We start from the raw sequence: 128,260 nt of genomic DNA, 5'->3' as shown, positions 1-128,260 counted from the left end.
TTTTAAGTTATTTTCAAAAGATGTGAAAGGTCGTTTGGTCTCTTAAACCACTTCCTACTTCTGGAAATTAGTTTTTATGTATGTACTGGTAAATAGTATGTTCTGCTTACAAGACAGATGTAATACAAATAGAAGTAAAACTTTACACAGAGCAAAGGGAATAATCACTGTAGAAATTAAGATTTAGGGCACCAATCTGGAAGAGAAATTTACTACCTTTTGGCTTTTAGTCCTTTGCTTCCTCTAATGAATGTTGAACGGGAATTGTACTCTCCCTCTGGTAGAAAGAGCTGGGTTCAGTAGTTCTCCCACCGAAGGATTGATCACTAAACCATTCAGTTGAGGTGAAATAACCTGTCTCTGTGATAACGGTGTACTACCAAGGTCCTTAGCTGAGGCTGCACAATGTATAGGTAAAGAGATAGTTGGCTGTCCTTGACCCTCCCCTGTAAAGTATTCTGTGGGTACTTTAATATGCATTCTTCCAAAACTAAAATAAAGCACTTACCAGCTGCCCTCTGTCTCAATTGTCTGTGTATTGCTGCAGTGGATTGGCTGCTTGAAGCTAAAATCAGCGTCTGCCCTTTCCACGCATGCGCATGGCATGCGCATGGAACAGACCTTATCCTGTCCTGAGCCAGCGGTGGAGCTGACTGGAGGGGGGTATGTTATGAGCAGGGAGATGTTAGGTTGGACACATATTCTGCAGGGCGTTTAGCGGGGGGCGATTGCATGTGGGGAAATTCTTCAGAATCCCCCCTATGCATTTGCAAAACAGATGACATGAAAATTTAAAGGAGCCACACAACTATCATATTTGATAAAGTGCATATGAAAGTGTTCCCCCTAATAGAATAAAATTACACAAGAATGCTAAGATCTACTTTTACTGCATTATGCAGAGCAAGCTTTGCAGGATAAACTTGTCGGGGTTGGCTTTGGTCCGTGAGGTTTTCTGCATGGCTAAAATATGATTCTGTCTAAAGCCCAGGTCCTGGCTCCACCTTTGCGCAAGCCATCTCTAACCACTTCTCTCGTTTCGTTCTACGTACAGCTACTGCACAGAGAAGCCGAAGTTTGCCAAGCCGTCTTTGCTGGCCAATCACATCATCCTAATGCATGGCATTAAAAACCCTGAACTCACCCAAGTGACAAAGGGTGCTTTGGTGCCCTCCAACACATCGGCACAGAGCAGTGATAAGGAGCAGGTACTGCTTTCTACCTATTCACATGCACTATGTGTATAATTTGTTTTTTTAATTATAATCTCTATTCTATACCTTCCACCTAGATCACAGGCGTGAAGAGGACTGCTACAGAGGCTCTCGAGGATTCCCAGGGAAAGAAACTAAAAACTCTGTATAAATGTGCAAAGTGTAGCTTTACTGCAAACAACAACACGGAATTCTTAGAGCACATACCTCAGCACAAGACTGACAACTCCACTTACCAGTGTGTGCACTGCGGTTTGTGTTATACCTCCCAAATCTCTCTAAACCGGCACCTCTTCATCGTGCACAAGGTGAAGGAGGAGGAAGACGAGGAAGAGGACACTGATCAGAGACAAGTAAACCCTGCTCCAGAAGCCCCCCAGCCTTCAAGCATAAAGCAGGACCATGGAGGCTCATGGGAGTGTGTCCGGTGCAATTTAACTTTTGACCTTGAGAGTGCACACGCTGCTCACCTCCGGACTCATGATGATATCCCATCTAGCTGTGTAAAGCAGGAATCCCAGTAGCCTGACGCTTAATAGACTTAAGATCAACTTTGGAAACAAATGTTTAAAGACTAAAAGAGAGTTTAAAATATTTTTACTGAGAGATTGGGATGGGTATTGATTTAAATTAAAAAAGAAAAATGTGTAAAAAAAAAAAAAATAATACTAAGGTACTGTGTTTATATGGACTGTTATTCTTTTAGGAACCTCCACACAACTATCCTTTATATTGATAGGCAAGGCCAAGCAATATGAAAGGGGGTTTCGCAGAGATTTAAAACAAAAAAAGGGGGTATATACGTAAGTTATACATCTCAACAATTATTTTAAACAACAGAACATCTATCTCCCCATGCCCACAGTATTCCTTTCTGTCAATTTGTGGTTACTGCCTGTTTCTTTGGAGATCAAATGGTCGAGAACCCTGGTTTATATGTGTTTCTTTTCTTCCTGGACAGATTCTGTGAGTTAAATGATGCTTTTGGTAGTGTAATATGTGCCAGTTATGTTTCAGTGTTGTTGAACCCTCTTTTGTATCCAAGAATCGTGTTTCTGCTTCTCGTAGGGAAGTTTGTTTTACATTGCATCCCTAAATAAGTGGATGGAATATTTTCACACCCTACAGGTCCATAGTATGCTGTAGTCCACCTGTTATTGGCCAATAGTTGATCACGTAAAACCAGCCATTTACTATGAAAGACTGGGAACACAGGAACAACCAACTGCTTAAAAAACCTAAATATCCTTAAAGTCAGTCCTCACAGCTGTCTAGATGTGTGTCTGGCATGAGCTTGCTACATCAATGGAGTCCGTGAACTTATGAAAGCTACATCCGAAGAAATCCTAAAAATCCAATAATTGAAGTATCTAGGTCTGCCTTTGCTCTTTAGTCATTAGAGGGAAAGTGATGTTTCCTGACATGCATACATCTGGGAAGCATTGTTTTCATGAAGACATATCACATTATCTTTAATGAATAGAGGGCCAGTCACACATTAAAGTGTCTCCGTGTCTCATTAAGGGCTGTTTAGAAGACCAGGCCTCGACTGTTTTGTCACTGCATGTGTACGTCGGTTAACTGAATCCTTTTTTTTTTCATAGATTAGCATCCTCATACTAAAAATTAGAGATACATGCAACTTTTCTCTATTTGCCTTTTTTGAGATCAGCCGCAAATGACCAACATGCTCTATTCATGATTCTAATGGTGAAAAGCTTTAGGAAAGAGCATTTACAATAATCTTCTGTTCTGACTTTTGAAGAACCGGTTTATACGGCTCCCCCAGTGTTCAGCGGAATTGTTGGTGGCTCACACACGGTCTATTATGTCACACTCCCTTACGGCTTCCTTTGTAGGCATAGCCAAAGAAGTCTTCGGAAGATTTCTTGGGAGTACATTAAACATTTACCGAGTAGGGGGTCTTTTAGTAATATATCCAGACGAGTGGAAGTTAGTCTTGTGCATGTTAACAGGTTGGTTGTAATGTCTTGGTCTAAGGTGATCTATCAGTCCACATCAACCACTTCTCACTCACTAGTAATATCTGTGAATACGTGACGAGGCTCCTTGTGTTTATTGTAACACTTCCAGGCTATAAATGTTCGAACAACGTGAAAAATGTAGCCCAACCAATTATTTTTTTTGACCCACCCAAATTTCTAAGTAAAAATACATACTTTTTAAATTGTGCCTAGGGGATGTCGTTTTAGTATTTTTAGAGTAGTTCAGTAGTGATCGTTTCCAAACGTGCCATGCATGTTTAAAATAACTAAAGTTATTAAACTGCAGTTAAGGTTGGACAGTATTAACTAGCCTGGCTTAGGGGGAAAAAATATAATTGTTTAGTTTGTGACCATTTGAAGGTTTAATTTGGTTTGTTTAGGGTTATACGCATCCATTTCATATGGAGAACGGGGAAACAAAGCAGTACCGTGGTATTTCTTATGTTCCCAGGGGTTTGCGGTATTTCTTGCTGGTGGCACTACAGAAACCTGTTCATATGCATCTGCGTTATATGCTTCCACGTCAATCAACAGCATTAGGCAAGGTACCAACAGAACTTTTTTTTTTGGGGGGGGGTCCTTTATCTGTCTCTATTATAAGCTTTAGCTTTTTATACACATAAATAAGGATAACAATGCCTCATCTCGATTTAGTTAACATAAATGTGACATTACTCCAACTGCACATACTAGACAAGGTGTATGGGGGGTGGGGGGTATACCAGGATGATGCTGATGAAAAATCACTAAAAAGTGTGAGCCTCATTTTAAACAAAAATTGTAGTTGAGTATAAACTAATATCTGTTTTATATATAAGTCCCTTTTTACCTGCAGGTGCTAAAGCGAAGCCAGTGTTACAGCTTTTAATGTAAAATGCATATGTGTATGGGTAATATTCCCTTTGGAGACAAAATGTTTGAATTTAATTGCCTCATTTAAAAATCAAAATCTGTCTTGGAAGTAATTTACACTCTTCCCCTTTTATCTGTTCTCAGAACTTGCATAAGCCTTTGCATTATGTTCTATTCTTTTGCTAAGTGTTGATGCGACCCAGTCCAGGTTCCCTTCACTAGGAACGTATGGTGGTGTTCTTCCTATACCCTTGCCTTGTATATCCTCCCAGATTTCAAAATTACTCATTGGAGATTGTTTTATTGTATTTAAATGTAGTCATATTGACTATGTATATACACACATATATATATAAATAAATACTTTCACAAAGTTTTACTAAAGGTGCTGTGCCACTTGCCATGTGTTACGATCTCTACCAAATAAAAAAACACAACTATGTGTATGAGTGTGCCTGAATATGTCTGCATATAAACCTTTATACTCACGCAAACTTCTGTACCTGTTGTTGCTAAACTGCTACAGTGAGTTTTTAGTGTTGCGAATATAAGTTTATGTGCTCAGGGAAAAGAGAGGGGACAGACTTTTAGTTCTACTAATGTAATTATCTTTTTTCTGAGTTGGATCCCCAGACAAGGAACGTGTTTAACCCTTTCAGTTACAAAGCATCTGAAGTATTGCTCAATACTTTAGATCAATCTGCTGGTTTTTCTCGTTAGAAAATAATGACACAGCCCTTCCTTGTATTAAAATGAATATTTGCACATTCATCATCTAATAAGATTCAACATAACAGCAGAGCATCTTGCCTTCTGATGACCTCCTGTAGCGCGCCTTCTCTCCATCCCAATGTCCACAACAGATGATCATTGGAGCACAGAATGCACGCTACTGAAAGCAACCCATCGGTAGGTAAGCTACTCTGCTTCTTTTGAATATTTAGTCTTGTTAACACAATAGTATTCCAGCAGCTGACCTGCTGAGAGGCAAATTGTTGTCCAGCTTGCGTTTCTCAAGCCACCCAACATGCTGTTAAGTGGCACTGCACCTTTCTATTGAACATTAAAGTATATTTATGTTTAATATGATTCATTTTTTTTCTGCTGAGCCAGACATCCTCTATTGTTTACTTGCTTTTAAATAATGGTTATGTAATTTAATAAAAAAAATAATTGCTATTTATCTTGTAATACTTTAAGATTGGAATCTCATCTCCACTTTTGATACAGACAGATCTGAGTATTTCTACCCTCTTTTACAACAATGTGCAGATAGTTTAGAAGACTGTACAGTGTACATTGCCCACATGCCCTTATATTTTATGTCAACAGAAAGGCCTCTCACGTTTGTTTAATCCGCTAAGGATTGTGTGTATGTTTTACTTCCAAATATTTTCAATAAACATTTTAAATGGGACTACCAGGTGACAGTCTATTGTCTGTCTGCAAAAACAAGTTATTTACATCAGAAAACAATGAAACATGCAAAAAGTGTAACAAGTGTAACAAGCACCATTTCTATACCCCCTTTGGTCTAATTTTTAGCCCTCCTTTAATGTGTTAGCCGTAGAAAGCAATTCATGGATTTCAATCTTTCAAGACCTTCTACGTCCTGATACAATATACAGACAGCCCCAGCAAGATACAAAAATTGGGCATTGTGATTATATTAGCGTAGTGATGTCAATAGGAAATGCAAATGTATGACTTGTTCAGAGTTAACGTGAAAACTAGTATTTGGAACAAACTGTCTTTTCTGTCTTTGTAGGCTGTCATACGCTATGTGTCTGTATAAGATTGATCATGTGACATGATAGTATGACATTTATGGTTTAGGGCTAAATTAAAAATATAAATATATATATATATATATATATATATATATATATATAATCATGTCTGTGCTGGTTTCGCACCTCCTTCAGTGACAGGATAGTGCCATTTATTGCTGCTCTTTTTAGGACTTACTCCTTACTAGCTTTGGGTTTGCAGCTTGCAACAGCGAAAAAGAGGTAATATAAGGAAAGAAGAAAATCATTGAATTGTGCAAAGGGGATTTTTGAGCCAAGACACAATTTATTGCTTACTTGCTTTTAAATAGTGGTTATTTAATTTAATAAAGAAAATTGCTATTTGTCTTGTCATACTGGAAATTTTACTCCCGTCATGTATCTTACAATGTGCAGATAGTTTAGAAGACAATGTACGCTGCCCTCATATTTTTCATCAAGAGAAAGTCCTCTAATGCTTGTTTAATCCAGGGAAACATGTAGGGAAACATTTAGAGAGTGTGAGAGAGAGTTTGAAATTAGGATGACAATTCTGAGCTCTTTGCTTTGTGGGGTTTGGCCTTGTTTTTGTGGCTTCGTACAGATTGCTGATTTTACCAAAATTCTGTAAATTTGCAATTCCCACGAACCCGAATGCACAAGTCTATCTGTGAGGGGAAATGTTTTTTTAAGGCACGGATTTTACATATGGACAAAAATGCCTTTTGTAACATAAAATACAACAAACATTAGTTCATATTTATTAATGTTTTTATTTTTAAAAAAAGCCTTTTTTTTTTTTTTACTGATGTAACTTCTTGCTCACGTGACATTCACTCACGCTCTCTCTCTCATTCACTCTCTCTCCCTCATGCTCTCTGAATGTATTCCACAAATGATCAGTCAGAATAGAGCAAACTAAATTACTATGTTTATGGTACATATAAATAAATGTATGTCATTAGTTTTTACAATTGTGCCCAAATACCGGATATACGGTCTATTTTACAATTGGACGTCTTACAAATTTGCCCCTAGAAATTTTGTCCCTCTAAATAAAGTTTTAAATGTGGTCGTAATCGCCATTTTGACTCCGGCCAACCAGGGAGAGCTGTGAAAGATTCTCCGTTACTTTTACGGCGGTATCTGTACTAGTGACTTATTCCAGTGTCATGGGGCTAGATCATTGTATCTGTCTGTCTTGTTTCTGATTTGCGTGCACGCGGCGCTGAATTGCTGCCCTCACTTAAGATGGCAGCCCAATCGAGCTTCCGCTGCTTCGCGGAAGTTGTGCGTAGCAACGTGCTCTGTGACGGTTTCCGGTGTCGAGGTGTCTCTTGTTAGCGCCGGTTGAACGTTGGGAGAAAATGTTGTCTGTGGATTTTCTCGATGATGTGCGGCGTATGAATAAGAGACAGGTGACAGAGGGGTGTTTTGGGGTGCTAGTGGGACGAGTTAAGGCAGTTTAGCTTTAGGGCTTAGTATTGCTTAATCGTACACTGGATGAAGGATACTGACAGTCTGCCGGTGATGGAGCGGTTGGGGTGAGGGGAGGAACACCTGGGATACCTTACCTGTCTGATTCCAGTCAGATTAATGTATGCAGCCCTCCGATCTCACTGCATTGAGTATACATTATCCCGAGCCCTTCTTGAACTTTCACTAGAAGCTGACTGGGGCGGTAGGCCCTGCATTATGTATTATCTATACTGGGCAGTAAAATGTTTAGCCTCAACTCTTGGGAGTGTATAGGGTGTTTGATTACACTTTTTTTTAGGTGTCATTCCACTTATTCTTAAAGGGACAGTTTAATGTGTCTGACAGCCCCGGTAAAGAACAATGCAAAATAAAGTACTTTAATATGCATTCTTTAAAATAGGGAAATATAAAGCCCTTATCTGAGGTAGAAGCTGCTGCTCTGCAGCTGCCTTCCTCCTACTCCATGGTCTGATGATTCAAAGAGCAAGAAAGAGCTTCTGTTGAAATGAGTGGATTGTACGCTTTGCATGCGCACAGGTATCTGAAGAGACTCCCGCAGATGTGTTCGCCAAGCCAGGCACTTTAAGCTCATATGATGGCTGGCGTGTTCCTTTAAAAGGCTCATTTTAATTTCCTCAAAGCTTCTGTGTCCTGTGGTTTTTATTTCTCAGTTTTAAAAGATAATGTGCAGTTTGTTTTTAGATGTTTTTTTTTTATCCTTGCATAATCCGATTTCAGACAACTGCATGCCAGTCATTAATGTTACCTGAACCTAATTTAGTAGATAACACCCTGACTCCTTATGATACAGCATTGCTGTCAACAATACACTATCTCAGTCTGAATTACCCAACCGGACACTCTAACTATTAAATGTCTGTGGGGGGGGGATATTTCATTGTAGAAGAATGATGTCATTAGCATTGCTATAAAGAATCAGCGTGGAGAATGTCATCCAAGTCATTACATGACTGACAGCAAGGGCTGTTTATTGGAGTCAACTTTATGCTCGAGGACAATTTTTTTCTCATGAGAATAGTTAATTGTTAACAATTGTGGGGCGTTTCCCAGGACTTAGACAAATACATTTTTGCCATTATGAAATCAGTTTCATTGTGCGAGGTTCATCCTATAATCCATCCGTCCACCCTAGGATCCTGAGCTGCTAGGAGAAGCTGGGTGCACTAATGTGGTTGTTGCCCCAAGATGAAATAAGCGCATCATTAGCCTGTCAGACAAATTGAGAGCATGACTCTGGAGAGTTTGTTCACTGAGGGTGCCAGCAAACCTAGTTCTGGCCCTTCTTATGGATGCAGACCATTCATAAACAGTCCAAACTCATGGCAGTTACTCTTATTTTCTTGCTGCACAACCACTTGTCTCTCTCATCTGCATTATTGTCTTTCTGTTTACCGACTGTGTCCCTGTCACTTTCCCACGCCTGAATCTTGAGGACACAGGTCCCATGCATACTAGTCCCATTACACAATGGGCAGCCATAAACATAGAGACTACTGCATGTCACTCTGCTGGTGGTGCATGGATGTTACAAATTCAGCCTACACAAAGGCAATTAAAGCAAAGTTGTTCTTTTGCAGCTCTATTACCAAGTGTTAAACTTTGGCATGATCGTGTCTTCTGCGCTGATGATCTGGAAAGGACTGATGGTAGTCACTGGCAGTGAGAGCCCTATAGTGGTTGTCCTAAGGTATGGAAAGATCTCTCTATATTTTTATTTTCTCTCGGTGGTTGTACTCCACATCTGAAATAAGATATATATATATATAGATATATAGATACATATATACGTTGGGGTTGCTTGAAGTGCTGCGATTCTTTGCTTTTGAAAAAAAAAAAAAATTGTGCTAAAAACAATCTTGCTTGTGAGATATTTCTGTAATCACGAGATGCAGCTGAATACAAAAAGTGACGAAAATGAGCGTTACGACTCCCTTTGCCAGGTATTGGTCACATAAGTGTCCAAATACTCCTAGCAAAGCACCCTGGGTTGCCTTGTCTCCAAAAATGTATACTTTTGTGGGGTACTTTGAGCTGGTGGGCTGCTAAACAGTCCAAAATGATACCTAGGCCTCTCAAAATAAAATGAAACATTTTCAAGATTGGAAAAGGGAGGAGGCATGCTGCATTTTGTGCCCTGTAAAAAAACAAAAAAAAATTGGGACACTTACATTGATATATTCTGTGGTATTGTGTGTGTGTGTACACAAAATGTGACAACACATTAAATTCTACCGCACATAATCACGTGTACAATTGTTAGAAAAGACTGAAGTCATATTTCGAATCATTCATCAAGAATTATCTTGCTAACTCTTAAGTTAATGACCCAATCTTATTAATATGAGACTCTCTCCCTGGCAGCTAATCAAGTGTTATGCAAATTTCACAGATAACAATATTTTTCTAGTGGTGATATGTCAAAGACCTGTCCTCAACATTTTACTGCTAATCATTTTACCCTTTTGCTTATCTCCTACTCATTTATTTGTTTTTCTCCAAGAAAGTAGATATCTATATTTTGATTGATGGCTCAATAAAACAAATACTTACAACATCTGACATCTCTCCTCAAATTAATGGAGATTACCTTTAAAGGTCACATGCTTCTCGGATGTGCTGCCCTTGGTGTGTTTTGGATGTCCCCTAGTGTGTGCGTGTGTGTAAATATCAAGAAGCATGTTTGTAGGATAGTAGTCTCAAAGATTGTAAAGAGCAATCGGGGAAGAAGGTTGAAAAAGTCAAACTAAAGGTTTTATGTGTTTTTGCATGAATCGAAAAATCCAGATTTTGGTAAAATGTAGCTTCCTGGGCAATAAGGCATCAGATATGGCCTGTATATTTAATATTAAATATTATTATAAAGATTCTTCCTTACTAAAGCTGTCTTAGCTAACATACATTTTGATGTGCCATACTTAAGTTCTTTTCTAGCGGAAACCCATGCTGATCTTTGGTAACAAATGGTAGGCCTGTGATAAATTCCATTAAAGAACCATTACCAGTTACCAGGGGTATTCCTCCCAGGTCAGAAATACCATTAATATGATGGTTGTAAATCTCAAGAATCCACAACATTAATGTGAGTCACTACCCAAATCAAATACACCAATCAACCATAACATTATGACCACTGACAGGTGAAGTGAATAACACTGATGATCTTGTTCTCATGGCACCAGTCAGTGTTTGGGATATATAAGGCAGCATGTTGATGCATTAGAAGCAGGAGAAATGGGCAAGCGTAAGGATCTGAGCGAATTTGAGAAGGGCCGAATCGTGAAGGCGAGACGACTGGGTCAGAGCATCTCCAAAGCTGCAGCTCTTGTGGGGTATTCTCAGTCTGCAGTGGTCAAAAGTGGTCCAAGGAAGGAAAAGCAGTGAACCATCGACAGGGTCATGTGCGGCCAAGGCTCAGAATGCATGTGAGCCAACAAACGCGCTACTGCAGCTAAAATTGCTGAAAAATGTAATGCTGGTTCTGTCAGAACACACAGTGTGTCGCAGTTTGTTATGTATGGGGCTGCAAAGCCGCAGACCTGTCAGCTGAAAGCGCCTACAAAAGGGACCTGAGCATAAGAACTGGACACGGTTTCTTTGACATCACGTGGATGGCTGGGTGCGTGTACGACACTTACCTGGAGAACGCCTGGCACCAGAATGCATCCATGGAGGCCGCACCTCGCAACTTAGAGAACTTAAAAGATCTGCTGCTAACGTCTTGGTGCCAGATACCACAGCACACCTTCAGAGGTCTAGTGGAGTCCATGTCTCGGGGGTCAGGGCTGTTCTGGCAGCAGAAGGGGGACCTACACAATATTAATATTATGGCTGTTTAAATAGTATTTACTGCTGTGCCTTGGAGAATAGGCCAGGTCACATATATTGCTCTGTAGTTTGCAGTTTCACTACAGAGCGAAATGCTTATATGGTTAGCTGCTGAAGGTCTGTTGGGTAAATTTAATCTGGCACCATAAAGATGGTTAATAAACCACATAAAATATAATTGGTTTAGTGGAATGCATAGAAAATCTGTTTTAGTAATCCCCTGTTTTGTAGGGTGTATATGAAAACCGATCATATCTGGATGGTATTACAAATTATTTATTTTTCTTTCATCCATGTCCGCAGTGGCAGCATGGAACCAGCATTTCACCGCGGGGACTTGCTTTTCTTGACCAATCGCGTGGATGATCCTATCAGGGTGGGTGAGATTGTGGTCTTCAGGATAGAGGGGCGAGAGATACCTATTGTGCATCGTGTGCTGAAGATCCATGAGAAGTAAGTCTAGATGGAAAGAGCTTTTCGGAGGTTGGGGACTGTGGCGAAACCCCTCTTTTTCACATGAAGGCCATCAAATGGGAACCGTTCCACTTACGGTGCCAATATTAGATCAGTTTATTGTTAACATTATAACGAATTGCGAGCTGGTAATCAGAAGTGAATAGTCATATATGCCCAGCTTTTAATTTCAGTTGCTTACCATTCCTGATGAACCATACAAGGGTTCCTGATTTTAAAAAAATGCATATAGTTGTATTACCCAAAGAAGAAAGTTAAAACATTTTATTGTGAACCTCAATTGGGACATTTTTCACCTTCCATTACTTATTCCAAACACTTTTTTTAAAGGGAAAATGGAGACATTAAATTTTTGACCAAAGGAGACAATAACGCAGTGGATGACAGAGGACTGTATAAGCAAGGGCAAAACTGGCTGGAGAAGAAGGATGTGGTAGGACGGGCTAGGGGGTGAGTATGTCAAATGTCTGGGTTATGGCACATTCAGACACAAAATGGATCTGTAGTCAAATGTTTAGTAGCTCCTACTAATCTACAAATAAAATATGGTGCTGTTTAATATTGCACTTTGGCTTCTTGGTTATGTATGAAAAGTGTATAGTATACATAAACCAGGGAGTATGTTTTGCACATGAAGCAGAGGCATATATGCGACTGAGTTATTATTATTATTATTATTATTATTATTATTATTATTATTATTATTATTATAGAGAACCTTTGCCAATCTAGCTGCCAATACTGGCAGTCCAAACCTTTGTATCTTTAAGTAAGAGAAGAATTTCAGTTTCTCAGTTGAAACATACCGTCTAGCTGCTGCCTATCTTGTCTTTTATTGATTCTAGTCAAGTGTTTGCAACCAAATTAACCCAGCAGCAAATAACAGGCCTGCTGTAAGAGTTTGAGCTGCAATTGATGTAAACAGATAATACTGTTGACTGACAAGTTAATAATAAGATTTTTATAAGAGAAGGTAAGGGGCCACCCAGTTCCAGCTGGTCATTACCAAGTAAACACTACATGTGTACATTGGAACAGATAATCCTGTGTCTGGTCCAAGCTGTCCTTTCACCAGCCAATTCCGACAACCTCCATATCTATTCATCACTCTTCTGATGATCTCATATAAGTTGATCGTTTTGCTATATGCCTAATGCTTGCTTTTCCTATCGGTCTGTTTTTGCTGATTTGCCAGTGGGCTCCTAAAATCATTTTTACACAACCTGCTTCACTTTTAGTAACCGCTAAATATGGTGATACAAAGGAAATCTTTTTTTGAAAAGTTAGAATTTTCTGATCATTAGATCCCTGCCCACCATATAGTTAACTGCCATACTCTGATTTGTCCATTAAAATAACATGAAAACAGATCAGAAATACGTTGTAGACATGGTTAATGTTGCAAATCACTGTTAAGGATAGAAACAATTTTAATAATGTAATATCTTCATAGGCTACTGAGCCCCTTTATTATTAGAAAAACCTTTAGCAATTATGTGTTACAACTAGAAATGTCCTTGTTTGCCATATAGACAGTTAAGTGACCCCAACCTTTGTAGAGTAGTGTATATTAAAATCCTTTGTTCTGTGTATACCATGGGAGCAGTCTTTCCCTTTCACCGAAGGGAGCTGTGATTTTTTTTTCCTGTGCATATAATTATCAATACTTTTGACAGTTGACAGATAGATCTGTATAAGTGGATGCATTGAATATGAACAGTATTGTAATCTAATGGGTTATGGAGCAATCAATACATGTCAGTTAGCTGTATTTTAGGCAGAAGTTCTTCTACCCCCTTCCTTAATTTTTTTTAAAGCCCTGCTCACTCTTAGCCCTCTAATGTTACCGGCTAATGCACTGCGAGACCTGCCGCAATGTGTCTGATTAATACCATCGCCGCTGCAAGTGCAGAGGATTTGTTAGCAGTTATACGCTGACATATCCCTAGGTTATTGTCAGACTTGCATCATTAGCACACCATGAATAATTCTCACATCATAAATCGAACAGAACACACTGCGCCAAACCAGTGACCGAAGAGGAGCAACAGCAATCCAACACTGTCTCAAGTTGGATAAATACAAAATGTGGAAGAATGGAAGCATATATAATACAGCAATACCACAATATTAGAAAAAAGCATAACAACTTATCTGACAATTCCAGTAAAACAGAGAAGCAGATGGCTTAAAACTAAAAATCATACATAAAAAGACCAATGTAGTGTAATCTATAAAAGAAAAACATATTTGTGAATAGTCTTGAAAATGCCCACTCACACTATTCTGATAAAAACAATGTTCAATGGTAAGCGCTCAACAGGAGGTGACCAGATCATCAGGAACACTTGCAGCCCCCCTCAGATAATAGCAGCATTGACTGACGTATAGACAGATATATAGAGGCAAAGATGTAAATCAGAGATATACTTGTATATTGTGATAAATATTAAATAAGTATCTTATACTCAATTAAGCAGTGGGATGGTCACCCTACTCCAGCCTGAGGAGGCCACCTCTGTAATAGAGCCTATGGGACCCAACAGGAAACTCTGGGAAGTTACAAAAAGTGTATAAATAAAGTCACCAATTCTAGTTACAACAGCCCTCCAATAAGAGTATAGAGACTCACTAAGATCTCAACATATAGAAACAAAACTTTGGCTTGAAAATATAATACAAATATAAAAATATATAATAGAATACATGTATATCCAAGAGTTCAATATAAATATATAAGAATAGAGGGTTCAATAAAGAAATCTAATAAAAAGATAACAAAAAAAAAAAAACTTCACAAAAAATTACATAATTCAAAATCCTCATCAAGCCCTTTAGGTGCCAAGCTTTTCAAAATAAAAATCCATTTCATTTCCCATTTGCCCAATTCCTTAAACATAATTCTCTCCAGTTTTTTTTTTCATTTTTGCAGTGGCATAAAAAGTTAATTCTATAGGGTTGCTTTTATAGACCAAAAAATGTTTAGGGACACTGTGGCCTATTCATTTCTTTTTGGTGTTATGGGAGTGGTTTCAAGTTTTCAAGTGGTATGGTCTATATATTGAAATTCGCAGATATATGATGTTGGCAAAGTCACAAGTCAAAAATTCTTTAATTTCATATTTGCAGCCAGTGACATTAGATTTAAAACTTTTTATTTTGTTTGGTAATTCTTTAGTTTGTTTACAGGCATTACAAGTCTGACATCTATAGAACCTGCTGGGTTAAAAAAATGACTTCCTGCTTTCTTTATCGTTTCACGGGTATGGGTTTAATAAGGCATACGCACATCACATCACATCATGTTAACATGCAAACAGATTCCCGAAGCACTACTAGCTGTTAAACTGTCATCCTTAACATTTGTTTGTTCTTTGGTTTTCCTGCAAAACAATCGCTTGGTCTCTTAATTGTTTGGAATCTGTTTGATAATTCAGGCTTTTTTGGTATTAAAGTCTTATCCAAATTCCACTAAGTCTGAAATTCTGTTTCAAAGCACTACGTGTAACTCTTCAGTACTAGAGCCCGTGTCTATTACTTTCATGTTTTGTTCTTCGTGCTTTGATTTGCCAAGAACTGTGATTTTTGTGGCAGATGTTTAGTCTAAAATAAGAGAACATGTTTGCCTTGGAAGTTGAGATCTGAGGAAAAGGTTAGCGGACGGTGAGAATTGAGGGTTGAAATGCTGCAGCAATGCTATGAAGGGCTGTACCTCAGGAGATATGCTAGTAACGCTACAGCAATGTAAGGCGATTCAATGGTTCATTTGATTCTATGCTCTCCTAGGTTTGTTCCCTATATTGGAATAGTGACAATCCTTATGAATGACTACCCCAAATTTAAGGTATGTAAATGTATATGTCCTTAAGTTTTTGTTCTGTTCCTTTTCTGGCATCAACACAAAGGAGTGATGTATTTAGTTAGGGTGCTGCCCTAGGGTGGACCCAATGTAGCACCACCTGATGTCCCTAACCAAGCCACTAAGCCAGTGATGGGCAACCTTTTTGGCGTGGTGTGTCAAAAATCGGCAAAAAATCGAGCATAACTCGCGTGGTGTGTCACTTCGACAAAAAAACATAATTTTGCGCAATTTATAGTTTAAACTACAAAAATGTATAATTGCAATATATAATTGTATTTAATAAACCAAAAACAAATTATTTAACATACCTGCTTAGTAACTACTTACCTTTCAGGAGTCCTGCGGTGGGGGTGCAAGGCCTCTGTCTCCCAGCTCTGCCACTGTATGGAACAGTATAGAGTGATGGGAGTTATGATGTACTTTTAGAGCATAATTATATAATGAAAAATACATTGGAAATGGTACAGCATAACACCCATCACTCTCACGCACTTACCAATGCACATATATACCAATCCACACACACATACCAATCCACACACATACACCAATCCACACACATACCAATCCACACACATATACCAATCCACACACATACACCAATCCACACACACATACACCAATCCACACACATACACCAATCCACACACATACACCAATCCACACACACACATACCAATCCACACACACATACCAATCCACACACATACACCAATCCACACACACATACCAATCCACACACATACACCAATCCACACACACATACACCAATCCACACACATACACCAATCCACACACACATACCAATCCACACACATACACCAATCCACACACATACCAATCCACACACACATACCAATCCACACACACATACCAATCCACACACATACACCAATCCACTCTCACTGTATGCTTACCTACCTTTCCTCTTTTCTCCTTGCAGCTCCTTTTCCTGCTCTTCGCTCCTCTTCTTCTTCAGTTCTTCTTCCGAGGGCACGGGGTTCAGAGGGCACGGACAGCGGTGGGCGCGGCTTCAGTGTTGTGCGCCGGGATCTGAAAACAAACCCCGGCGCAAAACAGCTGTTGCCACGCGGATCGCAAGGGAGCGGTATCGGAGGTCTTTAACAGACCTCCGGCTCCCTTGAGTGATTTTAAGCCGGGTTCAAGGGAGATCCTTGAACCGGCTTAAAATCACTCAAGGGAGCCGGTGGTCTGTTAAAGACCTCCGATACCGCTCCCTTGCGAGCCTGCTCCTCCACCGCCCCGCCCCCCGCTAGGTACGCTACTGCACGTCCCGCCCCCCCCCTTTTTTGGGGGGGGGTGACACGCACAGGATTTCCTGCGATTCATCCTCGGCTCCTGCACGGCCGCCGAGGATGAAAGAATCTGTGCTGGAGGAACGGCTCCTCCAGCACAGATTCTTTCATCCCCGGCGGCCGTGCAGGAGCCGAGGATGAATCGCAGGAAATCCTGCGCGTGTCACACCAAATGGCTACGCGTGTCACACCAAATGGCTACGCGTGTCACCACTGACACGCGTGTCATAGGTTCGCCATCACTGCACTAAGCTATGACACATCTGTCCCAAGTGAGAACAGGGGTTATCACAGGTCAGTACAGACAACTCCCAACCAAGAAAAATCTAAATAGTGATTGGCCTGGTCTTATGTGATGACCTTATCTCTCTCCCAGATGCCCACCTCCACCTTGCCTCTACCTGTGGTTACCCACCTCTTCACCACACCCCTTATTTACATCCCACACCATGGAATATTCCCACCATTCAGAACTGCGTTGTGTTAATGTATGACTTTAATAACTCCCTACCCTTACCAAATGTAATGAAATATAAAGTAAATATTGTGTATAAAAGTGTTTAAATATAAGGCCTCTTACTGCACACTAAACGTATTATTTTTGCATGTGATTAAACATGCTTTTCAAACGAAAACTACTTCTCCTTTTTGATTGGAATGAAAGTACTGGTTAATACATGTTTTATTAGGAACATATTAATACATATTAGATATAAGGGAACCGTACATCTAAAAGAACACTGTCAGATAATTCTAACTTGTTGGAAAAGAAGAAACTGGAACTTAACTCTGTTACTGTCCAAACAATAATAGCTTTGGTTTGGTATTCTTTTTCCACTTTACTTGTTTGTAATTGGTGTGGTTAGCTTGAAGGGACACGTCCTGTATAGCCTCACCAAAGCAAAATGTGCTTTAACATACACTTTTTACATGCAAGATAATGCATGCTCTTTTACAATACTGCAGCACCAGTAGTCCTCTTTACGTATGTTTGGTGCCAGGGGTCTCATTAGACCTCTGGGTATGGTATTTCATACATGAGCCATCGCTGGAGCCGGCTGGCAGCAACTATACCACAAATGCCTACTGGTAGATCTGATGAATCGGGATTGGGGAAGAAAATGTTAATTTAAGGGGGATATAGATATCCCATGCATTAAACATGAAGGCTGGCGTATAATAGCAAGTGAGTTTGAACTAACTGATGTTTTTTTTTTCTTTGCAGTATGCGGTTCTGTTCCTCTTAGGACTATTTGTCCTTGTTCACAGAGAATAGGGAAGTGACACTCGGTATAAAGGGACAGTGAAGATTTAGTACTTGTTTAATCATCTGTGACTTGGCGACACAAGATCTATGAAAGAACAGACCTCATCTAGTGTGAAGTTTTACATTTGGACACCAGTGTTTCTTATATATGATATAAATATGTATGTATACATTTCCCTTGTTACTACAGGGAAAATAAGTATTTAAACATGACCCTCTCTTCCTGTCACATTCTTTCCACCTCTGTGGCAGCAAATGGGCCAGAAGTTCATATCTGTAGCACTGTTTACAGGTTTTTGTTTTTTCTTTTTTCGCTTTACATTTTTTCTTTTCATTTTCTACTTTCGGTGGAATTTTTATATTAAAATTTAAAGCCAAAGTTCTCAGTGTTTTTGTACTTTGAAGCCTCTGTATATGTATCCTGAAGTGCCTACTTGAGGATTGTTAATGTGCCGTAATCCAGAAACATTCCAGAATAAATGGCGGTCTGGATTTGTTTACTCCTGTTAATACGTGTGTGACTTAATGTATCATAAAATACCATATAATACATTTCATTTCTGGGGCCATTTGTGGCTTGCAGTACAATGGATTTTTCTATGCAAGGAGGATGTAATTAGCAGGATTAAAATTCTCACTTGAGAACAAACACCAACAACAACTCTGGAGAATATGATTAGTTTGGTTTTTGCGCTGAATTATGTATTATCCAGATAAAACAAAAATTACAATGTGGAGGGAGACCCTGGTAGCACTTCAGATGCTGGCAGCTGAAAGCTGTGGAACATTTTGCTGTCCCAAGGTAGGGTCATCAACATAACATCCCTGTACAGATGATAAATTATTTTAGCTTTTAATATATGATTTTCATCAAAAGTATATCTTTTAGACAGGCTGTTCAATCAAGTCCATGTAGCCAGCGGACATGGCTTCAGACTGGATTAGTGATGGCTGCAGTACAGTTTACTTATAACCAGTAGCTCTTATCGCAAGCCATGAAGACCAGTGGAATTAATTATGTTTTCCAGAATATCTTTCTCTTTTTAAATTACCATGAACTATTTTTGGAGAGGGGTCTGCTGAGAACAAGATATCACCAGCAACTTGTCTTTCCTTAAAGTTTGTCATGGAAGCTGGAAAGCTCTGTTAATTGTAATAAATTATGCATGTTAATTATGCATAAAACATATCCAACTCCTTTAGGAAAAGTACATCTTAATGTCACACGCATCAACATTTGTTACATAAAAAGTCACTTTATGCATCTTTATGATAATTGCAGTAAGAGAATATAACTTTTCTGCATTTATTTTACATTTTGTTTCTGCATTTTTGTGTAAATTTGCAATTCAAAAAACACAGCTGTTACTAGTACGCCAGAATATTTTGTACTGTATTAAACTTCGTAGAGTTGAGCAAAATAACATTCTTAGCAGCCGCTCCTCCATGTACAGGGGTCATGCCCACCACTAGTTAATTTTAACCTTTATCCCAAATGGCATGGTGATAAGGGGGACCACCTACAAGTTCCTCTTTACTTTATGTGGGTCTTGAAAAGCCACTTATATGGAACGCCAGTAGATTCTACAGTGCTAATTTTATTTGAGCATTGTAGGGCATTGTCATCTCCCTGGCCCTGAAATGGTTAATGTATTAGCATAAGGAAACATCGCCCTTGATTAGAAAGAATAATAATAAAAAAACACTGCAGAGCTTGTCCTTGAAAAGCCTAAAAAATAGGCAATGCTTTGTTTTACAAATACTGTATCTGCAGAATAAAACAAATCACTGAATGTGCTTTTAAGGTTCTTTGTCTCAAAGTACAAACATGAGATACAAGTAAAATAGAAACACTCCATATAAGTATTTCTGTGTAAATGTACACATTTTATTTTCTTCAATAACATTATAGGGCAAAGTAAAACCTCTGCTGGGATCAAATGAGTGTTGTTTCTTCATTGACAGACTTTGAATGGTCTTTCTTTCATGTTGCACGCAGCGGAAAAGGCTCCTATCGCTTAAGAGGTGAGCATATGTGAAATCACACCTTTCATCTTCAACTTCTGAACCAGGAATGTGAAGCTCTTAAAACCCTACGTAAATGAAACAAGAAAACTTCAACAAAGAAAGGGGTGAGATGTTCTGCATGGTGTCTGCTGCTACCCCTTTGAGACACTTGTAATGGACAGTAAGGTGGTTTTCTTTTATAAGAAGCTCTATCATACTCTTTAGGGATACTACACAAAGTGAGTTAATACAGACATAAGGTAAATAATTATCAAAGTAATTAGTAGCCAAAAAACCTACTACCACAAAATACCGGCAGTCTCATAGCTCAAAACCCTGCTGTGTCATTGACTGCCCATTAACAAACCCATTCTTTGTCACTCATCAACTAAGGAACTCATATTTACTGTTCAGCCCATCCTAAAAGTCATAGAATATACACGGAAAATGTCATTTGGTCAGTTTTCCTGTGGGACCGGGAACCCTGCTTTAACCTAGTAAATGTTAGACGTGATGTAGCTGGGGTATGCCCTTGGAGTCACAAAAAATTTTGTTTTCCCTGGTTCTGGGCAAAAGTAAAAAGTGTTTAATTTTAGCTTTACCGAGATATCCTTTGCACTAATAAAAGCAAAAGATGTGGACATTTATTTTTGTTCAACCATACAATGCGCACAACTGAGTGTGCACATCGCATCTGTATATCATGGCGCACATGAACTGTGTATCTGCCATCACTGGCACTGCCCCATTGACTGTGCAACACTTTTGAATTAAACAACACATCTTTGTACAACTTCTTGACCCCTGTTAAAGTACAGGCTTGGAAGATGCTTTATCCTACAGAAGACAAAGCTTAATACTAGAAGATGCTCTTCAAGTGAATGACCACCAAAAAGTACGATATGGTTCTCAAACCACTTCTAAATACCGTCAGGTCATTGTGTCACATAATGTCTTAATAAAGACGTCCGATAACTCCAAATGTCGGTGCTATTACATGCGGTTAACACTCTATTTTGTTATAATTCACCACAAATATAAATCGTAACAAGTTCCCTTTTTATTTAGGTTTTTTTAAATGTACGCGTACTGCTGGGTTTTCAGCCCGAGCTTATTATAGGAAGTTTGTGAGCTACGGTTGCCATGCGCATTTTTTTTAGAAATGCATTTAAATTTTCATGTGATGCATCAGCACACATAAAGTACTTTATCACTTGATTAAATAAATGATTCCTTTTCTCTACACAGATGGAAACGTAACAACCCTGGTAAGATCAGTATCGAGGGTACCACACATTTTATCAAGTGACCAACAGATGCATGAAGGAGATGAAAAATTACACAGCATCACGTCTGGCAACAATTAAAGTAAAATTCACTGAACTTAGGAATTTCACAATTTTGCAGAAACGGATGTGTAACTCGCTTCCTGTTATTATTATTAATACTAATTTACAGCCGGAATCTACTCTATTATTTTTTCAATATGAATCAAGATAATGTGTTATTTTTTAAGCAATATCCCAGATCCCAGCCAGTCCAATCCTTCATTTTGTTTCTTTTAAGCCATTCAGAGGCTGACTTGCTTGTGTGCTTCTGATCATTGTCCTGTTGCATAACCCAACCACGATTGGTGCTTTAAGTCGCAAACTGATGGCCAGACATTCTCCATCAGGATTTTGTGGTAGAGCAGCCATTTTTGTACGATCTTTTTCTTATTGTGGAATTGTAAACACAAACTCTAACCGAGGCCTGCAGTTTTTTTACATGTTACTCTGGTTTCTTTTGTGACCCCCTGGATGAGTCGTCGATGAGGTCTTGGAGGAATTTTGGTTGGCCAACCACTCCTGGGAAGGTTCACCACTGCTCCGAGGTTTCACCAGTTGTAGAAAACGGCTCACCATGGTTTACTGGAGTCCCAATGCCTTAGAAATGGCTTTGTAACCCTTTCTAGACTGATAGATGTCAGTGACTTTGTTTTCATCTGTTCTTGAATTTCTTTAGATCACAGCATCATGTGCTGCATTTGAGACCTTGTAGCCTACTTGACTTCGCAAGACAGTTTCTATGTAATTGGTGGTTACATTTAACAGGGCTGGCAGTATGGATGTGTCTAGTGAAACTAAACCCAATTATCAATTTGTTTAATGGGTTGATTTAGTAACTGAGGGGGTTGCTATTTTTTCCACCTAGAGCCAGGTAAGGTTGGATAGCTTTTTTCATATACATAAAGTCATCATTTATAAACTGCATTGGGTGTTTACTCTGGTTATCTTTGTCTAATATTAAAATTAGCTTGATGATTTGAAACATTTAAGGTGTGACAAATATGCAAAAATACAGAAGGGAAGAAAAAGGGATGAAAATAATTTTTACAGCACTGCATAATAGCTGAATGCCACTCACAGCTAAGATTATCACATTGGTACTACTGTCCCCTCTAGCTACCTAAGAGTTAAAAGGTAGGTTTGGAAGGGGGCCCTGTAATACAGATATTATTGTGATGGTTTACATTATTCATTTTATACAAGGCATACTGGTTAATTTTGCATTTTGCATTTTCATCACCTTGAAGCGGATATAAAAATAAAAGGATTAAGTTATGTGCATTTCTGTTTTTCAGGTCCAATTAGTGCATAGATCTGTCAGTATGTGCACGGTATGGCCTCGTTTATCAGAAACCCAAAGCAGGTCATAAGCGAATCATAAACATAAACCATCCATGATTACAAAAAAAGGCTTCTTTCGTCATTTTACAGTAAACATGGTTGAGAAAGAAAACTAATTTTGAACCATTTCAAGCAACACAACAGTGTTATATTGACAATCCTTAAAAATACACGCAATCACTCCTTTCCTATCTGTTTGAAATCAAACAGGTAAAATTACGTGGCGGTTAAAAAAATAAAGTTGTTAAACCGCCCAGTCATAAATATCTCTCTTCTATCCCAAATGACCATTTTCAACTTGGGGAGCTGAAGTGCCTCTGGGAAGTGACTATAGACAGCACATCCTGAGAGACTGAGCTGTCATAACTAAAGTAGGAGGAAAGCATCCTCTGAGGGGAAAGCACAGACAGGCTGCACGCATGGCCCAAAGTTGAAATGTAGAAGATGGCACACAGCTGTGCTGTTATATCCTAACATTTAACTCTCTTCACTGGCACAGCATAAAAGTGAATCGCTACATCATGAGTTTGCAGGGGAGTTATGTGAGATGAAGCATTTCAACACACAGATATAATCTTCCAGAAAGGCCATGATGGCTCCATATAACGCACAGTTAAATCAGTGAGAAATTATTCCACATCAATTATGCAATATACAAGGTGCATAGTGGTAAAACTACACAGTGAATGCTAAAGTCATTCGCCTAATTACACATTAATTATTAAACCGGCGGTTGGCAGATGAGTTTGCAGAAGGAATATGGTCCTCACAAGCAACCATTTGCTTTCCATGAACTTCTACAAAAGTCCAGTTCGCCTCGTGGCTTAACCCCTCTGCTTGGCTAAGATGACACAGCCACAATTAACTGTCTGCACCAATGGAACCAGGGGTGTAACTAGAAACCATGGTGGGGCCCCCATCTTTAACAGCTAGTCTGTTCCATGATTACCCCACACAACTGTCTGTGCCTTCTTTACAGTTTCAACATATGTAAACTTACACAAATTACACACACTCCAACTCACCCCACCACATCCATGCTCACGCGCACACATCCATGCTCACGCGCACACATCCATGCTCACGCGCACACATCCATACATACCTATATATATAAAACACATATACATATATCCCATCTCCCGCCTCTGCTTACCTCTCACTGGTCCTGCAGCTTTCTCTCTGGCTGCTCGCGCACACTGTGCAAGCAGCCTTGGTTTCACCACGGGGTCATGTGATGTAACGTGACCCCGATAGGTTCCTGTCCCCACGTGCCGGTTCAAAATTGTTTACAAAATAGCCCTTCCGACCTGCATCGGTGTGGTCGAGGTCGGAAAGGCCATTTCTAAACAATTTTGAACCGCACACGGAGACAGGAAGAAGGGTGCCTAGAGGCATGCTTAACTGCTAGCAGCCCCAATACATGGACCACTTGCCAGGACTTCACAAACTTACTTGGGCTACAGAGTTTCAATACAAAGGATTTATTCCACAAGTGTCAAACATAAAGAACGAGAAACAACACAATACCCCAAACATGGGCCTAATTCCCCAAATCTCAATGAGAAAGCACAATGTCAGATTCTGTTATAGAAGACAGCATAGAATGGAAAGCAAAACTAATAATAATATACGCTTGATAGATAATAATACAGGATTAATCGAATTGACACTGGCCCTAAAACCAAAGAAAAATATGTATAATTAATGGTGGGTTTTTCCCTAAATGAAATGAAAAAGGTATTGGAAATTCCTGGGAGCTGATGTAATAGGTGAAGTGAAATATCAATAGGATTTTCTTCACAGCCCGCTTGCTCCATTATGTCACATTACATTCAAAGCAAGTAACTGTCTTTGTCCCAAGAGATTAAAAGCATGGAAATGGTACACCATCAAAGGCAGGGGAGTAACTTTGAAAAGGGGCCTCTGGAAATGCTCCGGCTAGTCAATCAAACAGCCTGCTAGTTCCAGAGTTGGCCCCTAGTCATACAGACGTGTGACGCATTGAGAATGTGTTTAGGGTCTACCAGTATTTACACTTTTCATTCTAGCCATTACTTGTTATTTCTAAATTTATTAACGGCCAGTCCGCTTATACATTATTATGTAGACATTACTGATTGCGTTATTCAAGTGTGTAGACATAAAAGCTGATGTCTACACTGTTCTGACCAGGTACAGACCTCCATAGTATCTCTGCAGGAAGGACAGACTGAGAAGAGGGTCCTGCAACGTATAGCCTGGAGATAGCTAGGAGCACCTCTTAAATACATTACTCAATATATTAGGCATCTATACCCTCACAAACAGTAGTTGTGATGGATTTTGTACATCTGCATAACATGCAAGCTTCCAAAAATTGGAAAAATACGATCATACATGAGTACGACACATACATTGCTCTGCAAATGTGGTAGCCTAATACCGCAAAAACACTGCTCTGCAAATGTGGTAGCCTTATATCCTTTAGCTAATATAACAGAAGCACAGTTCTATGTACGAGCTGCCAATTAGGTCACACATGTGGGGCCCCCTGGTGGCCCTGTACGGAGTGCCCACCTCAATTGTCTCTGATATGTGCCATAATCTTTAATCCAGGGGTCATTTTCTAAAACCAAATGACCTCATTGTTAGTTATCACTGAAAATTATGCAGGCTTATGAATCCTACTTGCTCTACTACACAAGTCTTTACATGGTGTATATCACTTCTTAAACAATCTCCATTTGCTTTTATGTTGATTTTTCTTTCACTTTACCACTAATTTGTTGTGAAAATAAAGTTTTATCTATTTTCAGCCATAAGTATTGTACAAATAGGTCAATTTACAAGCTACTGGCAGCTCTTGGCAGTATGTTACATTGTATGTCTAATATATTTTATATAATATAATTGAAAAAAAGCATAAACATTAAATGATACAAGCACAAAATGTTTAAAATATATCCCTGATTCCAAAAATGCCACATTTTCTCCATTCCATTTTCACAGTAGCTAACATGTCACTCCTGATCACAAGTAATTTATTAAATGTAATATTGGATTGTGCCGTCTTCTGATTCCGTTACATAATGTACATTTACTACTATTTAAAGAAAACAAGCAGACATCTATGATAAGGAAAGTGAGGATTAATATAGATCAACTGTGAAAATCTTATTTAGGATACAGATTGAATGCACCAAGCATAGCAGATCCTGTAAAGCAATCACAAACAAGAGCCAACTGGGCATTCTCTGAGCCACACTGGCCACTGTATATCACAGACTCTTGGTCGCAAAATACAACCTGCACAGACCTTCTCTTATCCTTGCTGCCTCTTTGTCCTTTTCTTCCAAGGTTTATATACAGCAAAACAGAAAGCAACCAAAGAGTAAATCTGGATGTTAAAAATTGTCATTCTGTTAATCTACATCCAGAGATAACACTTGGGATAAATTCAAAGTGGGGCCTTTTCTTACATGCACATGGCCATATATACACAAAGATGGATAATAGATTAATTTAGAAAGGTTTCAAATTATTTTGCCCCTCCTTGATTTTTGGAAGAAAAAAACTGCAGTGGGCACAGGTTATTGAATCCACCAAATTACAAGCAAACCACAATAAAGCAATAAAGTGCAACGCTCACAAAAATCTCCCATGCACACGGGAAAGCTCCCTCTTAGTTGGCTGGAAATAGCTTTGTTAGTCAGTTTCTCAAATGGCACTGTGGACCCCTTTCTTCAGTATCTAAACCAATTCTTAACAATATGTTCATGTATATGTGTTTTATGCCCCTTTGGGAAAGAGTGTTTCAATTACATTTGAGACTCCAGGTCCAACCAACTCCATTATGGCTCCACTGGACATCGCATTCTCTGCAAAAAAGATAATCAGTTAGCAGCCTGGTTATGACTGCATCAGTAGTGGTACAGCAAAAGTTTTTGAGGGGTATCATCCATGATCAAGGTAGTACTAAAGAAAATATGGATGAATGAGATGTCTTAATTGTCTGTCAAGGTTGAGAAAATAGTTAACACCCTTCTGTGGCCCTGGTTACACAACATGGTTCTACGAGACACTCTCCACAGGGAACAATCAATAGCACCTTCTGTGGAACCAAGAAAACACTGGTAAGGAATATATATTGATGGTCCTGTTGTACTCATTGACATATGACTTCTGGGGGGCTGTTACGACTATCTAGGTTCTAGAAGAGGATACAGGGGCTGAACAGAGCTCAGCCCTTTTAAGGTGACACTTGGTCAGATAGGATGTGAAGACCCTCTGGGAAATGGAGTTAGTGGTAAGAGTTTTTGTTCCCTTCCCACTATAAGTAGGGAAGTAACAACCATCATTTGGAGGTTTAATAGCCTAGCACACCCATGCCAACAAGGGAACAAAATCCTCCTAGAGAGTTGCCCTCTCTCTTTTGGGCCAGTAGCCCGACCTTTAACTGAGAGTAGGTAACTGGTTGGAGAGTGAGCCATGGACGAGGCATGTTAGTCTTGTAACTTATTGTTTTGCATCTCTCTTCTATGGATGATGCCTGTTTCCTTTGGTACTTTTTTTTATTAAGTTTCCTTTTAAAAAAAAAAAAAAAAACTAAGCTAAGCGCTATATGGAAAAACTTTACAAACACAAAAAATCTGCTTGCCTTGCTGCACTGCTTATGTCATGACAATGATATTCCCCATGTATTACCATGCTGCTCTGTTTTATATTCATTTGCCTTTATGCGTCAGTCTCTTATTTAATGGCTCAATGTGCCATTCTATATTGATCTCCATAGTATACCTACCCTTGCCAGCATGACGCTGCCTCTCTGGTGGTGCAGGGCTCATGTCCTTTTGATGTCCGTTCGGGCGTTCTGCAGCTGCACCTGTAGCACAATATCCCAGCTTCTTCATGCATATTAAGTATTATGCATCCAACTGCAATTCTAAATGCACAGGAAATGTGAACGTCACAGGGTTAAATCCAACACACCATGCAAACACGTGCTACTCATCACACACTTACTGCCCCCTCCCCATGCAACTTCTATATAAAGCAACTGAGAGCAGGGAAAAGACATAAGCCCAGCCATCCCTCTGACTTACACATCTCACAGTGCTCAGAATTAAGACATGTCTGCAATTCCCCTTAGCAGAGTCCTGTCGCTTGGCTTCCTGGCACACCTCCTGCTCTTCTCCTTTATATCACTCTCTGTCTGTGTGGAGTTCACAGAAGAAACTGGAAAACTCGGCAAAGTCAACATGGTTCAAAGAGGTGGAAACCAATGGGCGATCGGTGAGTAGAAACATGCCAGTGTGGTCACTTGTTTAGTGGGTTAAAGAGCAGAAGGAACTATTGTCTTATTGACCTTATATATTACAGACACACACAATTTCATGGTCTTACATGCAAGCAGCAGGCAGTATACACAAATAAACACCTGGGGCAATCAGTGCCCCCCTTCTAAAAACAGAGACAGCAAGCCACTCTACTGTATAGGTGGACAAAGATAACATTATGAGGCCATAAAATGTTTAGTTGGGCAAACGTCTTCTCATATAATATGAACACTTAGTCCCATACAAGAACAAAGCGGCCAAAGTTGAGTTCTATTTAGGTGGAAAGTAGCAACAAAAACATGATGAATTGCATAAGAACTGGTCCTACGTATATGAAAGAGTTATCAAATATTTGCGTCATATTTAAAAGAATTACAGAAGGAAAAAAAAAAAAATAATTGATGATGGCAAAATGATTACATGACATGGCAGGAGCAATATCACCTGATGATAGTAATATTTAAAATGGAGAAGAGGCATGATTAAATACAAATCATACATCAGTCAATAATATTTTACATATGTATAGATGCCATGGACCATAATATAATTGTTTACTCCAATTTATACAAAATGTTTTTGATGTTAAGAATGCTACTGCAGTTTTGCAGATGTTGTGATGTGCATAGTGTTAGAAGAACTGAACACACTGGGACTCCTTTCGCTTTTATAGAACTGCCCAGCATTAGAATTTAATTTAAACTGATTTTAATACAACTGGACATGTGTCTGTAACCCTAAAGTACAGACCTTCCCTAACAAGCATCAAATCCTAATTAACAAACAAACACTCCGTTGTAGAATAAGAAAATTCCTTGTTAAAACAATGACTTACCAGGTAGTAAAGGTATTCTGAACAAAGCCATCAGTATTCAAGCAGGAATTTCAAACAAACTGATAGACAAACTGGGATGACCAAATATCAATACATGCAAAAAAAGAACGTAACGTCAGCTCCAAGGCGTATGACCCTGAGAATTTGCCCAGACACCTAAAGTCTCTTTGATAGATGAAAAACATCTAGCAAAAACACATACACAACCCTATAAGAATGGACATAAGTATCGGTATTTTGTTGATCCAAGGAGAAATCTGATTGACAATTTACAGCCAAGAAGGACTTTTTTTTTTGCAATTCTAGTTCCTTCAACATGCTGCCCTCTTTTGGATCAAATGATGCAACAGAGATGAATGATAGTTTGAACTTTACAGACTGTCTTTAAAAAAAATTACTAAGTAGCTTTTACTATGTACGGTAACTAGAAGCTGCCGCTGGAATTCTACCACCAAAAATACTACCCAAATATGGTTGCTGTAATAAATATATTTGTGGTACTACCAGAAAATGTAAATGTAAAGATAAAGTTTTGGTGGAACAGTGTATTTCCATACATTGTAATGGTACCGTTGGGAACCAGATACAGCATACGTGTATGCATAATAAGCATCTGTGAAATAAAGACAGTTTAGGCGACCCCTAAGGAACTACTATTTTTTACTATTTTTGTATGGTATGTACTAATATAATAAGTATAGAGGGTATTTGACTTTTGAGTGTGTGGATCTATTTGGTGACCATGGGGAGGGGTCAGGATAGTTTTTTTTTTTTTTACTTTCATGTAATACAAAATAGCTTAGACTCCCAGCTATTAATTTGCCACTTAAAACATCAACACTAGACTATAATAAAAATCAGGCAATACAATGATTCAACTGACTCAAACAGTTCAGCAGAGAGACAGAAAGCAACAAACTCTCAAAAACAAGGTGACATGTGGAGCAGAAGCAAACAAATTAATTATATTTCATTTAGTTACATTAATAGCTACACAATATGACCATTGCACCGACATGTCACCAAAATCAGGAATCTGCACACACTCCCCACAGGAACTCAGGTGCTTAGCTGTGCCAGGAAGGACCAGCTCCCCAGTAAATCAAAATAGAAAAAGGCTCCAGGCACTCAAGGGTTCTAACTTGATAAAGACCTCACCGTGAGGTCGAAACGTTGTTGGCTTTCTCCTTCAATAAATCTGCCTGATGGAACCCTTGAGTGCATTGCACCGACATGACCCTATTGGGCATCCTAATTCAAAAGTACGCACATTAATGGGGGGGCACCCCCCCCCACACACCCTTTGCAGATATAAAAGCCTCCATATTTTTGGGAAGGCTCTCCAAAAGATTTTGAAAATGTGTGTGTGTGTGTGGGGGGGATTTGTGCCCATTCAGTCAAAAGGGCATTTGTGAGGTCAGGCATCAATGTTGGACAAGAAGGCCCAGTGTGAGGTCTGTGAAGTAGCGGAAGAGCTGGCATCATCCTACCCCATTCCTGGGCGGGTATGTGTGTATGTAAATAAGTATGTATGTGTGTGATTAAAGATGTTAGTCTGTGTAAGTGTGTCAGTATGTGTGCATATGTTAAGTTAATGTGAAAAAGGTGTGTTACTGTGTGTATAGTATCTTACTGTGTGTGTATGTAAGTCCTGTTGTTGTTGTGTCACTATTTTTTTCAACATTTGTACAGATGTATAAAGTTTAAAGGGAATTATGTGTTGTAGTATAATTTAAATAGAAAAAAAACATGATTTACAGCAAAGCTGTGTTGAAATTACTAAAATGTAACATGTATTAATCTATTAAAAGTATGCAGTTTTAATAAATCGGTAAAGGCAGACTTTGCAAAAGTAGGTAAAGAGGTAAGAAGAATAGAGACAGACAATGGTTCAGACTGCTTGCCACAAACTGCCACCGATCACTGCTTCTATAAGGTGAATTTTTACCAAACAAAAAACTCATATTATGGTCATATGGTTATGAGAAAAGCTGTGATGGTAACACATTAGCATTGACCTTATGAGGTCAATGTTTTGTTTAGAAAGATCCTATAGACGGTGCTATACATTCAGACCTACAGAGGAAACTAAAGTATATAAACTCATTTGACCAGCAAAATTCGCATTCACAGTGAATGTATTGGATCCTAATGGCTGTTACGAGCACACTGATCACTTTCTTCTGGATTTTCCTAGGACACTTCATGGGAAAGAAGAGCCTACAGGACACATACAGACTGAGTGAGCAGGATCTGGAAGAGTCTGGTATCTTTCCTCCAAGCAACATGGAGAGTATGAGAACTGCCCTTCTTCAAGAGCAACGCAGAGGACTATCAGCCCTCCAACAGCAAGAACAAGTATGTTATGTACCGAGTATGAGAGCAGCAAACAATGTCTGGGGTCTTACAATAATTAACATGTAGATGCAGAAGGACTATTCTCTAAAAAACAAACAAAAAAAAACAAAAAAAAAACATGCTGCTGGTGTTGGTTTGATTGGTGGTAAACTTGATATTTTTTCAACATTGACATCATTGTTTTAGCCTTCCTATTTAAAGATTAGCAGCTCCCATTTCTCCTTTTTATAGCAATTTCAACTCACTGAAAACATTACAGATGCCAGCTGTGTCAAGTCTCTCCTACAGGAAGGGGTAGACTGGCCCTGATTAATGCATGGTCAAGTTGGTGAAGTGTCACTCATTTAATGGTACATTACACTAATTCGAGACACTTACTGGAGTTAGTATTTTGTAAGGCATCAAAGTCAAAAGCTGAGGTTGGAACTTTCCAAGCCTTCTTTTAAACTACTGCTAGTTAGTGAACAAACCTCACACAGGAAACTAAGGACAGAGAGTGTACAGCTATGAGTATCAAAATTCAAAATGGCAGCTTCTCACAGCTTAACAGTTGTAAACATGTAAACGTATGTCTGTATTTACATTCACTCTGTTTTACTTACTGATCAATGTCTTTTGCTTTTTCCCTCCAGTGGATATTAAGGAAAATCCTGGAGCAGTATATTAAAACGTTCCAGAAGTAGCGAAGACCAATCCTCCTGTACATACAAAAATTAATATAAATATATATACATGTGCCTGAGATTCAAGACGTATTTCAGACATTCCAAAGGCTATTGTTTACAAGAAACAGAAACTGCTCATGATTTCAATGTAAGATTCATTTTTTAATGTTAATGTAATTATCATCTCCAGAGTATGTACGGAATATTTTTCTGCCATTTTAAGCAGTGTTCTAAAGAATCCTGTGAATAAAACACATTCTTTGCACACAAAGTGTAACATTATTCTCTATGTATGAATGATGATGGATAGAAGTTCTAAAACAATATCTGGTTTTACCTTGCTTGCAATTTGTGGAAATCCTCTGTATTGGGGGGGGGTGAAAGATCTTTTTTTTGCCGCATACGGACTCCATCTTATACACAATTTTGTTCCAAAGGTTCCCGATGGAATTAGGTTTGTACAGTGCTGCCGGATATGATGGTGCTTTACGAGACAAATAATGATAGGTTGTTGCATTTTCTATTCTAATCTATACTGTACAGTATGGCTGTCATAAAACAAATACTATAAATCATTGCTGTTGACCATTACATGGCACAGGAAAAAGACTAGCTGTCAAAGGCAGTGAAAATACTGAAGGGAAGAAAAAACATTTCTCACTACAATACACAATATTCAAAACGATTTCCGTTTAAAATGATTCAAGTGCAGGTTCTAATTTTGATGGGACAGGCCTATGGTTATTATGCGATAATGCCACAGAACTGGGCAATATATTTAAACTATGGACTGATTCTTATGGCAGACCTCGTCAATTATAATGTTTAGAAACTTTCGGTTGGTGCCTAGAGGACACTGACTGGAAACAGTAACTACGACATAAATATCCTTCCAAAATACGTTTGCTTTAACCTTTAAATGTCACATGAATGGCCATGGGATGGCTCTCTTCACAACCAAAACATTTCTTTTGTTATAATGTGAAACATATCCCAGTGGTTAAGTTTGACATACAGATGTTATCAAAGGTTTGCATACCCTTGGAAAATTGGTATGTACCATTTTTAAAGAAAATATGAGTAAGCAGGGATTCATATTCAACTGTAGGTTATAACAGAATGGCACAATCATAATACTTGCCCCCTTTAGCATCAATGACAGAGTACAGTCTTTTATAACAATTGTCTATGAGGCCCCAAATTCTTGCAGGTGGTATAGCTGCCCATTCGTCATTCGGCAAAATGAACTCCACAGTTGCGATCTCCCCAGAGTGGCTCAATGATATCAAGTTCAGGAGACTGTGATGGCCACTCTGGAACCTTGGTCATCTTGGCCTTGTGGTTAGGGTCATTGTTGTTCTTGAAGGTCCAAGAACATCCCATGTGCAGCTTTGGTGCATAAGAATGCAAATTTGTCTACCAGTATTTTCTGATAACATTTATCTTGTCATCAATTTTCACAAGATTCCCTGTGCCTTTAGAGCTCACCCCCAAAAAGAAAACCATCAGTGAGCCACCAACATGCTGCACTGTGGGGATGTTATTCTTTTCGCCGTGGTTGTGACCATAAAGCTCTATTTTGGTCTTGTCTCTCCAAATTACAGTGTGCCAGAAGCTGTAAGGCGTGTCGTGTTGTTGTCAGGCATATTGTAACCAGGCTTTTTTTGTGCTATTGGCGCAGTTAAGGCTTCAACCATGTAGCCCATCTTTTTCCAGGGCAGCCTGTATTTCTCCCGTGGTTACCTGTGGTTTTTTCTGGCAGTTGCGACTGAAATCTTTCTCGCTCTACCTGGCCTGGGCTTGGTATCAAGAGGCCCCCACATTTTCCACTTCTTAAGAAGTGATTGAACAGTACTGACTGACACTTTCAAGGCTTCGGATATCTTATGGCTCAGTATCTAGCCTGCACAGCGGATATATGGCTCAGTATCTAGCCTGCTCAGTGCATTCACATGAGAGCCAACAAACTCATGCCAAGGTATGCAAACTTTTGAGTACAACTATATTACACTGTGTCATGATTTATTCAACAAAAATAAAGTCAGAGTATTTTAAATGCTAGTATTTTAACTCTTTCCACTTATTCTACTATCCGTCTTTGTCAAACTTTGTGCTTCATTTACAGCTCCAGGCATTTGTCACGATCAAACATCCCAATACGTTTTCAGTAACCACTTCTGAGTACAGTGATACCACTTTCTACACCTGTTTCACTGTAAATAAATGCACATCACCCCTAAAAAAACATTTTAAAAAAGTACCGGTACTATTATGGTGTCTTAATTGTTTATACGTAGCATTGCCTACAAGGTGTTTAACATATACTGTACAACGGCATACCATACTCAATATTACTTTATATTAAAGTATACATACACACCGATACATCCGGGGGGGAGGACTCAAAGATTGACTTTACAGTTTCACCAGGTCTCTGGGTCAGGGGAGTTTCATTTATACCCACTCCCACACCTCTAGAAGACGCACAGCTCTGGAACTGAAAATAAAAGTTTTCTTTTCACCAAAAAGTTAGATTCAGCTGAAATTAATCAAAGCAAGAAGGGCAGATATTGCTCTGTATAAAATATAAACTTAGCGAGATTTTTCAGATGGTTCACACTGCAGATTTACCTGATAAGTGTCAGAACTTCATACTGTATAGTTAAAGTTCTACAAATAGATACTGCAAATTTAAAGTAATACGTGAGTGCTTCACTTAGGTGCTGCTGCCCGGCTCCTCCATTGTGCGACAATTCTTGTCACTGATCGGCTTCTCTCTGAAGATGCCAATAAGTGAAGGGTCTTGTTAGGACCGGAGCTGGGTGGCCATAAGTATATAATATCCCATGACATATGTCCTGTGGGGCATTCTCCAGATCCATCCCACGCATTCGCAAGGGGGACATCATGACCATTTAAAGCTCTTAGCCATCATATTATGGCTGGAGTGTACCTTTAAATTGGTGAGCTGTAACCAGAACAACTCACAGCATAACTAATAAATCCCAGGAAAAACATTAATAAAAATGTTTGCATTAAAAACAGGTAAATGGGACATAATGGCCATATCGATGCTATAACTATAGAACATCAATACACATGAATTATGTGTTATTATTGTGCTCAGGTGCATTAAACATGAAACTCGTGTAAGGTGTAAATAATACTTAAACACGGTTCTGGGAAATTTTAGCCCATCTTCTTAAACAAACTACATTTTAAATTATTGATATAGTTATAAATTGACAATAATAGTATTATTAGTATATATAGCTTTGCATCTGATAAGACACAAAACAGACCTTTTAAAATGTTATGCAGATATTTCTGACATAATGATAAAAACTCTACACTTTCTTTTCTTATTAAAACTCATAATAAGTTTATTGAGTAAGAAAAATTAATGTGTTTCAGAAGGCAGAACATTTTACCAGGCTAATATAATTTTGTACACATATTCCAGACAAATTTATTGCAAAAGGATTGCTGGGGAATAATGGTTTCTGGAAATGTAGAGTATTACAAAGTTATGGCTAAAGGGCCCATTAAGGCGAAGAGATTAAATGCTTTGAAGCAGCAAGATGACAGACTTTTCCTCACTAGAAACCATTATGTTTATCAGAATAATAACAGGTGCTTATGTGTATTAGTTCATTAAATCATCAAATACAGCATACATCTTACATGAAATTTTTAGGAACTGAGAACTTTGGTAGGCTCATCGTGTAGCATGTGCACAGGATCACCAAAATTGGACAGTGAAAGACTGGAAGAACGTTGCCTGGTCTGATGAGTCTCGATTCCAGCTGGGACATTCAGATGGCAGGGTCAGACTTTGGCAAAAACAACATGAAAGAATGGAACCATCCTGCCTTGTATCAATGGTTCAGGCGGGTGGTGGTGATGGTATAATGGTGTGGGGGGCATTTTCTTGGCACACTTTGGGTCCCTTAGTACCAATTGAGCATCGTTTAAACGTGACAGCCTACCTGAGCATTGTTGCTGACCATGTCCATCCCTCCTTTATGACCACAGTGTACCCATCTTCTGATAGCTACTTCCAGCAGGATAATGAACCATGTCACAAAGCTCCCATAATCTCAAACTGGTTTCTTGAACATGACAATGAGTTCACTGTACTCCAATGGCCTCCACAGTCACCAGATCTCAATCCAATAGAGCACCTTTGGGATGTGGTGGAACGGGAGGTTCGCATCATGGATGTGCAGCCGACAAATCTGCAGCAACTGCATGATGTCATCATGTCCATATGGACCAAAATCTCTGCCAAGAAGAACTAAGGCAGTTCCCGAAAGCAAAAGGGGGTCCAACTCGGTACTAGCACAGTGCACCTAATAATGTGGCCAGTGAGTGTATATATATATAATGTCATATTCTGACACAATGCATGTCCAATGTGGTGTTAGGTCACTATGAAGGCCATTTATTACCCACTACTCCCCATTAAAGCATTCCAGATCCTATCCCTCCCAATCTCTCTGCTGTCAAAGCTATCCCAGTACCTCCACACTCAACCTGTATATGTGAAACCTACCTGCATTTGCTCTACCACTCCTGTCCTATTCCAATCATTCTCAACCAGCAAACTCAATCAACATGCGCAACCTAACCAATCTTATTCCTATCATCTCCAACCATAAACTCCCTCCCGTCTTTAACTGTGCCCTATGGAATGCCCGCTCGGTATGCAACAAACTCGCTTGTATACATGACCTTTTTCTATCTCATGCTTTTAACCTCCTAGCTCTTACTGAAACCTGGATCCCCTCCCAAGACACTACTGCTTCTGCTGCACTCTCCTTCGGAGGACTACACTTCAGCCACACTCCTAGGCCTGATGGCAGAAAGGGTGGTGGTGTAGGCATCCTTCTCTCACCTCACTGCACCTTCCAGAATATACCAAGCCCTCCCTCCCTCTCATTCGGTTCCTTTGAAGCTCACACAATCCGTCTTTTCTCTCCACTCTCTCTTCAAATTGCTGTCATATATCGCCCTCCAGGCCCTACCTCGCAGTTCTTTGACCACCTTTCTGCCTGGCTCCCTTTCTTCCTCTCTCCTAATATCCCCTGTCTTATTCTGGGTGACTTTAACATCCCTTTAGATATATCTAACAACTCTGCAAGCTCCAAACTCCTCTCCCTGACATCTTCCTCTGGTCTCTCTCAATGGACTAATTCCCCTACGCACACCGAGGGACACTCACTCGATCTGGTTTTCTCCAGATCATGCTCCCTTTCAGACTTCTCCATCTACCCCTTCCCTCTGTCTGACCACCACCTCCTATCTTTTTCTCCAGTGCTAACCCCTAACAAGACAAACTTACAGCGCTCACCTCATACTTGTAGGCCATTACCAGAAAATACCATTACCCAACTGTCAGCCTCACTCGAACCTCTCTTACCTTCCATGTTTAATCTTTCTCTATCATCTGGATCTGTACCATCTGCCTTCAAGCATGCGCTAATCACACCAATTCTAAAGAATCCTTCCTCAGACCCCGTCTGTTTGACTAACTACCGCCCTATCTCTCTGCTTCCTTTTACCTCTAAGCTGCTTGAACGGATTGTGTACAATCGCCTCACTAACTTCCTCTCCTCTAATTCCCTCCTTGACCCTCTACAGTCTGGTTTCAAACCCCTTCACTCTACTGAAACTGCTCTAACAAAAGTCTCCAATGACTTGCTCTCTGCCAAAGCTAAAGGTCACTACTCTATTCTAATTCTACTGGATCTCTCTGCTGCTTTCGATACTGTTGATCACCACCTTCTTCTTGACTCCCTTGCTTCTATGGGCATTCGAGATACAGCTCTCTCCTGGATCTCCTCATATCTGTCTAACCGTTCCTTCTCTGTCAACTTCTCAGGCAACACATCATCGCCCCTTCCTCTTTCGGTTGGTGTCCCCCAAGGTTCAGTCCTTGGCCCTCTGCTGTTCTCTCTTTATACTTCCTCTCTTGGCAAACTAATCAACTCATTTGGCCTCCAGTATCATCTATATGCAGATGATACCCAAATCTACCTATCTTCTCCTGATCTCTCTCCATCTCTCATGTCCCGGATCACCAGCTGCTTGTCTGCTATTTCTTCATGGATGTCACAACACTACCTGAAACTTAATCTTTCTAAAACTGAACTCATTATCTTCCCTCCCTCCATCTCCACTCCACTACCTGAATTCTCTATCACCATTAACAACACAACTATCTCTCCTACTAACCAGGCCCGATGCCTTGGGGTCATCCTTGACTCAAACCTCTCCTTCATCCCTCACATTCAGTCCCTTGCCAGATCCTGCCGCCTGCACCTAAAAAACATCTCTCGTATCCGCCCATTCCTCACCCAAGAATCCACAAAAACTCTGGTTCATTCACTTATCATTTCCCGTCTTGACTACTGCAACACTCTTCTGGTTGGCATTCCACTGTCTCGACTCTCTCCACTACAGTCTATCCTTAATGCCGCTGCTAGGCTCATCTTCCTTGCACGTCGCTCCTCTTCTGCTTCCCCCCTCTGTGAATCCCTCCACTGGCTCCCAATTACCTTTAGAATTAAATTTAAGATCCTGGTACTGACATATAAGGCCATCCACAATACTGCTCCTCCGTACATTTCTGACCTCATTAGCAAATACTCTCCTACTCGATCCCTACGTTCCTCCCATGGGCTAAGGCTCTCCTCCTCACTCATCACCTCTTCCTTTTCCCGTCTACAAGATTTCACTCGAGCTGCCCCATATCTCTGGAATCTACTCCCAAGAAACCTTCAGAATTCACCCTCCCTCCCCACATTCAAGAAACATCTAAAAACCCACTTCTTCAGAGAAGCATACCATCTTAGCTGCTAGAACATCCTTGTCATTGATACCCCACAATACCCCTCACCCTTTCTCTATGCCTTATGTTTATCACCCCATTTTCCCTCTAGATTGTAAGCTTGCGAGCAGGGCTCTCTCCACCAAATGTATCGGTTTGTCTAAGTCTGTCAATTCTTGTCTTGTCATATCCCTTGAATTTATGTATTGTATTAAGCGCTGCGTAAACTGTTGGCGCTATATAAATAAAAGATAATAATAATAATAATAATAATAATAATTAGTTATTCATAATACTCATTGTGTACTTGAGGCAGTTGACTGCAACTATAGTCCTAAACTTTGGCTTAATCAGCCTAGGTGAGAATACACCACTGGATGTAAGCCATTAACTTTTGGCCCATCTATTCTGTCCATTTGGCTACCTGCTATAAGAAATCAAACATTACTTGATACTTAATCTGGTCATATGTTCAACGCAGCCTTAAAATACATATCCCACACATGTTTCAATTCTCTCACACTACTGACAGTTGCCATTTGCTGGAAGGCTATTTCATTTATCTACCACACTCTTAAAAACAAATCTTATATTACAGCTAAGGGTCAGTCCTGTATAATAATAATAATAAAGAGAATTAAGAGTTAATGAATTGAGATGCAATAATTCGGATTCATCATTAGTGAATAAAGCCCCATGCTATTAATTTGAACATCAAAACCACTTTCTTTAATATATAAATAATAGTTTTTTTTATTCACACCTCACTGTTAAGTAGACCAGATCATTATTATTTCCTTAATTATAATCTTAAAGGGAACACCAATGTTCATGAATCTGCTTTCATGAAAAATTACATCGTTTCAAATAACTTCACTTAAAAAAAACAAAAAAACAGGCTTGGCGCTGGGAATTTTAGTTTTTGACACTGAATACGTATAGCAATGATACATTTTTATAATATTTACCTTCAAAAAGAGCTTCTTAAAATGCAAGAATTTGGTGAAATAGGTTGTAATAAAAACCTTGAGAGAATTTAATTACCACAAGTCTGAGTTTATGCAATGAAGACTTTCCTCTGTGGACCGTGTCATCTCCTATAATAGCTTTTAAACGAACCCTACTAAATTTATAGCAATTCAATGCCTCGTTTATGGGCCGAAACCTTCCCTACTAGAGGGGTGATTTTCTGAGAAGGCAATCTTTTTTCTATTGTAAAACCAATTTTTCATTTTTAAGCACGTTTTCCAAAGCCATCCTAGTTCAGTCTCTCATATCTAATTCTATAAGAACCAAATACTTTATTACTTTTTCTTTATCATACCATTCTAGATCTGACAGCATCACAAACACATAAATCATTGGAAGGGCTCTTACAATAAGTATGTTTCTTAACATTAAATCTATAATTTGAACTTTGCTTTTGGGCAAAGTTTTACCCACAAGTCAGTTGCATCAATGTCATATTTCAAAAAAGTACAAATAGCATCAGCTACTCTTGTTTTTCAAGACCCCCTTAGTAGAGTGTGCTGTTACACTATAGATATAATTAAAAGTACATCGAGTAGATATGCTATTCAAAATAAAAAAATATAACCTGAGGGAGAAGCTGCAGCCCTGCAGCTGCCCTACTCCACCTCAGTCCAAGGATTATTGCCACTGAAATCAATAGAAGTGCTTTCCAAACATGAGCACAGGGGTCGCTGAGCCAGTGCTGGAGCTGACTGGAAGTACCGCTTGCATGCAAATGTGTTTGACGGAACACATCTCCTGCACTGAAAACAGCTTGGTTGAGAAAGAGGCAAAAAACAAAGGAGATTCTGCAGATTCCCCCGCATTTGCAAGAGGGACACCATGAAAATGTAAAAGGGACCATGCAGCTAATATATGGATTCAAGTGCATATGATGGCTGGAGTATCCCTTTAACTTTCCAGCATTTTGAAGAACGGGAATAACTATTAAAGTGGCTCTGCCCTTTACCAGTACCTCCCTTCTGTACCTTTTGTCTTATGTTGCATTTATTCGATCAACAGCCTTAGACTCACATCCTTACATTCATATTACTTAACTGACAGGAATTATTGTACACTTGAGCAGGGTCCTGCTTATCTTTTGTTTCTGTAACCAGAATTGGTGTGTGACATTAATGATATGATGGTTCTTTATAAATTTAATAATAACTAGATCAGCGTGGATGCCCCTTGTAAGGTTAGTGCACGGGGGGCATGGCAGGTTCCCAAGTAGCAACATGAAATATCCATATCTGTGTCACATCTCATCTGTTATTCCTTTTTCTTTTTGACTGAGCCATACAAGGTATTTGTCTTTGAACATTACACAAGACATTTTAAGGATGTATTACCCACTTCATCTTCTTTGATTTAGTCATCCTTTATACAAGGCAAGCTCACCACTATATTAACTTCCTGTGGTTGGTCTTTCTTGCAAGAGGGTAAAGGGGGGCTTTGCCCCATGTTAAGATCAAACTAAACTACAATCTCCCAACGTTAATGCATACGCAGATTAACGTGGGGCTTCCATCATATTTGTCATTACTAGTATAAGACAAAAAATATGTTTAAAAAATATTGGGCTGCTTTCTTTTCCTAAAACCATTCTACTTTTTGCATAGTATAAAAAAATGTTACACAGCTGCATATAAGCCATTTATGTGTGTACTTGTTCTGTTATGTTAGTCCAATCTACCAAACAAACAACCCAACTCTTTCAACTGTTTGTGGTAAACAGTAAAATGACTCTAAATCACTCAGCGGACTAATGAAAGTCTAGAGACTATGACACTTCATTAAAATTAACATAAAGAATCTGCTCAGTGTGGTTTTTGAGCAGGGAAAGTCACCCAAATATCACTTGACGGACAACAATAGCATCCTCCAGGTTTGCAGATAAAAAAACTATTGCAACAAAATGAGATTAAAAAAACCCAGCATTTAATCATTGCTAACAAGTCTTCATAAATCATGGCGCGATTACATGCAAATAAAACAAACACATAATCATAGTGTAATATTGTAAGACATTTTTACACCTTGATTATGTGTTATGTGTTTAATTTTCATGTAATTGTGCCCCGATTTATGAAGACTTGTTTCTGGTAAGAGTATTGGAGGAACACCAATACATCTACCTGTTACGGAAAGGGTATTAACACTTTGTGAATCACTTAGGCTGTGGTGTCACGAACGTTTAATCATTGCTAACCCACAAAATTGTTTTGAGTGTTGAGATTAGCCTGGCGCACATGCTGTTTGTGTAATCCAATGACATTGTGTTGTGTGTTATTTATGTTAATCCTTTCCAGTGTCTTGTATGCCAATTTTAACTACCCTGGTAAAGTGGTTATTTAAACTACGCCCGGTCCTGATAAAGTGTGTTCTATTGCATCCTGACTGGTTGTGTCGTGTCTGGCGGATACTGTTCTTTGGGAGACCCTTTCCTCAGTGGAGCACCTTTCCTTCAAGAACCAGAGCCACTATCCATCTAGCCGGCTTTCGCTATGAGGAAGGCAGCAGCAACATCCAGGCATGTTCCTTACAAGCTTTAATTCAGCTTCAGTCCACATTATGTCTATCACACATATTACCCCCAATAATAAACCAAACAAGCTGTGGGTCATCATTCTGTGCTGTTATGTACTGCACGACAGCACCTTCGCATCCATCAGAGGGTTTATACATCCCTACAGTCTAAAAAGTACCACACTCACCAGTCAGGGACTACCAGAACTACCTAGTCATAGGCTACCAAAAGCACAGCCCATTTGGGCACAGCTTGGCTTCAACTGCACGCCAGCGATGTAAAAAAAAACACAAGGACCTCATGACATTAACAGAGTCAAATATATTCGCAACCTGCCCGTGTAACAAGAACTAGCCAGAAAAGAACTGTACTGCGTACCCACAGCTGCTCCGTCACCAAGAGCAACGCACAGCTTCCGCCACATGACCAGGGGCGCGGTGCATGCTGGGTGTTGAACATGGCGCAGCCCAGTTCGGGTCCCGTGGGTAGTATCTGATCGGTTTAATACGAGGTATGCGGATTTCTTTCGGTAAAGCCATGAGCTATATCTATTCTATACAGATCTCATGGCGAGAATTGTATATGCACGAGAATGTTTTATGTACCATATTAAATACAGAGCATAGCATAGTTTAAAAGCGCAGGTGCACATAGTTTCTCGGAAAGCTAGTGAAAGGAACACACGGTTTAACTAAACTAAATGCATTGAAAAAACTGCCAATTCGTTAATTTGATAACTAAAGTCTACATTTAAGTTGTATACTATATCAATATTAAGATGGCCCTCATTTACTAGTCACCTACAACACGCTATCTAAAGGGAATAATAATAATAATAATGTACAGAATGTACGCTGATGGCAAACATATATCCTTACAGGAAAATGCCTCTGGTGGTCTTGTGCGGCTTCCCCTGCAGTGGGAAGAGTCGCAGAGCGGGAGAGCTGCTGGAACATCTGGAGAAGATGGGGAGAAAGGTTTGTATCGTTGGAGACCATGCCCTTGGGTTAGACCGGAATGCTGTGTATGCAGGTACGGTAAAGAACATGCTTTACATGCGTGTATAAACCCTGAGCATTCATGTAACTTTTTTTTAGCAGCTATGAGGGATGAGCCCTGTTATACGCAGTCATACTTACTTTCTGTGAACAGTTTCAGAATATTATCCGATGCCTTTTTGTTGGCGTATAACATGTTGTTTTACTTATTGATATAGAGTACACTAGAATGTATTATAGACCGTATAAATAGAAACCTGTTCTGGGGAAAATATTTAAAAATATTCTTGTAATATTTATGCTCTTTGGGCACATGGATTTGTATGTGGACTTTGTGCTTAGTTAATTTGAAACTTTGTTTCTGACAGCTGTGCATTACTGTTAAATTCTGACATGTTACTAAGATGTTTATATCTAAACCCATCTACATCTTAAACATTATTTGCTATTAAATGTACTCCATGGATTCGTGTTGCAAATTCATATGAATATTTTAATTCTTAAAAAAATAATTTACTAATTGCTGTGATTAAATAAAACAAGAAAAATACCCCAAAAGGTAGTCATTTTAAAATAAATGGCAATGTGGGGAAATGCACACAGCTTTTGTGATAGTTCAGCAGCAAAACCTGTAGTGTATGTCCGTTTCCAACCTCACTGTAGACATGGAGTTTATTTTTGCTGTCACAGAGATTGATGCCATAGAGATGTATCAGTATTTCACAAATGCCTTACTGAGACTGATACTGGTTATATGTGGTGCTTTTAGCGAGGGTCAGAAAGAAAAAGTATGCTGCAAAGTCAGCACATAAAAGATTTAAGTTGCCAAATAATTACAAAAACGTCAAAAAAGTGCTTATAAAATAAAGTGACTATTCAGAAAAATGGCATTTATTCCCCTTAAAAGGAATGGTAGGGTCCCAAGACCATTACAGACGGCTTACTTGACAAACAGTGGCAATTGAATTAAGCAGGTTGGTTGTCTTTGGTATTAAGTTGGGCGTAAGTGACAGTGTAAGAAGTTTGGTCTTCAAAGGTACGAGTAACTTTGCTTAGGCCTCCCCAGTTCATCTCGAAGATAGAACTTTACCTAATGTTAAGTCCTGCCTTTTCTTGTACCTATGATGATTTGCTTTAAGCTTCTCTTCTGCAGTGTTAATACTCCATTACCTTGCTTATCATCACCTAAACAAAGTAACCACAACCCCTTGGGACATAATGAAAGCGCCTTTATTATTAGGAATGTGCCACCTAGGTCATGAGCTAATGCTGTTTTGCAGCACATTTTTTATTGTGTTTTTAGCAGAAAAGTAAATGACATAGTGCTTGCTAGTAGTAATGACATAATTATTTAAAAATTTGGGATTTCTTCACTAAATAGGTTTGTGAGTATCTATGTCATGGACATACATTTTATTAAAAAAAAAAAAAAAAATACCAGCGTATAGGGCAGACATTCAAATCTTGTAGTTATAAACTGCTTTTAAATCTAGAGACACATTGTACACCATTGCCTTTTATATGCGTACAAGTGTGACACTGTGTGACTTTGTCGCTAAGAGATAGCTGAGAGCGTGAAATGTTATTAGCGTGTGTAACAAAGCTGGCCGTGAAGAGCAACGTTGCCGATTCTGGAAATACTAATTACTGCCACCGGATTATTTCTGTCTATCTGTGCATCTAGATTAAAGCAGGAGTAGTATGTGTTTTCTAACGTTAAAAAGGCTTTTCCATGTTTGTTGCATTCAAGAAACCAGCTGGTAGTTGGTCAGTGCTTAACACTAATTTATTTAATGGGCAAAATTCTGAATCAGTGTCAGTCTTCTTTCCACTCTTGAATCCCAACTCTTCATTGCCAAACATGTCGATCTTTGGACAGTGCAGCAATGATTTTAAGGCAGCCTGGAATTAAATAGATCCGCTTTTAAAATACCCAGATAAAGGGACCATTTGCCTTTCCTTTTCTTTGCTCACCCTTTCTCCTTCATCCCACTTCCATCATTCTTGCACATTTTTTCTTTTTTTTCTGGAAATGGGCTCAATACTGTGAAAATGCTAAGATTGTTTTGGTGTCTTGTCTTCTAAAACACAAGCTTAGTTTCAAGGTGCACACGATTTTAGGACCTGCTAATTACATATTAACTTATTTTCCAGATTCCAGAAATGAGAAGGAAGTTCGAGGGACCCTGAGAGCTGCAGTTGAAAGGTGGGAAAATTATATTACCGTATTTGCTCGATTATAAGACGACCCCGATTATAAGACGACCCCCCAAAATCAAAATATTAATTTAGGAAAAAAACAAAAAGCCTGAATATAAGACGACCCTATAGGAAAAAAAGTTTTACCAGTAAATATTAATTCATGTAAATATATTTTTTAAATTTCCTTTTATTTGCCAACCTGCCCCCCCCCAGTTATGCCACTCTGCCCCCAGAAATGCTTTATACCCCCCCTATTTGCCACTCTGCCCCATGATATGCCTTATACCCCTATATGCCACTCTGGCATATAGGGGGTTAAAAGGCATATCATGGGGCTGAGTGGCATATAGGGGGTTAAAATGCATTTCTGGAGGTATATATGCATATCATGGGGCTGAGTGGCATATAGGGGGTTAAAATGCATTTCTGGAGGTCCAGAAATGCATTTTAACCCCCTATATGCCACTCAGCCCCATGATATGCCTTTTAACCCAGCATGTACTGGCTGCCTTGGCTTGATAGGAGTGTGATTGCTGCTAACAGCAATCACACTCCTATCAAGCCAAGGCAGCCAGTACATGCTGGAACCTGGGGATGATAGTAGTGGGATTACAGCCTCCCTATGCCATGCTACAACCCCCACCCCCCTTACACATCCATGCTATCACACACAAACACACATTCACAAACATTTAAATACTCATTCATTCCATTAATCACACATACTTCACACATTAATCACACATACTTACCCAAAAAACCCTCCCCCACCCCCTTACCTGAACTGCAGATCTCTCACTCGAAGACTTCTGCAGGGGACCGGCTGTACCAGCAACTTCTCTGGCCCCGCCCCCAGAGGAGGGAGGGGGAGATAGAGTTCTGTGAGGAAGCTACAAGCTTCCTGTCCTCCTGCTTCTAACGGAAGAGACGCTGCTTACGACCGGTAAGCAGCATGGCCCCAGCCATTTTTTTGGGGTCTGATTAGAAGACGACCCCGATTATAAGACGAGGGGTATTTTTCAGAGCATTTGCTCTGGAAAAAACCTCGTCTTATAATCGAGCAAATACGGTATTTTGAGATTGCATTTATTTAAGTGGCTAAATTGGTAGTTATACGGCGCTGGACTTTTGTGAAAAGCTTCCATGTGTCCTAATTAATAAGGACATTACGTTAAAATAAACCTTGTTCATTGGATGCAGAGTTTTATAATCTGTTACTGAAAAAAGTGTTTCTTGCTTAGGAAGCTCAATAAAGAAGATGTTGTAATTCTGGATTCCCTCAACTACATTAAAGGTACATTAATGGCTTTGATTCGAATAAATATTAGCAGAAAACCTTTTCTGATGGCTTTATGTTACCTCTATTGCCACTGCTCAGTTTTAGTTGGTGCTGTCCTACACTCATAAAATAGGTTGATTTCTTACCATAGACGAGACTTTTGTATGTAATAATAATTGTATGAAAAAACCTCAATTGCTTTTTAAATTACTCCCTGTTTAGTTCCTGTCATTAATTAGTTAGCTCTAAGTGTATCAAGCTACTCGTCAAAGATGTGCTTGCACAATAAAATGTTTGGGGGAATGATTGGCATGTTTCAGATCTCCAAAAATGGAACTTCTGTGTACAGCCAACAACCATATGACATTAGGGATTCCCACATGGCATTTCAAGCATGTCCTTTATTGGATCACCTCCTCATTACCAGGTTTGACAATTTATTACAAAGGGCTCGCACCATTCAATTTCTGCTGCAAAAAGGGCTTTTTAATAACTCCCCTACCCCTCTGATTGATAATGAATACACAGGACTAAGTCAGCCTTTGCGGGAGAACCTCCCTGGGGTTGTGAAGTCAGGAGTTTTAAAGTGTACCTGTTCTGCTAACTGCCGTCTGCACAAATCTAAGAGACTGGAAGTTGTCTGCTTCAAGAAAAAATATAATTCAGAATTTACACATATTTGCAGGCTAAAATTCTGAATTTTTTACTTAGTAACAGATTATATTATATATTAACGGATCTGTATTCTCTAGAACAGTGCTGTCCCACTCGTAGACCATAAACTACTGGGAATTAAAGGCTCATAGCGGAGTTAATCGCACATGTAGAATATGGAATTTTGAGGCAGTTATTTATGCAACAGAAACCTTCCAGGCTTCCATATAGGATTTTTCCTTTTCTTAGAGAATCTGTTTCTAGATAAATCCTGAAAGCCAAGTTGGCATTGCTCCTACTAAGACTCTCTGAGAATACCGCCTTCATAAACCACAACATTAAAATAAAAGTCAAATGTGCTTTTAAATTCTTGTTTGCAAAAACCACTTAGAATTTGGTTTTACATTTCTGAATGCCTAACATTACATACTGCCATGGATATTTTAACAGGCAGAAGTGATATATGGAATGTTAATGATCTGTGACATGCCCAATAAATCTAGGTTGGAGTAAAGTCAAGTTTTTAGAAGAGTTTGAATGCCAATCTTAAATCCGAGTAATATGACCCAACAGCAGTACCATTACTACAATTTACATCTCTTGAAGCCAGTAGGGTTCTTTTTCTAAACAACAATTTTTTACATTGGGGACTGTATATATAGCAATATTTGTCATGCCTATTATCTCTGGATGAAATAAAAACAAAATCATTACAAAGATGGTGATTTATGACACTTCAAGCGCAATGCTATTGTAGATTACAACTTTAGATAAGAATCTAGTCTTCAGTCACCCCTCAGTCAGAGGGAGTCCTCTACAAATCTTTGTCACAGGCAATTCTAGATAATACATCCGAGGAAATGATGCAGAACACGGCCATGTGCAGAATCGTCCAGAAAGGCTTCACTTGGGAATTTTGCCTATATATATATATAATGTAACTCGACTAATTAAAATGTCTTTTCAGGTTACAGATATGAGCTGTATTGTCTGATTAAACATGTGCAGACCCCTCACTGCCTGGTATGTCTTGGATTTTTATGTTTTTGCATTATGTTTAAGTTGTACCGTACCTATAAATCTAATATGTTATATTTTTGTGTAACACAACTAGATTTTTCTATGCTATGAAGTTATGACAATTATATTTAGATCATTCCTGAGTCCAATCCATTGACATTACAGGACAAGTACTGTAATAAAGCAACATGACACAAACAAGAAGCAAAAGGTTGTAGGTATACACTATACAGCTGCGGTATCTTCCATTTCGTACACTTATTTATTTATTTTTATCGCCGCTAGATAGGATACATTTTTCAGTGTGAGATCAGTATAGTTCTGTGGGTTGAAGCTTTTGTATATGTTTTTGTATTTTACAATTAAAACTTTAGGTTACTGCTCTATGGCAAAAACATGGATGTCCATATAAAGAGAATAAACATAGAGTCCAAATGAATGATGCTGTCACTATGCCTTAATGATGAGTTACCTAATATTTCTATGTTTTTGAAGGTACACAGGCAGTGTAAACCCCTGTTTTTCATGACCTGTGTGCGTTCAAAGATGGCATGCTTGTAAAATAGCACTTTTTGTATATGGCTACTTACAATGTACCAATGACACCCACTAACATTTGAAGTTAGTGGATCCTTATTTACAACATGTGTACACTAGAATATCGGAGATAAGCAAATATATGCGGTAAATAGTCATGCTTGCAACCTTTTGTTCTAAATGGAGATATACCTATTCCTCTCGTCTCGCAACTTCTGGAATTCTCAAAGCATATGTAACAACATTATACATTTAAAATATTAGATACACATTTTTAATTTACCAATATAAGGAAATGTATTAACGCAATACTGGGTTAGCAATTATTAATCAAGCCATTAACAACCTTCATTGTATTATAATTTGAAATGTATTGATATACGGTAGTTAAAAAAATATATATTACATGGGTTTTTTATGCTTTATTTTGCAGTGATGTAGTGGTTAGTTTGTGTCTAAACCAGGGCATATACATTAAGTGGCCATGTGATAGGAATGTAACTCCTCTGCAAGTGAGAGGTTTTGATTATGCTTTGCTGAAGTTCAGACCTGTCTAGCACCACTGTCAAGGATAGATTGTCATGCAGGTCCATTTCCACTATAGATCATTGCCTTACCCTGTCCCATGTTTTCCTCCTCCAAAAACATGCAGGGGGTATATGTATGGTTTATACCTATTGTTTAGACATTAAGGAGAAAAATAATCTGATCTGTTTGCATCTCTGGCTCAGCTGTCATTGAAAGGTTCGAATTGTCTATGACCACGGTGAACCTGTAGATGTCATTTGTTGATTGTGTGCCCTTCTCTCATTATCACCTCGGGTTCTGAATACCAGTGCCCTGCGATGTCAGTGTATTGAATTTATTAGTAACGAGCTCCTGTTCGTATCCTCACAATGCATCTCTGTGTCCAAGGAACCTATTCATAGGACCGACTGAGAGGTGATAATGAAGTGTTGTAGGGTGGCACTGAATACATTCTGTCCTTGCAGATCCATTGCCTGACATCACCAGAGACCAGCTCCACGTGGAATCAACAGCGAGAACAGAGTGAGCGCTACACTCAGGAAATGTAAGTGTGAATGTGGAGAGTCAACAAGCTTGGTATTAAAATAACCAAAAGTTCTCCTGTGCACGTATGGTTACACTGTCTGTTATTGCCATCAGCATATTTGTTGCTGCCACATAAGCAGATGCTCAGGGCCATCAGCTGAGAAAAGAACTATGTGGTAGCATGACAAGAGTTTCAAGCTACATTGCTGTTTATTTAAAAACGGTGAACAAACATATTTCATTAATTGTGTGTAACCTTCATTGATGTGGGACTTGGAAAATCCCAGGAACCAAGTATTCTCGGCTGGTAGATTTGTGTTTATCTTATCTTCTGTCGGTGTGCCTTTTCCTGGCTCCTAAAATCGTCATCTTGCCTTTCGGAGACTGTCCTGAAACCCAAAACATGTCGCTATCATTTATTTGTTTTTACTCATTAGTGCATGTGGTGTGCACAAACGTCATGTGTTTTCCAAGATGTAAAATGTCGTAATTTTCCCTTCCAGGCAAACTGAGAATTAATTAATGCAGAGTAGTGTATTCATTTCTCCGGAGGGCTACAGATTTCTGGATTTGCTAGTTCAAAGCTCCCTTCACTGTACTGTATCAGATGTTTAGGGATTTGTTTGAGTCGACCAGAATACCAAGTTATTTTCTGGTTAAAGATGCATTTTCTGCAGATAATTATTGCCTTTCTGCATTCCTTAATATTTAATATGGCTACATTAACTCACAGTGACCCATAAAGGTTAGCTGCTTTTGTAAGTAACAAAGCTCTATCTGCCCGTCGGCTACCGATCCTGTGCGTATCATCCGAAGTTGTGGCGTTTTATCACTTGCTGAAGGATACACCTGGTTGCCTTGTTGGAATCACACTAGGTGGAAGCCAGCATGGGCGCTTTGTAATAGCATGAAGATGAGCGTAAAGGGTCTTCGCTTTCTATTGATTGCATTCATTGCCTGGGGATATTTAACCTTCTGTGCATTCAGGGGTGTTTTAGTCCGCTGAGAACAAGAAATAAAACATGATGCTTTCTGAGCCAACAAAGTAAAATGTATATTCTTAGCTCCCTAGATGTGCGTGTATGTGTGTGTGTATATATATATATATATATATATATATATATATATATATATATATATTTTGATTGTATATGCAGGACCTCTGATCTTGTGGTCAATGATACAATTTGGTTAAACATGGAATTTACACACTTGCAATAGTTTAACTGAATCTTTTTAGAAAAACACGGGCCCCTTGCTGTATGCTGGTCCTCAGTCATTACACTTCTGATGCCGTCTTTGCTTGCCTCACTCAGCTTTGATGCTTTAGTACAGAGGTTTGAAGCCCCAGATTCCCGCAATCGATGGGACAGTCCCCTCTTTACATTGCATATGGATGACGAGCTGCCAGTTGAACCGATCTGCAATGCCATCTTTCACAGAAAGGCTCCTCCACCCAACCAGTCAACACAAACCGTAAGCTGTCTAGTGCTCAAACACACTATTGTTTTAACTTTATTTTCTTCAGCCTTTTCTGCTGTTTTTTTTTTTTCTTAAAATGAATTCTCTCTCTTTCTTTAGCAACCACTGTCCTCTACAAACTTTCTTCATGAGCTGGACAAGGTGACACAGGAAGTTGTAAGCGTGAGTGTCACATGGCATTGTATATTTGACTTTGCTGATACACAGACCGTATACCGTAGTTTCTTATACTCTCTGTATGGCCTTGTATGACTTCCACTTCACATTGCTTTCTATTGGCACTTGGCCAGATTTACAGACATACTGTTTATTTTGTGTCAGTGTTTGCATGGGAGGTTTACATAGCTTTGTTCTGCTCCGTATACCTTGACATTTCTAAATCAACTAAATTGTTATCTTTTGTGCACATACAATGTCAACTGTTGTATTAGACTTGTCTGCAATAGTATTAACTGAGTTTTGATAGTGGTAGGCTAGAGAGATTGTAACACCTGGAGTAATATCTGCAAACATTAAGGAACATGCTACTTTACCTGTTATAATAGAAGGTTGTTCTAATGTATCGCCACTGATGATACACTAGTATAGTTTGGTGACCTGTAATGGCCCGATCTGGATATACATACATTTGTACTTATAATATTAGAAGTAATGAGCTTTTAGTGTTATGTTTGGACTGACAAATGTTTACCAAGTTTGTATTTATATGAGTTGTTCCTGTAATAGTTAGATATTATGTTACTTGGTTAATCGGATCCCAGGCAATTGATGATATAATGAAAGCAGGACAGTGACTCTCTCATGCTGCATGCTTTTTGTCAGCAATGTGAAGAGAGATATTTGATCATTTGATTTGTTTAATGAAACACCATAATAATTTTGCTGTATTCACAGGCCATCTTAAATGCCCAGAAAACCAGCATTCCAGGAGATGTCATTGTGGTGCCTGGAGCTACTGAAAGAATATCCTTTTCAATAGATCGACTTCACTAAAACGTAGGATCAGAAGTGAAAATTATCACTTTTAGTGCTTCTTGATTCTTTTTGTTATGTTCTTCAAATTAATCTAATTAAACATATTATAGTATGATTGTTATAGCAATAAGATTGCCCCCACATAAGAGGGAACTAACAACTTGGTCTGCATCTCTTGGGGGTTAGGGTATATATATATATATCTGGTCCTGAATCTGTAAGTATAACTATATTGCATGTGTTTTTATTTGTTTAAATAATGATGGAGTGAAGAGCATTGGAATGGGTAAATATATTAGGCTTACAATGTATTTGGCATGCTGTGTTGGGTCTGTTTTGCTTTTCTTTGACTTCCGTACATAGTTCTGCCACGGATCCTGAACATGTCTGAGCTGAGGAGGCTTCGTCACCAGTTTATAAGTTACACCAAGCTGCACCCCAACGAGAACATCTCTCAGCTGGCAAACATGTTTGTGCAGTATCTGAACCAGAGCATCTGCTAAACTGCTGCCTGGTGATAGACTAGATCAAAGGTTATTATTTCTTAGCAAGACCTGATTGCAGCATATTTTAAATTGATACGAGAAGAAAGTTTATATGCATTATAAGTAAATGGTGGTATTAAAGATGTATGTCATGTACAAGAGCTCACGCTTAGTGTGATGATACCTAAGGTAACACTGTGCTTGACCTGATTATTTAAGGACTTATATCAATGTACAGTCTTATTTATTACCCTTGCGTATCCCTGTTATAATATAATAAGCAGTGGGACACTAAAATCTTTAACCAACATGCTCAGATTAAACCAGGGGTAGACAACGGGTAGCTCCGGTAATGTTGTAGAACTAAATCTCCCATGAGGATCACAAGGCACAAGCTGATTGAGCATAATGGAAGTGGTAATTCATGGCAAGCAAGGAGCTGACAGATGTTTACCTCTAAAATAAACCAAATTCAATAGAAAGTCATATATAACATTTTGTAAAATTCCACAACTGTTTACAATGCACTCCAACCCCCCCAGAAGCCATAAAGTAGACTTAAAGTGACAAAGTACATCCTCAAACTGTGGATGTCTTATTTTTTCAATGTTACCCTATAGTTTATACACTTGTACAGCTGAATCTTATGTTTTCTATGTAAGAGGATGGCTACATCCATCATACAGCCCACTGATTCACCTATCGCTCCATCAAAGTGTACCTTTTTAAGTTGCATCCTAACATATCTGCAAAGCTGCGAGCAAAATGATGTGGCTGCCACCAGCAGACAAGTGATTAGAAGACCCTGTGCTGACATTTTAAGCAATAAATCATGAACGTTTGAATACATCACCGGTGTCTTTTCTTGTATGTTTGGAAATGAGAGTTAATAAATATGAATTCTCTCTTTCTTTGCGTCTCCATTTCTCTCCCTATCACGCAAAATGTTATCCACTGATGGAGAGGATTCCGAGGGAAAAATGCTGATAAATCATATGAAAGAGAAGTGAATGCTGCCTGAGGTTATGGACATGAATCTTTTACGCAATCGTATCCTACCTGAGCAGCTTTAGGCAAAGAAATAGTATAAAGAGAAATATAAATGTTCTTTCGCATTTTGCCTTGGAGCCTCTGGGCATTGTGATTGCATTTTCCCTAGTTGTATACTTATATTAGTAAACTACCAAATTCTGCATGCAATACAATGCCAATGCCTTGGATGTCTCTTTATTTAATATGATCAGAACATCACAAGCAATAAATCCTCCATATTCACATACATATTCAAATACTCTCTTTACATTTCTTGTGTGACTGCATAGACAAATCTCCCCAGATTTTGCTAAAAAATACAAATACTTGGATATATAAATAATCTACACAATCAAATTATGATGACGTGAACATTGAGATTTATAATCTCAAACCATGATGGATGACAAGCATTCAGTAAATGTGGCCGTAGCACAATCTATGGAACATGTATTATAATGTCCGACGTATTGTATAAAACTAGATGGTTAGAGTCGTGCAGTGCGTTATTAATCCCGCATGAGTGGAACGGAACCACAAACTGGGCAAGTACCTGCGAGGCGCGTACGCGGAACCATGTTGTGCGGCTGAGGTGGAGGGGGAAGGTTCGGTTGGACGGACTGGCACTGCCTGAGGGGAGGAGAATTCACAGAACGAACTTCAGGTTGCAGGTGAATGCACAGCATAAACCTTCCGAAGAATGCGTATAGTATGCTGCTAGTGTTTATGAAATACCATGTGCTAGTCAGGGAGCACGGGTGGCGCCGTATGTGGAATAACTTCAGTGCCGTGTTTATTGTGATTCTTCAAAATGGCGTTTTTACGCGAAATATGATTATTTAGCGTAATCATATACGCTGCTTCTTTTTCTGTAAGCAACGTAACTGCACGATTTGCACCAAGGGATTGTGTCATTTTTCAATATGTCCCCCCTCGCTTTATATTCAGAGTTGGTAATGAAACCTGCATACTGCAGGGCTGTCTTAAAATCGACGCAGCCCCACAGGATGAATTTTTTTAAACTTTAATGTCGCGATCAGCCTAAAACATTTCAATCGCACCTGCTTATGGACCCTCTGCCTTTCTAAAGGGTATCCAGGCCTTGTGCTCCCCCTGCAGACCTTTACAACATATTATTCTTATTCTTGTGTTTGTTGATACCTGATTTAATACTTTATTTGTTGATTTCTTGTATCCTTTTGTATTTATTGTTATACTGCAAATATTTACTGATATGATCTTGAATGTTTTTGTTAACCTCAGGCTGCTTTCGCTGTATTCAAATGTAGGCCATCGACTGTAAAAGAAAAGTTGTTTTCGTGTGAATCGGCATTCTTCGTACTGTGAGAGGAACTCCTTGCAATACCTATTAATTTCAGTAGGGAATTGTGCAATTACAACTATTTTGTTACGAAAAAGTAAGTATAATGTTGTTTTTTATCTAAGTCATAAGTTTTAGTATTAGTTTTACCTGAAGCCCACTCATTTATACAACTAGTTCTCATTGAATCAGTATGTGGCAAGAAGCTGGCTTTATAAAAATGCATTTATTTCATTAATATATATATATATATATCACAAATTTGAAATGCAAATCTTTAGAGCTGAAACAACGAATCGATAAAATCGATAATAATCGATAACGGAAATCATCGATAACGATTTCCGTTATCGATTAATCGAGTGATCGATTCGTCGTTGGAGCACTAGGCTCCTTTTACTTACCTCCGCCAGCGTTCCCCGCTTCTGCTCCACGCTCTGCAGTCTCCGCCTTCTTCAAGCTACGTGACGACGGATGTGACGCGCGTCTACTATCAAGTTGGAAGTGGAACAAGTTCGTAGCGGAGGTAAGTACTCTTTATGTCTATTGTCTGTGCGAATGTTTATGTGCGAGACTGGGTGCGCGGCAGAGTGTGTGCGTGTGTGCGTGTGTGCGTGTGTGCGTGTGTGCGTGTGTGCGTGTGTGCGTGTGTGCGTGTGTGCGCGCGGCAGAGTGTGTGTGTGGGTGCGCGGCAGAGTGAGTGGGGGGGTGCGCTGCACAGTGGGGGGGGGGTGCGCTGCACAGTGGGGGGGGGTGCGCTGCACAGTGGGGGGTCCGCGGCACAGGGGGTGGGGGGTCCGCGGCACAGGGGGTGGGGGGGCAGGGGATGCAGGGCAGGATGTGAGTGCAGGGCAGAGTGGGGCCAGGAGACTGGATGCAGGTCAGAGTGGGGGTGGGAGGGCAGGGTGGCAGACTGGGTGCAGAGCAGAGTGGGGGTTGGGATGCAGGGCAGGGTGTGAGACTGGGTGCAGAGTAGAGTGGGGGTGGGGGGGCAGGGCAGGGTGTGAGACTGGGTGCAGAGCAGAGTGGGGATGCAGGGCAGGCTGTGAGACTGGGTGCAGGGCAGGCTGTGAGACTGGGTGCAGGGCAGGGCAGGGTGTGAGACTGGGTGCAGGGCAGGGTGTGAGACTGGGTGCAGGGCAGAGTGGGGATGCAGGGCAGGCTGTGAGACTGGGTGCAGGGCAGGCTGTGAGACTGGGTGCAGGGCAGAGTGGGGGTGGGGATGCAGGGCAGAGTGAGGGTGGGGGCACAGTGCAAAGGGGTGGGGGCACAATGCAAAATTCTTTTAAATAAACGAAAAATTTGCATATTGTTTTTTTTATCCGATTAATCGATTAATCGAAAAAATAATCGGCCGATTAATCGATTATTAAAATAATCGTTAGTTGCAGCCCTACAAATCTTCCAAAGTCCTACAATCAGCACATATCTAGAGGGTCCTCAGATTTTTTTTTTTATTATTATTTAAGGAAATGATTTTGAAGGGGAGCAATTTGAATTTGACAAGTTCCTAGCACTTAAGTAAAAAAAAAAAGCGTCCATTCCTGTAAACTCTTTTACTTGTGCTCACTGCAGTGCTGAATTAACACTTCTATGCTTTTATCTCTGTTAAAGTTATAATGGCTGAAGGTCAAGTACAAGTAGAACTCCCTCTGATGGAGAAAGGCCCTATTCCTCAGAGCACCAAGGTACTTCATCAGCAGCCACCTCCACGGTTGTGCAGATTTTTCTCCCAGGGCAGATACTGCCAGTTTGGGCGGAGGTGTCGATTTCTTCACCAACATTTGGATTATTCATCATCTAAGAAGGCATCAGAATCTTTGTCGTCATCTAAGAAGGCATCAGAATCTTTGTCGTCATCTAAGAAGGAATCACAATCTTTGTCGTCATCTAAGAAGGAATCAGAAACTCTGTCATGTGAAACTCAGGAGCAAGCCAAAGTATCAAAGTTACCCAAAGCCGGCGTGACAGATTCAGGAGTAGCTAAAAAGCCTCCGGAAGCTCGTCAGTGGAAATATCGACCAAGAAAGCTGTGCCGCTACTTTGCTTCAGGCTACTGCTCTTTGGATGCTAATTGCAGGTTCTTGCATCCAGCAACGTTTCCGCCAGTGGCCGATGTCCATCCTGCCAGTAAAAAATCAGCCGTTAGAAATCCTGAGTCAAGAACCCCTAGTGTCCGTCCAGCAGTAGTCCCAAAAGAGATTAAATCTGCAGATATAACTCCAGAATCGGCCAGAAAGCTGAGAGAGACGGAGATTTCTCAGTTGCTTAAGAGATTCCCAAAAGATAAAGTTATTATCCAGGAAAGGGAAGATGGAAAGGTTACTTATTACAGAATCACGATTGAGCCCACAGATCCAGACTGGGTAAGTCTACGTGTAAGCAACACAATATCCTAAAAAAACAGTTTAGTTTGTTGCTACTTGAAAAACGTAGAACATTCCTGGTGTTAAGCATTATGAAAATTGCAATGCCCCTAAAACATTGAAGAACTTAAAATTATGGTAAACCTGTACAAAGCTGCCGTACATCCAGAATTCCATTCCTTTAGCATATTTGCACTAGAATTATGTATATGTAATAAGTGATGCTGTGCTCTAAAGGCAAGTTAGTGTAGCACATACAGTATATGTGTGATTACATTCATCATTATAAATATATATAATTCCAGTTAGAGCCTGGTGTTTTGTAAGGAATGTGCCGTAACTAGGTGAGTGTCAAAACATACAACAATATATAGGTGTGTGTGTGTGTGTGTGTATGTATGTGTGTATGTATGCGATATAGATGTAGATAGATATAGATATATATATCTATATCAAATGAAATATTTTTATTTTACTTCAAAGTTTAACATTGTGCCATTTTGTACACAGAGTCACAGAAGTACTATTCTACATATAAAAAGTCATTTACATTTAGCAATATTTAATACATACATACAAGTGGAAATAATGAAATGTACCTATATTTCAAAACATTAATTGAGCCCTCCAGCTCGTTAAACAAATAAACCTCAGCAGATCTATTGTTTTATTCTTTGTCCTTTTAAACACACTTTTTTTATGTAAACAGCCTAAGAATCAGCGCCTGCTTTTGTGTCACATAGTATTTAATAGACTTGTGCAAATGGGCCAAAAAGTTTTGGTTAGTTTTTGGCCCATTAGGCGTTCCCAACCTATTTGGTTTGGCAAAAAATACAGGGGCATTTTTAATTCAGGAACAAAAGTTTTTTTTTTTTTTTGTTTAGTGCCCACATTCACTTTTTCACTCCTTCTTGTTCACTCTTTCTCACGCTCTCTAAATGTTTCCCTATCATTCCTGCTGACCATGTTCGCTTCTGCATCTTCTATCTTTCATCTTCCCCTTCCCTTCTATCGTCAGTCTTCTGTCTTTGTGCGCATCTTAGCGGACATAACATGGCGGGAACTTCTTCCAATATGTCATTTTGCCCTAACTTGAAGAGCTATATGGCGGCGTTTGCTGCATCGCCATTTTGGCGGAAGTTCCTGCCAGGTTATGATGGCTGGGATGCAGATGAAGATATAAGAGAACGGAGAAGATGAAAGATAGAAGACGAAGATGATGTGGAAGAGGTTGGCAGAGAAGGTAAGGAAGCATTTAGAGAGTGTGAGCGTTTCGGGCGTTTTTGCCTCAAATTTGAGGCTTTTTACGAAACGATGATTTTCCCTACAAATAAGCTGTGACTTTTCACTGGAATCTTTAAGATATTGAATAGCATGAGATAAAGGATAGAAGGGCAAGAGGGCAAACGCATCTACCATGTGCATCTTTCATCTAATGCGCTAATCACACAGATCAGAACTCATCTCCTTGTTTCTCTTCCTTAGCCATTTGACTTGAGAGAAATGGATATTATGCTGGAGTTTCCTGACAATTACCCCTTACAGGTACTTGACATTTGTCTCTTTTCTTTCTGGCTTCTGGATAATCAGGAGTGCCCACTTTCCTCTATGTTTAAACTTCAATCATACCATAGTAATTGCTTCACATTATTCCAGTGGGACTGGAATGGAAATGTTCCACATTTTCTTTCTGTCATTATACCCTTTTGCGCCTATGTGATAAGGCTTTTATTTCCCAGCTGTAACTGGCTATTGAAAAAAAAACCTAAGCCCGTGGAATATGTTACTTATATGTTAAGTAAAAAGTTAAAATGCTTTAGTGGAGAACTGCAATCATTCTGACAACTTGTTCAGCACAAATTATTCCACCTCACTTCCGTACTCACTTTATTATATATTTAACAAGATAACGTTCAGCAGATTAAAGCTATCCCCACGCTGTCTCCCTGAGAGGATTCGTAAAGATCTCTGTTGGTTTTAAGATGACGTTTGATGTGTTTTCAGTGTTTGGTGTGCGTCTCTTCAGATCCCTTTGTTGAATTATAGAAACGTGTAGATTGGCAGAAGATAAGGAATACTTGGTAGCATAGCTGCTTCAATGCAGATGTTAAGAATTCCTTATTTACTTTTCCAGGGACCAAAATGAATTATACAGTGCAGTATACAGTAACATACATTGCTGCATATAGTAATTAATGTAAGCATTGGCAAAAGCTCGGATGTATTTCATTTTATTACAATACGCTTCCTTTATCTGCAGACCTGAAGGCTGCCATAGTTGTCAGTCAAGTGATATTTTGGGTGACTTTCTCTGCCCAACCACCGCACTATGGCGATTCTTTATAGAAATGCTAATGAAGTTTGTTTCTCCATAGACTTTCATTAGTCTCTGTGTGATTAAGACTGAGACAGTCTATTGTTTTACACAGGAAGTCCAGGTCCTAATATGCAGTTACCTGACAATGCTATATTATGCAAAAACTAGAACTGTTTTAAAAACCGAAAACATCACAACCTTTCATAAAAATGTAAATAAAATGCTGAGAATTCCCCTTTAAGAATGCTATGTTTTTATTATTTGACTTTCAGGTTTTTACAGTCCAGATTCCAGAGGATCAAGTTTTACCCTCCATCATGGGCAGGTAAAGCTGCAATTATATTGTATACAGTATACTGGTGGTAAGGTAACTCGAAACAAGTTGTTTTATTGGACTGTCAGACAGTGATAATTATGTGGTGTTTGCAGCCTGGTAAGAGAAGATATTGTTGATCATCGGATGATAGAGGGACTTGTTTGCTATGATACACATCAGGTGTTACTCTGCTGTTTACACATACAGAGCCTCATAACTGAAACAGTAAATAAAAAGTTTCTAAATTTTAATTGTATCAGTGCTGTGGTGTCCCCTACAGAAGAAAGCATTGGTCTGGCGTTATGAGGACCATCAGATTCATATTATTTTGATTGGTCTTTTAATTGCCTTATGGCACTAAAACTGACGAGTGCATGTAGAGTGAGCCACAGTCTCGCATCATTCTTTCATCAGTATCTGGGAAGATAGAAACAAAAAAATGTGATGGCAGATAAAAAACATTCAGTCCATGTAATCCTGAATAAGGTTTAATCTTGTCTTAGGTTTAGGATAGCCATATGTCCATCCAATGCATATTTAAATTCCCTCGCTGCATTAGCCTCTACCGCCTCTGCTGGAAAGCTTTTCCACTTATCTACCATCCTCTCAATAAAAGAAGCTGGTATCGTGGTATATTAACACAGATTCTTTAGAGACCATAGGAAGCAAGTGTGATGTGTTTGGCTTACAGTGGTTGTAGCTGAGCTTGATGTGTTGCTTAACATGATGTGTATGTTTGTGTGCGTTAGTTTGATTGTGTCAGTGTGTTTCAATTTGTGTTAGTATGGCTGACGGCTGTCGATATGGATGTGCTTTAGTGGAACAATCGTATAAAATAGCCCCTGCTTGGGGAGAAAATCCCCTCCCAAATTGTAACCTCTGGGGGAAATCCTCTCCTAAAGTATAGTAAATGTAAGATCCAGTTACTGGTTAGATCAATGGTAATGTCCACATAGATTGGATATGTATATACACATATAAAGTTCATACCTTTTTGGGCAAGATATCCAGGAAGCTACTAAACCCAGTTGGATTCTTTGGCTCTTTCGAAAACTTATTTTATACATTCAAGTAAGACATAAATAACAAAATGCTTACTGGTTTCTTTGTTTGAGAGCCTGTTTTCTCCATTTTTGAGATGACTTCTAATGGTATGTTGTGCTGGTTAGAAGACCTTTGGAAGGTGACCTAAAACGGTAGTGTAGCAGGAGCATTCACAAGAATTATCAATGGATAGGACATCAAACCCAAAAAGTGAGATCTGTGAATGAGTTTGTTGGAGAAATGATAAAGAACAAGAAAAATATTATATGAAAACTCAAATCTTAGATAATCACTATAAATCCCAGTAACTAGATAGAGATGGCAATATATCTTTATGAAAGCAAATGTGTTGGTTCTGGAGAAAACCCATGGAGAAATGGGATTTGTTGCCAGATGATATCGCTCATCAAAACTGATGAAGGCTGTGTGATCACGTTCTCTTCTGGAGTGTCTGTAGCAAGACAATGCTTTTGAATGAAATGTGTGGATTAGGAGACATAATAAATGAACAGTCAAAGCTCCCTAGCTGGACAGCAGAGATCCACACAAGCGACACCGGTCAGAAAGTACCTTGGAAACTGCACATATAGATTTTACTAACATAATATTCAAGAAAACAGCGTCGCTGTATTAAGTCATGCATTCTTTTAGTGTAAACTATTCTGTCTTAGGGGTAGAGAAAACCTTTTGGTCATTTTATTAAATGTATTGATAATGTCCTTTTTCATTTCTGCCTTAATGATGTTTGTACTTTCGTGTAGCACCTTTAAGTTGTTCAGATATTTGTAGGCGTATGATGTTGTAAATGCAGGACAGAAGGATTTCGGGAATCTGCACATGAATTTGTCATTTATGCTGCAAACTAAAAGCCTTGAAAATAGCCATTCTCAAGCAGATGTTATGGCTGTGCGATCTGATGGAGTACACTATGAAATGAACAGCACATACAGCCAGTACTATGGAGAAAGTTCAATCCTTAGCAAGAATGAACAATTTTATGGGTGACGTTTATACATTATATAAAGGTTATTTAAGGTTGGCCCTCGAGCACTCTGGGCAGTGCATGTTCTCACGAGTGCTGGTTTATGACTGTGCATGTCCTGCTCTTAGGAACAGGTATGATCTAATGGAGATTGTGCTTCCTTATTTCTCGATGCTTTTCACTTGGCTGGCAACTAGCATTAGACTTACTGGTAACCGACCAGTGCCCAATGGATGATCCGTAATGCAGTCCGATCTGATATGCACAGCCTAAAACCAAGCATAACTGAATGCAATGTACTCTCTACCCATCTTTTAAGCCTATACATTCATTTAATATCTCTGCAAAACTAAAAATATAGAAATAAGTAAATGCTTTTGGGTTTCTGATAGCATCTGCAGAAGTATGGCATAAACCGTTAAATGAAGACCCATTATAATATATTTATTGATTTATTTAGGCATGTGTGTGAGGCCTCTGATGCCTGGCTGCAAGCCAAACATGCCACCAATCAGCTAATTGGAAAAGTTGAACTTCTATTCCGTCCGTACCTTCACTGGCTTGATCGTAACATGGAGAGACTGTTTACAGAAGGGGCCCGTGTGGTAATTTGATTTGAATCAAGTGTACTTGAAAGTTAAGCATCTTCTTGGGCATGTCAACCAGGGTTATTTTCTAAACGGTCTGCTTTGTTCTTTGTCAATGTCTAGTTAAAGAGAGATATTGAAGCAGAAAAGGCTGGAATCGAATTTGTTCCGTACCAGCAACTGCAAGAGGCAGTCAATGCAAAATGCAGCAAGGAAGAAGAAGAAACTGAAGAAAGTAGTGCCCAGGAAGCGGACCCTCTGCAGAGCTTTGCTGAAGACGTGGATGATGATTCAGACAGCTGGATAAGTTGTGATGACAGTGACGAGGATGAGCCTGGCACAGGAGCCTCTGGCGGAGATGGCATGCGTACCGTGGAAGGTGGAGGAGGAGAGGGCAGAAGGAAGGGAACAGAAATCCGGTTATTGGGTCTCCAGATGACAGGAGGAGTGGGGACTTTGGTGGCTCAAAGCATAGCGGTTACCCTGCAATGCAGTAGGTGAGGAACACTTCAGTTAAGCAGGAGAAGCTGTTAGCGATAGACTTAAGGAGAAAATCGCTTTTTCAATTTTTAGAAAAATTAAATTAGTATGTTATGTCCCAGATTGCATACTGGTAATACATTTGCGTTATGTAAATATATCTGATTACTTAGTAGCTAATGGTAAAATGAAATAAATCAAATATCATTAGATAGCAAAATTGCATATAATTGTTTTTACATATTTATAGTGGACAGTGTTTGTTTAAAAAAAACCCAAAAAACTATTGCAGGTTAGTAGAAACATTTCATTTGCTATGTGTTATGAATGGCCATGCCAGTGAGTTTGGTTGCGATAACACCAGAGCTTTATGTGAGCATTATGCAGGGCCAACACAGCCTTCCTTACAGTAAAACCTCACTGTGTATAGGCCCTTCATAAATGCGTACTTGTGTGCGGTGAAAGTGTTTCAACTCCCCATAAGAGATGATCCCATTCCATTTTGTCTTCCTTTTACTAGTATCACTTAAAATAGTTTTAAACATACATAATATTTTGTTTCAACAAGTGTTTTCACTAGACACAGAAATGGTTGCATATTGGCTTCTTGTATGCATTTATGTGTTTCATCCTGGCCCAGTCAATGAGACAAACCTGCTAGGTTATTATCATGATACCTTGTGGTAAACAATAGAATATATTTCTTCATCTCTCACAGGCACCCTCTGAATAATTAAGGGCCTATGGGGAAGGGGACTAATATTGCTGTAAAGAGTCCCTTCAATGTGGTATTTAAGCATGGAAAACAGCCAACATTTCTCATCACTGAAAACTGCTACTCTGCATAACTGTATGCAACTCTATGTTTAAAATTCAAACTTAAATGTCTTTTTTTTATACTTTTGAAAATTATTTGTTTTGCTAAAAAATGCCTTTATAGAAGTTGTCAGCAGCCACTGTGCACACTGAGTTACATGTTTCAGTCGCTTATGCTTTAATTGTGTAAATCTTGTGTTATCTATTTTTTTTACTCTCTAGATGCAAGGTCACAGCAGATTTGTCCTTGAATGGGAAGCAACCATGCATTGCCCAGTGTGAGAGATGCAACAGCCGGATTTCTGGCACCTTCCTTCCCACTATAATGCATCAGTACTCATCTGTGCTGGGATATGTAGACATACAGGGGGCAATTCTTAAGGACCTCATCCTTCAAGATTGTGCTTTTATGATCAGTTGCTTAGACTGTTCACAAGAAGAACCATTGCAGGTACCATCAACTATTCTTAAGATGTGTTGGGGTGGGTGTGTATGGGGTAAATAGAGTAGTAGTAGCAACTCTTTTCCCCCGTTTTTATTTGAGCAAAACTGCATGGAACTTAGGATGACTGGTAGAGAAGCCTCCCAGATCATTATATGAAAAAAAAGGCAAATGGTAAAATGTGGGGGGATCCATTGTGTGAGTGACAGGACAGATAGCAGGAGGGACTGCTGAGTGAGTGGGGTTAAAACAAGAAAACAGTAGAGCGAGGGCAAATTGGACTATGTGATGAGAATGAGACTATGGATGTGCTGCATGTGTGTGCGTTCAACCCTTTTATTCATGTATAACCATGTAGCGTAGAGGTTATGGATGCAGTATGTGTGCGTGCAACCCATTTACTTGGATTACTCAAGTATTCAATGATATTCCTATATTTTTGTCTTTCATGTTCCATTTAATATTTTGTGGTTTTTTTTAACCTGTACAGAATCTATCTTTTGGGATCACTAAAGATATGAATTGCCTGAAGTGTCACAATAAACTAAGTGTGTCAATTGAAGCCTCCAGGTTTCAGAAAGTAGAGCGTTTCTCTGGCAAAAACATCGGTAAGACAATATCTCTTTAGATGCGTCTTTGGGTTGTATAGCAATATCATTACTACATATGTCGGTTTGGTGCAAGACTATGTTTTATACATAAGACTTGGTTTACATAAAGGGATAATCTCATATGGGGGAAACAGGAATTAACTGAGGTAGAAGCGGCAGATACAGAGGTACAGCTGCCCTCCTCTTCTGTTTTCCAATGATTCTAACAACCATCTGCTTGCTGAGACATACTCCTACGCAGAAAATAATTGGGGGGGGGGGTTTGCAGATACCACTGAAATTTAAAGGGACCTCTCAGCTATATTAAAGTGCATATGATTGTTGGAGGGTCCCTTTAATGAATAATAAAGTGAAAGCTGCATTGGTGTTTATATTGCGCCAACAATTTCTGCAGTGCTAAATTGTACTTAAAAAGATACATACATTGAAAGGCCGTTGCAACAAACTAAGGTAAACTTGATACATTAGGCCCCTGCTCACAAGCTTAGAATCTAGAGGGGATGAGGAGAGGAAAAACATAAGCTATATCAAAAAAGAGGCTAGTGTCATAGATGAATGAAGGATTCATATCACTGGCAGATATGTTCCAGCTGAATAGATGATACATTTCAGTGAAAAGGGAGTTTTGAGGTTTTTTTAAAAAATATTGATAGGGAAGGTGAAAGTGAGTTCCAGAGTTATGGTGGCACGAGTGAAGTTCTGTATAATCTTTTATTGTTATAATGCACCATTTCAGGTAACAAAGGCCTTAACTATAAGAAAAAAAATGTGAGAGATCCCTCTATCCAGCCTGGAAAACCGCTACCAGACAACGGAACCTGCAGACATTACAGGAAGAGCTGCCGCTGGTTGAGGTAACCATATAGAAAGGACAAGTCCCAAGTTCTTCTGATGACAAATGGTCAGATTATAGCTAGTATTTTGGTGCTTGGCAGACAACTTTAGGCATCACCTTGGTATTTTTATAAGCGTGAAAAGGAATCGTCTAAAGAGGTCAACATATTAACTGAAACCATTATCCTTTCTCTGGGTGCTGTGTACGGCTTATAACAGGTGTGGGATTCTTTACTTGTGAAATGAAAACTAGTCTAGTCTAGAAGGAAAAGATTTCTAAAAACAAATCTGTTTCAAGGTTGTCTGCAGAAAAAAAATTATTTTGTGTGATGAGCTGTAGCTTCCACAACTAGAGTTTATATGTTGCTTGGCGAGGTCAAACCTCTGTTATTGACATCGCACCGTAGCCCAATAAGCATACTATCTCCTTCTGACGGAAATTCCTGTGTATAGTAACACCCAAGCTTATTTTGCTAATGTCCTGCGTATGTGCTTAGGTTCCCATGCTGTGGGAAAACGTATCCATGTGATGTTTGTCACAATGAAGCTGAGGACCATGACATGGACCTTGCAACTCGCATGGTCTGTGGTTATTGTGCAAAAGAACAGGTAAGAGTCTGTATCCCAGGCCAATCTGTTTCATAATGCATGGTATTGGAAGCCATTTTTACTCTATAAGACCACATTATCTCCTCACTGTCTTTTTTTTTTCTTGTTTTAACCAATTTATTTGCCCTGTGCTTAACTGTAGTGATGTGCTTATTGCAACTTTGCAATTGCTGCATTCATATCCCCTCCTTGTAATGCCCAGGTTCTAATCGCCATTCTTTTTCCACCAGCCATATACTAATGGAAAGCCTTGCATCTCCTGTGGGAAAATGATGAGCAGAAATATGCATTCCGTACACTGGGAAGGAGGACAAGGATGCAGGAGCAAAGTTAAAATGTCCAGGTATGTCCAGGGAAAGTGTCCTTGGGGGTCACAGCTTTAGACTTCAGCTGAAAAGGCTGTGCACTTCCACCTGTACCACATGAATGCACTTATCCACTCTTCATATCAAAACATTCACAATGTGGCTTATCTTATACAGGAAGGATAAGCAGAAATACAAAAACACAGTGAAGACCATATCAAGGAAAAGTGTGAGCAAGAATTGAGTGAGTGTCATACATGAAACAAGCAAAAGGTAAGTGAAACACGATGTGCGCTGAATGAATGCCATGTAGTAAAATCCTCAAAAAGGGTTGGGTGTCGGAGAATTTGATGGCAGAAAACAACCCTCTAACCCATCCAGTCTAGTTATTTCCTCTTTAGGGGACAGTCTAGTGTCCCCGACATCGCCTCTAAAGAAGAATGCATATGTGAAGTACTGAATATTCTTCCAAAAAATAAAGCACTTGTCTGACACAGAAGAGGCCGCCCTGCAGCAGCACTCCTCTTCCATGGTCTGTCTTTTCTTGCCCAGGATTGTAGCAGTCAGTGACAGGAACGTGCTCCCATTCAAATCTATGGCAGCCCTTTCCACACATGTGCACAGGGGCTGAACAGACCCTTGCAGCCAGCGTTCCCCTGAGTCAGTGCAGGAGCTTACTGGAGATCTCCTGCACTTCATTTAGCTGAGGGATCTGGGAAGGGACACATGCATATGGGGGTATTCTGCAGGATCCCACCATGCATTTGCAAAACAGACAACATGAAAACTTAATGGGACTGTGCAGCTATCATATGATATGGTCTTATCCCATGCAGGTTTAACTTCCTCACTGTATTAACCTGTAGTTGGAAGTCTGTTCCACTTATTTACCACCCTGGTAATGAAGTAAAATTCCCTTGCATTACATCCGAGCCTCTGACCTAGTTTTAGAAATGAAATACTGTTTTTTGATAATACAGAAATGGTTTATCCTAATAGCTTCTACCAATACCCTGTATTATAAGGCTGCCTACGTTATGGCTAACATACAAGACGTGTGTGTGTGTGTGTGTGTGTGTATACTATGTATATAATTTAAATTCTAGTTCTGACTGACTGGTTTACAAATTAAATAATGCCTATAATTAAAAAAAATCTAAACAATGGGCACATTGGTCACATTAGCCATTGCATGACCTTTAGTTGCCAGACTTCACTGCTAAACTTTTTTTTCTTCTCCAGTTTCTTCAGGTGGTAATCCAATTATTGGCTATATAAAATGGTATCTGGGGAAAGGGAGCTAATGAAGTTGAAGACACCAAAGAAGACAGAGCACCTTAAAGCATGAGCGCCGGCCATCCTGGCCCAGTGACTTTCGTTACTGACATGCCCAGAATTTCACTAATTGGGTAAAATCCAATTTAATGAAACACAGAATACTAAGTAGCAGGCATTGTTCGAGTCCTTTATCAGAGAAATCCAATGTTTTCCCTGATGAGACTGATAGTTCTATGTCTCTGTGCTATTCTTGTTTTGTTATGCCACATACATTAATAAGATCATTTGAAAACATTATGATTACATTTTAATTTAAAGCACCTTTGCTTGCATTCAGTGAACATGCTGTGGTAATCTTTGTAATATCATACAAAATCCAATAAAATATTAATAGAAATATATCATTTGATTTTAGTTAAGACCAATTTTACCCATGTAGTTCATCAGTATCTTTTCATATTTGTATATCTATCCCATACATGATAACATTATTGTATTTAGCTGTACCTGCTCTACTGGAAGACTTCTCCCTGTATATATTTCACACTCACTCCTTAAACATATACTTTATTATTTCACATTTAAGCATCTGGTCCTCTACGGGTTATTCTTGTTTTGTCTTAGAATTTTACTCCTTTTGGAATGTAATTCCCTTTCCTAACGGACTGCCATTATAAGCCTAACAAAACGCCCATTCAAAGCTAACTTTAGATTTATTTTACCTTGTATATTGTCATTTACGTTTATGTTAATGACAATTAAACATGGCTATATTATAACGAAGTGTTTCCTTAAATAATTAGGCCCATATTTTGCCTTAACTAAAATGTATGAAAACACTAAATACTTCATTTATGTTACAAACTAGGTTTTGTGAGTCCTCAAATTTGCTACTCACACAGTACATATTAACAAGAGACTAGAGAAATGACCTCGTAACGGTTCTACATTTACATTTTTTGTTACACCACCAAGAAACACTAGATGGCAGCCCGACCTCCATTAGTACAAGGAAAAGATGAAAATAATGCTTATGCACATAAACTTACCAGATATTCTAAAACATTGAGGTTGTCTTATGTGTCCTAGTTTCTCATTAGTTTTATTAAACTCGACCATAGTGTAGGTCATACTATGCTTCACGCAGACCGCATGTGTCAATGCTTCGGACACAGCTTATTTTTTTTTTTCTTCAAAAAATAAAAAAATAGGGCAATTGTCAAATTACTCCCTGTACTGACTCCAATGACCACATTTCCTTTTTCCTTCAGTGTGATATTTTAAATTTGTAGTCATTGCAATTTTCTTTTTTATGAAGCAAATATGTAAGTTTCACTTTGATGCTTTATAATGCTCTGTAAATAACAGGCCATGGAGTTTCTGTATAGCTTTTTTTGTGTTAAGTAAGAACTTGTTACAGTTCTTAACTTACCAAAGGCTACTTTTGTTTTTAATAGAAGGTTCTATATTTAGGTTTTTCACTTTAAAAATAAGTTGACACAAATGCTTTAGTAGCTACATCTGGCAAACTGCCCCGTAAACCTGACGAGTTACATTTTAACAAAACAAGTAACTGTATTTATGGCCGTATTACTTCCTTTTACCTGCTTTTGTAGAGTTGAATCTTTACAGGAATTTTGAAAATCTTGCTAGGTTGCATTCCAGTTTGTGCCTGGAATAACCAAATGCAACTATCTTATATTGACTCAAAATAATGCATGTTTTGAATTTAGTTTAAGTTAATTTCTAAAGTTTAAGGTAATTCCAGATCTTTGTTTTCGCCTTGTAGAAACAGCAAATTACATGACCTATGAGATTCCATTGAGATTTGCTTTGTCTTTAACAGAATGCCTAATCAGTCCCTTAAAAACCTCTGCATAAAACTCATTATGTTTAGTCTTTAAATACTATTCTTTAGGTGAGTTAACAGGGTATATTTTCCAACACTGAGGTTTGGAGTGATGTCTGTGAATTCACTATACATGTTAAAGGGTTCACTCAGCTAAGCTAGCGCAGAGCTGGCCCTACATAATGTATAATGAAAATGGGGAGATTTCTTAATTGAGAGAAACTCGTCAGTATTGGCCATTCATAATTTATAGTTAAATGGATGTCTGCCAGACGACTAGTTTATTTGTATCTGTGTGTCATGATACACTGACGACTAAAACCTGTGTTCACAGACAAGGGTTGATGACACAGAACCCCATCAGCTGAAGTAAGACCTGCACCCAGGTGTCAATCGTGGTTGGGTTAGACCTACTTGGTACGGTTTGCCTACTACTCACTCCTTAGTGAATAAACCCTAAATATTTGGAAAATTATAATCGGTATCAAATCGCAATCTGCAGGAATTACTATTATGCTAATCGGTGGAACAGAATAATAAAGTCACAATCACAGATCAGCTAACCGTAGTACATTGAAGCCTGGTTGTATTCATCCTAGAAATCCAGTATAGCAAACACAAGAAAATGAAAGAATACTCATCTGATAATCAGAACTGGTCCACCCAGAGAGATTAATAGTTTGTATTACAAAGTCTGGAATGGGTTTGGCCAAATGCCACAAAATTCAAATGCACCTGTATAATTTCTGTATGATATAAGGATGTAATAAATTCTGAATTAGTGATGTCTCTCGTTTCAGACTGTTTATTTGGTGTATCTCTAGTCGGATTTCTTATTGTAAATTTACCTTCCTGAGGTTAGTGTGCTCTGAACTGTCAGAAACTTGCTAGAACATAGTTGTCCAGCTAGCACTGAGCGTGAGTACCCGCCAGCCTGAGAGTCACATAGATTATTTTGCAATATATATATAATTAATGGTGTCCTCTAGCCAATGCATGCGGCTCTGCATGTTAAAAACATATAGTGCGCTATATAAATATAATATATATAGATATGTACATCTACCATGCGTTTCGGTTCATAGCCTTCATTGCGTATTGTACAGGTAAGATGAACATTTTTAGTTATGAGTGAATAGCGCAGCCGATGGGCTGTTACAGGTTTGTATGAACAGCACAGAGATAGAGATGATATTCACAAACGTAAACATTGTATACATGGAATTAAAATGGATGGGAAGAGAAGTAATGGCAACGCGAAGAGCTACAATTAACAGTAAAGGGAATATTCATATAAATTATATAGATAAACCTGGATGGTACACTCCGAAGAAGATGGAAATCAGTCCAAGGAACATGATGCTTATTTGTATTTTGAAGAAATCTCGCACCTAGGGGCTGGTAACCGTAGGTTCCCTCTATGAAGCCATCTGGGGGGGCATGAAAATTCAGAGCATTAAAATTTAACCAGTGGCCAGCATCAGAGCAAGCGGGTGAGATGCAGAAAGGTTGAAGCTAATTCCAGGCTGGTAACGGATTACATGAAAGCAAGAAATGAGATGATGCACACCTAGAGAAAAAAAATCTAAGACAGATGATTGGAGAAATGTTAGAGCACTGTGCAATTGCCATCAGTAAACAGTATTATAACTCTGACATTACGTTTTGCATGTTAGGGCAAATGCTTGTGCAGAGCATCTCGCGGATTGTCTTTGTTAATCCAAATTCGAAAGGTTCTGCATATTTGTGCTCAGACTTTGGACCGCATTACAGCGCTAATTATTTGTACACAAAGTTGCCTTTCTGAGTAACCTTGTTTTTCCTTTTGATCTGGAAGAGCTAATTATTTAAGGATAATTGAAAGAGAGCTGTATAAATCCAACTTTTCTTTAGCTCAAATTAATGAGAACCATCTGTCCTAAAAACAAAGAATTTCACGTCTTTGAAGCAATGGGCAATCTGGCACAGAAAGAAAGAGAACCCCTCTATTTATTTAGGTGTTTTATAGTTTGCCCAGTTCAAATACTTAAAAAATGATGAAATAGCCAAAAGGTAAATTAACACGAAAATAAAAATGTCTGCATTATTTTTATATGTTAGTGTATAGATATATAATGCATCCTACAATTATTTCATTTTGTTGTCAAACAATTGGGGTTCTACAGGTGTTATCACTATAGCAACCCATAAAATGGGCCAATCACCAGGAACATTAGTTGCCATAGTGATAAGCCTTGTTGTATGTACCTCCCAATATATTAGTAGAAGTAACAATTGCACACATTAGACTTTATCTGTTTGAAAAAAGAATCCAAACTTAATTGTTATTTTAAGCCTCACCTTTTTTACACATGCAAAATAAAATTCCTGTGCCAAAAACCATTGATGGTGTTATTTTATTTGGTTCATTTACTTTATGAAGATGTATAGTTCTATTTCTAAAATAGGGAAAAGGTTAATCAGGGATGTAGCAGTTCATCTTTAGAGGGACAGCTGCATTAAAGAGTAATACATAACAAACTACCGTGTGAATACTTTAATATGCATTCTTCACAGACAGAGCAAAACAAAATAAATATACTTCCTTGAGTTAGAAGCTGCAGCTGATTGTGATTCTTGCCACTAAAAGGCTACTTTAAGCTGCCAATTAGTAAAAGGAGAGAATCCCATTGAAATCTAGGGAATGGGCTAAAGCATGTAGAGGGGATTGGATTCTGCAGACACTGGGGGCACCATGTAAATGTAAAGAGACCTCTGAGCTATCATGTGCAGTAAATTACATTTGATAGCTGGAGTGTCCCTTTAAGTATTCAGTTTCAAAGTAAACCTAAGCCATTATCAGTACAGTGACTTGGACCTAGTGTTACATACAGCTCAATAGCTACTGTATATGGGAGCCTTGTTTAATATTACTCAGTTGAGATGAGGATGGGCTCCTCTCTCGCACTCCATTGACATTCATCTTCTGTATGATGAAAGTAAATATGAGGTGCGCACGTTTAGAAAGCCTTAGTCAGCTGAAACGTGGGAGTTTAATATCTGCTGGCTGCTGAGTTTGTGAAGCCGCAACCAACCCACCCACACAGTGTTTCTCTTTTGAACGATTCCAAACTACAACTCTCACCTTCCCCAAGGCAGTTATTGTTTGGCACGGCGGATAGAAGACTGCAGAATTTTCATGGGGGCACAAAAGATAAGATGTCCAGTTAAGCCCCGTACTAACAAGCTTTCTTTAAAGAAAAAAATCCAGATAAAACAAAAGTCAAATATGTGAAAGGAGGATGAATACTTTGGCTTTGTTCTTTTTGTGCAAGCTAAGAAGATTTAACTCTTATCTTAGAAAGTAGATTTATGAACAATGTGTTCTGCCAAGTATATGTAAAACTGTGAGGGGAACTTTTGTTTAATCCTTCATTACTTAATGAGCATTTTGAAGGACCAGGAGTATCAAAAATGCCTTCAACCTATGATTTGTTTTGACGTCAAGATTAAACATGCTTATAAATAACATTGAGAGGCTATCGTATCAAACAGAACAGAATGAACTCAACTAGGGACAGTCACGAGTGTCTTTTCTTGCAGACGTTTTGGGATTATATTATCCATGAATTTGGTGGTCTAGTGACTTGTCCCTTTTTCCCAGTCTTGCTGGCTTTCTCCGGCTACATTTGCTTCAGTTTTCCATTTGCCTTGCTTGATGTTTTGGGAGAACAATGCCACTTCTTCTATAAATATAAAATTCAAAAGAAGACAAGACCAACGGTAAAGATGATGTGTTTGTGTATATGGAGAAGTGTGTTCAACCACGTGGTCTACGTTCTTCCAATGGTGATGCTGAGTTGGGTCTGCATGCCGCCGTTAGCATTACCATCTGAAGCACCCTCTGTGTACACTCTTTTTGGGGAGGTTTTTGGTTGTCTACTGCTATTTGATTTTCAGTATTTCATGTGGCATGTATTACACCACAAAAACAAGTGGCTGTACAAGAAGGTGCATGCTGTCCACCACAAGTATGTTGCCCCATTCTCGTGGGCAAGTCAGAACCTCGGAGGCTATGAACTAATGGCGATTGGTTTCTGGAGCAACAACAACCCCATTGCATTAGGATGCCACCCATTGACATCATGGATTTGCAACTTGCTTAGCATCTGGATGTCTGTGAATGACCATATTGGTTATGATTTTCCCTGGTCTCTTAGCCACATCCTACCATTTCGGCTGTATGGTGGAGCACTGGCCCATGATTTGCATCACCAGAGACCTGAAAAAAACTTTGCTCCTTTTTTCAGCCATTGGGACCTAATTTTTGGAACATCATGTTACATTGAAAATAGTGGGTAGGAACCAAGCACTTGTAAAAAAAATAAAAAAATAATAACATTTGAAGAGTGCGTGACATTAAGTTTGTATGCTCAGTATGTGCATGTATATGAGCCATTCTGACTTTTTTTCAGTCTGCTGTGGGTGTTTGTGTCTATTAGAGGTTAATTTGCATAATAGTGTCTTTGTCTCAGTGAGTGAAAGAGACAGTTCATTAATTGTATGCTCACATGGGAATGGCTTTGTGTAGATGAATGTCTTTGCAAATCATTTATGAGTATAGCAATAACTGCTACCTCTATTTGCTCTGATTGTACCTACATTTGACTTCTATCAGTGTATCATTGTATGTATCATTGAATCATTGTATGTGTCCATTTCTAATACAAAGAAAAAAAAAATGTCAGTGACACAAATAAATCTCTCCATAACTTATTTTCAGCTCCTGGAAGAAATGATAAAAAGGCTATATATTGTAAAAACATCCAACATGTTTTTCAATAAAAGAAAAATGAAGTCTAAAATATATTAATCATTTGACAAATGCAAACAAGTCTGGTACATATGATGGTTACCTTAGTACCATTTGCTATTGTAGTACCGTTTTATTGTCTTACATCAGTTTTGTATGGTACCACTGGGGTTAAGATGGATACGAACAGCTTAATGGAATAAATATTCTTCTCATTTAAGTTAATAAGCACATCAATAGTAGTATGGCCACTTGTACCCTTGCATGATTTCTAATGCTAACCAACACAGTTCACATTTTTGAGCAAAATGTTTGTCATTTGCTGTCCCTTTAAATCGGTCACATTATCCTCTTGGATCCAGGATGCGTTGTCAGGGAGCTAGAAAGGGTCTGAATTGTTAAGTTTGTATGAGCTTCTGAATGGGAGGGGGAGTCAGCTAAGCGGCAGCAAATGAATAAGGAATAATCTTTACTGCTCTTTTTCTTTGAAGATTGCAGCTTAGCAGGTGCTGGCGATGGAAGTCTTCTCTTGCCTGTCCCATCTTTTGGATAAGTACTTTCCCAGTAGACCACTTCTACAGCCACTATGGGACCACATGAGGCTTCGTTACTCTGATACTCTCAGGTCCCCACTCTTTCCTGTCGTCCTTACCGTATCATCCTACATGATTTTCTGTATCCCGTATCTAATCTTCAACCTCATAGGGAGAAGATGGCCTTTTATCCACAAGTACAAGATCCAACAAGATAGGAACCCTACAGGAGCCATGATTATCCACTGCCTTGGAATCACACTGTACAACCATCTGTTCTATATCTTCCCTGCTGCTGTTGCCCAGTGGTACTGGAGACCTCCATGCCCCCTCCCAGAAGAATCTCCAACGATCTTGGATATAATGTTTGGAGTGTTGGGAAGCCTTCTTCTTTTTGATTTCCAATACTTTATCTGGCATATGATCCACCATAGGAATCGATGGCTTTATAAGACTTTTCATGCGATTCACCATGAATATATGGCCCCTTTTTCCCTTGCCACACAGTGTCTTGGTGGTTGGGAATTAGTGACAGTTGGGACCTGGACCACATTAAATCCCATCATCTTAAGGTGCCACCTTCTCACTACCTGGATCTTCATGGTATTCCACGTGTATGTCTCTGTAGAGGATCACTGTGGTTATGACTTCCCTTGGTCCACATCTCGCTTGATTCCATTTGGAATTTACGGTGGGCCAATAAAACATGATGTGCATCATCAAAAGCCCATGAGCAACTATGCCCCCCACTTTACTCACTGGGACAAAATTTTTGGCTCCCATGCCGAGTTCAGTTCTGTCAAGGGTGTCCTGGAGCTTCCCACCCCTAACAAAACTTGCTGTGCAAGCAAACAAGAGGACAGTCTGTATGATGAAAGTGTATCTCCTACAGAAAGGGTTGCTGAAGAAAGAAGCTAATGTCCACTTATCTTGAGAAGTTACATTTGTATTAGTGATGAAAAAGATTCTTATTGGCTTAATTCCAAGCATCTTAAATTCCTGCTGCATTTGTCTTGCAATTACATCGATGATAGAATGGCAAATGAAATATAAAAGAATCATAGATAGCAGTTTGATGATGTCAAGTGGCAGGAAGGTCCAGTATTGTCAAATCAGTTGGCATAGGTACTGCTGTAAGGATCTATAGTATTAAAATAATTAACTGATAACACTTTTAGCAGTGGCAGCATTTTCCAAATACTAATATTACACATGCAAAAGCAGTATATATTGCTGAGGATGACAGCGGTAAAATAAATGTGATAACTTGCATTTTTCCCAGTTTTTTACCTGTAAACAATGGAAGAAATAAACAGCCAGCAGCAGGTAAGTCTCCCATGCTTTTAAAATGGGGAATGTATACTCCAAACACGCACTAATAAATATAGTTTAAACAAACATATAGTTTATTTGCTGAGGTGTAAAAGGTTCATAAAAACAGGAAGATGAGAATTGTGTGTCCGACGCTTTTTCCCCACTCATAGACATGAACATAGACATGAACTACACAAGAACCCTCAGACACCCCTTTCCAGTATACAATGTTTGAACGTTACACTCTTTGGGATCCAAATCTTTCTAACCCTATGTCATACCTTGTTGTTTCTATAATTGACTTGTGTATAATTGCGCAGCAAGTACTCCTGCAATGAAGGTGTGCATTGTATTGTGTGTACATGAATATGTTTGTGAGTTGTCTTTTTAAGTGCCAAGTAGCAGAGAGGAACTGCTAACATAGCCAGACAAAGGCAATGAAAGATTGTAGAATGACACACAGCATTATTATTGTAGTGCCTTGGAAGATCAGGGTGTGCAGTTTTTGTTGTTTTAATATGTATTGCATACATGTCGACATATAACATACTGTAATATATATTACTATATTATTTACACCAGGTCATCAATTCTAGTGTAGATTTTAAGATTAAAAGAAAAAAAAACAACTATATAATAATGTGTCACATTGAATCATTCAGTTATCATTCATTTGTACCACTAAAACAAGGCCTTCGTATGGACCGTGTAGGCCTCTAAACAAAATCTGACCATCTCACCCCAGTAATGGTCTGTTTATTAAGTGTGCAGTTGGGTGTTGGTGATGATGGTATGTTAAAATAGATGGCTTTTAGGATCTTAATTTAGTCATGTAGTTACTACGTGGAGTAATATACTTCCTAAAATGTTTGTGAATAGGAAGTAGTTAGCGAGGAACAGGATACATTAAGTGATGACAAATTAAATGGGTCTCACATTCTCTGTACCCTTTATGGTTTATAGAACATTTGTAAACCACATTTGTGACCAAATTTTCCATAACAGAAGCAGTTCCATAGATAAATCTTAAATTGAAATACAGAACCCAACAGCATGGTTCTGGAGAGTGTACCAAATTTAGAGCTCTGCATAATGGTGTAGACAAGAGCCACACAGCCCTTATGGAGAAGAAGGACCCCATAGACCTGAGCTATTCATGTCCAAAAAAGGGACAGTAGGTCTACTCTTGTTTTAAATCCTTTTAAAAATGATTGGATATGTACTTGCTTTGTGTGTTCTCCCTTTTCTCTCTAAAAGTCCTTTTCTTCCCCTTGTCTCAACTTTGTGATTGTAACTGGGGTGGATGTTCTACAGCTATTCAGACTTTAGTACAGCCTCTAAGAAGCAGTACAATTACACAACGTGTTTATCTAAATGAAAGCACTGTGCACTATAGTCAGTACGAGTGTCTGTCATATCCAGGACATGCTTGGAAATTGTTATCAATAATATTTGTGTAATGTTCTTTACAAACTACAAACCCTTGCTAAAAACAGCTGCAAATTTTGTCATTTTACAAAAATGTATAAAAATATAGTCAACAGCCTCTTACCCTAGGAGTGAAAGGCTTAAGGGGAATCTAAAGTGGACTCTTTATAAGTGGACAGATAAGGATTACACTGGACTATACAGACACCCATCCATGGTCTTAATGCTTTCATCTAACTACTTCAGCTACTCAACTGGCAATCATTAATGTCCAGGGTCATTGCTAGAGGGAGCTACTGGGGCTGAAGCCCAGAGACTCAACTTCATAGCCCCAAATAGAGACTCTTGGGCTTAAGCATAGATCTGCCTCTAACTGGACCCAAACTAATGCCGAGTGCTGGGATTTAACACTAAATCCTGGTGTTCAGCACAAGAGGCATATGTAGGAGGGCATCACCATGATATGTTCCTGCCCCTTGGCTGGTCCAAAATTGTTCACAAAGGGCCGGTCTAGGTCAGACAGGTATGAGCATGTATGTGTAAGTGTGTTACCATGGATGTGTATATATCATTGCATTAGCCAGTATGTGTACATGTGTGTTGGCGTGATTGTGTAAATCTGTGTAATATGAGAATGTGTGTAAACATGTGCGCCACTGCATATGTAAGTTACTGAGAGAGAGGCAAGGGAAAGATGGGGAAAATTTGTCAATTGTAATAATGAATAGAAGTAAAGATATGGAGAAAGAAAAGACATAATGAAAGGGAGGGGACATGAGGACAAAGGGGAGAAAAGATTGAAGAGATAATGACAAAGGGGAGGATCAAAAGGAGACCTATGACTCTGGGAGGCGACCTCTATGGATTCCAGCATGACTGTCCCCCTATGCACAAAGCAAGGTCCATAAAGACATGGGTGGATGAGTTTGGTGTGGAAGAACTTGACTGGCTGCACAGAGCCCTGACCGCAACCTTATCAAACACCTTTGGGATGAACTGGAATGGAGATTGTGAGCCAGGCCTTCTAGTCCAACATCAGTGCCTGACCTCACAAATGATCTACTGGATGAATGGGTAAAGATTTCCACAGAAACTCTACAAAATCTTGTGGAAATCCTTCCCAGAAGAATGGAAGCTGTTATAGCTGCAAAGGGGGACCAACTACATATTTATGTCTATGTAGAATGTGATTTCATAAATGTCCCTGTCTAATGGTCAGGTATCCCAACACTTTTGTCCATATAGTTTATAAGCACAAACTATCACATACATTTACACATTCATACTAGCACTTACTTTCATACTCATACTCCCTCACCCCCTTACCTCTCACCCTGTTACCCCCTTTCGTTGATAGGAGCTTTTTAATAGCTGCTTGCCCACTGAGGTCCACTGGGTCGCATTGTGTTACGTGACATTGCCAATTTCCCCACCTCTGCAAGTCAGACTGGCCCTGTTTGCAGACTTTTGGACCGTCACAGAGGGCAATTGCCCCTCTGCCCCCCAAGCCTGCCCCTGGTGGCAAAGTATTTAAAACATGTTATGCAGTAGGACTTGGGGCCATCAGAGATGTACAATGTGTAACAGTGGAAGGTGCATATGCTAATTAAAGAAACAAATGTAAAATGTAGGACATTCCCTTTGGCAGGTGTCATCAGGCAAACAGACAAAACAACCCCAGAAACTGTTTCTCTCTCTGTTTTAATAGGATGAAGTATAGTGATTCCTATACACTGTTTTAGATTATCACCTACCTCTTTTTCTTGTGTTGTACAACTTTTATGCCACAGAAGGGTTAACTGTCATGCTCACATTTCTCTGGTATGGTTCCCACTTGGATCCCACTCTAAGCAACAGCTGATGTGTAAAAATGATTTAATCAGCTGTTATTCCCCCCCTTCCTCTCGAAGCTTGTGTTGTTTGACAGCTGGCATTTTCCTTGTCCTAGGACACATTCCAAATTTCTTCAGTGTACAAGTAGTTGTGTAGCTTGATACAGGTTTATTGGAGGTTACCCTAGGGCAGCATTATAGAAAAGACGTTTGTATTGTAGTCCTTAGTTCAGACATAATTTAAATAGATCGATATTTTCATTGCGCACTTAATACAGTGTTGGATGCAAAAATGCGGCTTAGGAAAAGTTGTATTGTTTTACATTGTTCCAATAAGTGTTATTTATAGACCTATTGGTCGCCTTTGTAGGCCATCATGCAATATTTGGGTGAAATTCCCTGGCAAAATGAACTCTCCCATAAATTATTACATGCATGCTTTCCCATTTTAAAGGTGTTGGAAAATCCTTCTTTTCATTTGCCTCGTTCTACCAAAGCAAGCAGTGCTCTAAAATAAACTGCCTGCACATCCGCAGTCACTCATGTCAGCTCAACTGTATATGTGAGGGAGCAGGTAAGGAAGGTGAGAAAAGAAACAGTAATCTTACAAAAAAGGTAATTCGATGTAAAATGGACTACATTCAAATATTTAATAATTTACGTTGATTCAGATATCCCATTTCCATTATATTCAAGCATGCAAAAATCATCATTGTCAGCTGTTGTGTGCACTGAGGGATGAAGGATTCCTCAACAGTTTTCGATAACTTCAGCTCTGGGCTTTCTTTTGCTATGGGACACAAGCAAGCTTGACCATTTCATCAACCCATTTCTTCCTTGGTCTTCTTCTTGGGCAGTTAGTGCCAAGTGGTATCCAGTTTATGGTTTGCTGTGTCCATCTTTTACATGTTCTTCTTGCTATGCGGCCTTCCCATTTGTGTCATGGTTTTGTTAGTGATGTACAAAAAGGTTTATTCGTAAATACAAGCACACGTTTTTCAATCTCATTTTGTTATGTTCTAGACTTCACATTATACCTAAGTATAAATACCTTTTTAAATGAAGCTGGTCGCGATACCCAATGTTTACACATGCTTCTCCATCACGAGATGCGTGTGGTTTGCATGTATGTGGTATGCTAAATGTTTTTTCATGCCACGCAACAACTCAATGTCCATATAGGCTGACGGGCACTGGAGGTCCATATTTGCATGGGCTGGATGAATTGTGCAGTGCGTGCCTGAAATGAGGAAATTAGGGCATTTTCTTTGCCAAGGAAATCTTGAATGAGCCTCTGTAACACACAGCGATCCTTTCTTACAGAAATAACTGAAGCATGAAAATGCCTGCAGATCACCACATTGCAGAATATACCAATACTTTCAAACATACACATAAACCTACTCCAGACTGCCTTGCCATAAAAAAGAATGTAACTTAAACAACAATTACGGGCAACAGGCTTTATTGGTACATTCTATGTATCAGATGTAATTGGAAGTAGAATTGTGGCTTTAATTTGCATAGAGTAATTTCTAAACATATTTGCTGTTTCTGTACACATTACTTGTAGGGCTGCGGAAAACGTATTTACTTCCAGTTCTTCTGATTCCCCATTCATGTGTGTATCTTGCTTTGGATATAAAACGTGGACCTCTGAAAACAGGTAAATGCATGTGCAGAAGACCTGGTGATGTCTGAAACACGTCAGGAAGCCACCAAGAAAAAAAAACATGTTATTTCTACGGGAATCAACCCATTTTAGATGTTGAAACTGAAGAAAAGGACCGGTTTAATGGATTTAGGCATCCAAGATGCTTCTTATATCATGGGAAAGATTAAACAAAAATAAAGTGTGTGTAAAATGCGCTGAAATGTATCTTGTGAAGTTGCCTCCCCCTCAACAGGCATTTACAGCAAAGATTCACAATAGCTGTTTGTTAATGAATCAAGCAGATGCAGAATTGTTTAACGGAAATAACAAAAAATTATCATGGATGGGATCTACAGCTGTGTGAAAAAGAAACCATTTTTGAATTCTATGGTTTTACTTATCAGGACATAACAACAATCATTTGTTCCTTAGCAGGTATAAAAAATTAGGTAAATACAATCTCAGATGAACAACAACACATGACATATTACACCGTGTCATAATCATACCTGGGAACTTCTCCTTGCAGGACGCGGCCAGGACTGCACGCTGACGTTAGCGGGCGGTCCCGCTGATGTTGGTGGGCGGTCCCGCTGACGGGGAGCGGGGCGTGTCAAGACCCCGCTCCCGCGACCCGGAGGACTAGGGTCTTGACCTGGAGAACCGGAGGAGCAGCGCTCGCCCGGCAATCTCCAGGTCAAACCTGGAGAGTTCCCAGGTATGGTCATGATGTATTCAACATATATATATATATATATATATATATATATATATATATATATATATATATATATATATATATATATATATATACACATACATACATACATATCCCCTCCTGCCCCTGCTTACCTCTCACCTTTCCAGCACCCCCCGGTTTGGTCGGAAGGGCCCTTTCTAAACAACTTTGAACCGGTTCAAGGAGACAGGAACAAGTAACCCTGTAGTTACACCACTGGGCCATACACTGACATCCACTCACACATTCTAATACTAAACACAAACACACACAGACTCATGCTAACACTATACAGTAACAGACACACACATGCTAACATTAAATGCTCACAAACACTTACCAGTCACACATACTAACACCATACACTCATGCACACGGATGCTGATATCATATACCACTAATATACCACAGACACTCTAACACAACATGATTATGTTTTAAACCGAAAGAGAGAGAAAGGGACGCCAAGCTGTCAGTACCCGCTCGGCGCCCCTCTCTCTCTCCTCTGCGGCAAGTCTCCCTGTTCAGTCTCGGTGCCGGCTTGTAATGCTGAGTGCCGGAAGATTTCCGGCGCTCAGCATTACAAGCCGGCACCGAGACCGAACAGGTAAACTCGCCGCAGGACTGCTGAAAGGTAAGTACAAGGGGGGGGGAGGGTAGATAATGGGGGGGGAGGAAGGGTAGATAATGGGGGGGCAGCAGGGACGGAGAGAGAGGAAGGGTATATAGGGGGGGGGACGGCATTTTAAAATTCGCCCCAGGCGGCATTTTGCCTTGGGTCGGCCCTGCATATAGTAACATATTTTCACACACACTAACAAGTACACATACTGATGTACACACATACACACACACCTACTAACGGGTAACCAAACTACTTGCAGATAAATGTTTAATGTTCAATCTATTACATCATTTTTATTCCACAAATTCCTGACAAATTAATAATTACCCGTCACAAAACCCCCAATATTTTTCCAACAATTTGAACAATGCATCTTTTTGAAAAATCTTTTTAGCAGAAAACTTTAAAATACTTTTTTTTCCCCACCATTGTGGAATAAAATGCTAACCGTATGGTAACGAGCACCAACATTTTAAGCGCTGCCAGGAACTGTGCGGACACAAAGTCGCAAATTTGTGTTTATTACTAGGGTGAAGTGACTAGCACCAGGGTTGTACTAGGCCTGGCACTTTAAGGCCAATAGGTGCCAAACGATATTTCTGCAGTGGCTGGAGGGATGCACACCGGATACCAACCCTCCAACTGGAGAACACAATCTGTTGTTGGAGTGGCAGTATTGTTAAGTATGCAGCACTACAAGCCGTCTGCCTGGTGCACTGGATAGCCTGTCCGGGCCTGGCCAGCACATGCATAGATTATGGCTACCAGACGCAACACCTCAGAACAATTCAAATCACCACTTTGTTCTAGGAGACGTAGTTACAGATGTGAATAGCATATCTGCAAACTGTCCCAATTTTCCCAGGAAAGTCCCTGGATTTGGAAGCTTGTCTCAGTACGTTCATGTCCCGGGAAATTGGCGGTCCAGGTGCTGAGCCAGTTGGTTTACCGCCCCAAAATTAAGGTAGCACAAGGTTTGTTTGGGGGTAGAAGGAGAAATCAAAGCGATGGGGAGAATGGGCAGGGAGACACATTACTGTAATGAGATGGGGAGAAGGAGAGACAGAAAGAGAAACAGAAGACAGGGGAGAAAAGGAGCAGAGGAAGAAATAAAAGAGAAGGGGAGTACTGGGAGATGAGGAGTGTATGTGTGTGCATACAGGCAGTGTCTATTTGTGTATGGGCAGTTGTGTGTAAGAGCACTTTATATGTGTGTGTGTATAGGCAGGTGTTTAAGCGCAGTGTGTATGTATATATGTGTATATGTGTGCATGTGTAAAGGCAGTGTGTATGAGTGTGTAGGCAGGCATGTGTAAGGGAAGTGTATATATGTGGATATAAGTAGTGTGTAAGTGCAGTGTATATGTATGTGCAGGCATATGTGTGTAAGGGCAGTGTATACGTGTGTGAGGGCAGGCGTGTGTTTATGGGCAGTGTATATCTGTGTTAGCAAGGGCAGGCGTGTATATGGGTAGGTGTGTGTAAGGGCAGTGTATAAGTGTGTGTAAGGGCTACAGAATGATTCCCTGAAACACACGTGTAACCAAGGGGCTCTGTTTAGTATTTTATATGCTAAATGTGTCAGTTTTATTTGAATGTGTATACAGTATAATAAGGCAACATATGTGTTTGTTTTCTGGCTTATCAGAAAATTGTTTAATGTTTTGTCATTTGCTAATATACGTATTGGGTTTATATCTACATACCCGGAACTGGGAACTCCGTGGGCTTCGTCCGGAGAGCTCCAGAGGAAGCTCTGTGTCCCACAAGGATAGACTCCGTGTAGCCGGAGCCCACAAGTTCCCAGGTATGCATATACAGGTATATAATGTATATAATGTATATAATGTGTAAGGTCAGGTTGTGGATAGGCATAGTGGGCGTTACTATGGGGTAGTGGGTGGGAAATTTCCAAGTAAGTAATTGGTAGCGGTTCTGCAAAGTGTCCCCTGACATGCTTTCCAAATTATTATTAGTATTATTGTTCTATATAGCGCCATAAAATTCCGTAGCGCTGTACAAATGTTAGTGAATAGTTGTGCATGACTTCGCTGTGACTGTTTCATGTGTCTGTAGCCTGATGACATCTATTTTCATGCATTTACATGGAATTGTTTGGTTCAGCAGGGTTACATTTAAAGTTTTTCCTTAAAAAAGAAAACACTTGGGTAGCGAACAATAGTAACTGCGGGGCGGGGCGAGTGGGAAGCGTGTGATCGCGAGGGCGGCCCTAGCTGTCATGGGAGCCGGGAGCTGCGTCACGCAGCGGGTGCCGCCATCTTTCAGTCGAAGACATGGGGCAGTGCGGGTTGATCTCCTCTAAGACCGTGTTGGTCTTTCTGAACCTAATTTTCTGGGTGAGTGGCTTTGGAGGTGGTGACCGTGCTAGCCGTGCGGTGGGGGTTGTTGGCGGGATAATATCTTGCTCCGGTATTGTCCGTGTTCTCCGGTTGCGTACACCTGGCTGCTATTTTATCTTTATGTGCGAATTGTCCTATTTCCATGTGCCTTGTTGTGTCAGAGAAGCATCGCAGTGTTAGTGGACATGCGCTACAGCTGTGTGGTGCCAAACCCAGCCCTAATTGGTAGCGGATGGCCGCTAACGCCTGGATATGGCAGCTTTGCATGTGATACAGAATAAGGCCGTATTGGCTTTTAAAGGGGGCGTGAGTGTGCAGGAGGTCCCCATAAGAATCATTATCGCAACGGGGCACTCAAAGGGTTAAAGCAATAAGGCATCACTGCCGGGGGGCGGAGGAGACGAGGGGCTATTAGAACATGCCGTGTCCCGATTGGTCAGTGCTGGGCATGAGCTGCTCTGCTTTGTATTGTGAGTGACATTGTCGAGTTTCCCTCCTGAGGGTAATTCCGGATCATCTACCTGGGAGTGAAATCAATCCTCCTGCGTTAAAATGAACTCCAGTGCTGCAGTTTCCACGCTGTGAAGGACAGAACTTCGCCAAGTTCTTCTGTGCACTTTTGCCTTGGTGTTTGGTTTTGGTTGTTGTTGGGTTTTTTTTGTTGGGTTTTTGGGGGGGATGCATATAAAGAGCAATGATGGCTGTTTAGAAAGAGCAATTCTTGTGCAGAGTTAGACAAGTGGTCTTGTCACTGTAGCAACCAGTGGAATGTTCCATTATTGACCACCCTGTTGCCGTGGTGATAAAACCACTTCAAATTTTTGGACCATTTTTTTTTCCTCTCGTGTGCATATAATATATATTATAGCATGCTGCCTCACAATTTACAACAAATTGTTCACAGCAACCCATGTTGTCTAATAATCTTTACGCTTGGATTGTTTTATGTTTCTATCTTGCATTTTCCACTGCCTTGCACTTCAGTGACCTCCATTTTTTTTCTAGCGTACGCAGTTCCTGCTTTGTAAACATTACTTGGTTATATAAAGCAAAGACATTTTCCCTACCTTATTATACTCCATGGCGTGAACATTACCATTTTGGATCTTTACCCAAATTGCTACGTGTACCTACTTTGTCTTTAAATATCCACTGAATCCGGCAATGTAGAAATCTGCCTGCCGGGTTGGCTGTTCATGCTCCCCCGTGATCACAGCTTAGAGAATTGTGGGAGTTTACAGCCTGGACTAACAAACTTATCAAAGGAAAGCATAACTTGATATGTTTGCTCATGCTGTGTATAATATCCTCCTTGTAGTGGACAGTTTGTTCACGAGTTTGCGGTTCACATGCCTGCTGTATGCAGTCTGTTCGTATAAATAAAATATGGCGACGCAAGAGTCCTCCCAGAAGTCTTAGTGTACGGAGTGACTAGTCTCACAAAGTCTCAGTTTGTTCAGCAAACCGAGAAGAATGGTTCTAATTGTCTCAGCGTTGCTTTGTTCTAGAGAGACGTCTGTAATGACACAATAGCTGTTCTGGAGTCTGACAAAAAGATTTAACATGTTGGTGGCCTGAGAGAAAGTAGTCATTGGCTACACATTGTATTTTTCTGACTGTAACATTTTGTACATGGCAAGCACTTTCATACATTAATACAGTCTGGTGTTGTAGCAGGTCAGTCCGTGTGCGTAATCGGGAGGTCTGTGTGTCGGATATTTGACTGCTGTTTGATGTTCTCCTTTTCTTCTCCGCAGGCTGCTGCAGGCATCTTATGCTACGTTGGAGCCTATGTCTTCATCACGTACGATGATTACAGTCACTTTTTCGAAGATGTATATACCTTATTTCTTGGAGTCACTATCATAGCTGTCGGGGGGCTGTTATTCATCATTGGCTTGATTGGTTGTTGTGCCACGATTAGAGAAAGCCGGTGCGGATTGGTGACGGTGAGTACTGCACGAGTTGGTCCAGTCAATCGCGATGGGTGTAAGTTAAGCCCCAGCTGAACGTTACTGAATCATTTAGTGACTTGTGTTCTTGTTTTACAGTTCGTCATGATCCTGCTGCTGGTCTTCGTGACTGAAGTTGTTGTGGTTGTTTTTGGCTACATCTACAGAGCCAAGGTAACTAATATTAACCTTCGCGCCTGCGTTCATCTGTGTTATTTTACATAAAAACACAAGGATTATTGGCATGCGTGAATACTATTTTCTAAACCAATATATTATTTTGACACCTGCATGCATACCACCCGTTTCAGTTCATTATTTTTAAGATTACATCGTCATGATAATAGACAAGTTATGTTCTTTGCATACAGGTGAATGATGAGGTTAATAAGAGCATTACCACTGTGTTCAACGACTATAATAGTTCTTCACCTGATTCTACCAGCCGTGCAATTGACTACATCCAGAGACAGGTACAATTACATTTCAAAGGGGGTCATATGGAGTGGTTGTGCCGGGGGGGCTTTTGGTGAAGTTATATAGTGCCATTGGCTAGGATTAATAAGAGTTTGTACTTTAAGGGGTTTACAAGGGATTCTTTATGGAGACTTAATCTAAAGTAACAAGAATAATCTGTAAGAAATTGTAATATGGAGCAGAGGAGAGCCATTCAAAATCCATTTTATACATAACCATAGAAATACAAGGCTTTTTCTATTTTCCAGCTTCATTGCTGTGGAATCCATAACTATTCAGACTGGGAGAAGACGCCATGGTTTATTGAAACCAAGAACAACAGTGTCCCTTTGAGCTGCTGCAAAATCAGTGCCTTCAACTGCACTGGCAGCATGAACACACCCGGAGACTTGTATTCTGAGGTCAGAGCAATGTGAACCACTATATACTCCGTTGTAAATGCAGAGCGCGGAGCGTCGGATTCATTTATCAGAGGATATCTCATAAAACCCGTGTGCTAACATTTCTGTCTTTTTCTAGGGCTGTGAGGCACTGGTTGTTGAGATGTTAAAAGACATAATGATGTATGTAATTTGGGCAGCACTGGCATTTGCTGCTATTCAGGTAAGTTCTTGCTCCATGTGTATTTGTGTAATGGTATAGAACGAGTTGTGGGATTGTTTAGGTATATGATTTCTATTTTTATATATAATCTACGTTTTGAAATGTTCTAATATACTTTGTTTCCTGTTATAATATACACATGCTTGTTTTCTTCCATAGCTTATGGGCATGCTGTGTGCCTGCATTGTGCTGTGCAGAAGGACTCAGGATCCAGCTTACGAACTTCTGATAACTGGTGGCACCTATGCTTAGGAAAGCCTTCTTTATCTTTGTACTCTGGCTACGCTTAAGACCCAGAAAACCTTCTTTATCCTTCTTTTGTCCATTGGATCTTCCCACCCTCCTTCTCTAAGGGACAGCGTATCCAGACAAGGCCTCTCCTTGTCTATTTAGACAACATATTGATATCAGTCAGTGTGTCATCCCTGCCCTGGACTCTTACCTCTACCCTCATCACTTCAGTAAACTTTTTTTCCTGCATGTTTTTTTTTGTTTATTTTAGTGTTGATTCATAAGTATTATCACTAGTGACTGATTTTAGTAGTATAATGGCAAGGTAACGCAGCATTGTGGCTACATTATTGCTCTGTGCCCGTTCCTAACAGACATTGTGAAACAAGGTGCAGAGCGATGCCTTAAGAAACTGCTGCTGTGGTCAGTGTGGTCACCTGTTGCTCTTCCGCATTAATATCCTAAACCTTTTTCACCTTCATATCGAACGAGGGCTGCCCCAGCAGGCAAGACCCTCTGAAAAAGACCTGGCTTGGTTACCAGAAAGGTATAACCGTTTAAAACTTCTGCTTAGTTTTGGTTGTCAGACCCAAAGAACAAAACATGTATAGACCTGATAGAAGCCCACAATTAATGATCTGAGATAATAAAATTCAGTTAAGGTCTTCTCAGCCATGATTTCGTTATACTCAAGGCTCTTTTGTAATGACTGTTTAAGATATGCACAAAGTGCAGAAGACTTTTCATAGAAGTCACCCGTTCTGTGAGTTTCCCTTAAGGTCTCTGTTATCGTGGGAAGCATGCATCTCTCTACCAGGAACCATTCCCAAAAAGTATATTTAACAGTCTCCAAAGGTGTAAAAATATGTACAATATATAAACTGTTACTTTATAACAGATGTGAAAAAAGGCATTTAATTACTTTGACAACTAGTATATTGAACTGTAATGCTAAGAAGGCAGCTCTATACATTGGCATCATTTTACAGCCCGCTCCTTGGTAGCTGTGTTGAACCATACAGAGTGTGGAAGTTCTGCAAGTGAGGTGAAGTTTTCTCTAAAATCCTGATCCAAAAAGTTTTTCTTTTGTGAAGAGCTTGAAACTCAAGGAACACCTTTGAAGAATGTCTTATAGACTACTGTTCTTAACCTAGAAGAAATCCTTTTGTTTTGTTTTTTCTTTCATGTTTATTAGCACTTTATATGAAGCAAAACACTAGCACCGTAGATTTATCTGGATTAATAATGTTTCTGTGCAAAACAGCACATTATTATGTGACTGGAACTGACCTGTAAATAGTGATTCAATAAAAATCTACATGAACCTGACGGAAGATGCTTGTTTCTGGTAGCTGATTTGTCTTGTTTGTGTCCCGGAATCTAAAATTGTCTTTTGTCTGCAGGGTACTTGCTGAGCTGTTTTGAGTTTATTCCATTCCTGTAGTTCTGTTTTATTACAATGCCTCTCAAGCCAAAACAAGTGCTTGTAAGTAAGGGCCAGAAAAAAGTGGTGGTTATTTGTAATAAATGGTAATTTTCCAGCTTATTTCAGATATTTTATTAAAATTTTTTACAGTATTTAATAAAATGAATTGAAGCTTTGGTCACAAATTCACCCATACAGGAATCATTCAGTAACTTTTTATTTTTTTGGTAAGATAGTTTTGTAGTGTGGTGAGGATGCCCCTACATTAAATGGGTGGGTAAAAAGTTATTATGATACTCCAGAGCTGGATACATTTGTGTAGAAGCCAGGAGCCACAACCTGGGAGCTTGCTTGATATTTTAAAGGAGCTCGAATGAGGTACACCCATATGTAACAGTTTAAATGGCGCAAATAGAAATTTAAGAATCTAGGAGCCATGACTTCCTGGCTCATTGGATTTATCAAGCCCTGATATAATAAATAAGTGTGTGTGCCTCAATAATTAATGAAAACAGTGCATGGCCGTGTAGGATGAGTGATGGAAAAAGAAATACTGACTTGGTTTTTGTGTTGTATTGAACTGATGCACTTGATATGCATACTTCTGGTTTTATGAATAGTATAATCATACATAGTTTTCTTTCCCAAGTTCTTAGAGGAATACATAAATAGGAATGGTGTCTAGAGAAACCACACTAGTGAGCTTTACCTTAGGAATATTGCTAAACTTTTTATTAATCAAAGTTCAGCCAATGGCCAAGCTTGTTGGAGATCTGCAGGTTATAGTTCCATCTTAAATTGAGCACCCCATGCATTGTTCGTTGTTTGTGCTCCAGAATGCTCCAAGGGAAGTCAAAGGTCACTATTTTCCCAAGGATTGTCTCATTCATACATTGTCATGAAGTGACATCAAAAGGTCTATGTACTCGAAAGTAAATAGAATGAATTAAAGAGCCAACGAATCACGCAGATTGTCTGGGTCGAAGGCAACCAAAGTTTTTATATGCTTTAGGCAGATTTCTTGCAGAAATTCTTGTGAGTACTCCTCTACCCATGTTTCTGTTCAGTTTGTGAAGGTAATCTTTGTGGAGAGAATACAACACCATTGGGTTGCTTACGATAGTGTGCAACATAATCCTGCTGCGAATGGTGTCATATGTCCATACACAAGCTACATATTGTTGAAAAAGTAACAAAATGTGTCTTTAGTTGCTGAAATGAGTAATGTCCACTGAGGCTAGTACTGCCTCTTAGTGCCCAAAGTCAGGTTAGGAAAGCTGACTTCAACTGTAGTCAGTATTTGATTTACTGAATATAATTTACACTGGAAAAACAAGAAGAAATCCTCATGCTAAACATTTTGCACACATTGCTAAGTAATCTAAATATGCCATATATAAAACAAAATGGTAGAAGCACAGAAGAGAAGTGACATAATTACATCTTTGTTGCCATACAAGTACACATAAAAAGTAACAAGGCATAAGGAGGTTTGCTTATTAAAGCGAGCGTTGTGTTTCAGCTCAGTTGCTTCACTTTACATTATGAAGGTCCAACCTCATTGAGCTTCTGCTGCATGAAGAACTTTAGTGGCCCTGTATACTTCAATCCATTAGAGTTCTTCACATTACAAATTATACAGGGCCAGCTCAGTACTTCACCCCTGGCAAACTTGCCTTCATAATGCACAGTATTCCCTATCATCTCTCACCCAAGAGAAACATGCGGTATATGAGTTAAAGATCCATGCAGAAGTATGGCCAATGAAATTGTTTACTTACACATTCTGCTATTGCACTTATTATTACATGTGAACATCAATTTGTTTCAGTAGATTCTTGAACCTCTCATCATCAGAGATAACCGGGGCTCATGAACTTTTACTTTCAACCTTTGCCTTTATTTTAGAACATACCAGGTAAAAAATACAAATTCAACAGTGTACATCATTCTACAATATAATTCCTATAGGCATCATTACATATACATTATTAGTATACATGAAGGTAGCCAGGCCATCACAAGTTGACTTATAAAGGCTAACTTATTGGATATTTGCTTATTTGTGGACTAATGACTTTCTCTGTTGCACAGTTAATGGGATAGTTTAAAACTGCAGAAGATGACAAAGCCCTTAGGTGGATACTGGATATGAGCTATTAAGTATAACAATTTCATGATAAAATTTACAGCATCTGTGGTTATATTGCCTAAATGTGTTGCAGTTAATGAAATGGAATGGTATAGGGATAGGACTGTTATATCTTTGGGTGGTGTAACTGTCTCTGTAAGTATCATAAGTGCTATAGCTACCTGCTCAGTAACAAAGGTCTAACTCATCACATGTCGGCTATAGGCATAGGTTGACCACTGTTTTAACTCACTTTAGGACCAAAAGCATGTGGACAACCATCACACCTTGTTGGACATACCATTGAAGAAACCATATACATTAATATGGATTTGCACCCCCTACCATTTGCAGTGAAGGTCAGGGCTCTGTTCAGGCCACTCAGGCTCCTCCACAACTCTTCAAACCAGGTTTCTATGGACCTTGCTTTGTACACTGGAGCACAGTTGTGCTGGAATAGAAAAGGACCTCCTCCTTGCACCCCAGATACCGGGAGATTTCCCAGCAGGCAATTCCCCTGGGGCCAGGCTTGAGATGGCCATCTAATTATACATGTGGCCGTGGCCAGGACCACATACGTATTATTACTCCCACTGCACGGATGCCAGTTAGTACCCCACCAGATATGACGTCATATGACACACAAAGCAAAAAAAGACTAGTGGGCCACTGCGTTCTTGCTTCCATTATGCCAGTCCAAAATTGTTCATAGGGGGCCGATGGCAGGAATGCAGCGGGGTCACATTACATGCAAGGGACAGAGTAACACTAGAAGGAGACTTACATTCCTTTGGTAAACTCAAGGTTACATTACCATTCTCATGCAACATTCCAGCTCAAGTGCAGCATTTTGGTGCTGGTATTACTAACTTTTACAATAAAAGTAAGAAACACCTCTGGCAAATTACAAATCTTCAGGTATAACAAGTAGTTAAAAGGTGTCATTTATGTTTCCAAACGGGAGCTACATCAGAAGTTCCCATCCTAGTTTAACATTTGTTGAACCCAGCTGTCCTTTGTGGATTTATCAGGAGCACTTGGCAAACCACCTGACTAACCTGAGTTTTATTTACTAAACCTGTAACACCAGGAGCCACCTGTCATTTGTGATTGAAATATTGCCAAGCTTTACAAAGGGTCTGTACTACAAATTGTGGGGCCATGGCTGTTATTGTATAGTTGTCTAGTCAGTAGGGTTCCTAGTGAGTCCTCAGTCGGAAGCTGTACTGGAAAATATACCTGAAGTTCCCGATTCCATGTGCACTCGCTGCAGTAATTTATTTCTTCACAGCTATTTAGTGTTGCCTTTTGCAGTCCGATTTTGGGCCAAACAGGAACTATCCTCCGCTGGCATCAGATGACGCCACGCATTGCTGAAAATAAGGCCATTTTTCAGGAGTAAGCTGTAGGCGGCATCAGTATATCCACAATTATATTGTATAAGACGGCCAGAGGATAAGGGGTAGGTACTTGTGTGGAACATTAAGATAAGTACAATTAATTATGGGAGTTTAAGATATAGTATTATCTGTTATTTACATACTTACTACTACATTAAAAGATATTAGGCAGGGTGAAGGAAGTTCCCAGTAAAGTATGGTTTACCTCGCTGCAACTCACCATTAGATGAGAAGTCCAGTTTAATAGATGTTATATGATGTGTATGAAAAAAATGATTGTAGCTTAGTATATGTGAAAGGTGTTTGACCTGAAATCATTCAGGTATATTCTCACCAATAGTGCTGTGTATAGCCTTTAAGCACAATGAAAAGTTGAAGGATGAAGACATTTTTTAATAGAGTCAGGCATGTGAGAATGGTAGATATGTGTACACAAGGAACTTAAAAAACAACTTACAAAAATAACTAAAAAATCAAGTCCTATGGAAAAAAATCCTTGACCATGAAAACAGTGTTGCGTACAGTAATGTGGTTTAGCATCAACATTTTTTTTATTTTAGCCCAATAAACTTTCTTTATCTGCAAACTGGGTGTAGTAGATTGTGTTGAGATAACATGTAGAAATAACTAAGCTTTCTGAAATCCTTGTGGAGTGTAGACAAACTGGAATAGCTTAAAAAAAATAAAACAGAGCCTTTGAACGTTACGTATGTCTGTTTGCAGATGGCTTGCAACAGAGTAGACATTCCTGGTGAAACAAGCGATATAGTAAGTAAAGTGTTTTAAATAAATAAAAATGGTCAAAAACGTGACAGGTGCAGTATAATGTTGCCAAATGTAAATAATGCACTTGGGGAAGACGAGATTTAACAAAGAAATATTATGGGGTCATAATCTAAAACTAATGGTTTGAGATGTAAGGAATGTTTACTTTATTGAGAGGGTGGTAGGTAAATGGAACTGACTCTCAGTAGAAGTGGTAGAGGCCAAGACAGTGAGGGAATTTAAAAATGCATTGGAGAGGTATCAAGCTATTCTTAATCCAAGCTTGGGGAAAAAAATGGGCAGACTTGATGGCCTCAACAAATTCTAATCTGCTGTCGATTTTTATGTTTCTATGAAAACTTATTTTTATCTGTCACTGGTAATAAAAAAAAGAGGTGGAGGCCCCCTTTAAGAAGTAAAAGATAAAATGCTGTTTGAAGAAGCACTGTCATTGAGCGTACATCCATGTGAGGCTCTCATTAGACTCCCCGGTAATCTCTCAATGAATGGAGCTGGCTTGTGGTGAGTATAGCTCATATGCATAGTGAGAAGCTGGAGATGTCTTTGGCCAAATGCATCTTCTGGAAGGAAAAGAGCTGGGGACTTAGATGCCTAGAGATACCCTGATAAAGCAGCTGGTCCCCCACGACGCATAGTAGGATAGTTAAAGAAATCTCACCAAACTAAGTGCAATATGGTTAGTCAACCAACATTTTTACACAGAGAACTCGCTGGCTTGAACACTGGCTTCCACATTAGTGAATACATTTTACAGCACTATAATGGTGAAATATGGGAATTTTTAAATATGGAAATCAAATCAGCAAGGATCCACAGTGTCTGCTATTTAATATACAAACAAAAGACATTAGTGAAAGAACAGCTGAGGAACCATAATGGAATCTGGTGCTGAAATACATTTATTACCGGTGTTGGTATTTTTAGCTTTTATTTTTAATTTATTCAGATGTATCATTTCCAACACTAGCCTCCACCAGAGAGGGCATTTCATGTACATTTACAATGATTTCTCTATGCAGATTCCAGCTCTTCCTGGGCTCTAACGATGGAAAGCCTCAAAGCAAATAAAGGGGAGAAGGCAGCATTACTGGGCTCATTTAGAATGAGGAGGTCTTTTTTTTTTTTTTAAACTTCTTTATTACACGGAGAAGACAAAGCATATAACATAAGAACAAAGTTGCAGATAGACTTGCTGACATGTTGACAAAATCGACATATACAGATACAAGCGATGTACAGTTCCAGTATCGCATTCAGTACAAATAAGAATCTGGGAGACCAAAAGTAAGGTTAGGTGGATGACAATCATGGAATCAATCATAAGGTATAAAAATTCCCCCTTCACAAAGATGTTATTACCTCTACAGATGCAAAACCTCGGGCCACAACATGTACCTATCCCGCCCATCAATAAGATCAAAAGCCTGGTATGGGGCGAGTACCTTTCAAGACCTGAAGGCAATACCATTCTGTGGTATTAAATGTTTGGTATAACGACAACCTGGTATCACCATCCAGCGTCGCGATAAATGGGGACCAACGGTTAAACAGAAATTTGACTTTGCTCTCCTTATGAAGAACAGCTTCAAGCCAATCCATTTGAAACAAAAAGCGTAATCGCGACATGACCAGAGGTAACAGCGGCGGCTGAGGAGCAATCCACTGTGACAATATTGCCCACTTGGCCACTGCCAAGAGCAAGAGAGCTTTAGCTCTCGCTACAGAGGGAGGAACATGCTCAGGGAATATACCAAAAATTGCCCATTCATCAGAAATTACAAAACGAATGCCCAGAGTGTCTGTGATGTATAATTGTAGGGCATCCCAGAACGGGACAATAGAGCTACAGGACCATAAGCAGTGAAGAAGATCTGCCTCAGGTAAGTGGCATTTTAAACATCGGGAATGATCTGATAAGCCCATTAAGAACCAGAGTTTGGGGGTGACATACGCTTTATGCAGGATTTTAAGGAACATTTCACCATAATCCCTAGACACCAAGATTTTAGAATTGCGGGTGTACGCCCGGAGAACTTGTTTTGGACTCAGATTTGGAAAATCAGTTTTCCAGGAGGTAATACCTGCTTTTTGGGACTCCCAGTCGATAATTGGTCTGAGCAGATTATATATTGTAGACATTGTGAGCATTGGGGCGGAGGATAATATTGTTATCTGGTCTAAGGGGTTGTTGGAATTAGCCCCAGAGAGGTGGCGAAGTAACGTGTTAACATAGTTATGGAGCTGGAGGTAGTGAATAGGGTGAACCTGAATAGTAGAGAATTTAGATTGGAACCGCGAGAAAGACAATAATTTACTAGTCAGGGTATCCATGTCCTAATTGCAGAATACTTATTATTGGATCAGCGAAGTCGCAGCTTGACACAGCCAGCGTGATTCATTAAAATAATTTTCCGTTTTTCTCAAAGCTTCTGAATGTATGAACCAGGTACCAGACCTGTTTTTCCATTTCTTTCAACAGTCCACCAGCCATCATTGCCCTCCTCAATCACTCTAACCACATCCCCTGCTGAAATATCCAGTTCATCCGAGTTCTGGAACACAAAAACACCCATATAAATTGTGTTACATGTGTAAAATGACTATGTATTAGTTGCCATTCAACTTTTGCAGCCCCCAACCATACATGTTGTTCATAGAGCTTACATTGTACACTTTCATACACAGTAGCGCATGTCAGAATCATCATACAAGTTGGATTCTCATTCCATTATAATCTCAAAATTATTTCTTTTTATCCAGCTTTACAGAACCGTTTCTCTCTTAGGAAGAATCAGTGATGACATCATGGAACGGAGACAGGCACTATGCCTTGAATATAAGACTTTGGACATGTCAGCACCTCCATGAACCTTGGAGACCATTAGACTTTTTCCACATTTATTGATTATTGATATTTTATATAGATACTACTGGTAAATATTCATTTGGACTAAGGCTATATGTCACATGTTACTCTTTTTTTGGTCTTTTCTTGTTTCTAGGTCCTCAGGAAATGTATCTATTTGGTATACTTTCTGTGTATGCAGCCTGCCGTGTCATTGACTGTTACCTGAGCAGTGTAGTCGTACAGCACATTATAGTCCTGGGAATTTGCATCCAAACACTTTGGTTCTACCGCAGCAGGGATGGGTATACTCGCATAATCAGACTCCTCTTTCACTGAAAATAAAAGAACGTATGTTATCGAATTTCCCACATGCTCATAGACAATAATGATGTATTCACGCTAAAGGAGAGGGCAGGTAATGTGTTATTTGTAACAATACAGATAATATCACATCTGCTTGCCAACAAGGCTTCACGTCTCCTCAGAGACCAGAATTTACACATAGGAGAAAAAGGAAATAGCACAGCATTGTATAATGTATTAAGATATTTATTTCAAATCCACTCACAAGTACAATGTGCACCGAGATCCAGCTCAAGTGGAAAAAAGTTTTAATACATGCAGATTACCAGTACGCTTTTTGGGATTGAGGAGTCCTTGCAGAGTTCACCTTAAAAGAAGATTATTGCCCTTTTTCCATTTTTTTGTTATAAATTTTGTTTGTTTTTTTTATAATGTGTTCTCTGGCTACTGCTGAATTACAATTACCAGGATCATGGAAGGTATAATTATTACTGAACTGCTGGAAATGACCAGACTCACCAGGCTGTGTTATTGGACTGGACGTGATTTCTGGCAGGTTTCTGGAGCTTCCTACAGAGCCTTGTAGTAGGTTCGAAATCCTTTAAAGAACCAGAAATGTAATGTGACAATGCATTCCCAGCGGACCATATATTTAAACATGCCATCAGATAGAACTGTAAAGTTTCAGGAATTAATCTTAGACCTCTATGTTGTGTCTGATGTATTGATTTTCTGTTTATAGGGGCGTGAAAGGGTCTAATAAAAGATCTGCTGGTGTCATAACCACTGCATGTAAAACACATATTTATTTGAGTTTGTTTACCTATCACTTTATATCTTATTTCACTATTTGCAAAATGCTAGGCTTTCCAGTATATTTATGACTTTTTTCTGTATTGGAGCTATTTTAGAGGGAATAGAGTGAGTCTATTATAAACGCTTGGTTGATTAACATACTTTTTACTAAATGGAACTACTTTGCATTGTTCTTAATGCTAAAAGTTACTTTTGAAAATGCCCACCATGTAATGTGTCTGTAACGAGCTTGTGAAGCTAACGATATGGATGTGTATCATACATACATAAACAGGTGCATATTATACCTAAGATGTTACATTAATCTAATTTTATGAATAGTCATTTGAATTGTGTGTTGGTCCACAGCTGAACAGAGCTATTTAAGCGGATATCGGATATCAGATATGCTTGCATGTTTAGTGGGGTTTGGTGCACACCTATTTTGCTCCTCAAAATTACCTCCTGAAACTACCCCCTACAATAGGAATCAAGATGACACAATTTACACAGTCCTCACCCTAAATGCAACATGATACGACCATTTACCTTTTCATCATTTTGCTACCAGTGATGCTGCAACCATTGCTGCTTCCAGGAGAGTATTCACTGGTGTAACCTTCATAATATACAGCAGCTGGTTAACACGGAGAAGAAGAGAATGGCAGTTATGTGTTAATGAGGCTCATATCCATGGCTGGTGTTTTTGAAGTAGAAATAATAATCAAAATTAATAATATAATAATTTGAAAAAATATTTTCACATGTAACAGGGCAAAGTTCCTTCAAAGGAAGGGTCAGGACTCATAACAAGTCTAGCAGTTTGGTAATCTTTGAAACTCATGATCAGTAGGGCAGTCAGTGATTTATTTAGCCTTATAACTGAGATTGGGATTTATGTGAAAAGAAAAAAGTCTGTACCTCAAGCTTCTCCTGGAAATAACTAAATCAACAAATAGTTCTTTTTGTTATGCATATGGGAAACAAAGATGAAACAAAGATGGCCAATAAAATGGTTACACAAGGATACACAATATCCTTAAAGAGCAAATGTCACCTACATAGGGGTTAGCATAATGAAATTAAATTATTTTGATATTATTCCTGAACTCCCCTTCTCCTCGCCTATCCCTTACATAGGCTGGAACAACGTATTTAGAAATTTACAGAATTTGGATAAAAGATGATTATTAAGGAATATTGTCCATAGTGGAATATGTAATATGAACATCACTTTTATTAAATAGAGATATTAAAATGTAATGCCATATCAAAAAACTGTACCAGGTGGGGTTTTCCCTGTTGCTTTAGTCCTAATGAAATGGTTCAGTTCTTCACTGATATCACAGAGTTCCAGGCTCTGTCTTACCATCTCCATCATCTGAAGAATAAAAGAGACAAATTTATAGGAAACCATTTCAAAAGCAGTTTTGGGGAAACAGAATATGGTTGGAATTCTACTTTCTTGTTCTCTACTTGTGCTGGGAAACATAGGAGTAACTAAACTTATTTTTCTGAACCCCTTAATGCAATCATAACTCTCCATTTGATTACATTTGTATTATTATTATTATCTTTAACCATTTAAGACAGCTGTTTTATTATTTTGTGTACCCTTTGTGACAATGGCAGTTTTAATATTTTTGTGGTGCTCATGTTTAGCTGTAATTGTCACTACACTTACCTCTCCGTTCACCGCCACTGCCAGACTAGCTCCTGCTGTCCCACGCTGCTGCCCGAAGACCCGTCGTGCCTCCAGCATGGTTGCCGCGATTCAGACAGTGTGCACATACAGCCCCTTCTTAAAGGCCTGCCCCTTCTTAAAGGCACAGACTCTTTATGTGTTACACACCTCATTTCAGCCCCAGAGGTGGGGTTTTGATTAGGAACACTATTTAAACTATCCTGTGGACATTCCTACAGTGCCTGAGATAGTGCCTGGTGCATTTTGGCTGTAGTGAAGTGTTTGTATCTGATTTTCCAGTGCCGACCCCTGCTTGCCCTGACTACGATTTGTCCATATATCCTGTTGCTGACTTTGGCTTATCCTGACTACGATTTGTCCATATATCCTGTTGCTGATTTCGGCTTATCCTGACTATGATTTGCCCGTATATCCTTTTTTGCAGGTAATAAGGCAATTAGTACAAGTAGCATATTGCTATTTCAAAATCATTTTTTCCCAAAACTGGTCGTTCTGTCCCCATGTGCCATCTGGGACATCTTTGAAGCTGTTTAGATTAATTTACACCCATCAAACCATATACGTTTGAAAACTACACACCCCAGGATATTTCAAATGCTAGTATTTTAACTCTTTCCATGCACTAATTCTACTACCAGCCTTTGTCAAACTTTGTGGTAGTAATTTTTGCATCACTGTCAAACAAAAATATGTGTTCAGCAACATTTCCTGAGTACAGTGATACCACCCATCTTGGGTTGGGATGTGCAATGTTTTCAATTTTGGCTATCCTGACCCCATGTATTATTTGGGACATCTTTGAAGCTGGACATTCAATTTACCCCATCAAAACATATATTTTTGAAAACTAGACAACCTAAAGTATTTTGAATGGTATTTCAACTCTCACATTTTACTACCAGACTGGCAAAATTTGTTTGTGATTTTTTCACACACATTCTACTTTAGTTACAGTAGGGGGGGGGAAAGTATTTAGTCAGCCACCAATTGTGCAAGTTCTCCCACTTACAAAGATGAGAGAGGCCTGTCATTTTCACCATAGGTACACTTCAACTATGAGAGACCGAATGAGACAACAAAGTCCATAAATCACATTGTCTGATTTTTAAAGAATTTATTTGCAAATTATGGTGGAAAATAAGTATTTGGTCAAAAAAAAAAGTTCATATCAATACTTTGTTATATACCCTTTGTTGGCAATGACAGAGGTCAAACGTTTTCTGTAAGTCTTCACAAGGTTTTCACACACTGTTGCTGGTATTTTGGACCATTCCTCCATGCAGATCTCCTCTAGAGCAGTGATGTTTTGGGGCTGTCGCTGGGCAACACGGACTTTAAACTCCCTCCAAAGGTTTTCTATGGGGTTGAGATCTGGAGACTGGCTAGGCCACTCCAGGACCTTGAAATGCTTCTTACGAAGCCACTCCTTCGTTGCACGGACGGTGTGTTTGGGATCATTGTTATGCTGAAAGACCCAGCCACGTTTCATTTTCAATGCCCTTGCTGATTGAAGGAGGTTTTCACTCAAAATCTCATGATACATGGCCCCATTCATTCTTTCCTTTACACGGATCAGTCGTCCTGGTCCCTTTGCAGAAAAACAGCCCCAAAGCATGATGTTTCCACCCCCATGCTTCACCGTAGGTATGGTGTTCTTTGGATGCAACTCAGCATTCTTTCTCCTCCAAACACGACGAGTTGAGTTTCTACCAAAAAGTTCTACCTTGGTTTCATCTGACCATATGACATTCGCCCAATCCTCTTCTGGATCATCCAAATGCTCTCTAGCACACTTCAGACGGGCCCGGACATGTACTGGCTTAAGCAGGGGGACACGTCTGGCACTGCATGATTTGAGTCCCTGGCGGCGTAGTGTGTTATTGATGGTAGCCTTTGTTACTTTGGTCCCAGCTCTCTGCAGGTCATTCACTAGGTCCCCCCGTGTGGTTCTGGGATTTTTGCTCACTGTTCTTGTGATCATTTTGACACCACGGGGTGAGATCTTGCGTGGAGCCCCAGATCAAGGGAGATTGTCAGTGGTCCTGTATGTCTTCCATTTCCAAAAAAATTGCTCCCACAGTTGATTTCTTCACACCAAGCGGCTTGCCTATTGCAGATTCCCAGCCTGGTGAAGGTCTACAATTTTGTTTCTGGTGTCCTTCGACAACTCTTTGGTCTTGGCCATAGTGGGGTTTGGAGTGTGACTGTTTGAGACAAGTTCAAACAGGTGCCATTAATACAGGTAACGAGTGGAGGACAGAGGAGACTCTTAAAGAAGATGTTACAGGTCTGTGAGAGCCAGATATCTTGCTTGTTTGTAGGTGACCAAATACTTATTTTACCGGGGAATTTACCAATGAATTCATTAGAAATCCTACAATGTGATTTCCTGTATTCTTTCCCCCCATTCTGTCTCTCATAGTTGAAGTGTACCTATGGTGAAAATTACAGGCCTCTCTCATCTTTTTAAGTGTGAGAACTTGCACAATTGGTGGCTGACTAAATACTTTTTTGCCCCACTGTATGAATTTATAGCGAAAAGATCACATTGATAAGCCCGGTGACAAAGAGTGCCCCTGCTTTTAACCAGTCATTACTATTTTCCACAGGGGAGTACATAGGGGAATCATATATTTGCCCCCTCCTTTAACATTCTAAAACATTCCTGCTCTCACTCTTACTCACACTCTCTCGCATTCTCTTTCTTACTGTCTCTGCTTCTTCTCTTATCTCTTCTTTCTGTGTCTTCTTTTTTAGTCTGCTTCTTCCGGACATCAGCTCTATAGACCAAGCCTCATGGAAAACTTCCTCAAAAGGACGGAACCTCTGCACACACCCTCTCCCTTAATTGAAGAAATGCTGTCCACGTGGTACATGCCGTGGCTCTGTCGTTTTGTGGAAGCAGTTCAGGAGGTGCGAGGTATGATGTTAGAGTGTGTGTTAGTGTATGGTGCTAGCATGTGAGTGGGTGTTAGCATGAGTGTGTGTTAGTATTAGGTGCTAGCGTGTGTGTCAGCATTAGATTGTTGGGGTGAACCTAGGGTTAGAGGTTAGGAAGAGGAGGAAATATCTGTAAAAGTAAGGTGTTAGCATGCACGGTGTTAGAGTGAGTTTGTTTGTTAGTATGTGCATTTGTTTTAGTTATGGAAATGGAGTGAAAGAATACTGCACCCAGGCACCACTACCTCTAGGTTTACCCCTGAAGAGCATTATGCTTTTTGTCGAGAGGAGGGCTGGCACCCTCTGGGCCTGGGGGGCAAGTAGAGCTGATACAGCCCCCCACCCCCATAACTAACACATACTCACTCTAACACACACTAAAACTATCACATACACTAAACTTGACTATTAAGCTAGTGTGCCTATGGCATGGACAGGGTGCCCTTGGGTTCAGTTACCTCATCATCTTTCACGCACTGCATCGAAAATAGATTACAATGAACCCAGATTGAGTTGCGCAGGATGCAAATGCGGTCTATCTCCTGCTGTTGAAATGCCTGAAATGCAAAACATTCTGTATTACAAAGATGTAGGTTGTTGTGGTGCCAGCACTGCATTGCTTACAACCACAACATGACAATACCTCACAAGTGTTAATGTGCTCTGTCTCCCACTCAATACGAGCTTTGTCCAGTAGACCAATATTGGTTTTGTAGAACCGGTCTAGGAAAGAATAATAAAATAAATGAAAATAAGCTATAAGTTAAGAGAAGAAACTTTGATCTTGCTGCCACCAAACCAGCTCCCATTAGCAGCAGGGTTGTGACCAGTTGACAACCAACGTTTCTTTTAGTGGCAATCTGGACTGAGATTGGAGGACCTTGATTTACTTTTCAAAAGAACAGCTAGAGATACTTAAAGTGTACCTAACAGCTGCAACAGACCTCAGTGTGCATGAAACATCAATGAGCAAACAGGGAATCAAAAAATATATAATGGTATGTAACACCCAAAAATTGTTGGGGGACCTGGAACCTTTTGTCTTAGCTACACCCTAACTGTTTTGCTATTTTTATCTGCCTTATGAATGTCATTATTTTACAGTGTTATAACTTTTCTCCCCTGCAACATTCTACATAGAAGTTAAGATTTGAAGGTGGTATAAGACAATTCAGGTAATATGTCAGATTTATTTGATTTAGTCCCTGAGGAACTTTGAGCCCAGATGATGTAATTTACATTTTATGTTTAAACACAGTGCTGTAATAATGTGTTTTTCTTTTTTTGTCTCTACAGATTCACACTATTTACAATGTTTTCTTGAAAATCGGGGAGTGCTTTCAGTAATCAATAGGAAGATGATTTATGGGATTTTTTTTTGTATCAACTATTACAAATAATGTCTCGTATATTTGTATTTTAACTGCCTATTACATTCCCATTTACACATTTTCCTGGATTGTTAACCTTCACAATTATATTGATTTTAAACAATTTTATATGCATGCATATAACAACAACATTCCAAATGAATTAAATGCACTGCACAAAGTCTTATATTGTTACATTTTCTCTCTGTCCTCTCACATTTACCTTGAAAATCTTCCTTACCAAGTACATTTTGGGTCTCATGTCTTCTTACCTCTAAAAATCATATACCGTGCTGTGAAAAAAGTATTTGCCCCTTCCCAATTTACACTTAAATGTTTCAGATCAGTGGTCAACAAGGTGTCCGTGTCCGACACATAGAATTCCGAAGTCCACCACTTTAAAGAAGGGAGACTGCCTTAAAAGAGACGGCAACGCTTGACCAGATCAGGGATATAGCAGATTCATTGGCCATTTTTCTGCGGAGCTTCAAATTTGCAAAATCGTATTTTAGAACACTCAAGACTGTGCATATTGCCCCCACTGAGTAAGACTGCAGAATTATTATTCCCCTTATTCCAAGGAGGAGGCATAGTTGAGTGTGGTCATGTTGTGTTGCAAGCTGCATTAAGGACAGGCTGAGGCTTCACAATGGGAAGTGAGCTGTGTGTGTGAGTATGCTAATGTGCGTTTGCTAGTGTGAGTGAGTCTTGATATGTTATTGTGTGTCTGCTTATGTGTGTGTGTCTGGATATTATAGTTTGTATAACTGTGTGTTTCTGAGTATGTTAGTGTGTCTGTCTGGGGGTTAGGCCTACTTGGTCCTGGAGAGGAGGAATCTTGTGCAAGAAGGCCGAACCTTGCACTGCTCACTATTTAAAAGCTAGGATGCTTCCAACTAGTAGTGAGCTGAGCAGGAAGCGGGTAAACTGGAGATGTAGCACTAGCACAGATGATGTCCAGATCACCAGAATTCTGGTAAGAATACCTCCTTATGTAGATGCAGGCAGAGAACAGAGAGCTTCAGGAGCCAGAGGAGGCAGCAGATTGGAAAACCTAGATGCAGGATGAATGCTGGCAAATTCAGGAGCCAATGACACCACAACCTCAACAGCAGCTGGAGGGCAGGACACCGGAGATAAAAGCTGACCGAAGGGTACAGGGACCCGAGATGTAAGAGGATAGTGGACTTCAAGAGCATCAGCACAAACAGCGGGTAACGGCAGACTGTCCGAAGTCCGAAACAGGAGGCACCGGACAGAATGGAGGCACACCAGAGGTTAAACAGCAGCTAAATGGGTAACCACCAACGAAGTTGAGATCCAAGTCGGAGTCAGAAACCAAGGAGGCAATCCAGGGTTACAAGGACGGGCAGGAAAGGGTCTGGCGTCAGGAATGGTTAGCAGAGGGCAGCAAAGGGTTAACATGCATTGCAACACTGGTTTTGTTAGTATCAGTGTGTGTTTAAGTGTCCAGCTGTGTTGGCAGTGTCTGGGTGTGTATGTGTTAGTGTGTGTGTCTGTGTGTTTCAGTATGTTAGTGTGTCTTAGTATGTTACTGGGCCTCTGCTTATGTGGGTATGGTAATGTGTGACTGTGTGTCTGCGTATGTTAGTGTGTGTGTAATTGTCTGGCTGTGTGTGTGTTTGAGTGCTTGGTTATGTTGGTGTGAGCGTCCAATGGGATGTGTTAGTATGAGTCTCTGGATGAGTGTGTTTGTCTGAGTGTGTCTTGGTGCATGTGTGTAAGTGTGAGTGTCCAAGTATATATGTGTTAGTTTGAATGTCTGTGTGCATGTGTGTTAGTGTTGAGTGCCTGGTTGTGTTAGTGTCAGTGTCTGTGTGCATGTGAGTTAATCTGTCTGAAGAGGTGAAAATATTGCCTGTCTTGTTTCTGGTGAGCTAACCATTTAATGGTTTAGGATACTAGGGTTTAGAGTACATAGATGCCTGGGGTGTTTTACGAATTAAAACAATCAGGAACAGCAACATTTTAACAACCATACAGCACATTTTTAATGCTTTCTTGATTTATTTCGTTTTTTGAGATGAGTTTAGGAGGGGGGCCATGGCGGATTCATGGAGTGACTCTTTACCTGCCTGCCCTATCCCCTCTTATGTATAAGTCACCCTGTGCTCATTGGGGACAAGGGGTGACCAGAAAGCCCAGTCTAGTCTGCCCTAACCAGACTCCCATGGACTAGCCAGCTATGAGGGCTCTGCACGGCCAGAAATGCTTCATACGCCTGACCGGGACCTAGCCACAAATCCATGGAACTGTACGGCATCTAGGAACTGCGGCGATGCCCAGCGAGATTTGGAACTACAGACGTCTGTTGCTCTACCACATCGCTCTTTTGGGGTTATACTGGGCTTGTGGTGGGTCACAATTGGAAGTGGTTACAGAGAGGGAGCTCATTTGGGAAAACTGGTTTTATTACCCATCCTTAGAACCGGGGTTTACCCATCCGCGGTTCTGGAACTCTGGCCCAGCTACTGTGCAAACTATTTCCGGTGGACATTCCCCACGCTCAGGGTCCCAATGATGTTTCACCACTGAGAAACTCCAGGTCATGGGAGCGGCTTTGCAGCGTGCCCCACTCCTCACCCACTTCCCCTTCAAAAACAGGCAGCTTTCAGTGGGACCGCCAACTGAAATCAGTAGACCACCCACTGATGTCGGTGGGACTGCCAACCCGCATTTCGAAAAAGGAGGGCTTTGGGTAGACAGGAAGGGGCATATATGCATACTTTGAGGACTGAAGCCCATGGAACAGCACAGCTTAGGTGGAGTGGGCCTTGACAGAGCTAAGCGGTGTGCATAAGGAGTGATTTAATTTAATTGGTTCAAATTTGTTATGGGTGGGGTTACTATCAAGGTATATAAGTGGCAACCATTTTGTAAACGGTCACTTTACTAGTGGGTTGTGGGGGTGACTACCCCGTTTTGTCACAGCAGCGGGGATAGTTGGGGATTATTGTTTAGTACGGTGGATTTTGTGGTTTGGTTTACTAATCTGGTAGGTTTCGAGCTGGCCTTTGGCTCAGAACCTGGGGTGGTGTAGGGGTTTCTCGGTATGCCCCTGCATTGGTTGTTGGTTAAGTTGGTGGTGTAGGGGTGTCTCGGTATGCCCCTGCATTGGTTGTTGGTTAAGATGGTGGTGTAGGGGTGTCTTGGTATGCCCCTGGATTGGTTGTTTGGTTAAGTTGGTGGTGTAGGGGTGCCTCGGTATGCCCCCACATGGTTTATAATTTGGTTAAACTGTCTGGTAGGGGTGTCTTGGTATGCCCCTACTGTGGTCAATGTGTTAATGTGGAGGCACCTGGTACGTGTTGGTGCCATTGTTATACGGTTAATGTATTTATTATGGAGGGTCATTGTCATTGTTAATAAAAGGGAAATCTGTTATTTATGTTTTAACCGTGGTGGTCTGTTTTGACAATGACCTTTAAATATTGTAAATGTTAATAAAGCTGTGGAAATTATATTTGCACCTAATAAAGTGTGTGCGTCATTATTGGGTATAGGGTACGGTCATCCTGGGCACAAACTCAACTATGCGCTTGTCATGCAAATCTAAACATCTCTCATTAAATCTATTATAGGCAGAGAGCAATGTTATATGATTGGACAAAACAATTAGGATATGTTACCTTCAGAAAAGCCCATAGAATCTCTAAATGGTGTGGGGATTATTGAAAGTCATTTATATAGTTTTTCTTAATCATTAGATGAAAATTAACACCTGCAATTTAAATCAGGACCACTATTACATGAGTAATTAAACTAGAGTATGTACCTGCTTCAACGGCAGCATCCTTACATTGCCTCATTTTACTCTGGCTCTGAAATGATAAAATAGGTGATTTAAACAATCTAAACCATGACCAATGTAATCCATTACAGATAACACATGACCAGATATCATAATTACAGAGTCCACAGAGATAGGCAGCAGAGGAAACACCAATGAATTGGGTCATCAAGATGCACATTGATTACAGAAAACTATCGCTCTGAAATACAAGAGCCTGTTAACCTTTACTGTATCTGGGTGACGTCTAGGCTAAGGATCCAGAAATCCCTAAGTAGCAACACCTTATCATCCTACCTTATTCCATCCCAACTGGACACAACCTATACATAACACCATCATAGTGTGCTCCATAACACAGATGGGCCCTAAAGCAGATAGGTAGGCATTTTATCCAGTATACAGGGCACCTGTATCCACAGCAAGGCTTGTAGGGGGAATTGGTGGTTAAGGAGCATTTAGTTATATGTCCACCACAAAGTCTACTGCTGCTACAGGCTTTATAATAAACAATATTATATGTTTACATGTGAAATAACTTGTTTCAAACTTTGCGTTTGCCCCTTCAGTGTTTTATAAAAAAATGTAAATAAAAGAATGTCCAGATTTTACATCTTTGTCAGAATCAGGTACTGGAATATAGATAGATACTAGATAGATAGATAGATAGATAGATAGATAGATAGATAGATAGATAGATAGATAGATAGATAGATAGATAGATAGATAGATAGATAAATATTCATGATTCTTGTGTTCTTGTGAAAATAATCAAATAAAATGATGTAAAATGGATGACTCCCCCTCCTTGTTTCACTACCTTCTCCACTTGCTTTGAATTTCCAGTTGGCGCTAGACGTTCATATATCTGCTCAGCATCTTCTGCATCTCTACATTTTTGCTCGTAACTTTTTTTGGACTAGAGAGCAATGAAGTAGAAGAAGTAACACACAATTAAACACTAAAGATCAACATTGTATTCATCTGATATACTGATTGAAAATGAAGAACTACCTATTTCAGAATGATAGGCACTACAAGACTGGCAGTGCCACAGCTATGCAGGCATGTTCAAGGGACCTTTAGGCTGCTGCCCCCTGTTCTAACCACTTGGAAATCCACATAGCCAAATATACACAGCTTAGTGTGCAAATATGTGTAATTACTAAGGAGCAATTGTACATTAAAACACAGTATATTTTCACTGAAAATAGACTTACATCCATTGTCTTCTTGTACAAAGACAGTTTATTCTTCTGCAGGAGGTCCATTGCATGCTCATACTGTGGGTAAACATCGCTGATTAATTACATGTAAAAGAACCCATTTATTAAACATGAATCTATAAAGAGCTATTGTGATCTTTTGTAGTAAAAACACTTTAACAGTTCTCGTTTCTGCATGATATAATGTTTTCAGGCAGCTGGATATTAGCACTGTTATCTGCAATCAATCTTCCACACAAACACCATGATGGGTAAACAATAGTGCTGCTTATTCTTGATCACCTAGTTGGACATGCTGACCACTGAAAGTCTATAATGAAACAGCTTCGTGTGGTGTTTGAGCAGGCAAAGCCAACTAAAGTCACCTGACAACAATTGCAACCTACGTGTCTGCAGATAAAGAAAGATTAATTGGACAAAATGAGGCAACACCACATTTTTGTCAATTCTAACTTACATTGCAGTAAGGAGAAAGTACTTTTTTCCTTTTTTTCCTTTTCTTTCCCTTGAATTGGTCACCTTTTTTCTTATTCTTCTCCTGTCGTTGGGTGCCTATCCTAATTAGGTTTTGGAACTCTCAACTTAAAGGGGTTTTGAGTCCTCCCAGTCCAAATAAATGGAAGGTACATGTCTGGTTGATAAGACTATACAGCTGATTATTAGAGTCCAGAATATTATCTCTCACCTTTTTCCTAAGTTCTTTTTGCCGTTCTCTGAAATCCTCCAGGCTCTGTACTTCTTGTCTCAGCATCTCTGCAAGCTCGATGTGTGCATTACCTATACTTTCAATTTCTAAAACAAAAGAGAGGTCAGCTTACTGGGGTAGTTGTGGAAAATATAGCATAGTACTTAATCCTATAACCTTTCCCTTCCACCATAACATAAAAATAAAATTCCCAACTTTTTGTGATGTGTTTATTTAATAATTCTATCCCATGGTCAGTAGTAGAAAAATGAATATATAACAGATACAGAGAATTGGATGTATTACTTACGTTGTTTCAACATATCAAAGGATTCTCGCATTTTGCTTAAAATAAACACACAGAGATAATTTCAGTAAAACGGATGTTGAGAAAAGTTACATATTTCAGCATAGACAACCATATTTCTGATTAGGTTAATTAATATTCGCAGACTGTGACCCAAAAATATTTCACACCCACTTAATCAACATTCTCTTCTGATGTTGTTTATATAATTGCTTTAAAAAAACATGAATTTGCTTAAAAACCTGATCAACTAACATTGGTATGCCCTTTTCCCATCGGTTTACTTTCAATGGCGGATTGGGATTTCATGGTAGTCTAACAGTGCAGCAGAGGATCTATGCCATTTCCACCAACATAGCTACAGTCTACTGAGGCAGAGTAGGGAGATATGTTGTTATACCCCAGAACTCTTGCTCAGATGGACCCTTCTGATTTGTGATGGCAGAATCAATAGAATGGAGGATATGGAGCAACAATGGTTCCCTTTATTCTAAAGACTCCAGAATAGTTCACAGCAGTAGAGTTTGTGGGAAGATTTCCACTGCGCCCATCAACACATCTATTATGCTCATGGGTATAACCGTTCACTTTTAAGTAGGCCTCTATTACAGTAAGTATTGAACAAGCCACTGCCATAACATCATTTTTCCTTATTAGACTTACTTAATCTCAGTCTGTCCGACAGCCTTTTTTGCAATTTGGACTAACTCCTTCCCATATTTCTCTTCTGCATGGGCCCTGCTTGTAGAAATGAAACATATTGTACTAAATACACATGAAATACCACAGAATTGAATGCGCTGCATTAAATATTATATTGGTTTCACTACTGGCATTTAAAATTAAGTGTGTATGTCACACCACCGGGGACACACTGCTGGCAGGCAGCCTGCGGGGAGGTCCAGGACGACAAGTGCTCATCCGACCGGCCGTGACACACAGCAGGAGGCGCGCTGGTGACCCACGGCTTGAGGCCGGGCAAGCTGGGCATCAGATTTAAGAATCTGGAGTTGCTCAGCACTGATGCCTTGTTGTGGTCCTGCTATTGTGTTTGCTTAGTTGCAGATTGTGGTTTGCTGATATTTACCTTTGGAATGCCACACTATTCTTCTACCTAGTGATTCTGTTCTTGTATTGCAAACCAGTGTAACATGCCTGGCTTGTCTGAAATCTAGTTTGCATTAAACCTTGGCATCCAGAGTCACCCATCTGTGACTCCATCCTGTAGCTTACTTTTACAGGTATCTGGATCCATCAGTTCTTTGCCTTTGTTGGGATCATCTAAGTCCCTGTCCTCTTAGCTTGGGTCTCCTACCCCTATATGATTCATGTATGTAAACATGTAGCAAAGTGTGTTTAGAAACAATAGCAATCATGTAATGAAAATGTGAGCAAAAGTATGATCTGAAATTATGTCAGTTAGTGTGAGGAATAATTTAACAAAGGAGAGAATTGGTTAAAATAAAAGTGACAGTGGAAAAACTAGGTCTTGGTTTGCCTCAACTTGAAAAAAATGATGTTGGATAACCCTGGCATTGTTATTTTCATGACAAAAGTTAACTGCTTGATATCCATCAAAATCATCACAGCTTATTAGCAAAATTCCCTGACCTCTGTTTGAGAAGGTCCTCCACATCTTTACATGTCTTCCTTCCATCCAGTAATCTCTGTAGAATAATTTCATATCCTGTATTCAGGCAGAGGTCTGTACACTGAGATGGAGTGAAAGAAACACTGTGTTAATTCTGTAGCTATTCATATATTTTATATATTTAAGTGAAACAAAGAGCATTTTTGAGTTATTTCATACTATCTCTTTAATAATCTATTTGATTTTACCGCTTTACATCAACCTTCCCATTAGTATTTCTTCTTCACCCAAACACAGGGAGGAGTTTTGTGATATTTGAGGAAAAAAACAGATTATCTAGAATGGACCTGAATCTATATTGACAGATAGGGTCATCTTTATTTAACACAGGGCAAATGGGGTAGCTGCAAAGTGCGCAGGACTACTTTAGGGGCACAAAAATGCCCCCCTGTGCCCTCTTGCATCAGGAAGGAGGTCTGTGCAGCTTCTGTCTTCAATCTCTCCATGAACTCTCTTCTGTTGTGTGCACACCCAGCAGATTTGATTTGGCAGCTAGGTCTAGGGAGGTAAGTCTGGGGGACAGCAGCCTCTCTGCCACAAAACCAAGGGCATATTACCCTATTTGGCAGTCAGCCTCCTCAGTGCACCACTGCTCAATGGGCCAGCAAGATCTCCCTTTCTAGTTTGTTTTTTACACTATGGAGGACTGTGCCAAACCGAGAAAGCCTCAATAATGTGCTTTATCCAGTGCTCAGTCCAACGTATGGTAGCTGAGGAAGTAGGTACTGCCCTGGGACAGGCCTAGCATGACTGGCATAAATACACCACCAAATGTTGCACAGCCAGTCCAGCCCAGGTCGGAAGGGCCCTTTCTAAATTATTTTGAACCAGCACATGGAGACAGGAACATATCAGGATCATGTTAGCCACGTGACCCAGAGGTGAAACTGAGGCTGCCAGGACAGTGTAAGCATAGATGTCTATGTACAAGTGTGTATGAGCATGGATGTCTATGTATAAGTGTGTATGAGCATGGATGTCTACGTATAAGTGTGTGTGAGCTTGGATGTCTATGTATAAGTGTGTATGAGCATGGCTATATATATATAAGTGTGTGTGAGCATGAATGTCTATGTATAATTGTATGTGAGCATAAATATCTATATATACGTTTATTTGAGCATGAATATCTACGGATAAGTATATGTGAGCATGAATGTCTATGTATAAGTGTATGTGAGCATGGATGTCTATGTATGTGTGTATGAGCATGAATATCTATATATAAGTGTGTGAGCATGAATGTCTATGTATGAGTGTGTGGCCATGGATGTCTATTTATAAGTGTGTATGAGTTTGCATGTGTAAGTGTGTGTATGAGCATGGATGTGTAAGTGGTTTGGGATGGAGTGTGTGTTACCATGAGTGGTGTGAGAGGGAGTACATGTGTTAGAATGAATATGTACATCTGTGTTAGTGAGTATGAGTTAGTGTGTGTGTTAGCATGTGTAATTTGTGTAAGTGTGTTTACATATGCTGTCACTGAAGAGGCTGTACATGCTCTTCTTCTTTCCTCTTGTCCAACCACATGCCCCCTTGACCCGATCCCTTCCCATCTCACCCAGTCTCTTTCATCTACCCTTGTCCCTACTCTAACTCATATCTTCAACCTCTCCCTCACTACTGGATTTGTCCCATCATCCTTCAAGCATGCTACCAGTACTCCTATCTTGAAAAAGTCTTCCCTCGACCCGACTGATCACTCCAATTACCATCCCATCTCTCTGCTTCCTTTCACCTCCAAGCTTCTTGAAATAATTGTTTATATCCAATTAACTAAGTTTCTAGACTCCAACTTCCTGCTTGACCCTCTTCAATCTGGTTTTCGCCCTCAACACTCTACTGAGACCGCTCTTACTAAAGTTACTAATGACCTACTCACTGCTAAAAAAAAGGGCCACTACTCCATGCTAATCCTACTGGACCTTTCTGCTGCTTTTGACACTGTGGACCCTCTTCTCCTTCAAATATTTTATGATCTTGGCCTCTATGACACTGCTGTCTCCTGGCTCACTTCCTGCCTCTCTGATCGTACCTTCAGCGTCTCTGTCTACAGTAACACTTCCCCTCCCCTCCCTCTCTCAGTTTTAGGACCCCTTCTGTTCTCTCTTTACACTTCCTCCCTTGGCAAACTGATCTCATCCTATGGCTTTAAATACCACCTGTACGCTGATGACACCCAGATCTATCTATCCTCCCCTGATCACTCTCCCTCTGTCTTTGATCATGTAACTAACTGCCTTGCCTCTGTCTCTACCTGGATGTCTGCATGTTTCTTGAAACTTAACCTCTCCAAAACTGAACTCCTCATCTTCCCTCCAATGCTAAGATTCCCCCATCAATCTCCCTCGATGTTAATGGTGCCATCATCTCCCCGTCTACTCATGCACGCTGTCTTGGGGTCACCCTTGACTCCGACCTTTCGTTCACATCAGACATATTCAGTCTGTCTTTAAAAACTGTCGTCTCCATCTTAAAAACATTGCCCGCATCCGTCCCTTCCTAACACAGGATGCCACTAAGGCTCTTGTCCATGCCCTGATTATCTCCTGTCTTGATTACTGTAACTCTGTCTTAGCTGGTCTCCCTCTTAACCGTCTCACCCCTCTACAATCCACCATGAATGCTGCTGCCAGACTTATCTTCCTCTCACATCACTTTACCAAAGTCTCTCCCCTCTGTCAGTCTCTTCACCGGCTGCCTCTAAATACACTCCTAACTGGTCTCTCCACTCATCCAATGATCTCCTTCTTTCCTCTCCTCTGATTTCTAGCTCTCGGCACGCTTACAAGATTTCTCCAGGGCTGCCCCATCCTCTGGAATGCTCTCCCCTTGGCTATCTGTCTTTCTCCGTGCCTTTATTCCTTCAAAAAATCCATCAAGACCCACTTCTTTAAGGATGCTTACAACATCTGTTTGGGGCACTGGCATGCTGGCAGCAAAGATGGCACAGACAAGATGTTGGGGTGTTAGGATGGCACTGATAAGCTGCTTGGACCAAAGGCACTCACAAGCTGTTTGGAAAAAGGGGGCACTCACAAACTGTTTAGGGCAAAGGTGGCATGTTGCATGTCGGGGAGCCCCAGGGCAATTTTTGCACCAGGGCCATGTGGTTCTTAGTTAGGCCCCTGTGCACAGCGCCAAGATATGTCATTATATCCCAAGCTAATGCGAGGAACTGCTTGCCCAGATCTGATCCAGCAGCTGTACAGTCCTCTGTCTCTATTGCACTGTACCATCACTGACAGAAGCAAGGTATGATGGGGATGGTGAGGAGCCTACTAGAAGAGAGTTGCCCAGTGCCATGTCATTGTTAATGAGGACCTTTTGACAGAAAGAGTTCCTTTTTGGAGTGGTCTTCTGGGTCTTAGGCAATTGTTTAGATTAATGTTATAATGTTACTTAATGTGTAAGTTAACTCACCGCATTCTTTATTATTGAAAAGACATGTTTTTAGTTTCATGTGAGCTATGGAAATGTAAGCATTTTAGAATACATGTGTGTGTGTGTTAGGGTTATTCTGCCTCCTTCCTCTATAATCTTAGGTGACTAACTGAAATGACTAATGTAACCACATGTAACATCCTTTATAGGAAACTATTATTAGAAACAAGAAAACAGTTGTCCAGAAATTCCAGTTTATATGAATGTTAAGAGGGATCTATAGCCAAGATCTTGCTTCAGCAAATTAATATTTACAGAATAAATTGGACACTCTGAATTCCTTTTTAGTAAAATAAATAAATATTGTTTTTAGACTGATATTAGATAGTACTATGTTATATGATGCAGTATTTTCTTGAAAGTTATAATGCCCACGAATATTTTCTAATACAGGTAGGGTACAGATTATAGCTCCAGGCACTCAAGAGGCATTGTACTGGGGGCTGTTTGTAAAATTTGTACCCTTTAACGGATTAACTAATAAATCACAAGATGACCAATAGCACTCGCCAACAGACAAAACAAAGGTGCGATCTACATATGCATTTAACTAATTAATACATATGATACATCAGATGACAATACAATAACCAATTCAAAATAATCACAAATAAATAAATTCAGAAATTCATCACAGATATGTCAATACTAAATAATTCTAAAATCTAAAATAGTGAACAGCATCAAAATAGCTCAGGCAGAGCTATTGTTGGGATGTAATTAACGCGTTAAGTTGTTGGGAAGTACACTTATTGCATTTGATGCACTTTGTTAGTGAAGAAGCGCCTAAATCACTCTTGTTATAATATATATATATACAGAATATACAGGCTATACACCAAGAAAGAGCATGAAGTGATACAATGGGAGTAGTATATAAAGATGCCTCAAACAAGAAAAAATGAGTAACAATTATACGTTGGCCTAATGTGAAAATGGTAACAAAATATATTTTTGCCAGCCTTTCTTTTAGGAGAAACTCACCAAGCCCTTCATAATGCATAATCCTGGTTTGGTAAGACTAACATCAGCAACATGGTTTTAAGTCATATCATAAATATAAGATACACACAGTAATAACCAACTGTCCCACATGTATTCATACTGTGGTTTCTTGGCTTGCTACATTGGTTAGAGGGTAAGCTTGTTGAGGGATTATCCCCAAGCAAAATTATAGTGAGATTTTTATTATATTATTATATATTGTATTTATAATATTACTTTTTAACAAATAACTAAAACCTTAAATTAAAAAACAATATTTGAATCTGAATTGCAAGCATTTTCCTAGTTTGGATTGCAAAGATGATACATTTATTGACTTATTGAATTACATCAGATTGCAAGCATGATACGTTTATTGTTTTATTGAATTACATCAGATTGCAAGCTTTCAAGACTACTCAGTTGGCCAATAAATATATCATCTTCACTAAATGTCCTTGTTTTCTTTTACATCTAACTATACTTCTAGTTTAGATTGCTGATCTGTTACAAAAACAATATTTTCTCTAGTTTATGGGTGGTATTCACACCAATACTGTAATAATTAATTATATATGTTGGCAGCCAGTGACAACTATCAGACAAGGTTGGCCATTCAAGTGGACATTGTGGGCCTTTTCTCAAGGTCCATCAAAGTGGGGGAAAAAAACTAAAAAGCTACATATTTGGTTGTCTTTGGGCATCATGTATCAAATCATGTAGCCCTTGTGACAGTACCGAGAAAGCTTGGTGGACTCTTCTGGAACTACTAGCTTCATGACCACAATGGCCATTTTTCAGGACAAATATATGTTTCACCTTTTAGGATGGAGTAGGCAATGTTCATTCACACAAGATACCAAACAGCCTAGAGCAGGAATTGTAACAAAATGAGATTTGATCGTCTTGCTTCAGATGTGAATGCTCAACAGTCTGGCATATTTTTGATTTGGTAGTCCATACGTATGAAGATGGGCTTTGACAGCACTATATTTTAAAAGACCATTGTTATCGGAGGTAGGGAAGAAGTGGAAAATAATAATGGATACACAATAATAATAATTTGAGATACACAAATATCATATAATGTTCTGATGGTATGAGCTAACTAGTATGTTAGGTTGATTCTTTATTGCATCTGCCAAGTTTTACTTTCCACCGTCAAAGCAGAAATAATTTCCAGAACTATAATGTGGATATGATTATTTTTATATAATGTTTAATGCTTCCTGCTACCAGCCTTTTGATATGAGCAATTGAAAAAGTTTTATGAAAAATTGAAAATATTCAACATAACGTTACTTATAACATAGCATATAATATAATAATAATAATATAGCAGATTCCCTAGTACTATAGTGATAAACAGTAGCACTATTCAGATCCCTGTTTTATTGAGCTTCGAGTATTTTATTATTTGCTAGGAACTACAGTACTTAAGTATGCTGCTTGCTTCAGTAGAAGTAGGCAGAGGAGGAGGAAAATAAGAGTCCAAAAATCCTGTTTATGTAATGTGTCTAAGTCATAAATAAGTTCCTTGTACGTGTGAATATTTCCCCGCACGGTGTAGGTAAAACACATGGTATCAGGAATAAAGGCCACAGGTCTGTGGAAATAGTGGCAGTTTCAGAAAGATATCATTTAGAAGGAGTTGTAAAGGGAAAATATTAGCTTCAAGGGCATAAACTGAAGTAGGGGGGGATCAGTCTCAGAATCATGTTCGCTTAGAGAAGTCAATATAAGTCATCATATCCTGTTAACGGATATATGAACAGAAATAACCAACACAAATTACAAAGTAGGAAACCTTTGTAAATCTTTCCGTGTTTATAAAAATGGCATTAAATTAAAGTACTATTAGTAGAATAAGAAACAATGTGTAAAAAATCAAGCACATAGGCATGCCATATACATAGACAAACATTGGCAGTAGAATGGGTCGTACTGAAGAGCTCAGTGAATTTAAACTAGGCACTGTCATAGGATGTCACCTTTTCCACATGTCAGTTTGTTAAAATTTCTGCCCTTATAGAGCTGCTCCTATTGTCTATTGCAAGTGCTATTATTGTGAAGTGGAAACTTCTAGGAGTAAAAACATCTCAGACACAAAGTGGTAGACTACACAGAATCACAGAGCAGGGCTGCCAAGTGCTGAAGCATGTAGTGAGTAAAAATCATCTGTCTTCTGTAGCATCACTCACTACAGAGTTCCAAACTACCCCTGGAAGCAACACCAGCACAAACACTGTGCTTCATAAAATGGGTTTCCATGGCCAAGCAGCTTTACACAAAGCTGAAGATCACCACACATCACGTGAAGCGTCGGCTGGAGTAGCATATACTGGTCTCTGGAGTGATGAATCACGCTTTACTATATGGATGTCTGATGGACGAATCTGCAGTAGCATATCTATAGGGGGCGAGCGATGAGGCTGCCTGGCACACAAAGCAGGAGGTCTCAGAGCCGGACTGGCCTACTGGGAGATTTCCCCAGGAAGCCGCCTTTCTTGGGACAGGTCTTCAGGGCCCTACCAAGGCAGGTGCAAGGGGTACCATAAACGCTGGTCTGGGTAACAGGAACCCACTGCTTCTGTGCTCCCTAATGCCCTAATGACTATGTGGCAGTGATTGATGCTGAGCACTTTGATATGATGCCAGGCGCTAAGCATCAGTCGCCGGCGCATAGTAATTAGGGAGCACCAAAGCAGGGATCTGGAGTGACAGACTTTGTTCTACCACGACAGGATAGAAGACAGAAGCTGGAAGACAAGATGGGGAGAAAGAGTGGAAGGGCATAGTGAGACGGGGGTGGGAAAGAAATAACTACTGCTTATTGTAATGTTTGGTGGACGAGGAATAATGGGCTGAGCTGTTTTTCAGCATTTCGGCTAGTGCTCTTAGTTCCAGTGAAGGGTAATGTGAATGCTTCCAACTTTGCATCACCAGTTTAGAGATGGCCCTTTCCTGTTCAACATGACTGTGACCCTGTGCATAAAACAAAGTCCATAACATGGTTTGGTGCACAGAGCCCTTATCTTAACTCCATTGAACCCCTTTTGGATTAATTGGAACAGAGATGGCGAGCCAGGCTTCTCATTCAACATCAGTGCCTGAGCTCGCAAATGCTCTTTTGGCTGAATGGGCAAAAATTCCCACAGACACACTCAACATTTTGTAAAAATCCTTCCCAGGAGAGTTAAAAGGGGAGCAACTCCATATTAATGTCCATGTTTTTTAGTAGGATAACTAACATGCTTATATTGGGGTTTACTGTCGGGTATATAATGTATTTTTTTAATAAATATGTATTTTTGCATTGGAACAGGAACCCACACTAATTTATTTCTTAGTAGTATGTAGATTCCATGCAGAAGATTTACCTGGGGCTGGACAGGTTCTGCAAAAAATGTTACATTGCAAAACCTGCCTGAAATGTAACTCTTTAGTCATGGGTAATACCTAGACAAGTGCATGTTAATTTTCACACAACGTACAAAAAGAAAAACGTTGGGATCTTACAGATCCCCTGAATGTCTGTTGAAAGTACATATCTGTATCCTTGTGTCAAATCTCATTCTTCTGTTTTCCCTTATTAGAGAGGTGATTCGTATCACAATTATAAACTGTTTAGAAACATTTATATTTTGGCTTTTTTTATATATGCAGTTCAGTATGTATCCAAACTTTCTTTTAAAAAAGAACATGAATACATTTTGTACTCTTCTAAGGATTACAGTTGACCTAGCAAAATAGTTCTTAGCTCCAGTATTAGTTGGCTCATTTGGTTAAGATCGTTCTCCAAATAATAAAGCCGAACATATTTTTAAAATTAAAAAAAAAAACATTTCCACTCAAAAATCAACATATGCAAATAACACACAAGTACTCTCTCTAGTAAATAAGTTTATCTTCAAAATGCCTTGCATTCTACGTAGCCTATTAAGGCGTAAAGTGTTACACAGCTCTATAAACTTTTCTAAAAGCAGACGAAATCTTGATGCTAGTAAAACACAAACAATATTAATAACAGTTCATAAATAATAATCGCGTAAAAATACTTCAGATTTGAGTGACAGCATGTAGACCTTGAAATGAGATATATACACGTCTGAATCAAATATTTATACTTAAAATAAGCACTTACCCAGAATACGTCCTTAAACTCCAGATGCGTCATACTGTCCTTACAGAAAATTGTATTATCTTGAGGGATGTTTGGAACACCTAGCAGAATTTTAGTTCTGCGCAGAAGACCATTTGGTTTAGTGGCTAGTATGTTGCAGCCTTCCCTTCAAAATGACGATGTTTTCACTAAACAAGGAAAAGAAAAAACCTCTTCAAGGAAGTTAAGATAATACCTTTGCGTAAACTTGCACAGAATGTCAGTGAAAGAAATTAAAACGTTCACTTCGTGAGGTAGACTTGTTGCCTCTTTGCTGTCTATTTTCTTACACAACCAACATCAGCACAGGAAGTTACAGATCTACTGAGTGTGTTTGACAGTTTCCGAGAAATGTACAGGTTCTACTGATCTGCAAAGTTGTTGCAAAGCTTTACGAATTGTGGAAGCTGTTGAACTTTTTACAGTGAAAGATTTGGTGTTCGTTAAAAAAAAAAAACCTTTCACTTTGGTTGTGTGCATATTAAAATTGTTTTTTTTTTTACTCCAAATGAATTAAACTTTGCTGGGGGTACGTGATAATTCCCAAATTTCAAGACAGCCTAACTTTGTAAGTGAAAACTTCAGTGTCATCGTGCAGAACGTCATCTACCATTAGATGTCATATTCAGAAAAGATGGCATCAGGAAAGGCCACCTGTGAATGGACACCTATTAGATTGACCATTTGACTTCTCCAGTTTTCTAGAGAGGGTCTTTCCTAGCCAAAAGAATATACTCAAATGGGGATACTCAATTCATAATTAGGTCTTAAGAGAAATACCTGTCAGAATACAGACATTTGCAGAGTGCGAGCGTTGTTGGAAATATAAATATTATAACAAATCAGGAAAAACATGGGAATTGTTGGTCAAAATTCTAGTGACACACACACGGGATGGCTATTGGGCAAACCAGGCAGCCTTACACATACCTTGCTTGCCACTTACGTAGCAAGTCCTGTCCTTCAGTGTGGGGCTATTATGAATAAATAGTGAGAGATGTTTAATGCAAGACTGCCCTAGACTCAGGCTAGTACACTTTGAACCTTCTTCAGAAAGATAGTGAAATAAAAAAAATCTAAATAAACAACTTGTGATACAATGAGTGAATGCACAAAACATTTCTGGGAGTTAATGGATCTCTCTCTTTTTAAAAAAAACCAAACAAAATCTCATATAACATACCTAACACTGTGGCTTTATCTGTTTGCTGGACTTCCTGAAATACTGTACAAAGGCAAAAAGGAGAAGTACCTAAAATTTCCTGGGAGTGGCATTGAGGACACAGCCCGGTACAACAAGTGATCATTGTTGGATGTTTTTTTTCTCCTCTTTTTTTTCTTCTTTTCTGTCGGGGGGTTCAGTGGGTTTGTAGACTGTGATCTGAGGCCTATTGTTCTGAAAGAATTTTGTCTTTTTAAAATGAAAATACAACTTATTTGTAGTGTGCCTTATTAGCATCTTTTGTACCTTAATTATAGATCCCATCTTCTTCCCTATCTTGAAGAATTTATCTGCTAAATAATTCGCTGTGGTTGTAATATTTGTACTTGTGGGTACAGGTATGGCAGCTGAGCCTCCAGTGTGGTCCATTTAATCTATGGCTGGAGAGAGTAATGTTAATCTCTGTCCTGCCTCTGCTGTGATCTGTCCACTTCTAGACCATTGTCCATATAAAGATGTAGGGACAGCCTTCACTTCATAATTATTGATAAGTAAGGACACTCAGCACTGCATTATCTGGGACCAACACCTGAAGTACTGATCCTAATTAATTCATATTTTAATATTTTATTCACTGATTAGTAAATACAGTATATCAGCTTGTCTCTAGTATACATAGCTAAGATTTATTACTTCTGACTGGTAGAATGGTTTCTACCTAAAGCAAAATGCAAGCAGTGCTAATTCTACTAGGCAGTTGCGGATCCTTCCAATGTCCCAAAATATGCAGTGAGGATAAACTTGGGGAGGTTGTATTACATGCATCTTTGTTCCTGTCCAGATTCAACGTCATCATTTTGTATCGTCCAGGGTCCAAAAATGTTAAAGCTGATGCCTTATCCAGGTAATTTGTCAATGACACTAATGATATTGTGGACCATGAGCCCATAATCGCTCCTTCACAAATCATTGCAGCGGTTACTACTCAAGTGTCTTCTCATTTATTCCAATACATTTTGGAATTCCAATCACGCCTGCCGGTACACAGCAAAATTGCCACCTTGTTTGTCTCTGCTACTGAAAGAGAAAATGTGTGCTCACCGGACCAGAAACATTATTTCTAGGCATTGCACACACCTGCTTGAGATACCCACTCGCCCATGGGCTCACCTGGCAATGGATTTTATCATAGATCTGCCTCCTTCAGAAGGGAATACAGTCATTTTAGTCATAGTCGACCACTCTTCTAAAATGGCACATTTCACGCCTCTTCCCAAGTTACTTACTGCTGTGGAGTTAGTTTCCATATTTATCCTTGAAATAGTATGTCTTCATGGGCTTCCAGCTCAGATTGTGTCCAACCGAGGAGTTCAATTCAAACCTTCTGTTCATCTACAGATATTTCTTTGGCGTTTTCTTCAGCCTACCACCCACAAACCAATGGCATCTCTGAAAGAAATAATCAATTGCTTGAACAATTTCTTCGATTATTTGTTGATGACCACTAATTTGATTGGGCTCAACTTATTTTGTGGGCTGAATATTCCATGAGGCCTCTAAGATTTCCCCTCTTTTCTGCCCCTACGGTTATCATCCAAAGTTTAAAATGGCGCCCCCCATTATCTACCCTTCCTCTCCCTCCCTATTATCTACCCTTATCTGCCCCCCCTTTGTACTTACCTTTTAGCAGTCCTGCGGAGAGTCTCCCTGCTCGGTCTTGGTGCCGGCTTGTAATGCTGAGCGCCGGAAATGAAGTCATCTTCCGGCGCTCAGCATTACAAGCCGGCACCGAGGCCGAGCTAGAGGGCTCGCAGAGGAGAGAGAGAGGGGTGCCGAGCGGGTACTGACAACTTGGTAAGCGATAACCACTCGGCGCCTTTTCTCTCTTCCGCTTTAAAAAAAAAAAGGACTTCAAAAGTGCCGCCTGGAGCAATTGCCCCACTCTGCTCCATGGTAGGACCGGCCCTGCAAAGGGGATAGAGTTTGGCTATCTACTAAAAACATCAGATTAAAGGCTCCATCCATGTAACTGGCTCCTCCATTTATTGGTCCTTTTCAAGTTCGGCGATGAATCGATCCAGTAGTTTATGAATTATTGCTCCCTACTTTTCTTCGGATACCTAGAGTGTTTTATGTATCATTGCTCAAACATCTTACTCTGAGGATTTGAGTCTATTCTCATTCTCTCCCACCTGTTTCCACTCCTGGGCCATCAGCTTCTGCTTCCACAAACCACGCAATTGGGGGCTACAAAATGTTCTCAAGATGAAAAAACTTCCAGAATGACTGAAGGCCTCTGTCTTTATTGTGCTCAGAAGAGTCGTCTCCTAGATTTCCTATTATTCTAGGCCCCTAGACTCATTCAGTCTCAGCTTCACCAGTCCCCATGGCTTACAGAGAAAACCAAGACCTGATACACTCTTCTGATTTACAGTCTCATCGGAGACACGTCTGTATAATCTTGCAACGCTTAGACCAGAATCAGTTATATGCTAAAATCGAAAAATGAAGTCTCTAGGTTTCATCTTTGGGATTCATCATATCTGCACCTCGAATTTGAAATGGATCCCAAAAAGCTCTCTACCATTTCCGAATGGCCTCAACCACACGCTTTAAAACCTCTTCAATGGTTCCTAGGATTTGCTAATTATTACAAGAAATTTATCAAAAACTTCCCCCCTCAAAGCTTAAAACCTAAAAGCTCAGACACGAGTCCCATTTCATAGCTAATGGCCCACTGGTAAGGTGTTTGTTCCAGAATCCTAAAGGATCAAAGTCTTGGTTTAGGCTTATGCTTCCCAGTCAGCAGGTCACTCCCCAAAACCAGTGATTTAATCATGATCTGTGCTGGTCTGCTTCTGAGTAAGAATTTTGCATGAATTTAATGGTATGTTAGGGACAATGGCACATTAAAGTAACCTTTGACAATCTAGAGGTTGTGTACTATAATCCCCATTTAACACATGCAGATTTTATTGAATAGCCCTCATCAGCATACAGTTAGCCAGAAATAGATATGATAAAGGGCAGTTCATAGTGAGCAGAAGCACGCAGTGAGCCTAACATATGTTATACAGCATAAATTCTATTATTAAATAGTAAGCAAGACACTGAGGGTTGTACAGCATAACTGAACCTGAAGTTGGTTTGGTATAACTCCCTTCAATATATACTGAGCCTGATCGTGGTTCGCCACAACTACTATCATTACATAGTGATCCAGGTGCTGATGGTTGTACCGCACAACTCCCATAATTACATATTGAGCCAAATAATGACAGTGGCACAGCATAACTCCCATCCTTATACAGCAAGCCTGACAATTACAAAGTTATAGCATAACTGCCATCATTAAATAGTAAGCCAGACACTGAGGGTGGTAAGGCATAACTCCCATCATTATATACTGAGCCTGAAGGTGGTACGGTATAACTCCCATCAATATGTAATGATCCTGACAGTGGTATACCACTTAGTTTTATACACACTCTCATATTCTCTCGCTCACTCTTATGTATGTTCACTCACACTCTAACTCACTCTTATTCACACTCCCACTTACTCATCATGGTCCTTCACATTCGCTCACACTCTCACTTGTTCTCTTCACACTCTCTTAATCTGTCACGTTCACTCTTTCTCACGCACGCTCTCTCACCCACTATCTCTTACACGCTTTCTCAATGTCTCCCTTCCTTCTCTGCCGACCATTTCTGTGCCCCTGTCTCCTTTTATGCAGCTTAATTTCCTCTCTTACCTCTTCTTCTCCTGCATTCTTTTTTCTGTGCTTTTCTCCCTGGTACCAGCTCTGCTGACCAAGGCTTCATGGAGCACTTCCTCAAAAGGGCAAAAGTGGGTGTGAGTGAAGGCTCTGCCCCTTTGAAGAAACACTCTGGAAGGCCTGGTCAGGAGAAAGAAGACACGTATTTCAGATACAGCTTCACTGAACCGCGGAGACTCAGTAAAGCTTGTCGAAAGGCCATTACCGCCATCGATCTCTTCAGCAGAGGAACCCTCCGACATGCTTTACAGAGTCTCTGTGGCTCAACAAAGAGCAAAAAGTCCTTGCAAAATCAGGACTGTTGCAAAGAGGCAACAAAAACAGTATCTTCGGTCAGTCATTTGCTGGATGTGCCCATAATACCCTGCTGGATCCTCACTTCACAGCAGGCACAGACTGGTCATCTGGTTTACCGAGTTAAATGTCTGGTAAAGTGTAAGAGTGCAGCTTCCTTTATCTTCCTTTGGCCTTAAAGTGCCAGGGATCATTTTCTAATCCCCAGACTGTTCCCACTTGATAGGTAAGGATCTAAAAGCAGGGTCCAGCTCTCTACTAAAGAATAGCTAGAAGGTGTGAAGAAGGAAGTGAGAAGGTGCAGGTGAGTAAAAATTACTTTATTCACTTACTGTCTTCAGAGTTACAAAATGAAACTTCTTAAATCTCTGGATTGTAAGCTTGTGTGTAGGACCCTCTTTACCTAATGTGTTTGTCTTAGTCTGTCAATTTTAGTTTTGCTATACCATCTGAATATACCGGTAATTTAATAGGAGTTTGAATGATACCTTTATTGGCTTACTTGAGTAAATATAAGGAAGGTGTAAAACATGCACACACATCCACACTGTGGACATGGTGCCTATACCAAATTCAAATACACGCCATAAGATCAATGGTGCCTTCTCCTGCAAATCTTCTAATGTGGTATACCTTATTACGTGTGCAAAGTGTCCAACAGCCCTCTATGTGGGTGAAACAGGCCAGCCATTGCATAAAAGGTTTAATTCACACAGATTCCACATCAACAACAAGAGAGCAGAGACACCAGTGGGAGAACATTTTTGTCAAAATGGACATAGCATCAGAGACATCAGACTGGCTGTATTAATGGGACTGTTCAAAACTCAGAGGGAGAGAAAAATATGGGAGGTTAAATTAATACTTAAATTTAACTCTTTAAATGCTGGCCTCAACCGGGATAGGGAATTTGTATCCCATTATCACTTTGTAGATTAACAAACCAGACATGCACACAACCTGACCCCATTATAGTTGTGAATACCTTCTGACACCTCCTTTTATGACTCCAATCCACCTCTGATTTTAACACTATTGCCTGATCGAAGAACTTTGTCTTGGACATTTTGATGTTATCTGCTTCCCAATTGTAACCATGCTATTTGACTGATACTTAAAGAGAGGTTTTTCACATTATTGTATAACATGCCTGATGAAGGGACCTGAGAGGTCTTGAAAGCTTGCAATGTATATTTACTCAGTTAGCCAATAAAGGTATCATTCAAACTCCACTTGTCTCCTGTAATTCTACGGCTAACACGGTACCAACTCTCGGTAATTTAATAATAATAATTGTGCCAATAGTGCCCTCTGGTGGATTTATCTGGAAGCATATTCAGGGACAAATCCTGGGGGGTTTATTTTTAAATGTAAATTTTTATTGTAAATGTATATATAAGTAAAACAACGTCTTCTTCTAGCATTTATTATATGTACCAATATTTATGGAATGGCGGCATTGGGCATATACAGTTTTCAGCAGCCCTAAGTGTGAAAGCCTATGTAAGGAGGGAGCTGCTGCAAGGGCATGAGCTACATATATTTACCATTAACAAAAGTACAGTATTTATAGAGGTGGCCACACTTGCTGATGATCAATTAATTTAGGACTTTTGATTAGCAGCAACTGTCTGATACTTAGCATCTTATATCCCATGGAATCTGTAAGGGCATACTTAGTTTTCACACATGGCTTCTCCATTTTGACTTTATTTTTGTTAAATAAATCATAACACTGTGTAATATGTCATGTGTTGTTGTTCATCTGCGGTTGTATTTACCTAATTTTTAGACCTGCTAAGGAACAGATGATTGTTATTATGTCCTGATATGTAAAACGATAGAATTCAAAGAGGTGTACTTTTTTTTCACACGACTCTAAATGACGAAAACTCCTTTTTACTTAAAAGTTTTTGTCATGTTTTTTAACTTGTTGCATGTGTTGTGTTCATATATATTTTTGAGCAGCTGCACAGATTTATGTATTTTTTGCGCAGCTTTTCTTTCATTTCATTTTTTGTGCTCTTGAGATTGTGACAGGTCTGGTACATGTAGTATGTGTGTGTGATTACCGAAGGCCTTTGGTTATGCTCCAATTGTGCAGATTCTTAGATTCCGGCAATCCCTGTTTGCAAAATAGTGTTATGCCTTTGTGTATTACAAATAATGCTAACTGATCTGCATTGTTGAGCTGTTTACATTTTTGAAAATCTGTAAATAATGGCTATTTAAGATTACAGGGGTGAAGAAACGAACATGTACAGTCAAAAGCCAGTCCTAAGAGTCACTAGCAACACTGCTGTTAGCAACCGTGGATCCAGAAAA

General features: G+C 39.6%; 9 protein-coding genes across 9 annotated transcripts in view; 8 read left to right on the top strand and 1 right to left on the bottom strand.

Annotated features, from left to right (window-relative positions):
* The window catches only part of ZNF592 (zinc finger protein 592), a 16,444-nt gene extending 14,543 nt beyond the window's left edge, over positions 1-1,901 (top strand). The window contains exons 9-10 of the mRNA XM_053462971.1: positions 1,055-1,208; positions 1,292-1,901. Coding sequence (XP_053318946.1) covers positions 1,055-1,208; positions 1,292-1,738 — 601 coding nt within the window. The 3' untranslated portion in view covers positions 1,739-1,901. The remainder of the gene's footprint in view (positions 1-1,054; positions 1,209-1,291) is intronic.
* Positions 1,902-7,135: 5,234 nt separating this feature from the next.
* Positions 7,136-18,595, top strand: SEC11A (SEC11 homolog A, signal peptidase complex subunit). The gene is made up of 6 exons (XM_053463631.1): positions 7,136-7,259; positions 8,919-9,028; positions 11,470-11,619; positions 11,971-12,090; positions 15,427-15,484; positions 18,044-18,595. Exons 1-6 carry the CDS (start codon positions 7,209-7,211, stop codon positions 18,092-18,094), a joined length of 540 nt encoding a protein of 179 aa, XP_053319606.1. The 5' UTR covers positions 7,136-7,208; the 3' UTR covers positions 18,095-18,595.
* A 9,222-nt stretch (positions 18,596-27,817) lies between these two features.
* On the top strand, positions 27,818-32,208 carry LOC128491814 (bombesin-like). Its single transcript, XM_053464147.1, has 3 exons — positions 27,818-28,035; positions 31,112-31,272; positions 31,905-32,208. Exons 1-3 carry the CDS (start codon positions 27,873-27,875, stop codon positions 31,953-31,955), a joined length of 375 nt encoding a protein of 124 aa, XP_053320122.1. The 5' UTR covers positions 27,818-27,872; the 3' UTR covers positions 31,956-32,208.
* Positions 32,209-42,733: 10,525 nt separating this feature from the next.
* On the top strand, positions 42,734-53,013 carry KTI12 (KTI12 chromatin associated homolog). Its single transcript, XM_053463256.1, has 10 exons — positions 42,734-42,821; positions 43,191-43,342; positions 45,463-45,514; positions 46,752-46,804; positions 48,411-48,466; positions 49,993-50,072; positions 51,370-51,529; positions 51,635-51,697; positions 52,430-52,498; positions 52,870-53,013. The coding sequence occupies exons 2-10, from the start codon at positions 43,195-43,197 to the stop codon at positions 53,011-53,013; spliced, it is 825 nt and encodes a 274-aa protein (XP_053319231.1). The 5' UTR covers positions 42,734-42,821; positions 43,191-43,194.
* A 2,209-nt stretch (positions 53,014-55,222) lies between these two features.
* LOC128491221 (uncharacterized) lies at positions 55,223-69,398 on the top strand. The gene is made up of 13 exons (XM_053463494.1): positions 55,223-55,445; positions 56,963-57,714; positions 59,200-59,259; positions 60,304-60,356; positions 62,834-62,978; positions 63,084-63,457; positions 64,479-64,707; positions 65,189-65,306; positions 66,046-66,163; positions 66,641-66,752; positions 66,983-67,095; positions 67,235-67,330; positions 68,300-69,398. Exons 2-12 carry the CDS (start codon positions 56,968-56,970, stop codon positions 67,299-67,301), a joined length of 2,136 nt encoding a protein of 711 aa, XP_053319469.1. The 5' UTR covers positions 55,223-55,445; positions 56,963-56,967; the 3' UTR covers positions 67,302-67,330; positions 68,300-69,398.
* A 4,326-nt stretch (positions 69,399-73,724) lies between these two features.
* On the top strand, positions 73,725-74,525 carry LOC128491399 (cholesterol 25-hydroxylase-like protein 1, member 1). Its single transcript, XM_053463722.1, has one exon. The coding sequence runs from the start codon at positions 73,725-73,727 to the stop codon at positions 74,523-74,525; it is 801 nt and encodes a 266-aa protein (XP_053319697.1).
* A 966-nt stretch (positions 74,526-75,491) lies between these two features.
* LOC128492171 (cholesterol 25-hydroxylase-like protein 1, member 2) lies at positions 75,492-76,781 on the top strand. Its single transcript, XM_053464634.1, has one exon. The coding sequence runs from the start codon at positions 75,492-75,494 to the stop codon at positions 76,425-76,427; it is 936 nt and encodes a 311-aa protein (XP_053320609.1). The 3' UTR covers positions 76,428-76,781.
* Positions 76,782-85,337: 8,556 nt separating this feature from the next.
* TSPAN3 (tetraspanin 3) lies at positions 85,338-90,053 on the top strand. The gene is made up of 7 exons (XM_053462572.1): positions 85,338-85,458; positions 87,219-87,410; positions 87,513-87,587; positions 87,785-87,886; positions 88,139-88,291; positions 88,410-88,493; positions 88,653-90,053. Exons 1-7 carry the CDS (start codon positions 85,396-85,398, stop codon positions 88,743-88,745), a joined length of 762 nt encoding a protein of 253 aa, XP_053318547.1. The 5' UTR covers positions 85,338-85,395; the 3' UTR covers positions 88,746-90,053.
* A 6,828-nt stretch (positions 90,054-96,881) lies between these two features.
* PSTPIP1 (proline-serine-threonine phosphatase interacting protein 1) lies at positions 96,882-120,820 on the bottom strand. Its single transcript, XM_053463123.1, has 15 exons — positions 120,681-120,820; positions 112,069-112,169; positions 111,121-111,195; positions 110,461-110,495; positions 110,151-110,257; positions 109,460-109,522; positions 109,060-109,158; positions 108,225-108,270; positions 103,702-103,781; positions 103,517-103,615; positions 99,698-99,794; positions 98,963-99,050; positions 98,138-98,217; positions 97,538-97,647; positions 96,882-97,019 (listed from the first exon to the last, which is right to left on the bottom strand). The coding sequence occupies exons 1-15, from the start codon at positions 120,711-120,713 to the stop codon at positions 96,888-96,890; spliced, it is 1,245 nt and encodes a 414-aa protein (XP_053319098.1). The 5' UTR covers positions 120,714-120,820; the 3' UTR covers positions 96,882-96,887.
* Between the last annotated feature and the right edge of the window lie 7,440 nt (positions 120,821-128,260).

This window comes from Spea bombifrons, chromosome 4, assembly GCF_027358695.1.
Source record: "Spea bombifrons isolate aSpeBom1 chromosome 4, aSpeBom1.2.pri, whole genome shotgun sequence".
NCBI lineage: Eukaryota > Metazoa > Chordata > Amphibia > Anura > Pelobatidae > Spea > Spea bombifrons.
Note: the sequence above shows the minus strand (reverse complement) of the source record. Positions and strands in the feature narration are given on the sequence as shown.

Excerpts from the sequence above, each read along its gene's own strand:
- SEC11A (XM_053463631.1), top strand. The coding sequence starts at position 7,209 with ATGTTGTCTGTGGATTTTCTCGATGATGTGCGGCGTATGAATAAGAGA. Across the intron at positions 9,029-11,469 it reads CCTATAGTGGTTGTCCTAAG|TGGCAGCATGGAACCAGCAT; the intron begins GTATGGAAAGAT and ends CCATGTCCGCAG. Across the intron at positions 11,620-11,970 it reads GTGCTGAAGATCCATGAGAA|GGAAAATGGAGACATTAAAT; the intron begins GTAAGTCTAGAT and ends CTTTTTTTAAAG.
- LOC128491814 (XM_053464147.1), top strand. The coding sequence starts at position 27,873 with ATGTCTGCAATTCCCCTTAGCAGAGTCCTGTCGCTTGGCTTCCTGGCA. Across the intron at positions 28,036-31,111 it reads TGGAAACCAATGGGCGATCG|GACACTTCATGGGAAAGAAG; the intron begins GTGAGTAGAAAC and ends GGATTTTCCTAG. Across the intron at positions 31,273-31,904 it reads CCCTCCAACAGCAAGAACAA|TGGATATTAAGGAAAATCCT; the intron begins GTATGTTATGTA and ends TTTTCCCTCCAG.
- KTI12 (XM_053463256.1), top strand. The coding sequence starts at position 43,195 with ATGCCTCTGGTGGTCTTGTGCGGCTTCCCCTGCAGTGGGAAGAGTCGC. Across the intron at positions 43,343-45,462 it reads CCGGAATGCTGTGTATGCAG|ATTCCAGAAATGAGAAGGAA; the intron begins GTACGGTAAAGA and ends CTTATTTTCCAG. Across the intron at positions 48,467-49,992 it reads TGCAGACCCCTCACTGCCTG|ATCCATTGCCTGACATCACC; the intron begins GTATGTCTTGGA and ends CTGTCCTTGCAG.
- LOC128491221 (XM_053463494.1), top strand. The coding sequence starts at position 56,968 with ATGGCTGAAGGTCAAGTACAAGTAGAACTCCCTCTGATGGAGAAAGGC. Across the intron at positions 63,458-64,478 it reads GTTACCCTGCAATGCAGTAG|ATGCAAGGTCACAGCAGATT; the intron begins GTGAGGAACACT and ends TTTACTCTCTAG. Across the intron at positions 67,096-67,234 it reads AGCAAAGTTAAAATGTCCAG|GAAGGATAAGCAGAAATACA; the intron begins GTATGTCCAGGG and ends TATCTTATACAG.
- LOC128491399 (XM_053463722.1), top strand. The coding sequence starts at position 73,725 with ATGAACTCAACTAGGGACAGTCACGAGTGTCTTTTCTTGCAGACGTTT.
- LOC128492171 (XM_053464634.1), top strand. The coding sequence starts at position 75,492 with ATGGAAGTCTTCTCTTGCCTGTCCCATCTTTTGGATAAGTACTTTCCC.
- TSPAN3 (XM_053462572.1), top strand. The coding sequence starts at position 85,396 with ATGGGGCAGTGCGGGTTGATCTCCTCTAAGACCGTGTTGGTCTTTCTG. Across the intron at positions 85,459-87,218 it reads TTCTGAACCTAATTTTCTGG|GCTGCTGCAGGCATCTTATG; the intron begins GTGAGTGGCTTT and ends TCTTCTCCGCAG. Across the intron at positions 87,588-87,784 it reads GCTACATCTACAGAGCCAAG|GTGAATGATGAGGTTAATAA; the intron begins GTAACTAATATT and ends CTTTGCATACAG.
- PSTPIP1 (XM_053463123.1), bottom strand. The coding sequence starts at position 120,713 with ATGACGCATCTGGAGTTTAAGGACGTATTCTGG. Across the intron at positions 112,170-120,680 it reads AGTTTAAGGACGTATTCTGG|TGTACAGACCTCTGCCTGAA; the intron begins GTAAGTGCTTAT and ends ACTCCATCTCAG. Across the intron at positions 110,258-110,460 it reads CTTTGATATGTTGAAACAAC|AAATTGAAAGTATAGGTAAT; the intron begins GTAAGTAATACA and ends CTTTTGTTTTAG.